The following is a 144,179-nucleotide window of genomic DNA, read 5'->3' on the forward strand; positions in this document are numbered from 1 at the left end:
TTTCCCATGATATTCCAGATCTTTTGTTTTTTCCAAATGAACTTTGTTATTTTGATGCATAGTAATTTTTTTTTATCCCCTCAGTTTTATTTCGTTTTTGTCTGTTTTTTGAATGTTTCTTTTATTTATTTATTTTTTTTTTGGAATGTGTTTCTTGTAAGCAACAAATTGTAGGGCTTTGTTTTCTTATTCAGTATGTCACTCATTTTTGTGTGCTTTTTTAAAATCTTTTCACATTTAAAATTATGAGTTAAGTTTATGTTTTCCCCATCAGTCCCTACTATTGTTTTTTTTTTTCCAAGTTAGGATTTTTTTTCCCCCTCTTCTGAACACAATACTGTGTTTCGTCAGTTACTTTACCTTAAGATTTTTTAAAGTGTCTTTTTTCCCCACTGGCTCTCTTTCCCTCAACCTTGATCTTCTCCTTTTGTTTCTTATTCTTTTTCCTTTGGGGTACCAAGTTTTATTGTTATTAAAAGTATAAAACAGACTATAGCTCAGGAGAAATTGAATTTTCAGTTTTAATTTTATTTATAAAAGTCTTACAAAGCAATAGAAATCTTTTAGCAGGTGAGCTTAGGTACAGTATTTTAATCTGACAGAGACTGTGCCAAATATAAAACTCTGAAAGTCAATAGAGATGGCTCTAATTCTAAGCATCTGCAGTCTTTTATATCCTTTGAATAAGAGACTAGATTACAGAGCACAATAATCTTGAAAGCTAACTTAAAGAAATAACATAAGAATTAAAAGCCTCTTGTAAGCATGATCCTTTTGCTTTAGTCTTGAAAGCATTTAAGGCATAAATGAAATACGGCATCTACTAACAAATTAGCAATGAATATGCATTTATAGAGAACAGTTATCTAAGGAAAAGTCTAAGAAAACATTGAAGCTTGACTTTTTTTATACTGATGCTCCTCAGTCAGGGTTCAGTATTTTAGTTAGTAGGTTCTCTAGAAGTTTATAGGAGTCTTCTATTCTAACTTCTCCTTCTGTCCCATCATTTAAAATGTGAAAAAAGGTTATGCCTGCAAGTTATTTAAAACCCTAGGACTAGAAGAAGATATGTGACGTTAAAAATGTAGTTCAAGGATTAAGAGGCTGTACTTTATTAAACAAAAAAAAAAAGAGTTAGGGAAAGACCATTTTAGATAATTTGCCAGAGTTTATAAATGAAACATTTGTAAGCTGATAGTATCACTATTTCAGTGGTGGTGGTTAGTAGCAGGTTAATGTGATGAGCAGGGGTAAGAACAGAGTTAGGACAGGCTGGATGAAATTTACAATGACAAAACAAAAATAGAAATATTTACAGAAGCATAAAAGATGCGTAATGAAGACTATCTACAGAGTGCTTGGCGGATTGTTAGTCTCCAAGCATGACTAGTCCTCTTCGAGTTCCAAGGACCCCATCTTTCTTCTCTTTCCTTTTCTGCTCATGTTTCCTCCGTTGCTCTTCTCTGAAGACAAAGACAAGCACATATTTGAGATTAGGGAGCAGCAAGATAATCTTGCAGCAATTAGAATACCACTTTAACATCAGAGTAGTGTTAATGCCCAAACTACAAATATGCCAAATAAGAATGAAACTATAGCATTTCATTTGATTAAAGTATAAAACTATGGAGATTTTCTTAATCTGAGCTCCGTGGATAGATTTTAGGGGGTCTTAAATGGGAAAAAAAATTTACATCTTCATTTTCACTAACCTCTAACTGAAATTTAGCATTTCCATCATTTATTTATTTATTTTGCTAGGCAGTTGGGTTAAGTGACTTGCCCAGGGTCACACAGCTAGTGAGTGTTAGGTGTCTGAGGCTGCATTTGAACTCAGGTCCTCCTGACTCCAGGGCTGGTGCTCTATCCACTGTGCCACCTAACTGCCTCTCCTCTCCATTGATTATTTAAAAACACTATTCTGAGAAGGGGTCTATAGGCTTCAGGAGAGGGCCAAAGGGGTCCAGGACACACAAATGGTTAAGAGCCCCTTTATCATCCCTATGCTAAACAGTTAAAAAGTAGTGCTTCAGTAAACACTCATCACTTGAAGAGCATTTTAGGTGTTTTTATAGAAAAGTTCAAAACGAAACAATCATAATAGTTATATACTGACCTGGTCTGTAGATGTGGCTGTTTGTAAGTTTTTTTGTGGAAGTCAATTCTATTTGTTGTCTCATTCAGAGCAATATTTTCTTTAGATTCCCCCCATGGTTTTAGCCTCCCTACATAAGAGAAAAAAGAAAAGTTTTAGTAGATGCTTACATTTATATCGCTTTGTTCTTATCAGCTATAGCTCCCTGCTGAACGTCAAAGTTTGTCCTTTGAAAAATACACATGCACATACACACCCATCTACCCACACACCATACAGTCTTCTCATTTTGATACCATACTCCTGGAATGAACTTCAAGTATTAAGGCACACCGTTTTCCTCCCTCCCCTCAATAACACCGTGGTCTATTTCTATGTCAGCCTCCTGCACGGGGCCATCTTCATGCTGTTATCTGTGCCGCTGAATTTTCAGTATATTCTGTAGGAGGTTTTTGGAAGTCAGATATGGAAAAAAAAACTTGGATAAAATTATTTTCATGTAGAAAAAATTACAAATTTTATAATTTTCAAATGATCATTATTTCTACAAAGTACAAAGAAGTCATTTAATACCTCGATTATGGCAACATGAAGATGGTAACAACAACTACCTCTCTGTTGGCAGGTAGATTCCCATTGATATTCTCTATGGTTATTTTAAATGGAATTTTTCTTTCTATTTCCTGCTTTTGTTGGTAATATACAGAAATGCTGATAATTTATGTGGGTTTATTTTATGTCCCACAACTTTGCTAAAGTTGTTAATTATTTCAACTAGTTTTATAATTAATTTTCTAGGGTTCTCTAAGTATACAATAACTACCTCTCTTAAGGGGACACTTTTAGATTCTAGGGTCAGTCTACACCCCCAAGACCAAAATCCAACTTATCCTATTTTAACAGATATTTTCTAAAAATATAGTTCTGACAGTAGTACCTTTAACTATTTAAATGTTGTGAACAATGATACTTTTGTAAATTTTACTTTGTAAAATTAGCTGTCAGTTTGACAGGAAAGGAATTTGGATCCATATGGCACAACACTGTGAATTCTAAATAGGTGAGGTACAAACATACACAGCTCTGGAAGATATGGGAGAAAATAGAATGAAAATTATCTTAAAACTGTGGTAGGAGACCAATTGTTTGATTTAACAAATAGAAGGAATTACAATGAACAAGACTGATGTGTTGGAGTATGTTGAAATTTAAAAAAAAATACAAAACAAAACCTGAAAACTATATAATTTAAAAAATAGATTAGGAAAAATATTTATAGTCATATAAATAACATGCCCATGAATATTGACATAAATCAGACACCTAAAATGTGTCAGTGGTAACACTTAAAGACCTTTTGACCTAAATAGTCAAAAAATAAGAATAGAATTTTCAAAAGATAAAATACAATTATTAATAACCACTTGGAAAAAATCCTTGCCTCTAAATCCAAAACAACTTTGAGGTACCACCCTTACACCCATCAAACTGGCAAAAATAATGAAAAGCAATGAAACTCAGTGTTAGCATGGTTATGGCAAAACAAGTATGTTTATTCACTGCTGGTAGAATTTCAAACATTAAATTACTGGGAAGCAGTCTAGCATTAACCACAAAAAACAGTCATACCCTTTTGACCCAATTCCTTTGGTTATGAATGTAACTGGACAGTTTGGTTTTTTTTTTAGAGCTGCATGTTCAAAGATTTTCCTAGCAGCTTAGTATGTAATTGGAAAAAACCTCATAAACCTCATAAGCAAACTAAACATCCAGCAATAGGAGAATGGTTAAATAAAGCATGAAGCAGCAAGAACAGCAAAGACCTTGGGCTGTAGAATTAAGAGGTTCACAGCCCCTCCCAGAGCCTTAATACCTATGTGACCTTGGGTCAGCCCCTCTGTCTCTGGGCTCACTCTCCTAACAGTAAACGTGAAGGAGCTGGCCTAGATGACCTCTGGGGTCTAGTCCATCACTAGTTCTATAAGGCCATGATCCTAAGTTTGGTACATGAAACGTAAGGTTATAGCATAAATCAATTGATATGGGCGTGTATGAGGAATAGAAAGAAATCTGGAAAGATCTTTATGACATAATACAGAATCAGAAGAATAGAGTGTACACAACAGTTATATGAGGAAAAAGGAAAAAGAACAAATGGATGGTGAATTCTGATGAGGACTTAAAGGTGATGTTGAAAATGTTTCATGATGCTTTATATGTTGAAATTAATCAATTTCTGTGTAAATAGTATTAAGCAGATATGTTTGGATTAATATTTAATATTGCTTCTAATAAAACATAAAAAGAATTAAAATAATTTCTGCAGCACACTGTTAGCTATTGAAATGTGTTGAGGGTATAGTGGATATCAGCACAATATTTTCACTCATCTCTCAACTTATAACTCATTTTCAAATTTTGAATGTAGTCCCCAATTGTGCTTTTACTTAGATATGTTGGTCTCAGATTCCTGTCTCTCTTTACCTAAAATGCCCAAATGTTATTCCAAACAAAAATAGGGTAAGTAACATTTTTCTATGCTGGTTACAGAAATTAAGAATTGAAAGGGTCCTCGGTGGCCATCTAATCCAATCCATAGACAATAAAGAATCCCTATCACAACACACCTGATACATATGGTCTGCTAGCTTTTGCTAGATTTCTGGGAAGATCCCACTAACTGCACAGGTAGCCCATTCTAATTTTGTTTGAGGTTTAAAAAAAGAATTTGAATTTAAACATCAAGTAAAAATAACATTTCCATATACATAGTAGAACAGAAAGAGGAGCTTGTACATGTGCCTGAAAATGACTATTATATGGAGCTTGCTTTTCTTTTAAAGTTTAATAAATTCAGCATGTAACTTTCAAAGCTGCCTTGCTTGTCTGTGATTCCTAATGTTCTCAATTTGTGGGAACTCTATCCTTAGTCTCTTTCTCCCTCTTATGTTTCTCTCCCTTGGGGAACAAAAAAAAGAAAGAGAGAAAGAAAGAAAGAAAACAAGAAAAAAAAAAAGAAAAACCCTTGTAATGAGTATGCATAGTCAAGGTAAACAAATTCCCACATTGGCGATGTCCAAAAATTCTTCCTCATCTGTCCTCTGGAATCATTGATGGTTATTGTACTGATCAAAGTTCTTAAAAATCTTCCAAAGTTATCTGTTTTCACAGTGTTGTTATTGTATAAATTGTTCTCCAGTTTCTGCACACTTTACCTTGCATCAACTCCTAAGTCTTCCCAGGTTTCTCATGGTACAGTAATATTTCATTACATTCATATACCATAATTTGCTTTGCCATTCTTTCCAGTTCTTTGCTACCAAAAAAGAGCTTCTATAATTAATTTTGTATACATTGGTTCTTTTTCTATTTCTTTGATCTCTTTGGTGTGTAGGCCTTGTAAGAAGTATCACTGGCTCAAAGGGTATGAACAATTTAATGACTTCATGGGCATAGTTCCAAAATGCTTTCCAGAAGGGCCAAACCAATTCACAAGTTCCACCAATAGTGCGTTAAGGTACATACCTGTTTTCCCATAGCCTCTTCAACTTTTGTCATTTTCCTTTTTCATTATCTTTGCCAATCAGATGGGAATGAGGTGGAACCTTAGAGTTGCTTTAAATTTGCATTTCTCCAATTTGGAAACTTTTTTTCCTATAGCTGTTGATAGCTTAGATTTCTTCTGTTGAAAACTGCCTGTTCATATCCTTTGATCATTTAGCAATGGGGGAAATGTCTCTTGTTTTTTAAAATGTCAATTAGTTCCTTGGAAACGAGACCTTTATCAGATAAATGTTCTTCAAAGATTCTTTTTTCCTTGTTACCTGTTTCCCTTCTATTTTAACAGCCTTGGTTTTGTTTGGACAGACACTTTTAAGTTTTATGTAATCAAACCTGTCCATTTTGTCTTCATCCCATACCAATTTGATAGCTCCAATTATTAGTAAGTCCTAGTTATTAGTATTATGTTCTTTACATCAAGCTAAATTCGCAACTTCTACCCACTGTTCTTAGTTCTGCCCTTCAGGGCCAATAGAAAAAACATTTAATTCCCCTTTCACATGATAGCCCTTTGTATAATTGAAAATAGCTGTCCTGTCTCTTTTTCAGCCTAAGAGTGCCTCATTTCTTCAGCTGACCCTCATCTAGCTTTACCTGGAAGCCCATCACAATTCTGGCTGCCTGCCTCTGGATATTCTCCAGCGTCTTAGTGTCCTTCCCAGAGTGTGCAGTGCAGAACTGAAAAGTGTGGCTCAGACCCGGTTTGACCAGGGTACGGGCCAGCCAGACCATCACTCCCTCCAGGCCACCCTTCGCTCACTCGTAGATCCCACAAGATTTTTTAGTTGCCTTATTACAGTATGAATGATTGATTTATATTGAGTTTGTAGGCCGCTACAACTCTCAGATCTTTTTCGCAGAAACTCCTATCCAGCCACGCTTTCCCACCTTCCTCTGTACTTGTGAAGCTGACTTTTTGAACCAAGTGCAAGACTTTACATTCAGCCCCATATGATAGTCTGTCAAAATCTTTTTAGAACCTGTCAACCACTGTGATACCTATGCCTCCCAGCTTTGCGGTATTTAAAATTCGGTAAGAATGTGGCTTATGCCTTTATCTATATTATCAGTGAAAATATTAAAACAGTCGAAGGCCAAGCACAGAACTCCAGTGCTCCTCACTGGACACCTTCCACATTGACACTGGGTCACCAACTCCCTGACAGCTCCCTGAGCCCAGACATCCATCTAGTTCCAAGCCCATCTGGCTGTTGTATTGGACAGTCCATAGCTCTCCATTCATGAGATCATCCAAACACGAGATGCTTTACTAAACATCAGGTGAATCTGGACGTACCATACCTACTTGTGTTGATCTACCAATTTAGCAACCATTAGCCTGAAGAGAAACAATATGTAAATCAGTCTTATTCCTTTCAGGAGAATTTTTTAATTTTCTTTCCAGGCAATTCTTTGACAAAAGGCAAAAATAGGTACTAGTTTTAATTTTGATAGATGGATGTGTAGTGACATTTCTAAGGATAATTGTAGTTAGTCAGCCAGTAACCAAACTACCACCATGCTTTAGCATGGAGTTGATAGGTTTCTCTCTCTCTCTTTCCGCTTTTTGGTGAGGCAATTGGGGGTTAAGTGACTTGCCCAGGGTCACAAAGCTAGTAAGTGTCAAGTGTCTGGGGCCGGATTTGAACTCAGGTCCTCCTGACTCCAAGGCCAGAGCTCTATCCTTGGCGCCACCTAGGTGCCCCCAATAGCTTTCTCATTTCTAGACAAAGTCTTTGAGTCTTCAGGATGGTAGAACTGCTTAGAGGTGTATTCTTTGCATGCCCTATACAAAATATACTATCATGACATACCTTTGTGTGGCTCATAGCGAAGTGGACGGGAAAGACTTGCTTTGAGGTCAAACACTGGTTTCTTATTACTGATTGGAGTCTGTGCTGCCTCAGCTGTAAACTTGAATGGGGTAACAACTAAAAACCAAAAGGACAAACAGAAGATTGGTAAATAGCACATAAATCACTTCCAAAGTCTCAGACTTTTCAAAGTAATGGTATCTTGTCTTGAGAAGGCAATATATTTAAGCAGTCTAAACTTAATAGAGTCAATGAAAGGTTATGTGGTAGAAAGAGTATCTAAATTAATTAGCCACTGGGCCTTATTTTTCTGTTGTATCTGCCAAAACATATTTTGTCATCTTCTCTGTCCCTTATTTGGTCAAGAATTTTTCCCTAACCATAGTTTTCATATGTATCTCCTTTTCTGTTTGTTTATGATGTGACTTTTTGTGTCTAAGTATCCTTTCAGAGTTGATTCTGGCATTTAGTGTGAGACGTTGGTCTACACCCAATTTCTACACGGTTATTTTCCAGTTTTCTCAACAGTTTTTGTTGTGAAGTGAGACCTTATTATGATAGTTGCGGTCTTTGGGTTTATCGAATACTATGTAGCTCTATTTGTTTGCTACATTTGTCATACACTTAACTAGCTTTTCAATTTTTTAATATCCTGCCAAATAGTTTTCATAATTATTTTATAGGATAGTTAGAACTCTGGTACTGTTGAGCCCCCTTCCTCCCACTTGTTTCCTTTATTTCCCCTTAGGGTTCTTCAACTTTTGTTCCTCCAGATGAATTTTCTCCTAGTTCTATAAAGTAATCCCTTGGTAGTTTGGTGTGGCACCAAATAAGTAAACTGATTTAGGGGGTGATTTCTGTCGTTTTGTCTCATCTGGTCTTGGGTCACTTGGCCCTGTCCATGCTTCCAAGGCAGGCCTTCCCTTTAGGCCTCCTAGGTTCGCTCTCACGGCATACGCTGACTCAGCACACAGTGGCTGTTCAGGGCTAGAAGGGGAGAGGAGCAGGGATCATTCCTTTAGCCACCTTGAGGGTCTTGAAGCTTGAGTTCATCTGGCTTGTTCCTTTTTCTTTTTTGAACCAGACGTGTGATTTCACTGGTATGAAGAACCACTTTCTACCAGACAGGCACCTGCCATGGTCTTAGAGACTCATGTCGGGTAACGAGAGGCTGAAGTGCCTTGCCTGAGTCTGTATGTGTTAGAGACAGGACCCGAACTGGAGTCTTCCTGACTCTTCACGCTATCTCAACCAAGGCATGTTGGTCCATTAAACAAAGTGTTGTTTGCATGCTGGGCTAAGTTAAGGAAAAGGAAGGATGTTTAGGAGGCAGAAGGCTGAATTTACGGCTTGTAACACTTGGCACTCTTTTGAAGTTGCCACTGAACCACACAACGTGACTGTCCAGGCTCTGGGGGCCTGAGTTGTGATAAAAGCCTCCATTGAATTAGCCTTCTTTCTTGTTGTCTTTCTCTGTGTGGAGACCTCTGCAGCCTTCAGACCACGCTGCAATGTACTTTGCAGCCAGAAGTTATAACTGAAGAGGACCATAGTCACTGTCTGCAGAAGGGGGTTTGGTTACAGTTAGTTCAAGCTGAACTCTAGTTTGTACAATCTACTTCTGAATACAGTTCAAGGCACAGAATTTCTTCCATGAGCAGCTGCCAGTGTGGGACCTTCTGGGCTTAGATCTTGCCATGCTCAAGGACAGCCTGTTAGGATCAGTGGCGGTATTTTTTCTAAGATGTGAATGTTTATTCAGATTGCTTAGCTTCTCGAAGACGAGAGGGAGGGAGAGAAAGAACTTGGAACTCAAAAAAAAAAAAACCAAAACCAAACAAATGTTAAACATTTTTACATGTAATTGGGAAAAAATAAAATATTTTTTAAAATTTAAAAATATTTTAAAAAATGTGAATGTTTAATATAGCCCCAGGTAGGCGCTGCTCAGTCTCTGGGCCACACTGCTAGAATCTAGAAAGCAAGGTTGATTCAATGCTTGTGAGCATCTGGCATTTCCCCCAGCAGGTAGAGGTTAATTTTTGTGTGAAACATTTGCTGTTGTGAATGTAACTACTGATTATGCCTCCTGTGAGAAACTTTGGGTAAACAAGGATACATAAAAAATCCAGTAAACTAATTGGCTTAAAGATGAAGATTTGCAACATTTTTTTGTTAAAGAGGAAAGACAAGATAACAGGAAGCAAACGTTACCTGAAGCGTGTTCGGCCTTGGCTTGACTGGCTTCCTTTTGCTTGCTCTTCATCAGGATAGCCTGGCATTTAAGCTGGGTGTCAAGCATGCTGATGTATGGAGACTTTCTGGCCGGAGTCTTGGTCAGTGAGCGTTTGTGCTCATTATCTTTAGTAGCCTCTGAGAACCTTAACAGAATAATACAATGGAATACATGCTTATTGAGAGGCTCATGCCCCATCTGCTGCTCATGCTCACTTGATGACCATCAGTTTCACCAAGCAGTGAGGGAGGGAAGCCTAAAGTAGATTTCCTCAAACTCTACTTCCACTTTTCTGATTTTTCTTCTTTGGGGAGAAAGTGGAAAATTTGTTACGGTTCTGAAAATAGACATTTTAATATAATCTCTTGAATATTGGTAAAAAATGGTGGAAGGTATTGGAGAGGAAAATTCAACACAAATATGCTTAAAAATAGAATTTTAGAGTTGAAGGTTATCTAGTCCTTTTATGTTGTACATAACTTTTCTTCTTAATATCCTGGCATTTTTTTTTTTTTGATCCAAGTGACACCATGGATAGTATGCTAGACCTGGAATCAGAAAGATGCGAGTTCAAATATGGACTTAGACACCAGATGTGTGCGGGCAAGTCACTCAGTCTCTGCCTGCTCAATTTCCTTATCTGTAAAATGGGAATAATGGTAACCCCCCATGCCTTCCAAAGCTGTTTTAAGTATAAAATGAGATGTTTGTAAAGTGCCTTGCAAACTTTAAAGTGCAATATAAATGCTAATTATAATTATTATTGGCTTCAGGCTGTGTTTTAGGGAAAAATAATTTTTATCCATACATGAGCCAGATGTTTCTGGGACAGTCCAGATCCCTCTGAGGCCAGGTTAGGACAAGCACCCTTCTGACTCAGTTCTACACAGTGCTTTGAGGCTTACAAAAGGCTTTCTTCCCAAGGGCCCTGTAAGGTAGGGAGAGCAAAGATTATTATTCCCATTTTACAAATGAGGAAACCTCATGAGGTTCAGGGAAGCTGAGTGACTTGCCCAAGTTTACAGGTCTGGTAAGTGGCAGAGTGAGAATTTGAACTCAGTTTCTGACTTTCTAATGCTAATAGAATGTACTAGAGTGGGGAGGAACCATTTAGGCAGTCTAGCTAGCTGCCAGTTCAATCTATTCAAGGAGGTTTTATAAAAATACAGAACAAGAGATGATCTAGGATGATTCCCTCATTTTACAGAAGAGGAAAATGAGGCCGAGAGAAATGAAATAATTCACCCAAGGTCCCATGGATACGTAAGTAGGAATCCTCAAGGTAAGGGGAGTAATCACTAATTAAATATAGTACTTCCTGGTCAAATACCATTGTTCAAGTCTCAGAATTCCCCAAGGAGGTGGAGGGATCAAAGGATGCAGGGGTTGTAGTGAAGTATAGTTTTTAAAAAGGGATAGACGTGATGTTACAGCTGCTTATTTAGCTCATAGTTCACCGTATCGTAGATTGAAGAAAATTACCCAAGCCTAGTGATTAGGAGCTTTTGATTTAAATGAGAAAAAAGTATCTTGGAAGTTTTGATCAGAGCATCCAGAAGACATTACTGGAGCTAGAATTAAGAGCTACTGGGAGTCTGCTTGGCATTCACAGCTCTTTTAATCCCTCCAAGCTTTTTTGGCCAAGTTTGGAACGTCATAGTTCTGAGCCCAATATAATTCAGCCACATTGTTGAGTGTGTGTTCAAGCAAAAACTGGATCATGGTGATGGTGGGGGCAGAGATTTCAGACTCCCAAACTAGTTTTCTTTCCATTCTACTACAGTAGTCCATTTTCTTATTTTCTCTAGTAATTAATTGCATGTATATGTTTAGGGAAACTGGAAAAGATCAAAAACAAAAAATCCAAAATATTGTATTCCCTCAAACCTGAGGCTAGTCAATTGGGGTAACTTGAAAAAAAAATCATGGAAGAGGCAGCTAGGTGGCTTATTGGCTAGAGCACTAGCCCTGGAGTCAGGAGGACCTGAGTTCAAATGCAGTCTCAGACCAGACACTTGACACTTACTAGCTGTGTGACCCTGGGCAAGTCACTTAACTCCAATTGCCTCACCAAAAACAAATAAATAAATGAAAATCATGCAACTGGTACTTTTTTTTTTTTATCTCCACCTGATATTTCACCACCTTAACAAATGGGTAATATAATTATGTCGTAGGATTATTAGAACCTTTAGATAGGATTAAAAGAGCTTCTGAAGATTGCCTATTGGTTCAGTTTAGGGGCTCTTGTTTACCTGACATTCATTTTGTTAGTTGAGAGGGTAGACGGCTTGAACGGTTTCTGACACAAGATACTTCGATTTGCCATCCCAAGGGATGTACGGAGTGAACGGCGTGGACTGGCAGGAGTAAAAGTCGAAGAGGGCCTGCCTCTCTGAATAATGGGGCTGACTACCCTCATGCCAGATGAACTTTTCTGAAAGAAGAAACAAAAAGAATTGTCATTTTTCTTTTTTGGGGGGCTAGGCAATGGGGTTAAGTGACTTGCCCGGGATCACACAGCTAGTAAGTGTCAGGTGTCTGGTCTGAGACTGCATTTGAATTCAGGTCCTCCTGACTCCAGGACCAATGCTCTATCCACTGTGCCACCTAGCTGCCCCCAGAATTGTCATGTTTTTAAGATAATGGTTTCCAGTGACTGTCAGTCCACTAAAAATCATGTTTTACTGGCAAATTTTGTTCCCTTTAATATGAATGGAGAGTTTCCAAAATAATCTCATTATCATCCCATCCCCACAAAAGGTCAAAGAACTATAGCGTTTCAGGAACTGCACCAGTAGCCATATTGTTATGGTGACTTGGAACACAAGCACAAGTACAAATGGCAGGGGGCAGCTAGGTGGCGCAGTGGATAGAGTACCGGCCCTGAAGTCAGGAGGACGTGAGTTCAAATCTGGCCTCAGACCAAACACCTGACACTTACTAGCTGTGTGACCCTGGGCAAGTCACTTAACCCCAACTGCCTTAAAAACAAAACAAAACAAAAACAAACCAAAAAAACCCCAAAAAAACCAAACCAAAACAAAAAACAAGTACAAATAGAAGCCACGAACTCTCTAGTTACTGGACAATATATAGGATAAAGAAGGAGCAGTGCACGGAATACCCTAAAGGTGAACATGTACGAGACCTCTTAGAAATGTCTGTTGACCTATTTGAGAACCCCTACTAAAGAAGATAGAAACCAAACATAGTTTAAGTCAGAAATTTTCTGAGCACCTGCTATATCTCAGACTTTGTGCTAGGTGCTTACTGGCTTAAGATAAGAGGACTAGAACACAGTGATACATGGAATCAAGCAATTACATATAAATTCCTAAATTCTTCAGAAAAATGTCAGAAGGCTCACCTTGGAATTACTGTGGGGAGTTCCAGTTAGGTTAGCTTTTTTAGCTAATATCTGTCAAAAGACAAAGAAAAATTTGAGTACTGAATTCCATTAGTCTCAACCACATCACAAAGAAATTTAATCTTCGTTGATGGCACAGAGAAGACTGCTGAAATTGGCAATATGTTGTGAAAGTCAGCAAAATTCAGATTAAGATCTAAAAGAGAAACTAGAGAATTGCATTTAAACAGTCTAATGTTATAAGACAATGCCAAGATCTCAAGTTATCCTTTACCATACTCAGCAGTATTAGATGATGACATATAATCTCTATATTACAGAATGTATTTTAAGAAAGAAAATAAGTCTCATTTCTATTTTTAAAAATCCAAAGGTTTTTTTTTTTTTGGTTTTTTTTGGTGAAGCAATTGGGGTTAAATGACTTGCCCAGAGTCACACAGCTAGTGAGTGTTATGTGTCAGAGGACGCATTTGAACTCAGGTCCTCCTGACTCCAGGGTCAGTACTCTATCCACTGCGCCACCTAGCTGCTCCTAGACCACTTTTCTGTCAGCACCAGTTACATTTAAGTTTGATTTGAACAGCTTTATAACGGCCCTGCTTTCTAAAAGAGTGTCAAGTAGCTGGATGTATTAACAATAGTTTAACTCTTTTGATAAAACCATCTGAGGTTTTGCCAGGAAGAAAACTGTCCGTAGCTACAGCTCCCGTGGTAATACATATAATTTACCTTGTCTATAATTTATTCTCCCCTAGGCACATATATATTGTGGCGGCAAAAGCCTACTATAAAAGGTAGTGGTGGAAGACTGTAAGTAAATTGAATTCATTTCAGTCTAAGGAGCCATTATATAAGCTTCCATATGGACAAAAGTGCAAATTCAATAACTCTGACAATACAGATGAAAAGATAATCAAAAGAAGTCAAACTTTTAGAAACTGGAAAAACCAATTAGGGTCCCATGGAACTGACTCACGGCAGAAGGGCTGAGGACTATTAGAACAGAATATCATATTCCTTGTAAAATATGGTTATTGTTTTGGATGGTTTTTTGCATAACTTTTTTTGAGGGAGCATGAAGTCATGCTCAGTTGGAGGCAGGGGTTGAAGTGACTGTGATGTAAAGACAAAAGACAACAATAATGCATTTTGAAAATAAAAAGTCTACAATAAAAAGGGGGGAAGCCTGTAATGGTAATTCACATTGATTCCAGAACACATTTTATAGTTTATAGATGAAGTTTCCTACAAATGGTTGGACTGAAAAGCTCCAAACTATTCCATCTTCCCATGACACCATCGCCCTCAGTCACTGCCATTCAGCTTCTCAGGGATCATGGGAGAAAAAGAAAATTCATCTCTGATGATAACAGTAATTACAAAGTTTATTGGATGGTAATTGTCCCAAATCACATCCTAGGAAGAAAAAAAGAATTGGATCATTGACTTCAAAAGCCACAATGTGTTAACATGTTGGTTGGTGGCAGACAAAGAACACTGCTGGAGGTGTCCGTGACTCAGCCCTAAGGAGAGGGGGCGCTACATACTATCTCTATCCTGCTTTTCCGCAGCCAAGCCCCAGCTGCGTCTTGGAATAGCTAAGACAATGAGAGACAAACATTTACATTACACACATACACAGAGACTTCAAAAGGGGTCAACAACGTTCTGGACTTTTTATTTAGAAGAGTTGATAAATAACAGTTTATGCCACAGGTATAATTATTTTCAATCTTTTGTGTTTTTTTCTCCTTTGTTTTTTTTCTGTTGGTACTTGTATATTTCATTATTCCTACTTGTCAGTAGATACTAAAATGAAATCAAAGAGTGTGTTTAGTAGGACAGAAAGAAAGAGAGCCAAAGACTTTTGGTGGCTTGAAAGTAGGGAAGAAATGGGCCTCTTGGGTCGTGACAAGGAAAGGGATTTAGAAGAAACACAGAAGACAGGAAACAAAAAGTAACAGGCTCTTTCCAATTAATCAATAAGTACTTACTAAGTACCTACTTTGTTCAGGGCGCTGTGCCCTGGTGATACAAATACAGAAGGGAGAGAGTCCCTGCTTTTAAAGAATTTACATTCTAGTGAAGAGTAGGGATGGGAGAATGCAACATATTCACAGAAAGGTAAGTATAGAATATAAATAATAAATACAAAAGTGATTTGGGGTGGAGATCTTCACAACAAGGGAGTAATCAGAAAAAGCCTCATGGCAGAGGTAACATTTAAGCTGAGCTTCAAAGGGAAGCGGTGGGGGGTGGGGGGGTGGGAGGGCGTTTCATAAGGTAGAGGTGAGCAAAAAGAACATTTCAGTCCTGGGGGACATATGCAGAAATGGAACATTGACAAAAATATAGAAAGCAAGTTTAGCTAGAGCCCCAGGGAGAAAGTAATATGTATGTAGCCTGCAAAGATGGTTCTCGGAATTAGATGGGAAGGGCTTTAAATGCCCAACCAGGCAGTTTGTATTTTATTCTATTTGCAATGAGGAGCTACAAGTGAGCGTCATGGTCAGACCTTGATTTCTCTAATGAAAAAATTAATAGGAGATTTCCCTTGGAATTAGTACAAGGATTGATCTCATTAAACATTTCTGTCAATCTGTCAGAGTCAACGCCCTGCAAAAATCTCAGTTTGTAGATGACAAGACTCTTCTGGGAAGCAAAACACCAAGCTGACAGGGTCAAGCTGAATCTTAGGAAAGCAGCTCAGTCCAGACTATTCCTGGGTGATTGAGAGATATCAGGGGCCAATGCAACTTGGTAGTAAGGTAGATAAAGGGAGTGGGAGGCTCCCCACAAACCTCAGGATACTTCAATCATGAGTGGGTCAGATGAACAGAAGTATAGAATTACTTTGGAGTCAAGGAATTTGTTTCTAAGTAATATGGGCTAGAAATAAGGTAACTTTACAAGGGACTAGATTTGTCTGTCAGTCACTCATAAATGGGAGAAAAATCTTGGATGTTTGGGGGTTTTATACCTCAAGTCACTGAGGTTCACATTGCTGAAGACATCTATACCCTATGTTCCTTGGTGCCACTGATAGAATTCGCGGTAACTCATGATTTTTCACAGACTAGAAATTCTTATGTGTAAATTATTATGTAAAAGTAATTCTAATGATGACATACATGGTACACGGTGCCTTGAACTTAATGGTAAATGAGTGTATAAATTAAAGCTATCATTAGTAAATCACTAACGATAGCTTTTCTGTAACTTTAAATCATTGCTTAAAAATAAAAGCCCAAATCAGTCAAGGATGCAATTGAGGTGTCATACCTTTAATTCCTTCACTGAGTTGTTAAGGACTTCCATACGTTTCTTTTTTCGGTCAATATATTTGTCAATAGATTCCATTTCCTTAAAATGAGCTTCATGAATCTTCTTAAAATCTACAGTATTAACCCCCCCCCCCAAAAAATGAAAATTAAGTCATCAAGACCAAACCCATTTATTCACATTTTCTGTTTGCCCCTTCTTTTGTTAGTTCTTGGGATCTTTGACTTCTTTGAAGATTCTGCTCAAGTGACATCTTCCACATCTTCCTCACTGCTGCTAGGGCTCTCCCTCTCTTCCTTCCCAAAACGACCCCACGTTCATTTCATGTATTCTTATATAAGTACATGTCTTCCCCCTTAGAACATAAGCTCCTTGATGGCAAGGGCTGCTTCAATTGCCTGTAATTTCCATACCCAGCACTTGGCCCAGTGCCTGGTACATAGGAGGCACTTAATAATGCTTTGTTGATGGATGATCATTTACATGCAAATTTCAACATGCTCTTTGTGCAAGTTTTCCCAAGTGTGGTAATTTTTTCGTTAAGTGTAGGTGGGCTGAGATCAAGAAGGAAAAGCCCCACCTTCTAGATTTTCTATATTTTACTGTCTATCCTTTACCCTTTTCACTTCTCACCAAAATATCTTGGTTTGGACAGAAATAAGAAAGAAATGATAGCATCTTTATGCATGACAATTTGACTTTTCAAAATAGGTTTAGAAAGCCTTGTGCTATCTAATTCATTAGTTCTGTAAGCATTTTAGTGCCTACGTACATAGGAGCATACTAGGTAGTATAAATATCAAAGAGGGAAGCATTCAAACTTTCCCTCATGCACTTTCCTGGCATCTGACTCAGGGCTGTGTGTTAACAATTATTTAAACTTACTTGGAGTTGTAAATATTGTTCTCCTTCTCTTAGATTTGGACAAACCATCTCTACGATGAGGGCTCTTTCCTCCTGAAGGGATATTTAAAAGAGTATTACCTGATTCAGAGAGAAAGATTTGTTAAAAGGGCTCAAAGGAGCTTCTTCCCAAATCACACAGCCAGCCTGCATTCAGGCAGGTTCTCCCCCTGATGCGCTCAGCCACAGGGACTCTGGGTAGCAGGGAGATGCTCATTTTCTTTGTTCCTCTGCTTTAAGCCCACCTCTGGAAGTAAAGAAAGTCAGAGAACAGCTGCCTGATCTTATTTAAACTCTGTGGATCTCCTATTGGTGCTTAATACTGCTGAATTTCTTTATTGGTTCTGAATTTGGAGGACCCCCTTGCTAATCAGGGTTCTTTAGCTACTTTACATACCGTCCATCTCATTCTCTTCAGAGCAAAGTGTCCGCTTGTTCTTTTGCTTATCTTTGGATGGCTTTGTGGCCTCTGCAGCAGCTAAGGCATTCTCCCTCTGATATTTTTTCTGTTGGGGAGACCCAAGATGATCACTTTCTATCATCTCTGAATGATCCTGTTACAAAATTCAGGGGTTCCATTAAGCCATAAAAGGGGGACCAAAGTGAGGGAAACACAAAATTAAGTAGAGAAGGAAGGAGGGACAGAATTTTCAGTCAAGTCTATTTGTAAAGCGAACAGGGAGAAAGACAGGTAGGTAGGACAGGCCTGAGACAAACTTCATCCATTTTGCTGAGGGTGGGGAGGAAATCGGACTTGCAGTCACCTCCTTCTATGTCTGAAAATTCTCTCCAGGCAAAGGTGTAATACCTGACCCACATAATTGAGGGAACACTTAGAAAGGGTTCATTTTTATCTGATGGCAATGAAGTTAACCTAACTGGGCTTTTTCTCGCGGTATTTCTTTTGATCCTTTAGCTGCAAGGTCTATAGTATCCTTATAATGTAATGTGCAATTGGGAGATACTTTTTTTGTCTGCCACTGAGGATAACTTGAGCACCCTTAAGGTTGGGGACCTGATCTAGGCAAGTAGAGACTGGGTATATCTAGATAAAAAATATACTAAGTTAAGGACAGTAGGTCTTGAGGAAGTGACATCTGAATGAAAGGATAAGATGAAGGACTTATTTATCAAGCCACTTGAATATATGAGGGAAGACTCCAGAAAACAACAGCTTAACACTCACAAAGATTAACAAGGTCAGGTGGAGAGTAAACCCTGCAGAGTCAAATTGTAAAAAGTTTTAGGTTTATGTTTCTATTTCTCCACATTGTCACATGTTATATATCCATGTTATCATGAGAAAAAGGGTCTCCTTTATGAAACATGGATCAGCCATAAAAGTCTGACATAGTTTTTTTTTTTTGCTTAGGCAGTTGGGGTTAAGTGACTTGCCCAGGGTCACACAGCTAGTAAATGTCAAATGTCTGAGGCTGGATTTGAACTCAGGTCCTCCTGACTCCAGGGTGCTGTATCCACTGCCCCAGTCTGAGATAGTTTTGATGTTTAGGGTATGAGAATGGGGAGAAAAATAAGCTATATGCCACAAAGCATACATGGGGGTCTCTGAATAAACCCCATGTAGGACAGTCCGCTTTAGGCACATGCATTATATGGGACACTTTTAAAATGATGCCTCTCTACCTCCTAGGCTGCTCTTTTGCTTAGATCAGGGTGACCTGATGAAGCCTAGAACAGATAGAAAACTTACCACCACAGATCTACCAACACTGAACTCAGCAGTTATTTCCACCTTGTCTTATATTCTTCTTAGACAGCTGTACTAATATTAGGCCCTAAATTAATACCCTCAGAATCCAGCAACACATGGAGTTACTCACACTCCCCTTTTTCATAGTGCGCATCTAGCCTGGGTTTCCACACTCTCACCTTGGAGCTGCTGTTGCCTGGAGCTACTTTGCCTCTTCCCAGGGGTGAAGTGACAGAGACATTCACAGCTTCCTGGTCAGGTTTTTCTTCACTGCCATTAAGTATTTCTATCTCCTCATGAGAGGAAGCAGAGATATTACTTTTGCCATTCTGTAAAAAAGAGGAACAAATCTATTACATCCTAAGTATAGGAAAATATTCAGCGAGAAACTACTCTCTATATGAAAAACCATATTTTAAATGGAAAACAAAACATACTTTACGTGTGTAAAAACAATATTTGAAAACCCCATTAAATTAAGAGTAGGTCTAGGGGAAGAAAACTAGGGAATTTTTACAGAAAAGCAGCTGGCCCTGGAGTTAGGAACACTTGGGTTCTGGCCCGTACTCTGTCCCATCTTGGCTGTGTGAAACTGGCTGCTCAGTGCCCCAGATGTCCTTCTGACACTATGAGGTAGATATTACAGGTCCTGCCTGACTCTCTCCCTCAAATATTGCATTTAATTATTCATTCAAACTGTTACTATTTAATAATAGGGGGATGGGTAAGCAGGCATAATTGATACAAAAGATTAAAATATAATTAATATATTACTTTTATTAAATAATTGCTTATACATAACTTAGCAAGAAACTGAATTGTTATTTTCACCAGATTATGGCTGCCAGGTGGATGTTTGTTGCTGTTGCTAAGCTCAATTGTTGCAACAATTTCCCAACTGGACTCCAGTCTCCTAGTCTCTCTTCTTTCCCATTCACCTTCCACACACCTGTTGCAATAATCTTAGAGCCCAAGTCTAATCGGGTCACTCCCCTACTCAAGAATCTTCAGTGTCTCATTTTTGCATCTAGGATAAATATAAACTTGGTTTGTCCTTTAAAGCCCTTCATAATCTTGCTCCAGCTTACGTTTCTATACTATCTCCACATTATTCTCCTTCATACTTTTTATATGCCAGCCAAACTTGCCTACCTGGTGCTCCCTGGACTTAGCCTTCTCTCTCCTACCTGTATGAATTTCCAGTGGCCTTTTCCCATTCTTGGAATAGATGACCTCATCACTTCTGCCTCTCAGAGTCCCTAGCTTCCTTTCATTTACCACTTTTTATGGGAGGCCTATTCACTGAATGGGTGTTGCCTCACTCAAAGTGAAAACCTGAAAAGACCTTAGCTTAAAAGGGGCAAGGTCTCCTACTGCATCCTGGGCCATCTCCAGTCATTCTGATCCATATCTGACCACTGGACCTAGATGGCACTAGAGGAGAGAGTGAGGCTGGTGACCTTGTACTGCCCTCCCTCACTCAAATCAAAGTCAATTGCAAGTCATGTCATAGTCTCCCGGATGTCACGGTACTCTTGGAGAATGGAAGAACAAACCACAACAATTCTCCACCCAAAAAATTATGTATGTTCTTAAGTGTTTATACATTGTCCCCAACCCCAACCCACCCCAAAAGAAGGTAACCTCCCTGAGGGTGAGGGCTAGTTTGGCTTTTTTTCTCCAGCACCTTCCACAGTGTCTCATACACAGCTGGTTCTTAATAAATGCTTATTGGTTTGGAATAACTATGGAGGACTCATCAACAGGAAACCAGACTTTAAAAAGGTTAGAGTCAGAGACACATATCTATTTAGACTGTGAAGGGAACAGAGGAAAGCCTGTGGGGAAGAATAATACTGAATTATCAGGTCCTATTTATGTATAACCATGTCTTTATAATGTCTTAAGTACTTTAAAATTCCCTTCCTTTTTACTATGTTTCCTCATACTTCATTGAGACATTCAGTGATCCATCTGGTACCATGTAAATTCCTGACTGTTGAGAACTTTGGTCTTTGTACAATGAAGCAGAGTCTGGCAGTCAGTAGTTTCATTAAATTTTCTAATTTGTCCTTTAGGTACTACATTCAACACTTAGACAGCTGCTGGAAAGCAGCATTATGAATCAAAACAAAAGTCATTTGTTTGGTTAATTATCCATGGAAACTAATTCTATTTCCAACAGTGGTCCCCAAAATATCCATTAGCAGCAGATTTTAAGTCAACTTCAATTATGATGAATACTTAATTACTTTTTTTGCTTATTTATAGGCTTATATAACAAGATATGATTACTTACCTGACTCTCATTTTCTTTCTTGAGCTCATGTTGAAAGTATTCTTTCAATGATTTTAAAAGTTTGTCTCCCTATAAAAGGTTAAATAATTCATAATTACAATGGAAATCAAATGAAGAAGGAGAATCCTTGTATTCCTCCCCATGGTTATCCATTTCTTTGGTCCCAACTCTCACTACCCTGTGCAGACTTACCAAATGAGAGATATACTAGATGATGATCAGAGAACTAAACTTTACATTGACTTAAATGCCAATTCAGAGACTCACTTATCAAGATGCAATGCAGTATAGTAAAAAGAACACTGGTTTTGCAGTCAGGCAGCAAGAACTGGGTTACTAAACTATCTGCTTGACCTTGTGCAAGATACTTTAAATATGCTAAGCCTAGTTTTCTCATTTGTAAAATAAAAGGGTTGAACTAAGTGATCTTCAAGGTCCTTACCAAGTCTACAGCCTATGGATCTTTTCTTTTCTTTCTTTTTTTTTTTTTTTGGTGAGGCAATCAGGGTTAAGTGACTTGCCCAGGATCACACAGCTAGCAAGTGTCAAGTGTCTGAGGCTGGATTTGAACTCAAGTCCTCCTGACTCCAAGGCTGGAGCTCTATCCATTGAGCTACCTAGCTCCCCTCATCCTATGGATTTTTATATATGACAGAGATACTAGTCTACTAGTAAGCATGTTCAATTTCCTTAACTAGATTGGAAGTTATAAACAGTAACTTCATATTCTCTTTTGCAGTTGAGATTCTGAAAGAATTGATGATTCATCAGACTGGCAAAGTTGACAAAACAGAAAATGACAAATTCTGGAGGAGCTATGGGAAAACAGATATTGTTAATATACTACTCATGGAGCTGTGAATTGGTATAACCATTCTGGAAAGCAATTTAGGACTATGCCTAAAAAGTTACATAACTATTCATACCATTTGACCTATCGACACCACTAGGCTTATACCCCAAAGACATCACTGAGAGAGGAAAAGGACCCAGTATGTACAAAAATATTTGGAGTAGCTCTTCTTGTGGTGGCAAAGAACTGAAAACTAAGGGAATGTTCATCAACTGTAGAATGGCTGAACAAATTGTAGCATCTGTATATAGTATACAGTATGTATAGTATATTGGGATATTGTTGTGCTATTAAAAAATGATAGAGACCATTTCAGAGAAATCTGGGAAAACTTGTATTAAGAAAGAAGTGAGGAGAGCAATTTATATAATAACAATAGCATTGTAAAAAAAAATTTGGGAGATTTAAGAACTCTGTTCAATCTAATGGCCAATTATAATTTAATAGGATTCATGACAAAGCATGCTACTCACCACCTCACAGAGGTGATGGATTTAGGGTGCAAAATGAGACATACTTTTTGGACATGGCCAATGTGAAAATCTGTTTTGCTTTACTGTGCATATTTCTTATAAGAGTTTTTCCCTTCCAATGCAGGAGGGGCAAGGAGAGAAAATTTATTTAATTTAGTTTAGCAGCTTATACTAATATAGGAATCTGAGGAAATTAAGTGGCTACTAACACACCATCTAGAAAAAAAATTAGGCAATTAATTTTCTACTCAAAATCTAATGCTCCAAGGAACAAATGGAAAGTTGTCTGAAATGGCGCTACAAACACCTCATTTGTAGCAACTATTCACTTTGAAATGAACCAAGACAGGGCACTAACCTCTTTATTTCTCTTTTATTTTTTTCTCAATTGCATGTAAATTTTTTTTTAACATTAAAAAAAAAATTTAGTTCCAAATTCTCTCCAATCCTCCCTCCCCCTACCCTCCTTAAGAAGGCAAGCAATTTGATATAGATGATACATGTGAAGTCCTGCAAAACATATTTCCATATTAGCCATGGTGCAAAAACATAGACCATGAATCTCCCCACCCCCCCAATAAAAATAAAGTGAAAAAAGTATGTTTTGACCTGCATTCAGACTCCATCCGTTCTTTCTCTGCAAGTTGATAGAATTTTTCATCCTAAGTCCTTCAGAATTGTCTTGGGATCACTGTATTGCTCAGAATAGCTACGTCATTCAGTTGTTCATTGTATAATATTGTTACTGGGTACAATATTCTCCAAGTTCTGTTCACTTCGCTTTATATTAGTTCATATAAATCTTCCCATGTTTTTCTTAAACCATCCTGCTTGTCATTTCTTATAGCACAACAGTATTCCATCACAATCAAATACCTCAATTTGTTCAGCCATTCTCCAATGGATGGGCATCCCCTCAATGTCCAATTCTTTGCTACCACAAAAAGAGCTGCTATAAATATTTTTTGTACATATACATTCTTTTCCTTTTTCTTTGATCCTGGTAATGATATTCCTGGGTCAAAGGGTATGCACAGTTTTATAGCCTTTTGGGCAGAGTTCCAAATTGCTCTCCAGAATGGTTGGATTAGTAGTTCACGGCTTCACCATGAGGCACTGTACCTCTTCACTGTTGCCAGAACTGTAAGCCTAATTATCACCAAACTTCTCCACTGAGGCTCCTATTCCAGTCAAATTATTACAGAAGAGTGGCCTCAATTATTTCTAGATGAAGTTCTGTAGCATCAGTTGAGAGGTATGGTAATAAAAGGGGACTCTAAACCATCACTAACACCTAGGCTTTCTTACCCTTCAGAACAACAGGTGGTAGACCTAAGGCCTCCTTTTAAAGGTCTTTTGTGACTAGATAGGCAGCTAGATGGCTCAGTGGATAGCAAGCTAGGCCTGGAGTCAGGAAGACCTGAGTTCAAATCCAACCTCAGTTACCTACTAGCTATGTAACCCTGGGCAAGTCACTTAACCTCTATTTGCCTCAATCCAGTGGAGAAGGAAATGGCAAACCATTCCACTATCTTTGCCAAGAAAACCCCGGTGGACAGTACTGGTGTGCTATGGTCTACTGAGTCATGAAAGGTTGGGTACAACCAAACAAGTAACTGCATAATCAGTTTGAGATTTCTATCGCTAATTACGGCACCCAATGAATGAAGGGAGGAGCCCCATGAATTCTTTTTGAATAAAAGGTCACATGTCACAGAACAAGCACTACTAGGAAAACCTTATTAAAACAGATATACTATACTGCTCTCTACCCTCCTCCAACAATCTCCCCTAGTTACAGCCCTCAGAGTGACTTGTGCAACCTACAACAATGAGCAATGACACCCTGAAGATTATAAAAAACCACTGCCCTATTTTGAAATTTTACCTAAGGGTTAGACTGCCTTCCCTGATCCTCAGAGTTTTTATTGAACTCTCTTGTGAAGTTATTTGTATAGACATGTTGGGTCCTTACCCCAAGACAAACATAGATCTCAAATAGAGCACCTAGCACAGGGGCAGGCATACCCTTAGCACACACTTAATAAATGTTTGTTGAATAGAACTTACTGAAGAATTCTCTCTACTGAGACCACAGACCTACAGTTTGTAAAATATAAGGGGCTCCTTTTAGAGTTTTCTAGTCAAACACGGCCAGTGTTATTTCCCCAGCCCACCCCCATTCTGGGAAAAAGTGTATTTATCACTTGGCAGGTAGGTGATGCAAGGGGCCATCTCCAGTTCTCCTGATATATGTCTTGTCTCTGGACCCAGATGGCTCTGGAGGGGAAAGTGAGGCCGGTGACCTTGAACAGCCCTCTCTCACTTAAATCCAATGCATTTGCATGTCATGGCATTATCCTCCGGATGCCATAGTCCTCTTTGAGAAGGAAGGACAAACAACAGCAGGTGATGCAGTAGTGCTGGTCCTGAAGAGCTGAGCCCAAATCCTGCCTCAGACACCTAATAGCAAGCCATTTAACCACAGCCTCAGTTTCCTCATCTGTAAAATGAGGATAATAATAGCATCTATCTCCTAGGGCTGTTGTAAGGATAGAATTAGATAATATTTGTACAGTGTTGATAATAATAGCACCTAATAATAGCCAGCACCTACCTCAGTCTCCACATTAGTAAAATGGAAATCATAATAATAGTACCACCCTCACAGCCTTGTTGTGAGGATCAAAGGAGATGATATAAGTAAAGCACTTTGCAAACTTTCAAGCCCAAAGCGTGTCCCTGCTGTTACCAATATTATCCATCATAGCTTCAAGTACACTTGGAGGGTAATCACCACTAAGTCATCCTCTACCCAAAAAGCCTTCCGGCCCAGCCAATCCCTTTCTCAGCCTTCTTTTTCTGGGCTAAGTCAGAGGACCCCAAGTGCTCCCAAGATTGGAAGGCTGGGAGGCAGCACTGTATAATGGAAGGTTATGGGTTCAAATTCTATCTTACTACCTGTGTGGCCTCGCATAGTGGATTCATCTCAGGACTTCTGTTCTCCCCCCACCCCCTAATAAAATAAGGTATCGGGCTAGGACTAGGTAACCCTCCTCCAAGGCCCCTCCCAGCTTTAAATCTATGATGCCAGAATAGGATCTCCCTGGCCAAACGGGGAAGGGATGCTTGAGAACCCTACGGAGTGGGAGTAACAACCGTTAAGTCCCACAGCCCCGGCATGCACTTCTAAAAACATTTATAAAGTACCCACTGTATGCCAGGCTCTGGGGTTACCAAGACCCAAAGAGCTCACATACACAAGTAGACAAAAACACTCAGACTGTAGGGGAGGGGCCAGCCCCCTCAGAGGATAGATCACTGGAATGTAGAGTGGCAAGCAGGAGAGAGTAAATGTTTAACAATCAGCTCTCCAAAAAAGAGATGTATGCATGCCACACTTTTAAGTTTAATCGACATTTTTATCCACCACTTCCCAAAGTCTGGCCAATCAACAAATCAATACATCTTCAAGCCCTGATTTGCAGCGTTTGCCCGATTTCCGGCGGCACACAGTAGGCGCTTAATAAATGTTTATTGAATGAATGAATATGAAAGTTGTATTGTAAGTACAACAAACGTTTCACAATCGGTTATCCCCAGCCGGTGGAAGCTGGCTCCAGTACAACCCTGGCTGGAAGGGATCAGTTATACGGATCACTCGAGTATCACCTGCCTTTGTCCGTCCTCGTACCCACCGACCCTCCTCCCGAGCCCCGCAGCGGCCCTGCCCCTCGTACCCGGAGGTTGGCCCGGAGGCCCAGGCTCTTGGCCAAGCTCTGCAGCTCGCAGTACTTGAAGGAGTCCAGCTCCGTAGCCAAAGGGAAGGCCATGCCGCTCTCTCCCATCGGGACGCGTCTCTCCCGCTACGAAGTTCCCCGAAGTCTAACAGCCGAGACAGCAACAGTTCAAAACTCCCGCGCCACCCCCGGAAACGTTACTTGCTAATTTCTGCCAGACGGTTTAAATTGAGAGATGCCGTCTTCTCATTGGTTGAGAGTGGTGAGGGAGGCGGGGCTCCTGAGTTCCACCAATAGTAAGCCGACATAGATTCCGTCCCCTCCCCCCTCCATCACGATTGGCTCGGCTTGGTTCGGGTTTGTTTCTTCAGGCCCGTGATCCTTCCTGCACGCATTTGGGCTACGGTCCTCCCTCCCAGCTGTGTACTTGATCCTCAGGCCCGAGAGTCGGGGCCGCCGGGGTTGCTTGAGCCGAGTCTGGCCATGAAGAGGACTTCGCGTCGGAAGCGGGGTCCGCGCGCCGGGGCCGAGGCGGAGGAGGAGGAGGAGGAAGAGGAAGCGGCGGCTGCGGCGGCGGCGCCCCGGAGGTCCGGGAAGAAGACTAGCTCGAAGCCGCTCAGTGAAATCTTCCAGGAGTTGGAGGCACAGGCCTCCAAAGACAGCCGCCGTTCCGAGGAGCCGCCGGCGGGCAAGGAGGCCTCTTCCGCCTTCGCGGAGTGGGACGCGAAGGCGGCCAAGAGGTCCTGCCCGCTGGGTGCCAGCGGGCTCCGCGGAGGCGAGGCCGCGCCGGAGCCCGAGGCCTCGGGGCCTTTGGAGAACTTCGTCGTGTTCCACTGCCTGGACTGCTTCGCCGTGCTCGGCGACTCTGTGCATCTGTGCGGGGAGGAGACGCGCCTGCTGAGCATCCTTGTCCTCAGCCGTGAGTGGGGCGCGGGCCCCTCCCCCTTCCCCCCCGCGGAGGGAGGAAAGGAGGAAGGAATGAATGAATACACGCCTGCATGCATGTGTGAATGAGTGAGTGAGTGAATGAATGAATGAGCGCCACCTTCTATGAGCCCGGCACTGCGCTGGGAGGCGCAGCTACCGAAGGGAGACAGGACTGGGTCTAGCACAGTGCCTCACACACAGTAGGCGCTTAATAAATGTTTAACGAATTGAAAACAACTACATATAAGGGGAAGCCTTGGCTCTGGGGAAGGGGGTTTTGGTCTGGGGAGTCACAGGCATAGCGATTTCCCGGGAGATGACTGATTGGGATGTGAACTCTGGGTCTGGGGCCAGCAGATATAGTGAGTTAATTTTTAAAAAAATGGCATTTATATAGAGCTTTAAGGTTCGCAAAGCACTTTACATAAGTTATCTCATTTTGCTCCTTTTAACAGCCCTGTGAAATCAGTGCTGATTAAGTTTGTCAACTTAAGCCTCAGAAGTGTTAACAGTCTCTGGGAATCCCAGGTGGAAAATTAATTCACTTTGAGGTAGACCTATACTTCGCACCGTAGAAAGAATGCCGGATTAGTCCGAGGTTCCTATTTCAGATTCTCTACCTCTGTCACTTTCTACTTACCTGACCTTGGACAAGTCACTTTTGGGGCTTCAGTTTCTTCATTTGTAAAATGAAGGGTTTAAATTTCTTTCTAGCTCAGTCCACAGCTGTTTACATGCTGTCTGCCCTTCAAGCAGACTACGAAGAACTCTGGGTTGTGGACCTCTAGCTGTTCAATCCTCACCCATACTAATTAGTGGGGAAAGGAAGAAACAGTAACAATAGTCTAGGGAGTTAGGTACTTTGTCTTCCCCAAACTAGACAGTCAATCATCCAGTATTTATTAAACACCTGTCATGTGCCAGGCACTCTGCTAAGCAATGGGTAATACAAAGAAAAAGTAAAATAAATCTAGGATGCTTTCAAAATCTGACATTCATATCCAATGGTGTGAAGCTTATAAGCTTATACACACATGCATATATGTATATGTATACACACACACACACATACATACATACAGAGAGAGAATTATCTCTGCTGAGAATACTTCTCTCTCCTGCTTTTCTTTAACCTTTCTGACTGTTCCTCACTCTCCTTTCTAGACCCATCTCTGGCCTACCACATGTGAGTATCCTCCAAGGTTCAGTGTTATGCTCTGTTCTCTTAACCTCTTTATACTCTATTCTTTGATGATCACTTTCCATTTGTTTAATTATTATCTGTACATATGTGACTCCCAGATGTACATATCTACCCCTGCTTCCCTGGAGTTAATAGTCACGCAAAGCCTAGCCAGCTGCCTGCTGGACATCACCTAGATGTCACCTGGTATCTCAAACCTAATGTGTTCAAAATGGAACTGATTACTTCCCACTCTTCATCAATCCTTTCTTTGAAATTTCCCCATTTACTTTGAGATTTGTACTAGAATTGTAAAGTATGATTAACCTAGGATTTGTTCTTGACTCTTTGTTCCTGTTTCTCTCTCCCTGCCCCCACATCTGATGAACCAAGTCATCTTACAACCTCTTTGCCATCTCTCCAGTTCTCTCCTTTCCCACAGCTGACATCCTAGTTCCAGGCCTTTTTCCATGCATTCCTCCTATTTCAAAAGTGTCCTAGTAGTTTCCTTCTAGACTCTCCTGCTTCAACATGTCCTCCACAGAGCTGCCAAAAGTTTTCCTCAGACACAGGCCTGACTTTCCCCTGCTCAGAAACTTTTATTGACTTTATATTGTCTCTAGGATAAAATACAAAATCTTCAGCCTTTTCATTTCCCTTTCCATGATCTGGTTCCAAGCTACCTTTCCAGACATATTTCTTTACATTCCAACCAAAGTGAAGATTCCCCAAATATTTCACTTTCCATTTCTGCACCTTCACATAGGACTTTCCTCATGCCTGAAATATAGGCAGCCCTTAGCTTGGTCTGCACAGAGCCTTTAACTTCCAAGTTCAGTTTGGGACTCATCTTCTCTTAGTCTTTACTTGATAACCACAATTAGTGTTCTTTCCCTTCTCAAGTTATCTTGTGTTTAACTTATCTGTGTGCACATCTTGTATTTTTCCATTAGAATGCATGCCCCTTGAGGACAGAGGTTTTTTTTTTTTTGGCCTTTGTATCTCCAGGCATAGTATACCTTACTTTACATGTAGTGGGAGCTTTTTAATTGTCTCTTGTTTTGTTGAGAAAGGTGAAGGAGGAATGAATCAGGCCAGAAGATACTAGATGGAGAAATCTAATTAATACTAGCAGAGAGTCAGAAACTTATTAGTGTTTTTCTCCCTAGGGATCACACATAATGTCATTTTGGATAAGTCCTTACTGGTTGGCATTGAAGGTGCTCTCCTGGGCAGGTAGGTACTAATTGTTTGAAATGTGTCTGTGGTTTCTGATTTGATAAAATTATAATGAGAGATATTTAAATGTGCTAGAATAAAAGAGTTTATTTTCTTCCATTTATTTTTCCATTTTATATGACCTTTCTACTATTTTATACTCCTTTCTTTTCCACCTCTTCCCCCCTCCTTTTTTTTTTTTTTTTTTTTTAAACTTTGCCTGTGAGGAGCTGTCTGGAAAGGGATACTCTATGCAAATCAGCAACTTATCTGTAACTAGTAGTCAAATTTGTCAATGCTGTGAAGCTTGGAGCAGTTACTAATGTATTGAATGACAGATTCAGGATTCATCACATTAGACTGATAGGCCAAAATGAATAAGGTGAAATGTAATGGAGGTAAATGTAAAGTTTTACAGTTGAGAAACAAAAATTAACCTCAAAGGAGGTATGACTAGACAACATCTTTTTGGTGCCTTAAGAGAAGCCTTGTATCTAGAACACAGGTGGTCAGGCTGCCTTCCAGTCCTTACATTTTTAGGAAGGATATTAAATAAGCTGGAGTATATCCAGAGGAGGGTGAAAAGGACAGAGACTATGCCATGTGGTGTTAGCCTAATGAACAAAAGACTTAGGGTTTCATGAAGGCCGTTGTTAGGGACTTATAAGCTGTTATGTGAAAGGATTAGACTTGCTGAGGAAGAAGTAGAAACAGTAGATAGAAATTGCAGAGAGGCCGATTTAAGTAAGATATAAGAAACAATTTCCCAACAATTAAAGCTGTCCACACTTGCCTCAGAACCTGGTGATTTTCCCTTTCTTAGAAATCTTCAAGCCAAAAGGCTGGACAGCTGACCACTTGTCAGCTATTGGGTGGAGTAGGATTCTAAACTTGAGCAGAGAAACTGTTTGATTTTTGTTTTTGTACCTCCAGCACACAGTAAACCTTCAGTAAATGCTTGTTGAATTGGTTTCTGAGATCCTGTCCATTTGTGTTAAGCCCACTTGGGCTGGATGTATGAAGGGAAGCAGGGTGAAATATTACTTGAAAGTTGAATTAGAGCCAGATTATATTGCATCTTGAATGCAACTGGCTTATATTATTATCAGTGCATTCAAATAAAGTTGATTTTCACTGTAATTGTCAATATTCTAATCAAGTTCTGCCACAGAGAGACCATTGGCTGTACCAGGAGATATTTGGTTTTATTTTTTTCTCCTTCAATTAGTTAGTAATTGACATGATGATGGCAAGTTTATAGTATAATATTTGTGATCTTAAGTATTTTATGTATTTGATACTACAATATAATTTCTTATCTTTTCAATGATAATTTTAAAAATTTGAAACGCAGCTATGATTGATGTTTGCAGTCAGTATCCACAATTTTTTTTTTGAGAGGTGAGACAGTTGGGGTTAAGTGACTTGCCCAGAGTCACACAGCTAGCAAGTGTCAAGTGCACAATTTTTTTTTTTTTACCATTAGGTTAGATTACCTATGGATTTAGTTATTTTTATGCTGCTTATTCTTAAACCTACTTATTTAGTCATAACCTTTCTCTGGACCTCCAGTTTAACATCTCTAATGGGCAGCTGTTGGGTATCTTGGAGTGGATGTCCAGTAGCTATCTTAAAACTCAACATGTTTAAAACTGATTTCATCTTTTCCCCTAAATCCTCCCCACTTTTGAACTTCCCTATTAATGTTGATGGTACCACTAACGCCTTAGTCACTCAGGCTCCCAACCTAGGTGTCATCCTTAGCTTCTCACTTACTCTCACCCTCGCATATCATTGATTTTGCCTTTCTAATGTCTTCTAATAGTTCCCCTTCTCTCATCTGACACTTCCTGGTACAGGCCCTCATCACCTCTTCCAGTTGGGCCCTTTGCCTCAAGTCTTTCCCCACTCCAGTCTATCCTCCATTCAGCTATCAAATTGATCTTCCTAAAGTACAGGTCTAACCGTGTTAACCATCCTATTCACTCAACTCCGGCGGCTTCCTATCACCATCAGGATCAAATATAAATCCTTTGGCATTCAAAGCCTTGAATAACCTGGTCCCCTCCTAAATTGTCAGACTTCTACCACCTCACATCTCATTCACAACCCTCCCAATTTGTGACATACAGTGTTGCTGGCTGTTCCTCACAAAAGATACTCCATCTCTGGATTAGTCCCACATGCCTGGGGTTATTTCTGTTCTACTCTCTGCCGATTGACTTCCCTGGCTTTCTTCAAGCCCCAGCTAAAATTCTACCTTTTACTGGAAGCCTTTCCTGATCCCTCTTAATGTTAGTGACTCTCCTCTGTTGATTACCTCCAATTCGTCCTGTATTTTGTTTTACGGGATGAAGTGTTTGCTGCATATACCTCCCTCATTAGAATGTGAGCTCCTAGAGGGTAGGGATTGTCTTTGCCTCTCTTTGTATCCTTAACACTCAACATAGTGTCTGGCATATAGTAAGTGCTTATTAAATGCTTAGTGACTGGCTGGATTTTTATGGCAATGAATGAATGAAAAAAGCACCCAAAAACAAAGACAGTCCTTGCTCTCAGGAGTTTATATCTGAGTGAGTGAGAGAACAAATCTTGGGCAGTGGTGGCCAGGGGAGAGAGATTTTTGATTTGGAAAATTATGAGGATGATGAGTAGACCCTTAGGGGAGTTGATTGACACACTCTTTTCGGGAGCAATGACAAAGGTGATTTGATTATGGTTCTAGAAGTGGATGATAGAGGGGGACAGTGGAAACTGGGTAGCTTCCTGAGACTGACTAACTTTTGTGTTACGGTTTTCCTGATTATCTTTCTGGTTGTTTTTCAGTACCTACAACCCTTTATTCTGCCATTCTTGTGGGCTTTCTGTAGGCTTCAGACTTTATTCTACATATGCAACACTTTCTGACTTGAAGGGTCTCTTCTGCCTTTTTAAGAACAGCATTGTGTGGTAAGTAGACTTTAATTTTTATTAAATAAATGAGAATGTTCAGAGAATCAGGGTGCTTTGTTGTAGGGAGTATATTAAACAGGGCCTCTTACTTACTCTTACAGGCTGTGTGACCCTGGGCAAGTCACTTAACCTCACCAAAAAACAAAACAAAACAAAAAAAACCTAAACAAAACAGGGCATGTGATGGTTAGTATGCCAAATAGTACTGAATACAGCTATTCTTTTAGTAAGGAAATCTTGGGATGTTTAAACAGAATAATTTCTAAATATTTTCCTTGACGGATATCCTCAGAAGAGATCTCTTGTTTTTAATAGTGCAAGAAAATGAGATAACATGTGCAATGCCTTATAAACCTTAAAGTACTACATAAGTGCTTGCTTTTATTATTATTAAAGACACCATTTCATTTTTTCTATATAATTAACTCCTATTTGAGCAAATTAGCTAGGTTCTAAAGTACCAAGTTTCACCGCATAATCGTCAAAGATTTTATGACAAATCTGTTCCAAAAAAGTGGGGTGTGACCATTATGTGAAGCTTTAAAAAGTTGTGCCAGTATTACTTAAAAATCATTTATTACTAAACTGTCTTCGGTGCAAGATGAGGATGCACAGAATACTCGTGAATATATGTTAAAATTGAATACTGACAATGCGGGTGGGCTGAGAATTCTAGGCTTTTGATGTGCGAGAGAGAAGTGTGTATCCATATGCCACTGGTGAATACATTGCTGCTCTGTTTACCTTTTAAGTGGTGTGACAAACAGAATTATACCATCCACCATGTGACAATTATGCAATGAAAGGGTATAAACCAATTTTTGGATTGAGGAAAAAACCCCACAGTGTGTGACAATTATGGAATAAAATTGGTATGGAATGGGGAGAAAATTCTAGCTTTATTTTGCTCAGTCCATTCTTTAGTGACATCTTGTTTTGTATCCAGTAAAAAAGAAAACACAAGATTTCTATAGTTTTTTTCCATCGGGGGCTCAAGATAATAAAATCTGGTGGTGTTACAGTCTGGAAACTTGATTAGCAGTTTCTAGTTTCTGCCATTATGAAATTTCTATTTAGAATTAAATGAAGCATTTAAAGAGTACTGGGATTGAGAGTCAGGAAAACTAGATTCTAATCTTGGCCCTTCTCCTAACTATAGGGGTATGACCTTTGGCAGGTCATTCTGTGGACCTCTGTAGTTTCTGTATCTATAAACTGACGGGGTTGGGTCAGATGGGCTTTTTAAAAAGCCTCTTGCACCTCTTAAATCCTCTGTGTCTCCTCTCTAGAAAACAGAAAATCAAGTGTGGTCTAATAGTATTAGAATTGACTTTTTTCTTTAAAGTTTGGAAAGCACTTTTCTCACAACCTTTTGAGGTAGGTAGTACAAGTGTTATTGTTGTCATTTTACAGATGAGGAAACAGACTGAATGGTTAGATGATTTGCCCCAGTCCCAAAATCAGAGTCTGAAGCAGGATCTAAATCCACATCTCTTGATTCCAAGTCCAGAATCAACTGCACCATGTTGCCTCTCGTAGAATATGTTCAATGCCAATAATGTGACTGATTTTCATAAAACTGAGTAGCTCCTCAGATCACTGTAGAAGCTGTCAAAATGCAGTAGGCAAGGTGTGGTGGAACATGACTGTAATATCTGCTCCTGAGGGTGCCTGATCTGGAGTTCTGAGTGTAGTCCTTTACAGGAGGGCTAATAATGGTTGAGTATCTAAACTCACCATCGATATAATGAACCTCCAGGAGCAGGAGACCAACAGGCTGCCCAAGGAGGGGTGAACCAATGCTGGTCAGAAACAGCAGGTCAGAATTTCATCCCAATCTGAGTGAGATGGAGAGACCCTGTCAAAAAAAAAAATATGGGCAGTAGCAACATGAGGGGAAAAAAATTAAAAACCAACCCTTCTCCACTCACCTCCCCCAACAACCATCATAAAAAAAAACCAAATGAGAGTACATTTTCACATTTCTACCAGCCTTTATGTAGAGGATTCATGGTACGCTGTAATCCAGTCAATTTATGATTGTGCCTTAGGGCTTACTTTCTTACATCTAGTGCCCTTACTGGATAGGGTTGGGGTTGGCTACAGAGTAGTTATTAAGCAATAATAATAATATTCTATTACTACTGTTTCATATTTCCCTATATAATATTTTAAATTACATCTCTTCATTAGAATAGTTTAAAGGTAATTGTAATTTCTTCTAAAACCACTAATTTAGTAGGTATGTTGTCATTAACATTGCTTCAGTTACAATTTCTAAATAGCTATTTATAATTTTTAGAGACAAGCAAAAGCTAAACTGAAGGACAAGAATTAGACAAGTTACTTTGTAAAATGAAAGAGTTATTCAAAATGTTCTGACTCTTTAGTTTTAAATCTGATAGACCCCTGAACCTGCATTTTTATGGTGCTTTTAAGGTTTACAAAACAAAAACTCTGCAGTAGGTATTACATATATAATCCTTTACATTTGAAGAAACTGAGTCTCAGGGTAAATGACTTGTCTAGGTCATATAGTAAATTGGTGTCCAGATCATGATTGAACCCAGGCCTCCTCTCAGAGACCAGTGCTCTTTTTCTACGACATGCTGCTTCTCAGTGAAGGAAAGATACTTTGTAATTTTTGTCTAAGAACATAACCCTTAGGTAAATTTACGCGTAAGTTCCTATTTTAGTGAATTGTTTGAAACTGCAAAAGCATTTTTCCATATAGTGTTATAGTGACAAGGTTTCCACTTTGGCCTACTTAAGCCATAATATACTTGAATTATGGTATTGTAGTTATTGTACCGTACAACCTAATCACCATGTTTAGCAGTGTTTCTATTGGAAATAGCTTTCAGAGATGCCAGAAATATATCTTCCTCCTAACCACTGTAGGGATTTGGGAACAAGGACACCTTCTCCCCAACTCAGTCTTAACTTATTTGGTATCAGTAGACACTACATACTTTAGGACCAGGAATACCTACATTGAGGGGAAGCTGTTAAGAGCAAGGGGAGAGAGGGGCAGCATCGTGGGAGCTGGTAGTAAGGAACAAGACTGACCATTTGCCTGGTGCCACTAATTGGGCCTGGGTTTCTTTTATTTAATTTTTTAGTGGTCGGTGCAGTCTCATTAATTTTTTTTTCTGGAATATTCAATGTTATTTTTTTTCTCTCTTTTTTTTAAAATTTATTTTTAGTTTTCAACATTCACTTCCACAAGATTTTGAGTTCCAAATTTTCTCATCTCTCCCCTCCCCCCATCCCAAGACAGTGTGGATTCTGAATATTCCTTCCCCCAATCTGCCCTCCCTTCTATCACCCCCCTCCCCCTTTCTCTTATCCTTTTCCCCTTCTATTTGCCTGTAGGGCAAGATAGATTTCTATACCCCATTGCCTGTATATCTTATTCCCAGTTGCATGTAAAAACAATTTTTAACATTTGTTTTTAAAACTTTGAGTTCCAAATTCTCTCCCTTCCTCCCTCCCCACCTATCCTCATTGAGAAGGCAAGTCAATATAGGTTATATATGTGTAGTCATGCAAAACACTTCCATAGTAGTCATGTTGTAAAATACTAACTATAATTCCCTCCATCCTGTTCTGCTCTCCCGTTTATTCTATTGTCTCCTTTGACCTTGTCCTTCCTCTAAAGTGTTTGCTTCTGATTACCCCTTCCCCCAATCTGCCCTCCCTTCTATCATCCCCACCTTCCCTCTCTTATCCCCTTTCCTCCTATTTTCCTGTAAGGTAAGATAGATTTCTGTACCCAATTGAGTGTTTATGTTATTCACTCCTTAAGCCAAATCTGATGAGGTTAAGATTCACTCATTCCATCTCGCCTCCCGATTCTTCCCCTCCACTGTAAAAGCTTTTTCTTGCTTCTTTTATGTGAGCTAATTTACTCCATTCTATCTCTCCCTTTCTTTTCATCCCAGTACAATTCTCTCTCTCACCCCTTAATTTAATTTTTTATATATCATCCCTTCATATTTAACTCACCCTGTGCCCTCTGTCTATATATAATCCCTCCAGCTACCCTAATACTAAGAAAGGTCTCATGAGTTACAAATATCATGTTTCCATGTAGGAATGTAAACAGTTCAACTTTAATAAGTCTCTCATGATTACTCTTTCCTGTTTACCTTTTCTTGCTTCTCTTCAGTCTTGTATTTGAAAGTCAGATTTTCTATTCAGCCCTGGTCTTTTCATCAAGAATGCTTGAAAGTCCTCTGTTTCATTGACTGTCCATTTTTCCCCCTGAAAGATTATACTCAGTTTCTGGGTTTCTTTTCTTTAGAAGATCCTGGGGATTACCCATACCTGATTCTCTTTTCACTACTGCCACATTTTTATTTCCCACTGTGTTTCACTATTCCATTATCTGTTGCATAACTGGAATTTTTGTTTATACTCACTGTGACCTCAAGTCTCTCCACCACCCTCTGTTCTCTTACTTATGCTGGTCAGTAACAATGTAGGATTTGCTCCATAGAAATTGGTTTTGTAGGCAGTGTTGTTGGAATATACTCTGTTAAGTGAAGGAAACTAATACTAATGACCTGTCTGTGTTCTTACAGCTACCTTTTAAAAACAAAATCTATAGTAAATGCATCTGAGATGGAATTTCCTACTAAGCATCTAAATGCTCAAATTTCAAAGGTAAACTTTCATTTTATTGTGTTTTCTTTTTTAAATATCCTCTTGATGATTTTCACTAATAGAAATGGATCTCAGGTGGATAGATTGGAATTTTTAAAACATTAAGTGCCAACTATTTCTCTAGGACTTCTGAGAGCTGGAGATACAAAATCAAAAATAAAACAATCATCGAACCGTTGTTCTCTCCAGGGGATACAGCATCTGCACGTACACATAAATATAAGATTCAGGGAAGGTTTCAAGTACATGGTGCTGGCCCTTGGCTTGAAGAAAACTAGGGACTCTTGGCGGCTTAGATAAGAAGTGCACTTCATGCGTAGTGGACAGTCTATCTAAAGAAATAAAAAGGTAGGAGATGGAATATTGAGTTCAAGAAGGTACTAACAAACTAGCTTGGCCAGAACATAGATTGTATGAGGGGTGGGAGGTGCGGCAGGGAGTACAATGAAATATTTGAAAAGTTAGGGCAAGTCTATTTTTGGAGAGGGCTGGGTATCAAGTTCCTGGTTGAGGAGGTTGTATTTTGTCCTAGAAGAAACTAAAGGTTTTTTTTGACAAGGGAATAATATGAACAAGACCTTTGTGTTAGAAATATTAATTTGGCAGCCTTGTGGAGGATGGATTGGAGAGGGGAAAGAATATTAGCAGGGACACGCTATTTATGCCATTTTTATGAGAGGTGATGAAAGCCTGAACTTGTGCATTGGCTATGTGGATACGGAGAAAGTGATGGATGCAAGAGATATTGTGGCAGTAGAAGAAACACTTGTCAGATGATTGACTATTGAGGGTGAGGAGTGGGGAAGAATAAAGGATGACCAGGAAGATGGTGACGTCTTCAATTTTAACAGGGAAATTTGGAGGAGGGATATATTGAGGGAAGAAAATAAGTTCCATTTTGGACATGTTGAGTTTTAGTTGCTGATGGAAAATCCAGGTGGAGCTGTTTGGTAAGCAGTTGATGATATGGGACTGGAGAGAGATTAATGCTTTATTTTATTTATATTATTTATTTTACTTTTAATTAATTTATAATGATTTATAACTTCGGGAATTATTTGCATAGAGATGATCCTTGAACTCAGGGGAGCAGATCACTAGGAAGAGATCAGGGCTCCATACAGAGTTATGGAAGGCATTCCGACTCAACAGACAAGAGATGGATGTGTAATTCATCAAAAGAGACTAAGATGGAGCAGCCAAATGCATAGAAGAACTAGGAGAGACAGTTATCACAGAAGCGAGGTAGGAAGAGTATCCAGTAAAAAGAGGTATGGTAAATAAGCATCAAAAACTGGAGAGAGGTCGAGAAGATTGAGGCTGGGAAAGGGGCATTAGTTTTAGTAATCACATGGTCGTAGGTATATAATTGAAGTGGTCAACCAAGAATGTGTTTGGGGAAAAAAAGTAAGACTGTAGCAGGAGCCTGTAGAACAGGGGAGGGGTGCAGGGACTTGAAGTGACAGTGAGGATAAAGAAGAGGAGTGGGCAGACAAAGAGATTGAAGGGATAGGAAGCTGTGGTCAGAGAGAAGAAAGGCAGAATTCAAGATCCTGGAGATAACCCCAGTAAAGGGTGATGATAAGATCGAAGATAAGACTTTTCCTGTGGGGGGCAGAGATGCAGAGGGAGTAATGATGTAGGTTATGGGAGGAGGGGTAAAATGGGGAGCCCGGGGCACTTTTTAGGAGACACCAGCATGTTTGCTGAAGACCTCATTGGGATGAAGAGGAAGTTGGTGAGCCAGGTCTAGACTTCTTGAGAAAGAAGGAGAATTGATATGGAAACCAGAACATGACTGCCTCAAGAATTTGGATCCCAATGGAAGCCAAAGGAACAGTTGTTTCATGATGGTGTCGGAGGGAAAGTCTGAAAGTGGCTATGAGAATAGATTTTGGCTAACTGAAAGAAATGAAATGAAATAAAAAAATAAATGGAGCCATGAGAAACCCAGAAGTATAGCCAGGGTGTTGAGGAACATGAAAGAATAAGCCTGGAGAGGCCAGCTGTTGGAGGGGAAGCCAGCCTTCTCTGAATACGGTAGAAGGAAGGAGAGGGAAAGGAGGAGATCCAAGGTGGAGGGGAGGTGAATGATGGGGAGAGGACACAATGGAAGGAAAGCTCAGAAAAGGAGGGCTGAATGGATAGGGAGGGGACTTGGGCAGACTGTGACTCTGCCTGGCAAACTCCGACCCTTGCTTCCCTTACCCATTCCGAGTTTGGGAGATGAGCCGGTTGAGGGGGAAGAAGAGACCCCTGCCCTCTGGAGTTCTGTGATGAGCAGAGTATCGTGAAGGGCAGAGGGCTAAACGCCTCCATGCCTGTGCTGAGGCAGCTGTGGAGGCAGCGGGGAATAGTAAGGACGCGGCGTTTGGGTTCTCTGGGCTGAGCTTGGATCTTTTAAGCAGGGAATTGGGCACACCTGGATGTTACCCTTCAAACTGAGCTAACACTTAGGTCGTGGTCTCCGAATTCTGAGAAGTGTAGGGCTACCTACTTAGTACCTCTGGTACCCTGGAACTCAGCATTTCTGGTAGATGGGAGTCCCACAGGGCACAAGCCCTTCCTCTGTACCCTAGCAAGATTTCGTACAGTTCTGAGAGCTCTGCAGCGGCAGATGATGACTGATGTTTGTGTCACTAGAAACTAGACCAAATACGTACTTGTTTCCTTCTCTATAGCCTCTTCTCAAGATGAGGAGCTGAATGTGGATCAGGTACTTAGCTCCCAGTCTTTGAGTCCCCAAGAGCCTCTGGCTTCCCGAGGTCCAGTGTCTCCGATGGCTGTGTCTCCACTGATAACCCATAATCCTTTATATTTGGCTTTGGAATACATTTTTGAACTTTTGTTGGAATATGGGTTCATCTGACAAGGCTAGAAATTTGTACTTCAGCAAACAGTCCAATAAAACCCCATTGTATATCCTTTTTCTTTCTATGCTTAGGAAAAAGTCTCCTTATATTTGAAATTGAAGGACCATGAGTTTATAAATTTTAAGCCCTCTATTCTGAATTCACCTCTCTGCTTATCTGGATTATACAGGCTTAAAATACATGTATCTATCTGGAAATAGGTCTTGCCTAAGTTTGGAGATTCTTTAGAACTTTTAAAAAAATTCTGTTGGCTGTTTTGGAGTTAATTTGAATTCTTTATTACCTCTGATAAATATACTAAACAATGAAACATATTAGTATTTGTGAGACATTAAGGCTTTGATGATTTTGAAAAATAGTAGTAACTAGTACTTATTAAAATAAGGGGAAAAAAATTCTAATGTCCAGTGATTGGGAAATGGTTGAATAAACTGTCGTATGTCAGTGGAATGGAATGTTGTTGCACTATTAATGACAGAATTGCATCTTACAATAAATAGGTTAAGACTTAGGAAATGATATAGAGAAAATATCCATTTGGAAGGACATAATAAAAATAAGATTGTGCAACATATATTGCTGTCTCTATTCTTTATTGCTCCTAAATTATTCCATATTAACCTGGAGATTCTGTTTAATTTTCCTTTTGCTCTTGAGTGTTTTCTGGAGGGTTTTCAATTTTATAATAAAAACAAAAACAGTGTAAACCTTGATATGGTTTCCATGATCCCAGAAATGGATCTAATATACAACTTAAGTCTTGGAAGAATATTGCCAGTGACCTAGCTTAAATGTAAAGACGCTCTTTTATCACCAGAGAGTTTAATATATGCTGAATTTTTTGGATTACTGTTTGCTTCCTAGCTGAAAGAGAAGATTATGATGATGGACTCTAACTTAACAACAATAATTGAGGACCTGAAGACGGTTATCCATGGACCATTGGATGTAGAGCTAGATTAACATTTGAATCAGAAACAAACCTTTAAGAGTAGGTTTATCTTGTACTGTGATCTCAGGAAGTATCTAATGATGTCTGTGTACCCTCTCTAGACTTTGGTTGATTTCTGACTGGCAAATTCCTACCCCTAAGTTTTCCTTCTCTTCTGGTTAACCAGATGTATTGATAAATTGCAACTGGAAAGTAAAAGGAGGTAAGGAGAAAGCTTTGAAAAACCAGGAATGTACATCAAGATTCAAGTTTCATAAAGTAATTCGTTTTTAAGAACATTTTTTACCAAGTAAGCTTATTGAGACTTTCCTTCAATGTTGACCATTTTGTGGTGCTTCAGAATTCAGTTATGTTAAAAAAAAGTTTTTTTTCAGCTTGTCAGTGTCAATATAGTACCTTTTAAAAAAAAAAGAAAATAATATTTATGACTATAAATTTAAAGGTTATTAGTAATTATGGTGGGCTGTATGTGCCTCAAACTCAAGATTGTCTTCCAAATGTGTCTCTTGTTTGAAGTATCAATTCAAAGTGAACAGGATATTAATTTCATTTTAAACCTGTACAAAGCAATTGTTTATATAAATATTGCTGAAATTTCAATACACTGTATTTTTGCAGCTTCTTGTTTGTCTTTCTTATTTTTCTTACCTATGAATCTCTACTTATTTTTTTAAATAATAAGCTATTAAAAGAACTTGGAGAAAATTGTGATGTGCTGTGTATTTATTATTACAAAGGAATTTCTAGTTTAATATTTTTGCTAGTCAATAAACATTTATTAAATACCTCATATGTGCCAGGCACTGTGCTAACTTCTGGGGTGCAAAGAATGGCAGAAATAGTTTCTGCTCTCAAGAAGCTCACAGTCTAATGTGGGAGACAACATGCAAATATACAAACAAGATGTATACAGGATAAATTGGAAATAATCAGTAGAGGAAAGGCACTAGAATTAGGAGGGATGGGGAAAGGCTTCCTATAGAGGGTGAGATCTTACCTGGAACTTGAAGGCAGAGAAGCCAAGAGGGAGAACATTCCAGGTGTGGGGGATAGCCGATGAAAATGCCTTGGATAAAGGCAGAGATAACATGACGGTTTTATCTTCTCTAAATTTTATTAATAAGTAAGACAAGGCAGAATCAGGATGCAAAAAGATCTTGATAAATTATAACATTTGGCTGAATGTAGTAAGATGAAGTTTAATAGGAGTAGATGTAAAGTCTTAGACTTGTGTTCAAATAAATGCCTTCACAAACAAGATGGGGATGGTTAATCTGAAAACAATTGTATGGGTTTTAATTTCATTCAACTAACATTAAGTGCATATGTTGTGCAAGACATTATAAATACTGAGTGCTGAGCATACAAATATAAATATATCATCCCTGCCCTCAAGGAACTTATGTATTGCTGGGAGATATAACATCTTCAAAGAAGTTAGAAGAGAAAAAGAAAATGGTATCAGGGAAAGCTTCACACAGGAGGCAGCACTTGAGCTAAAACATTATAGAAAGGCAGAGATAAGAAGGGAAAGCATTCCAAGTGTGGAGGGAGTAGCATGTCATAAGGCTAGAAAAATAGATGGGAGCCCCATTGTGGAGGGTTTTCAATGCCAGACAAAGGTTAGCATCTGTATTTTTCCAGCAGGACAATAATGTTGCTTTATAATACAAGCTCAGCATGAGTAAACAATGCAATATGAATAGTCTCAAAAGCTAAGTGATCTTTGCCTTCATTGAGAGACACGGTATCCAGGACTAGGGAAATAGTCCCACTTCACCCTGTCCAGACCACACCTGCAGGATCATATTTAGTTTTTAAATTTTATTTTGATCTTTATTGTTAATTTATTGTTTTTAAGTTCCAAATTCTCTCTCTCCCAGAAGGCAAGAAATAACCACTATACATAGGACAAAACATTTCCACATCAGCCACGTGGCAAAAAAAATTAAATGCTTCAGTCTTTCATTCTCTGAAGGTAGATAGCATTTTTCATCATGAGTCTTGGAATTGTTTTGGATTATTGTATTAATCAGAATTGCTAAGTCTTCCACAGTTGATCATTGTTACAATATTGCTGTTAACTGTGTACAATATTCTAATACTTTGCATTAGCTCATATAAATCTTCCCAGGTTTATCTGAAAGTATACCCTTCACTTTTTTTTTTTTTGGCTAGCTAAGGGTTAAGTGACTTGTCTAGGGTCACACAGCTAGTAAGTGTCAAGTGTCTGAGGCCAGATTTGAACTCAACCTCCCGACTCCACGGCCCGTGTTGTATCCACTGCACCACCTAGTTGCCCCCGCTTCATTTCTTTTAGCACAATAATATTCCATCACATTCATGTACCATAACTTGTTCAGCCATTTCCCAATTGATGGGCATCTCCTCAAGTGTCCAATTCTTTGCCACCACAGAAGGAGCTGTTATAAATATTTTTGTAAATGTAGGTCCTTTATCTTTTTCTTTGATCTCCTTGGCTTATAGTCCTTACAGAGGTATTGCTGAGTCAAAGGGTATGCAGAGTTTTATCATCTTTTGAGTGTAGTTCCCAATTGTTCTCCAGAATGACTGGACCGATTTACAGCTCCATCAACAGTGCAATAGTGTACCTATTTCTGAGGAAAAATCCCTTCCAACATTTGTCATCTTTTTCTGTCATGTTAACTAATATGATGGGTATGACAACCTCAGAGTTATTTTAACATGCATTTCTCTAATTAGTTGTTATTTAGAACATTTTTTCATGACTTGATAGCTTTGGTTTCTTCTGAAAATTGCCTGTTCCTATCCTTTGATAAATTGGGGAATGCCTCTTATCTTTATAAATTTGGTTCAGTTCCATTTATATTTGAGAATTGAAACCTTTATCAGAGAAACTTTTTGTAAACTTCCCCCCATTTCCTGATTTCCTTCTAATTTTGGCTGCATGTTTTGTGCAAAACTTTTTTTAATATAATCAAAATTATCCATTTTATGATTGTTTAGGTTTTTTTTTTTTTGGCTTGGCAATCAGGGTTAAGTGACTTGCCTAGGGTCACACAGCTATTAAGTGTTGCGTGTCTGGGACCAGATTTGAACTCGGGTCTTCCTGACTCCCATGGCCAAAGTTCTATCCACTGCCCCACCTGACTGTGTTTAGTTTTGAGAAACACACTGGTGAATTTTGATGTCTAGAGGAGGGTTACCATGATGGGGAAGGATCTTGATATGGCTGTACCAGGATCAGCTGAAGAAACTAGGGTTCCATAACCTTGAGAAAAGAAGACTTTGTGGAGACACGAGTTATCTTGTGGAGATTAGATCTGTTCTTGGGCATAGGGCAGAATTGAGAAGAATGGGTTTGTAGAGAAGCAGTTGATAAAAAGAAAAAATTCAGTCCTAGAGTGAAACGGTCTGCCTTGGGATATAGTCTCCCCTTCCTGCCCCCAAAATCTTCAATCAAAGTTGGATGACCACTACATCCAACCCATACTACAGGGAATCCCTTCTATCACATCCTTAAGACAGCATTCCCGGCCCTCCTTTCACTGAAAAACTGATGAAAGATGAGACTCCTGCCCCCACTAACCTTAACTCATTCTCCCTCTGCCCCCTACCCAAGTATATTTAAATGGATTTTGTTCATAACGCCCTTCTGTTTACTACAATATATTATGTTCCCATTTTATTTTTTCTGATGATTCTGATGACATTATCAACTACTAATTGTTTCATTAAAATATAGCCTTTTATGTTCCAAGTGGTGTGTCATTGTGAAAAGAGCATTGGCTTTGAAATCAGAAGACCTGGCACTAGGCTCTGCTCCTTTAGCCATAAAGTGGAGAGAGTGACTTTACCATCTACCTTACAGGACTATTGTGAACAAAGTGCTTTATAGGGGGCAGCAAGGTGGCGCAGTGGATAGAGCACCGGTGCTGAAGTCACGAGGACCTGAGTTCAAATTAGGCCTCAGACCAAACACTTGACACTTACTAGCTGTGTGACCCTGGGCAAGTCACTTAACCCCAATTGCCTAAAAAAAAAAAAGTGCTTTACTAATTTTACAATACTATGTGAATGTGAGCTGTTCATATAGGTGGTATTGTCAAGTCAGTCAACAAGTATTTCTTAAGTGCCTACTATGTGCCAGGCACATTCTGGAGTTACAGAGAATGGTAAAAACATGGTCCCTGCCTTCAGGCTTACATTCTAATGGGAGACACAACATACAATGTATATACAAGATATATACAATGTAAATGGTAGGAAATCTCAGAGGGAAGGTACTAGCCATGGGAGTGAGGTGGGGTGGGGGGTGGGGAACCAAGAAAAGCTTCGAAGGTAGGATGTAAGCTTAGTCTTTTTTTTTTTTAAGATCTATTAAACTATAAAAATCTATTAAACCCCAATTTTTTAAGATCTATTAAACATCTATTAAACCCCAATTATATTCAAGGCACTGTGATGGGTATTGAAGATACAAGGATGAAAAATGAAGATATACTCTCAAGGAGCTTACAATCTAATAGTTAATGAGAAAACAAGTTCAATAATCAGAATTTCACTGTCTAGTAATTTTTTTCAGGCACATAACTATTCTGTAAATTGAGAGATAGCTATATTTTCTCTTTCTTTTATTATGCTTAATGATCTTAACAAATAACTTTACAAATTGGTTTTTTTTTTTTTTTGGCTTAGGCAATTGGGGTTAAGGCCCAGGGTCACACAGCTAGTTAAGTGTCAAGTGTTTGGTCTGAGGCCGGATTTGAACTCAGGTCCTCCTTACTTCAGGGCCGGTGCTCTATCCACTGCACCACCTAGCTGCCCCTGTTAGTTTTTTTTTAAATAAATATTTATTTTTAGTTTTTGAGTTCCAAATTTTCTCCCCATCTCTCCCCTCCCTCCTCTCCAAGATGGTGTGTAAATTGATATAGGCTCAACATATACATTCCTATTAACATATTTTCACATTAGTCATGTTGTGAAGAAGAATTAGAACCAATGGGAGAAACCATGAGAAAGAACAAAAAAAGAGAGCAAATAGTATTCTTCCACCTGCATTCAGACACCATAGTTCTTTTTCTAGATGTGCACAGCATTTTCCATTATGAATCTTTTGGAGTTGTCTTAGATCCTTGCATTGCTAAGAAGAGATCAGTCTATCAAACTTAGTCATCGCATAATGTGACTATTACTATGTACAACATCTCCTGGTTCTGCTCACTTCACTCAGCACCAGTTCACCTAAGTCTTTCCAGGTTTTTCTGAAGTCTGCCTGCTCATCATTTGTTACAGCATAATAGTATTCCATTATATTCATATATCACAGCTTGTTCAGCCATTCCCCAACTGATGGGCATCCCCTCAATTTCCAATTCTTTGCCACCACAAAAAGAGCTGCTATAAATATATTTTTGTACACATGGGTCCTTTTCCCATTTGTATGATCTCTTTGGGATACAGACCTAGAAGTGGTATTGCTGGGTTAAAGGGTTGAACTTACGTTTCGATAGAAGCCAGGGAACACCACAGGCAGAGGTAAGAAGGAAGAGCGTTCTCAGCTTCCGGGACAGGCATAGTCAAGTGGGATGGAGTGTCATGTTCAAGGAGTAACAAGGTCTGAACAAGTGGATTGGAGAGTAAAGTATAAGATAAAAAAGGTAGAGGGGTTGTGAAGTGCTTTAAAAGCCAAACATCATGAGGTATTTGATCCTAGTGGTGACAGGGAGCCGCTGGAGTTCATTAGGTAGGGGGGTGAGTCAGACCTGCGCTTTAGGAAAATTATTTTGGCCCCTGAGCAGGTGATAGACTGGAGCAGGAAGAGACATACAAGGGGACCAAGAAGGCTACTGCTTTAGTCCAGGGATGAGGAAGGCCTATACCAATCTCCTGGCTGAGTGGAAATGGACATATAGGAGAGAGATTGTGAAGTTGAAAATGACATGTTCAACAAGGGAAGGGCTTAAGCATTTATAGGATATTTACTATATACCAGGCACCATAAGCGCTTTACAAATATTCTCACTTAATCCTCACCAACAACCCCGTGAGGTAAGCGCTTTTATCCCCTTCTTTAAAGATGAGGAAACTGAAGCAGAGACTTGCCCAGGTCAGGCAGCTGGTCACACAGTACCTGAGGCCGTATTTGAACTTGAGTTTTCGAGTCTAGGTCCCAGAGCTCTATCCACTGTGCTACCACCTAGCTTCATCAACAGATTGGATATGTAGCTGGAAGCAAGTCAGCCAGAGATGGGGAAGCTTGGATATCAAGGATGGTAGAATCCTTGACTGCAACGGGGAAGTCTAAAGAGTGGAATTATGCGGGAGGGAAGAAGAGATAAGGTCTGTTTGTAAATATATTCCATTCTTTGAGTCATCTTATCCCTTTCTTCTGACTCTTCCATTTTCCAAAGCTCCCACCTCACCTTTTCACAATCATATGTAGAACTACTGCAGGTACCCATTCTGAGTAACAAATGACACAGAGTCAAGTTTCAGTGCGTTCTCAGCCCATGCTGCTTTATTGCTAAAAACCAAAAACAAACCCCAAAAGTTTTATACATAGTTGCAGAGTTTCCAACTTAGGTTTTTAAAAAGTTGCTCTTTACACCATCAAAAGAATAAAATCTCTCATTCAAACCCTAAAGATGCATAGATATAACAGCAAGCTGCCTTTTCCAAAATTTCAGGTATGAAATTCTAACAATATTAACTTATAAAATAGAATAACTGCAATGGAGTAGAGAGATTACATTACAGTGCTGCATGTGCATACATTAAGTAAACAATCTTTCCTGCACTAAAGACAACATAAGAGTATGTGAAGTGAGCTCTTCAGCATTGGGCCTTTCTAATCTAATGCCAAATTATTTATTTTACATAGAAGAGTCAAACAATTTAAAAGCAGCTTCAGGAATAGTACAGTTACTTAGGATGGAAGATTACCATGCACGGCTCCAGTTTCTTTTCATTTATTTTGGATATTTCTCCCCACCGCTGGAAAAAAACAAAACAACCCAACATCTCAACAATGGCGCAGCACATATAAGCCTTTGTTTTCCAGGGAGATCTCATTTAGAAGAAAGGCCTTCTGTTTATGAGCTTTTGCTTTTAAAGAGTATTTCTAAAAGTTTAAGAGTTTCTTGATAAATTTTAAGATAAAAGAAGTAGGTTAATGAAGGTTGATGGTTACTGTATTCTTAAGCCAAAATCAATAAACATTTAATTTTCCAACTTGATTTCACAGATATTCTATCAATAAGTGGCTAAGAGAAAAACTGTAAAGAGGCTTGGTAAAGCTTTATTTTCCCAATAGGTACTGGGAATAAACTTGCTAAATATGAACTGAGCAGTTCAATTCTGAACCATTTGAAGGTTACTTTTATCCTTTAACTTGGAAGATGGAGTTTTCCCAACAATGTCAAGGTAAGCCCTAAAGTGAGGTTATGCTAATTTAAGAGGTAAAACCTTTGTGGGAAGAATTATAAGTTTATTGTCACCTCTTTGGCTTTCAGTAGATGATTCTTGTCTTGTTTGCTATTATCACATATACTTCTAGGGGTTACACCAAAAGCCCCAGAAGAATCTTTATTTCCCAACATTCTGAAGTGTTAAAATTGAAGAGCATCTAATTTTTTTCTCCCTACATAAAGAAGTTAGTGGAAAATCTATTTAATGAAATGAAGATGTATAAACTCACCTTGAAGGGCAAGAGTACTTTACGGAGCTTAATTGGACTGACTGATCAGACCATTAAGGGTAAATAATTTTGTGTCTCTGGCTCTAAAAATCTATTTCAAGTCACATATATTAAAAAATGCATCAACATAACTAAAGAGAAATAACATCACAGATACAACAATATTTTCAGGTCAATTCCTGCAAAGTGGAAGTCTCCTTTGCTGCAGGGAGCCATTATTGCTGGTTGACACCAGTACAATTCAGTACAGCTGCCTAAGTGGCTAAAATTACCTAAAAATACTGTATTAAAAAGCTACTGAACACCTGAAATGTGTGCACTGTGCTTATTGATTTTATTCACCTCCAAAGGACTAGTTTTACTGGGCTTACACTCAGGCCACTTTTGCCGTGTTTAACAGACCCAGTTATTACTTTCTATAGTACAGTTGGGCCTCACTTACCCTTACTCTTTCTGAAACTCTGCACCTTTCTGATTGCTACAGTTGAGGCAACTAAGAAATCATTCATTGACACAACATGCTTCTTAGTGCGTGCCCTGTTATTTTAAAAAAACATGCTTAGGGGACTAATATAAATCAGGTAAGAGGTTAAAAAGAAAGGTGAGTTCTGCTACTCCCTCTTCCAAACAGCCCAAGTGTCATGCTGCTGTCCCTGTTTTCTTATCTAACCTCCCTTTATTGATGGAGGCAAACCATCTTTTTAAGAGAAACAAGAACTGAGGTTTCAAGCAGTAAATTCAAGCTATTCATTTAACAGTTACTATTGCTTTGTTATATATAAACGCATATATCAGTTTTCTAGTAATTATATGACACTAGACATTTTCAATCATGCATAATTAGGACTCTAGCTCTACAGGACTAGGATTGTGGGCTTTGTGCTATTATTGTTTATATGATCAGCATGCATTTTTACCTAAGGCCTCTTAATCAGACCCAAGTTCATGCAAAACAAAACCTCTTGATTCAGAGGGATTATGGGGCTTAGCTAGGGTACATGCAATTTATTTTCACTGAAATATTGCAACTGAAAGACAGAAAACCTGGAAACTTTTAGAAAAAAGATATGACTATTTTAATTAAGTTCTCCATATGTCTATTCCTATGATGTTTTTGAATGGAAGTACAAAACCAGCAAATAAAAAGGTAAAATTTAGGATCATTTCACACTGGTACAGGGGAGACTGGTATGCAAATCTATTCTGTTAAGGGTGGGAATGATATAGTAGCAGAAATAAGAGCCATTATTAAGAAAAGGAAATATTCAGCCTTATTTATTATGGATTTTTCTGGCCAACTTTGTGACGGGTACACCATGAAAAGACAAAGGTGGTATGTTGTGGAGGCCCTATTGAGTCGAGTGGTTTCTTTTACTAACACTAAAGAAAATTACCTATACATCACTCCTTACCCTCTCACCCCACACATACCCTGGAAAAATTTATTAATAGCATAGCTAGTACAATGTAAATTAGTTAAATCTACAATGCCTTAAAATTTGGTGTTGCCCTCCTTCTAAAAACTGTTGTGACAAGTGATCCTTTGGGCCAAGATTATTCTGACAGCCAAGCATGTTCTAAACAAACTAGAGGCCATTTGCCTTTACCAGCAGCACCAAGAGAACGTAAACTCCTCAAGGGCAAAGATCCCACCCTATTTTGCATAGTGCCTAGCATATTGTAAGTGCACACTTCATATTTAATAAGAGCTCATCCATCAGTGTGAAACCTACACAAAAAGATGATGCCTACAACCTTGCATATAATAAGCTTATCTGGATACCATCCATGCACTGGGTACGTCAATTTTAGCATTTAGATCTATATTTAATGTGGCTGTTCTACAAAGTCCTTTATATAGCATAAATGTACACCTGTGACCAAGCCAGATATCTCAAAATTACTTGGCTATTCCAATGTGTCTAATGGTGACACTGTGGTACACACTGAAGAAAGACCAAAAGGAACCTAATACAGTGCATTCCCTTTTGTGAGTTGAGGGACGGTTGGTTATTCTATAAACACAGTTTTCTTATCTTCTAGGATCACCAAATAAGTGTATTATGTTCAAAGGCATGACTTTCTTGGCTCTGCCCCATCTACCTTGTATTTTTTCTCCTGGGTTCACATATAGGCATATAATTGAACATCATGAACCAAGGGAATTTACGACTAGTTTATGCAGAGATGTACTTATTTTCCAGGCACTAGACGACCAAAATGAATTATCCACATGTACAAGTGGTATGAGATAACGGAAAAATTGTCTCGGTCCCCACTGCTCTGTCTTGGCTCCTAAACTGGGACAGTGTGCCAACTACAATTAGGAGGTGGAATGGTTTTCTATATTGGAGGATAAAGCTGTCAAAGGCCATGGCTCCGGCCACTCCTCCATTGAAAATATGGTCAAAAACAAAAAAAGAGAAATTCACATACATAAAGTCTTTCTCAGAAGTGTTACCAAGAGCTTTCTTAACCACGAATAGAGAAAATGCAAACACTACGTTTAAGCTTTTTTCTTAATCCTAAAAAAAGAATGAATTTAGGAAACAAGAGGAGAAAGAAAAAAAAAATCTGTTATGGAGGAGCTGCCCTCAAAGTAAAGTCTCAAATAGAAAATCTACTTGGAATGCATTGGTGAGACTCCAATCTGCCTCCCAGAAAGAGTTCACTTCAACAGCTCCCTCCTGCTACCTGGGAAAACAAATGGGGCTTTCAGCCTCACATATCGAAATGTCTCTCTCCCTCTATCCAAAACACACACACACACACACACACACACACACACACACACACACACCCCTCTTCTCAAAGGAAGGAAAAGAGCATCTTTTATGTGTATCATCTACCTAAAACAGTTTCCTTTCATACAGCTCTGTCAAGGACTGAGCACCACGCACCACAAACTTGAGTGGTAACTTAACTTTACTATACAGGTTTGCTAATTCAAGTTAGTTACTACTACATGCAAAACAGTTATTGCTACTAAAGTTTTGTCCTTTAAAAATTATTAAATCATTTTATGGCTTTGTTGCATCAGGGGCATTCCCCCTGCATACTGTGCTATTTTGCATTCCTGTTTCAGAGGTATTTTTTTTTTTTAGAAGCGGATTCTCCTAAGCACTGTACTACTTGAATCAAAGGTATAACTACTTGAGTCTAGACTAATAGAACCTGAACCTGGTCCCTAGAGAACTGCTACAGAAGGGCCTCCTACTTACTCCAAGCTGTTTGCTCATGCAGCGTCGTGTGCTCTCACATTACTTACTATTTGCAGAGTCCGTGTTTTATAAAACCTGGATTATCTGAGTCTTGGACCCTCAAATCACTTCAGAAAAACCACCTTGTCCAATTCCTCAAGGACGCCATTTACAGACAGGAATTGCTTTACCAGAGAAAGATGAACTATCCTGTGAGTGACAAAACTGTTTACTTCTTCTGGGAAGGCAGGGAAAAGGGGACATGTACAAGTCTGAAAGATACAGCTTTAAAATGCATACCGCCAACAAAAGCAAATGCTTTCTTTTATTTCTCACTAATGTAGCAACCTATCAAGGTTCTATCTACCTAGACACCCAATTCTCAAAATATAAATCAAGCAAAAGAGATAGCAAGAAAACCACATTAAAAAACCAAACCAAACCCCACAGATGATTAAGAAGTGGGGATAGCCTTAAACAAATACTCTGACTCTCTCTAACATTTACAAGGGTTTCTTGACACAACGCAGAGACAGTGACCTGCAGACAGGAAATGTAAAACAGTCTACAGACTACCCTTGAGTTAACAGAGCACTTCATGTGAGGCTGACGAGAATATCCAATTAAGATATTTAAATTGTACTGTGGTTCCTTGATGCAGAGAATGTCTACATACAGAAATGAAACAGGATTAAGCTATTAGACATAACCATACAAGGACGCAGGAAGAATAACTTCACTCCACACAAGAAACACAATGCAGGAGCACTACCTTGGAGGGAGTGTGGGTGGGGGGTGGTTGTCCATAGTTTAGTTTGTGGTTCAGATAGGACACTGTCACATTAGGTGTAGAATACTTCAACATTATATGAAATCAAAACATCCCCACACATATTCTTCAAGGCCCAAAATAATTCTATTTCTAAACTAGCCCTTTTAGTCTGTCACTTTTCCCCAGGGAGAAGATACAGGTTCAGAATTTTAAGAAAAAAGGAAATTTTTATATTTTCCATTTTTTGTTATACTATTGGTTATTATTATAAAGAATTCATTTTTAATTCTAAAATTACTACTAGGCTCATGCACTGGCCCCTAACATGGCACTACATTTTGCTACAAAGCATTAATGCTTATGAAACTATACATAATATCAAAATGGAAGACATTGGTGATTTTGTTGTTCTCAAACAACTTGTAACATTATTTTGTCCACAAGTATTAAAATATATATGTATATATATGTAATTATTGCACATATCCCATGTTTATTTGTTTTAACTTTTCAAAAAGGAAAATTTCTGACCAACAAGGAGGACTGGAAGAAGAGAAGGTTTAGCAATAGGCCATAGAGGGTGCTGCCTAAAACCACAGCCAGGAAGGAAACTGCATAAAGACAGGCAGAAAAGAAATAAAGAGGGTGTCTTAAGAGAGTATAAGGCTGAAACAACTGATCATGACCAAATTTTGGTTGTAATGAGATTTTTGTGACAGTTGTAAATAAGGCAGGAGTCTATTTCAGGGAAACATTAAACAGTTAACTTATTGGCTATGAATTCAGAGAACTCTAAGGGATCTAAAAAAGTAGATCTGATGCCTGAAGCACCAATGGGCCAGAATGGATCTGTTGCAAGTTTGACAGAGGAGGTAAGGAGAATAGGATGGCCCTGCTGCCTGCCAGAAAGGCTACCAATAATAAGACATTAAAGGGAATGGCAGAGAAACAAGATTTAAACTCTTTCTCAACATCTTGGTGGCACCTGTAGTGACCCCTTTAGTAAGGAGTTTCCCCAACAACACTGGTCTTTATCTTTACAGAGCAGTAGTAACAAATAAAAAATAAACAAGTGACTGGGAGGTCTGCCTAACTGAAGTGAAAGATTTCTAACTACTATAAACATACAACTTTCAAAAGACATGACTAACTTATACAGGGTATCCCAGAAGTCTTAGTGGAGCTTTAAGCTATTAAAACTTAAAATTGCACCAAGACGTTGAGAATGGTGTACTTTACTACTAGCCAATCTTACTCATTACCCTTTTAAAATCATACTTTATCTAAAACTTCTTTCCCCCTAAAAGACAATTTGATTTAGATTTCAATTCCCATCGGCTAAGACCTACTATTCATCAAAGGATAACATTCCATTCTGGCAATTCTTGTCTTTAACAAAATTCTATCTGGGCAGAGCAGTCTGAATCCAGGCTCTTTACTCCAGCATCATACCAGGGCTCTGGATGTGCATATTCCCCAAAACACAAAGATACAACATATGGCCTTAATATTTGACAAGTTTTACGTTGATTTCTCTAGTACTGTAAGATAACAAATAAAAGAGGGCAGATGTTCTCCTGTACTAGTAACACGTCATCCCAAACTCTGCTGTGCATCTCAGGTATAGGAGCGAGGAAGGATTTCAGCTCCCAAGGGTAGTGTTGGGTTTTTTCCCCTTAGTAAGAGGAAAACAAGCTATTCCATATCTGTTGCCTAATCTAGATATGAAACTATTCTGTGGAATTTTTTGGGGGGGTGGGAGGGCGGGAAGGACGGGGGACAGAATATAGTTGCTAAATTTCTTCCAGACCTAAGTTCATCCTGCCTCAAGCCAAGGTTGATGGACATTATATTGAGGCTCACTCTCTGGTGAGATGCTTCAGTTTCACCAATGGATATCACTCTCGTAGCCATCCTGAATTGAAGGATAATGTTCCCATGACACTGCAAGGGATGAAGATACAGAATGTCATGCAAATATGTCAGTCCAAGCGAGCTGCACAAAGTATTTCTGCTTTTTGTCTCTCAGGTTGAAGTTGTATGGGGAAAAAAATATTTTTCTTTCCTACTCCCACTCTTTTTCCATTCTGCTATATTCATAGCCAACTATGGGTTTGATCTGGTATTCTGAGTATCCAATGGCAGATGCCTTGTTTTGGTTCACTCTTAGCCACAGCAATATGAAAAGCCAACTCCAGAATGTCCCATAACACTCCACAAGGAAAAAAGGTGACATCAAGCCATATATATGCACAAGAGAGCCCCCATTCTTGGTAAGATCAAAACTTTTTGTCCTTTGTTTAGTCAAAAGTCAACGAAAACTGTTTTCCAACGGACCCAGGAATGCATTTATGAGGTCTGCTTCTGTACAACCTGCTCCTTTCTTGTGAAAATGGAAAAACATCTTAAAATGGTATGAAGCAACCAAGTGCTACCAGGGGAAGAGACAAGGCAGCCAGGCTTTGTTCTTGGAAGAAATCTTTCTTCTCACTGATAAATGTGGATATACCCATGCAGAAATATCTTTGTTCAAAGAACATGTTTTCTTCATACACATAAAAAATGCAGGGACATCGTACTGTACACAGCTGCTTTACTTACCATGTCACTGGAGTATCTACAAAGTTGGCCCTTTGTTCTGGATTGAGAAATATATGTAATGGAATTAATTACAATTCAGAACTGAAGTGTACTTTCTTGTATTGAAATATAAGTTTTCTTGCTGTAATTATGCATATGTGTAATTTTATGCTAGTTCCAACAGGATACAAGTAGCCCCTGCAGACATTTTGACTTCTTACTGTGTATTCTTGTAAAGCATAAAGGGCAAAGAACTCACAAATGCCACCATCTAAACACCTGACAATAATTTAAATATTATGCTTCAATTTGGGGGAAAAAAAAAAAGATCCCTTCTCTCATCTAAGCAAATAGCTGAGTACCAACATCAATTGCTTCTTTTTCCCTGGAAGAATTGGCATGATGCCAGCCAGACGGCACCAAGGAGGAAGCCACCTAACAAGCTAAAGGTGCTGTATTTGAGAAGTGGAACACGAAGTGAAGAAATTTTTTCCATTCTGGTCCATGGAGTTAAAGTAGAGAGGAGATAGATCCACATGTCAAGACCAAGGACTGCAGTTACATAAAAGAAGCAGGATCACCTGAGAAAACAGTGAAGGATCTAAAAACAGAAAAGAAAAGTAGGATGATTATTTCAGTTTGAGCTTATTTCACTGGTAAAGATTTATTTCTATAACAAAACACTCCCCCCACCCCAATACTGCCAAAATAGTAAACAAAATGTTACTTGTAGAAAAGCAACTAAGTAGTTATAGAAAATATTCATACATTTACAGACATATCCACAAATTATAAGCATGAATACATCAATAATTTCCCAAATTAAACCTAAAACACTCTTTTCCTCTTAATTCTGGGCCCAACTTAGGGTCTCTCTGTATATGCCGGGTACCAACAGCCCAGTTCTACTATCCAACTAACTGCATACTACAATCTGGGTAATAGGCACTCTTCCCACTTTCTGGTTTTCCTATATGGATTACTAGATTGAACTCATGGGTTTATAATTTAAGACCCTGTTCAACATTTTTGAGTTTGTTATAATCATAATAACATCATTCAGAAAAAGGAGATTATGAAGAACTTTCCTATCTACGGGGAATTCACCTTCTATTACAAAATGGACATCCTCCATGACAGTGGAAAATACTTTGGAAGAGCACATATCTTCTTGTTTTTTATGCCTGGTTTAATATTCATAGTAAAAGGACCACCAAACAACACTATCTTATTTTATCTTTCAAGGAATTTATGTGATTGATGGAAACAGTATGGTGTAATACTCTTAAAAAGTACTGGCTTTGGAGCAGAGGACTTCCATTTAATTTCCAGCTCAGCCAATTACTACCTGTGTAACCCTGGACAAATCACAACCTCTCTAAGCTCAAATCTTCTGTGAAATGAAGGGAGGATGGGGGTGGGGTTGAACTACAAGGCGTCTTTAAGCTGTCAATCTATAATCATATGATTTTTACCTATCCATGAGAGAAAACTTGTCGGAAGCTAGTTGTTAAAACTGCACTTTGTTCTACCAAGTTAAATGCTTTTAAAAAGTTGATAAAAAATAAACAATGGAATTTTGTATTCTGTGCATCTTTCTATCAGTTAGATGGGTTTAAAGATAACAGTGTGCTATAGGATTTAATTGTGAAAGTCTGCCCACTCCCATTTCATACTTTCATCAAGGATGTCCTTGACGCATGAATTATAGAACCAGCAAAACAATATGGATGATCACTGCAACAATCTAAATGTTTCTAAGAACAAAGCAAATGAAACTGAATAATGCAAAATTATAATGATCAAGCTTGGCTACAAAGAAAGGATATTAGAAAGCATTTGCATTGGGTGGAGGTTCAGACTAAATTACTTCTAAGGTCTATTACCTCCAAAAGTCTAGATCTACTCCAGTTCAGCTGCAAACCAGAAAACAGTGAGAAAACAGTGTTCTTTAACAAAGTCCAAGAGAAGAAAATGTGGTACCTACTTCCTAAAGGTATACACAATTCCATATTTAATCCCTGAATCTATGAAACACATGCTATTTTATGCCTTCCTCTAGCAATTGCAACATTCTCTATCTCATGCATAGGACTTGAAATCAGTTCCATCTGAAACCAACCTTAAAGGTGATTTACATGTGACACAATTAGTGACAAAGTAGCAAGCCAGTTTTACAAGGTTAACTAAACAGAGCTCTGTTTATACCTCTGCTGAAGAATGAGTCCATGTTTCTGCATGCAAGGCCAAAAAATTAAAACACACTTAAAGGAAAAATATGATCATATATTTAGAGAAGCATGGAAAGACTTACATACATGTACACAAAGTAAAGCAAGAACCAGGAAAGCATATACATAAGGACGACAATGTAAATGGAAAATCCAAAAACCTAAGACTGCATCTGTGTAATTATAACAACTGGGCTCAGCCCAGAAGAAAAGATAAGAAAATGCACCTCCCTCTCTTCTTTGCAGAGATGGGGGTGTGGGGTTATGGGAGTGTAGCATCCCCTACATCGCCACATTTGGCGACGTGTTGACTAGTTTTGCTGAATTGCTTTTCTCCCCCTTCTTTCTTTTTTGTTTTGTTACAAGGGATGGTTCACTGGCTTGGGGAATATATTTTGAAATAAAGGCAATGTAAAAATAAAAGAGATCAAATTAAAAAACAAAACAAAACATCATCTTCTAGAGCCTGTGAATGTACCACCTTAAGGAAATGGTTTTACTCAATCCAATCCTTACCTATTTTACCCCAACCCAGCTACTGTAGTTATACACTTCTGGAAGCAATACCAAGTCTTCCTGGAAACTATATATAAACATAATAAAGTCCAGAATCACTTCTTCCTTCTTCCCCTCTTTTGACTTATTTATTTTACCCTACCTTATTGTCCTTGCAAAAATACTGTTTTGAAAAAGCATTTTGTGTCTAATAGTTTTAATGTGTCTGAAACTATTAAACTGATTTTAAGAATATAAATTTGCACCAGATTAAGACCCCTAGAGTAATTGTGTAAAGTATTTTGCACATAAATACTACCTAATGATTACATCTTTATATAGTTTTATTTACTTTCCTACATCCATAATAAAATGTAAATTCCTTATTTACATGTCAATATCAATAAAATGTAACCTCCTTGAGAGCAAGAGTGATTTCTTTTTAGTCTTTTACTTTATTCCTGGCTCCCAATACCCTGTGTGTCTTGTGTTGAAAGGGCTCTCTCACTTTTGATTTTGTGTTCCAGCACCAGCACAGTGCCTGGTACACAGTAAGTGCTTAATAAATATCATCAGACTGGCACATTAATTACTGTACAAAGGCAGAAAAAGGAATGAAAGAAATTTACTAAGCACATTCTTCTTTAAAAAAAAAAAATGTTACTGAAAACTTTTTTTTAATAACATCCCTCACATTTTCCCAATGGATCCCCTCCCCTCCCAGAACGTTATCCCTCACAACAAAGAATAAAAAGGTAAAAAAAGTTCAGAAAAACCAGCATATTGAGAAAGTCTGATGGTGGATACATTCACCCCCCCACACTCCCCACCCTGACATGGAAGACAGGTCGGTGGGCCTTCTGTTGAAGCCAGGCTAGGCTGTTCTTCTTCCCCCTGTCAATGTTGTTACTGTAAGTGCATATTGCTTCCTTGGTTTTATTTACTTCACTTTATGCCATTCCATTTAAGTCTCTCCATGCTTCTGTGCATTTATCATATCTATTCTTTACACAGTCATATTCGTGATCCACAACCTATTCAGCCATTCCCCAGTCAATGGCCATTTGATTTGTTTCCAGGTCTTTGCTACTATAAAATTAAAAAATAAAAATCAATAAATATTTAAGTGCCTACTATGTGCGAGGCATTGTGCTAAATGCTACAGGACAAAAGTCCTGCTTTAAATATTTTGGTATGAATAAATTCTTTCTTTTTGTGGTCTACACACTCCTCTTAGGCAGCACAACACATACATGGCAAGCAGGGCCCAGAGAAGGGAGTTTGGGTCCAGGAGGTATGGAAGGGAAATCTGGACACATAACTTTCTAAACTATAACAAGGATCCTAATTAATTAGCTAATTTTAAAGCCCCTATTTGGTCTTTATTCAGTGGTGTCTGACTGTGACCCCATTTGGGGTTTTCTTGGCAAAGATACTTAAGCGGTTTGCAATTTCCTTCTCCAGCGAATTAAGGCAAATAGCGTTAAGTAACTTGTCTAGGGTCACACAGATAGCAAGTGTCTGAGGCCACATCTGAACTCAGGTCTTCCTGACTCCAGCCCCAGTGCTCTACCCACTGAGCCACCTAGCTGCCTCTGTTTGGTCTTTAGACTATTACAAATATATACACTGAAGCCTACTATAATAGCCTAGGGGAAAAAACCTGAGAATTATGGAAGACTCCTGAGGAAAATGTGCAAATCCAGTAAGAAGCGCAGTGGGTGGGTGAGATGAAAGGCAAGAGCAGGCTGGGTGCAGGTTTGTGGAATTCTTTGGGATGCTGACAATCCAGTAGTTGAAATGACTAATCATCTCTGGGCTGCAAGACTCCTTCATTAATTAGCCAGAGCTTACCTGGGCTAATTCAAAGCCTACAAAAGCTAGTTTCCCATATTCTCTTCCTCCTACGCTGTGGAACATTCCTACAGGCAAGAGACTAAAAAATCCCTTCTGCAAGATGTATTTTGCTTTTGTTTTCTGTGGTTCCTGACACAGTTTTGTCATGACAATCTATATAGTCTTGTGTTGTCTGATTCTGACTTTCAAATTGAAGCGTCCAGCTTCGACACTCAGTCACATATGAAATATACATAAATAACACAAGCAAGTGCAAATAGATAAAAGCTATTTCCTAAAAGGAAAAACAACTATCTAAACCATAATTACTAGGAATGAGAGAAAAGGGAAATGACTGTCATTAACTTTCAATGGTATAATGCAATACTAATTTTATATAAGAAACACATGTAAGTCACAAGAACCTCTAGGACTTGATACTGAAAAATATCACATTTCATATTTCAATTTGTGCTGCCAGTTCCTGATTTAGGGGTTCTGCAAAGAGTAGTCACACCCTACGCAAGACTAGCAATTTACAAGAAATAGTTCAAACAGCCTATTTATTTAATAGATTAACCTAAAATGGGAATGACATTGGTATCTGCTTAAAGTACAAAACAGTGAGTTATAAAATGATTATAAACTGTTAATTGTTATGCGCCTGCCTGGTACTATACCCCCGAGAAACTCCATTTCAAAGACACGACCTCATTAATTCCCACAACAGCCTAATGAGGTAATAAGCAAGTAAAAATTATTATTATCCTCATTGTACACATGGGGAAACAAAGACATCAAAAAGAACTTGTTCTGGGTCATGCAATGAACTGGAAGGAGGGTAAAACTGAACCTGGATCAATGATTTATTATTAAGTTAGATTTCCCCAAAATGAAATGCAGAGATACCTACAGAATGATTCAAATGAATGTCTTTTTTCTTCTAAAGAACCTGTAAGACACAAAGAAAAAGTATATCTCATGAGGATTCATTAAAAGTGGGAAACAACAGAAGCTGGTAGCTATTAGTGTTAGGGAATTAACTACTGAAGAAGGGGGGAAAAGAGACTTGGGGATATTTTTGAGGTAAGAAAATTCTGACTGTGATAGAAGATGGGAGGGAGGTGATTTGGGCACATAACTTGTAAAGGGTTCTCTGAAATGAGGTCAAATTGTATAAAGACTGCCAGCAGAAGAAATCTTTACCTCTGGCACAATGGCAGTCTGCAACGATACATGCCACACCAAATGAGCTCTACTTTGAAGTCAAAATAAGCTTTCATACTGGCAGTTCCCAATCAAGAATCCCAGTTTCCAAAAATCACATTAAATCCTTTAATCTTTGCAGATCACCATAAGAAGTTAATGATTTGTTTGCTTGAATTTCTACAAGGTAACTTAACAAGATTCAACATTGATCTCTGAAAGGGCCCATTCCCCCTTCTGCATTATACTTTGTATAAGCAGTTACGGCTATGGTTTGAGTCATATGCCCAATTTACTGTGACACTGTCTTTAATCCCTAGACTTAGCCTCAACATACAAATATCCTGAAAACACAAGAGGTTAAAATCAGCCTCTGAGCAGTTTCCCGTTCCTACTATCATTATTCTGTGTTTTTGCTCTCAACCCCACTTTAGAGAAAGATTACCTTTCTCTATTTAAGAATTGGCAAATTCTTTTTCTCAGGTTATGTAAATGCAGAAAGGAAAGAGAAAGGTAGCAATGCTACAGTTAGGTTTCCTATAGGTGGTTGAATACATGAAAATTGGATGAGTGAAAGAAGGTAAAGAAAATATGATTGGAGAAAGAAACATTTTCCTCTAACCTTCTTCTTATACACTTGACGGGAATAGGTTGCAAATGATTCCTGAAGCAAACAAGGCATCTATTACCCTTACAATATAAAAGACTTCTAAAGAAAATCTGGTATAAAAGGAAAAATAGGTTTTCTTTTTCCATAGGTAATGCTTTCAAGCATCAACCTAATTAATAGCATAGGATCTTCCCAGAAATGGTATTACTGTCTTCACTCTTGTATAACCTCTAAAATTTTCCTCATTTCTGTATGAATAATTACATAATTCAACAGGGAAGACATTCTTTCATAATCCAACTTTATATTCTGCAAAGAATCCAGTGCATTATTGTTATCTAATAAATAATTCATAATTATAATTTGCTGTATTTCATATGTAGCTAAAAACCTGATCTGGTAACAAGAATTCGTTGTACCTTCCACCAAAACAACTGATTCAAGTCAGAACCTGAGTCTTTCTAGTCAAATTCTGATAAAATAATCCACTGTGATTTAGGATTAAAAAAACAAATCAAAACTGATCATGAAATAAAATCATTCTGAGAACATACCTGGTTTTATAATTTCAGTAAAGCAACGGGGAAAACACCTAAATTACATTCTTCTTAATTTGGTGAAATAAGCCTTTGTAAGAATATATCTTGATTTTAATAAAATTATTTGCCCAAACCAACAAATCAAAATATTATATGTGAATATAGATATAATAGATATGAAAAAAATCATAGATTCCAGGGCATTTCTATCTTTTTTTTTTTAAATGCAATTGGGGTTACATGACTTGCTCAGGGTCATACAGCTAGTAAGGGTCAAGTGTTTGGTCTGAGGTCACATTTGAACTCAGGTCCTCCAGACTCCAGGGCCGGTAATCTATCCACTGCGCCACCTGGCTGCCCCAGGGCATCTGTATCTTTAACACTTCAGTTGTGTCAAACTCTTTGTGTTCCCCTTTGGGGTTTTCTTGGCAAAGATACTAGAGTGGTTTGCATTTCCTTCTCCAGTTCATTTTATAGATAAGGAAACTGAGGCAAACAGGGTTAAGTGACTTGTCCAGGGTCACACAGCTAATAAGTGTCTGTGACCAGATTTGAATTCAAAAAGATGAGTCTTCCTGATTTCAAGTCCATCACTCTATTCACTGTGCCACCTAGCTGCCCTAACACTAAATAGTGGAGACAAAATCATAAAACCTGAAGTTTATACTCTTTAAAACACTGTAAGAGTATTCATTAATAACTCAAATATGGAAATTCATTTACAGAATATATTCTTGAAACTCATATGTCAAAACTGTTCAAAATAGCCGACTGGATCTACTCAACTTGGATAATAGTATTCCAACTGCACTAAACCAAACAATTCACCAAAGACTATCAAATAAAGTAAAAATCTTCACAGTGGCATTCAATGCCTTCCATCACCACGCAACAATTTAGCTTTCCAGTTTTTTAGCTCTTATTACTTCCTAAATAGCCTACTCTTCAGTCAAGTACTACCTTCCTATGCTTTCCGTTGACCTATGTTTGGAATCTTATTCCCCCCTCAATATCCACCAGCTAAAATCCTATCCATTCTGAAGGCCCAACTAAAAAATATCACTTACTTCATGTAGCTTTCCTCCAATCTTCTCACATAGAAATGTCCCTGATTCAGAAATCTCATAATTTTCCCTCTACTTCTCTTATATACCTAGGTTCCATTTTATATTTAAATTATTTACCAACATTTCTTATCTGCCATAACAGAGTGTATTATATTCATGAACCTTTGTATTTCCTTCAGCATCTAAAACAACGCTTTGTATACCACAAACTTTTATTAAATTCCTGAACTCAACAGAAAGGTTAGAAAAGCAAATTTCTATAGCATTAAAGGGAAAGAACTATCATTCAGATATGTAGAATCTAGATATAAAATGCCCTATAAAGTTGGAGTCCAATAAGTTTCACTTCCACACCTCTGAAGCCACCTGTCTATAGAGTTAAAGTGAGTATGTCATTAACAAATGTGACTTAATGGAAGAAAAAGAAAACAGGACTTTTCAGTGAAAACTGATATAAGCAATTTGACTACCCTGCTTAGGAGATTAAGAACCATGTTCTGTGTTTTTTTTTTAATAACAGGAAGAATGATTCATTGTGCAGAATAATGCAAGCATCTTGCCCTACTATGCAGACTACAGATTTGGAATACTATTTCATAATGTTGCCAAAAGCACTGCTGATAAGAATTGTTTAATTGCATGTGGTATGCTAAACACCATAGGGAGAGTTGTACAGAAAATAGTTCCTGCACACTATGACTTCATAATCTAGGAAAGATATAAATCTAATACATGGGCAAAATGACTGTAATCTTATTTTTAAGGGGCAACTGGTTTAGATTTAGTCCAACAGTTTATTTTTCCATTTTTTTGGGTCCCTTCTATGAATGAATGAAACTCATGTAGTAGGTTTTTCATTTTCAAATTAAGTTTATAATATTAAACAATGTCCACATCATAGAATTAGCTACAGTAGTTATGATGCCTGTTTCTTAGATTAGGAGATGGGGCAGAAACCTTAAGAAATTCATATTTCAAGTAAGTTTCTAAGCATAAAAACTACTTTCCTTTTGTGATAAATTCAGAGGATATACATCATGTGATATAGCCCATAAAGAACTATAAATCCTTCAGATGTATTTCCTGAGAAGTTTTTATGTAATAGCTTATGTGGTCATCAAAGAAAGCATTACATACCAATTATTTTGCAGGAACATATTCACACGAACAGTAGGTTTTACATCAGTCTTCCTGAGCCAGAAATTTACTTATTTATATAACATTTTTACCAATCCACTTGCTTTATGGTAGCAAACTGAATAAAATTTGCATCTTTTTTACTTGCCCATCAGAAACTGTTATACTTGCTTAGGGCAAACTGTCAAGGGAATTTTTTTTTTCAAGGGAACTATTAAGAGGCTGTTCAAAAGCATTTGGAATGGTACTTCAACTTTTACTTACCTACTAAATCCTGAGCTTATGGATTCTGTTTTGCATTCAAGATGAGGACAACATAAACACCGTAGGAAAATTATTGTGTCTAGAATAAGGAACCTATGGATAAAGAAAAGTGAAAATCTCAGAATTTTAAAGGCTTTTAATATACCCCTTACTGGCATTTTATGGGTCAACACAGCTATTAAAATGCAACAATCTACCTTAAGAAAAATCATTATCACATACCACAGAAAAATCACAGCTTGATAATTATTTATTCTTTACTCTGAACTGAATTTATCTAAAAAATGATGCTAGAAGATTTCTCTTTATGATGACCAAAGAAGTGTGACAGAAAATTTCCCTGCTTTCTCTTCCTTCCTCCAAATCCTCCTTTTTTCTTCTAAAAGGGTCTAAGCTGATATTCATTCTCATGGTCAAGGACTGAACAGAGTAATAATCTATTATTTATAAAAATGCACAGAAATGACTTAAGGGTATAACTAAATGCTGCTTTTCTAGGTATTTCAAGGCCATGCTGAAACAAGAACCTTCCTATTGCAGCACATAATTTCAGAAATAATTTCATTCCTTACAAAGACACTACTACATGCAAGGGACTGTTCTAAACAATTTATGTTCTTACATTATGAAATGTCTGTTCAAACAGGTCTTGACTGACAGACAAAAGCTCTAAATAAGGGCTATTTTACATAAGCTTTCCTCTGATACAAACCCATTAACAAATAAGAATCTAGCCTTTTCAACACCTTTTTGTAAGGTTTTGTGTTGTATAGGTACAACAGCACTGGCCTTGGGAGTCAAAAGACCTGGATTTAAATCTTGGGTCACCATGGGCAAGTATCTTAACAACTCCATACAAAGATAACAGAACTTAATAGTTTACAAAGCACTTCCTGACAGAATCCAGTGACAGAGAGTGCAAGTTCTATCATTCTCGACTTCCTATTAAGGAATTTAGGGAATTAAGGTGACTTAGTCCAGTGATCTCACAACTTACCCCACCTACCCTAATTTATTTAAGTCTCAGCTTCCTTATTTGCAGAGAGGAGAACAGCCGTAATTCCCTCCAAGGGGCATGAGGATCAAATTAAATTTATTTTGTAAAAGGCAATTGCAACAATGTAAATGACTGATTTTAAAGTTCATCAGTTCAGAGTCAAAAACATAATAAAAAAAGTTTATAAACTTCAATTGGAAAAACTACATTTATACTCCAGTCTGGAGTCTGCAAAAGCCTTTTAAGTCATATGATTGGGGCAGGGGCCCAAGAGGAAGGAAAGGTATTGTAGCTACAAAGAGTGACAGAACAATATTACTACATAATAAATTCAATTCTTCCTCAACTGCATTTTATTATCGAATCCAAGTTACACAGTGCATTCTGACAACTCTCAGAATGGCAAAATTACTTAGCACAATATATATAACCAAGTCCCTTAAAAACGCCTTTGGCCCACCCCTCAATTTGTTTCTGTTGTTCAGACCTGTCAGATCTTCATGACCCCATACGTAATTTTCTTGGCAAAGTTGCTGGTGAGGTCTGTCAATTCCTTCTGCAGCCCATTTTACAGATGAGGAAACTGAGGCAAACAGGCTTATGTTAAGTGACTTGCCCAGGGTCACACGGCTAGTATGTGTCTGAAACAGGATCTGAATGCAGGTCTTGCTGACTCCAGGACGAATGCTTTATCCACTGCATCTACTACCTGACGCCTTCTCTCACTAAAGTCTGACTCTACAGATTCCCTTGACGCTGAGACAAAAACCTAGTTGTGAATTTCAGAGTGCTAAAGTTAAGTGAGTACGGCGTAAAATAGTAAAAAAGAAAAAGAAAAAAAAAGTTTGCATATTCAGCGCATAAGGGAAACCTGGGTGGTGTCCACACTGCACAGGACCAGAATCAAACCCATCTGGGTGACCTCTCGGTGACAAATCTCAAGGTCATTGGGACGAGGGCGGGGGCCAGGATCAAATCATCCCCCATCAACTGGGGAAGGGCAGAGAGGAAGAGGGGGAGGGAAAGGAAGAAAGGGTTGAAATTCTAATTAGAGGTGCAAAAATAATTCCAATCAATAGGTCAGATGAAGGAAACAGCCTCTTAGGCCGCAATAAATAACAGGCAAAGCGGATGCGTGACACGCCCAAGCTTGGCCCAATCAGGGAGGCACAGAACGGGATAATAAAAAAGCAGCCAAGGGCAAGCCAATGAGAATGACGGGAGGCTGAAAAAGGAGGCTAGGTGTCAGCCAATGGGAGAGTCCAGGGGGGGGGTGGGCTGTTGGAAAGACGTCCGGATGAGGGCCAATGGAAGGAGTAGAGAAGGAGGGACTATGGGACTCTCGGGAACAAGCCAATGGCGGCGGTGGGAAGGGGGAGGAGGCATTCACTAAGTAGTGGATAAGGCGAGCTGGGGGAATCAGCCCTTTCTCCCCCCGGCCAGTAGGGGCGGCCCCAACAGGGAGCAGAGCGGGCACTTCCCACGGCCTAGTCTATGGAAGAAGCCCCCCTGTATCCGTCCTCCTCCCAAGCTTACCTGAGCTGTCAAGACCAGCCGGCCGCTGACCGGGGCTAGCCAACCCCAGCCGCCGCGGGTTCCCGGCAGCCGCAGCCGCGGCCGCAGCGGGGATGGCAGCTCCTCACTCCGCCATCTTCCTCTCCTTTTCAGCCCCGCCTATCCTGCGTAAAACAGAACCCCCTAAGCCCCGCCTTCGTATCCTTCTCCGAAATCCGATTGATAGTTGAGTTCACCCGTCATGCCCCACTTTCCTGTAGTAATTGGTCGAAATCAATGTCGATCAACTCACCCCTTTGTCTCTTTTTTTTTAAATCCAATCGGACAACAGGGCAGACGTCACTGGCAAAGGGGATTGGCGGACTAGTTAATTATCCCACCTTTCTCCGAATTTCAAGGGACCCAGCTGGACAGCTGTTGCCCCGGCAGTCAGACGAGGGCGAGCATGGAATTACTCTCTTTCCTGGCATTTAGAACCGAGTTGTTTTCCCTTCTGCCCCACTGGGCTTTGGGATTCTATTTTACTGGTTCTAGGGTAATTTTAGTGCGTGTCTGGGGGGACAGTGCTTTTACAACTCTACCGTGTTGTTGCAAGCACATCACTTTGCCCACTGTAAAACACTATATAGCTGTGAGTTATTGATATTATTAGCCTCCAAGCAAGGAGGTGCAGGTAAGCGTGTGATCTTTTAGGTAGGTAGGAGGTTAAAGATATTGTAATCCCATTATCTCTAAAATGGTATGAATTTTCAAACTCATGCCTTCTGGAAGACTCCAGATATGTGAAAGCTAAAAGGGAAGCAGTGAAGTCCAATACTTTTTTTTTTTTCTTCTTTAGTGCTAGGCAAAAAAAAAAAAAAAAAGATACAGAGAAACTCTCAGCCTTTATCCCCTTGTCCTCCATTACTATAGCTGAATGTGACTGGCACCATATTTCTAAGTATATTCTTTTATTCTGTTAAATACTGTATCCGAGTCATCTAATCTTATTTTCTCATAAACACCTGTAGTTGACTCTGTCCTTTGCATTTATGTTACTTTGTAGCATGAGAATACAGGACAGCTCTGGAAGCCACAGTTGGAGAGACTATTCCAGTTTATTTTTTCATCAGCAATAAGCCTTCTTTCCCTTCTACCTTAATGTCTCTCCTACTGAGAAAGCCAGAAAGGTTAATACCCCCCCCCCCCATACGTATAATCATGAAAAACAAATTCTTGCGTTGGCTATTGCAAGGAAAAAAAAGTCAATCTACACTCTTGAGTCCGTTGGAATCCTCTGTCAGTAGGTAGGTAGGTTTAATCTTGAGCCCTCTCCGTTCATGCTAGCGAAGCCCTGTTGATTCTGGCACAATTCTCACATCCATCTCTCCTGAGCATCTTCAGATGCCTAGTGGACATTTCAGATCATATGCCCACATCTCAAACTCAGTATGTACAAAACAGAATTCATAATCTTTATCGCCCAGTCATCCCCTTTTCCTAGCTACCCTATTTCTTTTGATGGCTCCACAATCCTTCCATTCATCCAGGTTCACAACCCTGGTGTCATCATTGATTGTGAGTGAGGTTCAAATGAAATAATATATCTAAGGGGCTTTGCAAACTTGAAAGTGTTATGTAATTATCAACTATTATGATTATTATACTATCTCTACTTAGATATGTATAATATTGTTCTACTAGAAGCTCCATGAGTGCAGGTACATTATTTAATGTAAACTTTATATTTGCCCTGGGCCTACCTAATGTAGTACTCTCCCAAATATCTGGCATAGTAGGTGCTCAATTTTTGTCAAATTGTATTCCCAGATTTAGTCATCCTTATGTTCACTGCCTTCTATCTTTTACACCTCCTTGTATAGCAGCAGTGGTTTCTTTAGATGCCTTCTCATCTGTCTTCCTTACAGCTATTACTTATGATTATATAGTTAGAATTTCACTTTTAGGACCACCTGTCCTTTGAAAAATCATATACCTCTTTATAGTTTCTAGTTAAACCACCCTTTTCTCTGGATGTTTTGAAATTGCTTTGTGAGTTAGTTATTTTTTAAACACAACCTCCCTTGGAGCTAAAGTCTCCTAAAATTAGACTGAATATTTGATAGATCTATGAAGACACCAGTAGTGTGATCTGTGATCATGGGCACAGGAAATAATTTTTTTTTTAGTAACCACAGTTTGTTTTCTTTTGCTTTTCAGTGTCCTTTTCTGCATTTGCTTAGGAAATGAGAGGTGATGGGGAGAAAGAGGAACAAAAAGTATCTTTGAATTCGGAGTCAAAACATTTGAACTTTTGTACTTTGCCATTAAACTAAAAACTCTGGGTAGCCTCCCCTGAAAAAAACTTATGGGAGGAAATAGAAATTGTATAGGATGGGCAGCCACGAATCAGTTGCATTCTGTATCATTGAAGGGAACATCTACATAGATGAGAATATAGATCCCTTAGAATGTTAAAGTATTTTGCTGAAAAGGATAGTTTTGGTTCAGGAAGTAATGTAGCCACTCACTGCTGTTTTGAGAAACTATTTCATAAGATGGTGAAAGTCTCTTTGGTAACTCTTTGTCCTCTTCCTCCCTAAAAATGAATATTACAATATCAGTCTAAAACTTAAACTGGTCTTTCATTGAAGCTGAGCAAACCCAGCTTCTGCCTTCAAGAACTCCATGCATATGTTCTCTTCGTTTCACACAAGGTACAGAATTCAGACACCATTTCACCTGGGTCTGAGTCACATCTAAATAAGTACATTTTCAGGGAACAGTCACAATCTGAGTTTGAACTAAGGTAGCTGAAAAGGGGGCAGAAAAAAGGGGGCAGTCTGCAAAGGCAGACATGCTTTTCTCCTACTATTCTGAGAACCATTTCATGAAAATAAAGCTTCTGTTGATAAGCTCAGTAGGACCATCCTTGTTTTGTGCTGATCTCACATTGGATTTTCCCAGTTAACTTGGGAAAATTAAAAAAAAAAATCACCTCACAGCTACTACATAGGGTTTGGAATATCAATTTCTTGAAGTCCAAATATAACAAGCTTCCACATACAGAAACACTTTATTTAGCTGGAGTTATTAGGATGCCAACTCTGTTCCACATAAATGGATTTTCTAAATAAGTGATATCTGCTTTTTTTAGCACTTTTTTTCCTAAGCAGTGTCACTCAATTCTTTGACTTCTTAGAGTATCTGGAAAATAATTATTTACTCATATTTTGAACAGAATAGTTATATCGCGGTAGCTCCAGAGGATGTCATTATTGCTTTTTATGGATTTTTGGGGGGGGTCCTCTCCTGATCAGCTGTCCTTTTTTTAAACCTGAGATTTCATAAACTCCCTCTACATTCTCTGCAGCTTATTCTTAGAGCATTGCCAAGACACTGAAGTTAAATGACTTGCCCAGGGCCACACAGCCAGTATCTGAGGCAGGACTTGAACCCAGTTAAGTGAGATTGGTGAAGACCTCTCATAAAATCTAAACTTAAATGAGCAAAATGAGTAAAATAAGGTGAAGACCCCTAATAATAATATATGTGTATCCAGGTCAGGAAGCTTGTAAATAGCCCGGATAAATATGTTTAAATTGTTGCAAATTGTTCCAGGAACTGAAATGAACAAACAGGATGTACCGAGGATACTTGAAGGAGGGAAAGGCAGGTGCAAACAATGTAACGATTCTGTAATTTCCACTGCTGTTGCCAGGGTAGTTTTGCCCCGTTTAGATTGTGCCCAGTTGCAGTTAGAACCTATAAAAATGCTTGCTTGGCCGACACCACCCGTGGTCTTGCATCTAACCACCTTTCAGTGTGAGTCACCCTTTCTCATGAGATCAGAATAAAATCCTTTCTACTTTCTAGAGAAGCCTCTGAATTAATTTGGGTAAGGGTCATCGCTATCCCACACACAGTTTTCCTGGCTTCCAGGTCAGCTCTCTATGCCATGTTCTCTCAGCAGTTATTCACACAGCATTCCCACTCTGTTTCACTGTTTTTGCTATAATGTGGGCTGCGAAAAGCTAACTGTAAACTCCTTGAGGTTATGGAATCTTTTTTTTCTCCAATATCTGGAATATAGTAGGTGCCTCAATAAAAGCTTGTTGGATTGAATTGTTAGAATAAGAGGCATAGGGAGTGACACATGACATGAGACAAACTTAGAGAACCCTGGGAAGACTTCTATGAACTGAGGCAGTGATGTGAACAGCATCAGAACAATTAATGCATTGTAACATTGTAAAACAAAGTAACTGAAAGATGAAATGACCAGTGATGACTCCAGATGTTTGATAAGGAATCATGCTTCTAACCTCTTGGCAGAGAGGTGATGCACTAGAGGTGTAGAATGAGACATACATCTTCTGACACAGCTTAAGTATGGATTCGCTTGCATTTTACTTATTTTAAGGAGGGTTGGGTTTTTTGTTTGTTTTTTGAGGGGGAGAAGAGTGGTAGTGATAATCTCCGTAAGGATGAAAAGAGCATCAAGGAAACATTTTTAGCTTTACGTAACAGAATCATGGTGTCATATGAACCCTCATTTTCTAATCTCTCTATATGTAAATGTTTGTGCTTACTGATGATTGTCAAATTCATCATAATTTTAAAAAAGAAAAAAAAGTTACCGCCTTCTGGTGAACTCTCAAATACACATGTATCCATGCAAACTGGAAGCAGAGTTGTCCTTTGTCTAGTTGTGTCTGCAGCCTTGGGTGTAAATAAGTCATAAATTACTGTACTTGCAACCCACTTTTGGTGGAGGAGATGAGGGAAGAAAGTGTGTGTGTTCATGGGAAGAGAAAAGAATTATGCTTCAACAAAAGTCTAAAACAAGAGGGGTTTATTTGTTTTAACCACAAGTATTTATTGATGGATCAAAGAATACAATTTTAATGGAACAGTAAGGCACAACCGTGGATTAAAACAGTTTGCTATACAGCCAAAGGGGGAAAATGCATTTTTTTTCCTTGAGAACCTTAAATATGCAAGTCGTGAAGCCACTAACATACCTCTCTTAACAGATCACATTGGACAATTCTTCCCTTTTATACAATTCCTATATTACGTCATCTGAGCAGTAATCTAGGTTCATTCCCTCATGAGAATGTCACTGGCAATTTGCATCTGCACTGCCCCACCTGACTACCTCCTTACCCTACCCCATTTTTTCAGCTGACATTCTAAAATTCAGGATAGGTCAGCAAGGTACCTTCCCAAAGAATCCCATGTACACCTTGATCAGTCTTCTGATGCAAATAAGCAAGCAAGGAGCCAGGAAAAAGCCAGTCCAGGGCAGATACAGAAACGAATCAACTCATACAACAGCTAGCATGGCACAGCCTGATTCATGGAAGCCTCAATTAAGCTGACTTTGGTAGGGAAGTTGCTCTGGCTTTTTTCAAGGGCCTACAAACCCAACGCAGGATGTGCAATCAGTGCCAGACCCCTCGTTTCTGAAGAATCAGCTGCAGTATATATGAGGATCTAGGAAGCTAGTTAACCAGGAGGCTAACTATGCAATACATTCATCTCTTTGGAACTGTAATATGAACTGGCTATGAATTCCAGCATAATCATTTGCAAATGTCAGTTTTAAAGAGAATTAATTTTGTGTGCAAAACTTCAAGATACTGAGGACAATCTTAAAATCTCTTGGTCTGGGATAAGTTAGGCACTTCCTTTACACTAATTTGTCTACTTGGGCACTCAAAATATAAGATATTTCAGTGTAGTAATATTGAAGTATAAACCATGCTGCAAGTGTCAATACCGAGGATCTCGGGACGCTAAGGCTGCCTCCCTTTCCAAGGAGCCATGAGAAATTTCACATACATATTGCCACAGATGCCGTCCCAATAATACCTGCCTAGAAATCAAGCGTGCTTCCAGGTGGATGGCCAGTTTCTGAAGGGTAAATACTGTACTAACAAGAGTAATCATGCAGGTCAGAGATCAGAGGTGAGGTGACCTAAGAGAGCACACCCAGAGGGCTTGACCTCCACCTCTGACCTTGGCCACGTGCTTTCAGGAAGGGTGCCTCCATCCCGCAGTCTTTCAACTACAACAGAGTGTAAGGAGCTCAGGGAAGAATAGCAAAACTCCTCTCCAAAAGCTCCTGGGGAGGCAAGGTCCTAGTCTCAGTTAAGAGTGGAAAGGGTTAAAAACCATCAAGCCACTTCACCGACCTTATAAGCCCTGACAAATCAGAGACGTGCAAGTGTGATAGGCATAGCTTGGGGGAAGGAAGAACAAGGGAGGATGAGGCTCAAAAAGGAATGGTGAGACTGAATGATTGGCTGTGTAGTTACATACATGCGGGTAGAGATATTAAAGAAAGTCGAGGAGGTGTGCTAAAACCTGACTAGAACAAATGTATGGCTCCAGTCTCCATCCAGGGAAGGGGCTTTGTTGGCTCTTTGGGGATGGGTAGGAGTGCTTCCCTCCCTCCCTTTCTCAGACTGATGGGATTTATAGCTGACAGCAGCACAAAAAGGAAAGGCAATATTGATAAATGGAGAACTGTGGAGGGAGAAACCAGAGAGCAGGAGAGCCCAGGTGTACCATTCATAACTTAGTGCCCTGCTTCTAACACCAAGGCTGGCAGGTGTGTGCTGGCACAAACAGGGCAGGGTGTGTCATGCAGCAGCGCTTGGGAAGACAAGGGACTCTGAAGGGAGAGGGAGAAAAACTCAAGTTCTGCTTCTTAAATACAAGACAGTCAGGAACAATTTGGTCCCAATCTATTAGTGAAGAAACCGGATGCTCATCTTCTGCTCTACATCCACCTTCTCCAAAACCTGAAAGAATCCAAATAGGCAATGACACAATTTCTTTGTTTTAAGTTCAAAAGCCACAACCTCTTTAGTATCCCAAGCCACAAATCAGTCATGTGTTGGGCTCATGAAAAGAAAAGGGAAGGAGAAGCCCACATCCAACATTCCAAAGGTCAGGTTTGCCAAGCTCTGTCCCCAGAAAATACACGACGTGCTTTCACCTTTCAGGGATTAGATTTTAATTTCTAGGTTAAAAGAAACGATTTCCTGACCTTGACAAACTCTGTAAAGGATATGGCACTGTCCCCATCCTGGTCAGCTTCTTGGATTGTCCTATCTGCAATGCTGCCCAGCTGCTCATCTGAAATATTCACTCCAACCATCATGCGTAGTACCTATCAACATGAAAAGTCCAGAAATTATAGGTTGTTTTTGAGGAAAATGTTTTACTAGCATGAAAATGGCAAGTCAGGGTAGTTTGAAATTTTGCCTTAGTCAATTATATTCAATTAGGCTAACTAACCCCAAATGGCAGGTTGATTAGAAACGAACTCGGTTTACAAATGAGAAAAGGTCAAGAAATGTTGAAAAGGATTTGCCCAAGGTCATAAGTGGCAAAAATGGAATTAGAATTTAGGTCCCCAACTACCACCAGACCACCATGGTACCTTACTTTTGTTTTTTTTTCTCCTATTTTTTAGCCTCATATTCATTCTTAAATTTATTGTTTTTTGAAATAAAATTTATTTTCTCTCCCTCTCACGCTCTCCCAACTGATTTACAATACCAAAGAAAATCAAAACCCGCATAGCAAATTCCCTCATCAGTCATGTCCAAAAATGCATGTCTCATTCTGCATTTTAAGTCCATTACAACTCTGTCAGAGTAGGTAATGTGTTGCATTTTTAATCTTATGGAATAGTGCTTTGTCATTACACTGATCAGTTCTAAAGTCCTTCAAAGTTACTTTTCTTTATAATGTTGCTATTAAATAAACTGTTCCTCCAGGTCCTTCTTACTTCACTCTATACCAGCTGATAGAGGTTGTCTTCCCTGTTTCCTCAGAAATTGTCCATGTCATCACTTCTTTTGACACAATAATATTTGATTATATTCACATAACATAATTTGTTTAGTTATTCCCCAATAGGTGAGAATTTCCTTAGATTCCAGTTTTTTGCTACTCAGAAAAGGTTGGAAGATGGCGGAGGGAAAGCAGTGACTTGTTGGAGCTCTCCCCCCAAACCCCACCCCTCCAAATACCTATAAAAAATTGGCTCTAAACAAATTCTAAAGCAGCAGAACCCACAAAAAGACAGAGTGAAACAAATTTCCAGCCAAAGATAGCCTGGATGGTTGATCAGAAAGGTATACTGCATGCGGCTGGGAGAGGAACGCAGTGTGGCATGAGCACACAGGCCGCAGCGACTCTGGAGCAGGCCTCAGAGGGCTGAATCACAGGCAGCTGTGGCGGTTTCCAGTCTTCTCAACCCACGAACGCTAAAGACAACTTGGAAGGTCAGTGGGAAAAGTCTGTGATTGCGGTGAGAGAGGAGCTAGGTCTCAGCCACCCCTGGGGGTTGTGGCTGTTCCCTGAGCTTCTGGCCCACAGACTGAGGGGGAATCAAGTGGCTGATCAGAGGGGGATTGCAGGGATCTCTTTGCCAGTGCCGAGGCAGGAATCTTTTGCTTTATTGGTGCTTGGATCTGGGTCACAATTCTGAGGGGCAGTCCTGGGGTGAGGAGGAGTGCTGGCGTGGGGAAGCTTCTTGTAGTGGTGGAAAGGAAACACCTCGCCCCTTACAAACCACCTTGGAAGAACTGAAAATTTACAGGTCCCTAGAAGTACCTCTAAAAACAGCTGTACAAACCCCCGAAGCTTGGGACAGTACACTCTTCACATTGGAAGCAGACTTTTACCTTAACAAAGAGTTTAAAACTCAAGTAATTGGCCAGGATCACGAGTAAGCAGCGCAAAAAGGGTCAGACTATATTATCTTACTTTGGTGACAAAGAAGATCAAAACATACAACCAGAAGAAGACAACAAAGCCAAAGCTCCTACATCCAAAGCTTCCAAGAAAAATATGAATCAGTCCCAGGACTTGGAAGAACTAAAAAGGGATTCTGAGAAGCAAATAAGTAGAGGAAAAACTGAGCGTTTTGCAAGAAAATCATGAAAAACAAGTCAACAGTTTGCTAGAGACCCAAAAAAATACTAAAGAAAATAACACCTTAAAAAATAGCCTAACCCAAATGGCAAAAGAGGTCCAAAAGGCCAATGAGAAGAATTCCCTAAAAAACAAAATTGGCCAAATGGAAAAGTAAGTGCAAAAGATTACTGAAGAAAATACTTCCTTAAAAATTAGAATAGAGCAATTGGAAGATTTTATGAGAAGTCAAGACACTGTAAAACAAATTCAAAAGAATGAAAAATTAGAAAACAATGTGAAATATCTCACTGGAAAAACAACTGACCTGGAAAATAGATCCAGGAGAGAGAATTTAAAAATTATTGGACTATCTGATAGCCATGATCAAAAAAAGAGCCTAGACAAGACATCATCTTTCAAGAAATTATCCATGAAAACTGCTCTGATATTTTAGAACCAGAGGGCAAAATAGAAATTGAAAGAATCCACCGATCTCCTCCTGAAAGAGATCCCCATAGGAAAACTCCCAGGAATATTGTAGCCAAATTGCACAGTTCCCAGGTCAAGGAGAAAATATTACAAGCAGCCAGAAAGAAACAATTCAAGTATTGTGGAAACACAATCAGGATAACACAAGATTTAGCAGCTTCTACATTAAGGGACCACAGGGCATGGAATATAATATTCTGGAGGGCAAAAGAGATAGGATTACAACCAAGTATCACCTACCCAGCAAAATTGAGTATAATCCTGCAAGGGAAAAAATGGTCATTCAGTGAAATAGAAGACTTTCAGGCATTCCTGATGAAAAGACCAGAGCTGAATAGAAAATTTGATTTTCAAATACAAGACTCAAATGGGAACATGAAGAGATAAACAGGAAAGAGAAAATCATAAGAGACTTATTAAGGCTGAACTGTTTACATTCCTGCATGGAAAGATGATATTTGTAACTCATGAGACCTTTGTCAGTATTAGGGTAGTTGGAAGGGAAAAAATTATATGTACATACATATAGATATAGATATAAATAGACAGAGGGCACAAGGTGAGTTGAAGATGAAGGGGTCATATCTGGAGAATAAAATTAAGGGGTGAGAGAGGATTATACTAGAAGGAGAAAGGGAGAGGTAGAACAGGGTAAATTATCTCACAAAAAAAAGAGAAGAAAAGGCTTTCACAGTGGAGGGGAAACCGGGGAAAGTGAGAGGGAATGAGTGAATCTTATTCTCATAGACTTTGACTTAAGGAGGGAATAATATACACACTCAATTGGGTATGGAAATCTGTCTTACCCTACAGGAAAATGGGGGGGGAGGGGACAAGAGAGTAGGGGGATGATAAAGAGGAGGGCCGATTGGGAAAGGGGGTAATCAGAAGCAAGTACTTCTGAGGAGGATCAGAGTCAAAAGAAAGAATAGAATAAATGGGGGGGTGGGATAGGATTAAGGGAAATAGAGTTAGTTTTTACAGCATGTCTACTATGGAAGTGTTTTGTATAACTGCACATATATAACCTATATTTAGTTGCTTGCCTTATCAATGAGGGCAGGCGGGGAGGGAGGAAGGGAGAAAATTTGGAACCCAAAGTTTTAAAAACACATGTTTAAAAAAAATGTTTTCACATGCAACTGGGAAATAAGAAATATAGGAAATGGGGTACAGAAATTCATCCTGACCCACAGGAAAATTGAAGGGGAAGGGGATAAGAGAAGGGGGGGAGAGACAGAAGGGAAGGGGTATTCAGAATGCATACCATCTTGGGGTGGGGGGAGGGGTGAGATGGGGTGAAAATTTGGAACTCAAAATCTTTATGTTGAAAACAAAAAATAAATAAAAATTACCAGAAAATGCTGCTACATATTTTTGGACATAGAGTTCTTTTTCCTCTTTTCCCTGATCTCTTTGGCGTATAGGCCAGCAAATTATGTTCGTGTGTCAAAAGACATACATATAGTGACTTTCTGGGCAGTTTCCATTTCAAAGCGTCTATTCAATTTAGGTTCTTCCATCAAAAATACCAGGAAATCCCCTAATTATATTTAAATATGTTTTTCTTTTAATCAGCCAAGACCTGCCTTCTCACCTCCCCAACCGAGAACACAAGAAAAATAAAACCCATTACAAACATGCATAACCAATCAAACAACTTTCCACATTGGCTATGTCTGGAAAAAAAATTTTTTTTCTCTCATTCTCATTTAGAATGCTTGACCATCCTATTATGAGGTGAGAAGAGTGGGCTTCATCATTAGTATTCCAGAAGGTGGTTTGTCATTCATTACACTGATAAAAGTATCTAATTCTGTCAAAGTTGTTTGTTATCTTTGTATAAACTGTTTCTGTGGTTTTGTTTGCTTCACTCTGCATCAGATCATAAATCTTCCCAGGTTTCTCCAAAACCATTCATTTTATCATTTGTTACCATACAACAGTATTCCAGCACATTTATATACCGTAACATGTTTATCCTTTCCCCAATTTATGGGCATCCCCTCAGACTGACAATTTTTGCCAACTCAAAAAGAGCTATAAACATTTTTGTACATCCTTAGTTTGTTTCATTTAGGACTAATTCCACCATTCATTTACCTTCCCTCTAATTCCCTCTTCACTCAGACTTCTCTGGTGAACGAAATGTGTTTCTATACCCAACTGTGTTTGCATATATTCTTCCTTCTTTTGAACACTTCAGATGAGAGTGAAATTGAAGTTGAAACCCTACCCCCTCCTCCCGGTCATTACAGATGCCTACTTGTGCACTCTAATTATGTGAGAAAATTATTCCTAACTTTCATTTCCCTTCCCTTTCTCCATTCTTTTTTAAAGATCACCAAGACATAACAGAAACAATCCCAGGCTCCTCCCAACCCCATCTGATTAGACACCTTCTAGGACCCTTGATGATGACAGAGTTCAAACGGGAGACATGTATTATCTCCCCACATTTGAATATAAGAAGTTTATTCTTGTTTAGTACTTATTGTTCATTCTTGTTTATCTTTTTACGTTTCTCTTCACTCTTGTGTTTGAATTTTAAAGTTTCTTCACAGCTCTGGTTTTTTGATCAAGAGTGTCTGGAAGTCCTCTTTTTCATTAAAAGTTCATTTACCCCTTACAATGCTCAGTTGTTTTTGTTTTGGTTGGTTGTTTTGGTGAGGCAAATGGGTTAAGTGACTTGCCCAGGATCACAGGGCTAGTAAGTGTCAAGTGTCTGGGGCCAGATTTGAACTCAGGTCCTCCTGACTTATAATGCTCAGTTTTAATGGGTAAGTTGTTTTTGGCTTTAAGCACATATCCTTTGTATTTTGCAATACTGTAATCCAAGTTCTCACTACTTTATAGTGATGGATGCTAAATTACATATGTTCCTGTCTATTATTCCTCGGTGCTTGATTACTTTCTTTTTGGCTGCTCGTAGTTTTTCTTTGACTTGGAAACTCTTGATTTTAACTATCATGTTCCTAAGAGTTTTCATTTTGGGATTTCTTTCAGGAAGTGACCAGAAGATCCTATTTCCACTTTGGCCTCTGGTTATCTGGGCAGTTTTAAGATTTCTTGAAATATGATATCTAAGTTCTTTTTTTTTTGTTTTGGTCATGACATTCAGATAATCTGATTCTTAAATTTTTTTCTCCCAAATAATATGTTGTGCTATGAGATATTTCATATTTCATCCTAGCTTTTCTGTCTTTTTACTTTGCCTTAATATTTCTTGTTGCTTCATGAAGTCACTGGCTCCCAGTTGGTTCCATTCTAATTTTTAGGGAGTTTCTTCTTTTGGCAAGGTTTTGTGCCTAGATTTTAAGTTCTTTTCCAATTCTTTACTCCAATTTTCTTTTCTAATTTTTTTCACAAGTGCTCTCATTTCACTTATAAAAAGTTTCTTAATTTTTTTTTTTAAACTCTTGCTTCACCTCTTCCAGGATTCTAGTAGAATTTGTGCCCAAGCTATGTTTTTCTCTGAGGCTCTGCTTGTTGATGTTTTGAAGTTATTCTCCTCTGGGTGTCTTGAATGTCCCTGCCACCATAATAATTCTATGATGGGATTCTTTTTTTGTTTGCCCACTCTTCCAGTCCACTTCCTGACTTCCCACTTAATGGTAGGGCCAGGCTCTATGCACTTCTGGAGGGAAGGTCTGAGCTGGTCCTATTGCTGCTTTCATGGGGTATTAAGTGTTGCATTATTCCAGGATCTCAGGGACAGGCCAAGGACCTGCAAGCTTTCAGTGCTCCCAAAGTGGTCTGATCCTGGGCAAAGTCTGATTACGATTTCCCCGTCTGAAGAACTCTACAAAGTTTCTACTCTGAGTTTCGATATTTGCAAGAGGAGTCTGCTGCTGTACTTAGCCCCTGTCAGCCATTTAGGAAGTTTGGCTGGTTCAATAACAGAACTGTATGTTCTACTTTGGTCTGGTATTCCTGCCCCGGTCATTTCTCTGTAGACTGGACTAGATGCTGAAAATGTGACTCTGTCCTGCTCCTGGAGTCTGATCCACATTGCTGCTGGCTTCAGAACTCGTTCTGTTCCATTATTATCCCAGCGCACTTCTACTTGGAAACTTGTACAAGTCTCCTCAGCCTGTCCTGGATCTGTGACCTGGACCTGGGTAGTCAGTGATTAAACTGCCAGTTCACACCTGTCCTAGTCAAGGTACCTCAGTATACGTCTGGGACCCTCTTCCGCTCTGGTGCACAGCTCAGCTCAACTCCATCACCATAGGCTTCCCTGTCTCCTGTCCTATGCCAGCCTGGGCTGGACAAATGACACACTGTGACTTTTTCTGGATTTTGTCAGGATTTGGTGCATTTTCTAGATGTTTGGAGCAATTGTGTGGAGGGAAGCTTGGCTGTACTAATTCCTACTACTCTGCCATCTTAACTCTGACTCAAGAAAGTCTCTATTTAATCAAAGATTCATTTTTCCCCCTGTAGGATTAAACTTAGTGAGGCCAGATGGGTTATTCTTGGTTGCAACCCTTTGATTTTTTCCTTTTAGAATATCATATTCCAAGCTCTCCTCTTCTTCATATTGGCAGCTGCCAATTCTTACATCATCCTGCCATGATACTGGGATATTTTTTTGGTTGCTTAGAGTGTTTTCTCTTTGACCCAGAAGTTCTGAATTTTGGCTATGACCATTATGTGAGTTTTTATTTTGAGGTTTTTTTCAGGAGGTAGCCAGAAGATCTCTTTTATTTTCATTATGCCCTGTGGTTTTAAGTGATATGGAAGTTTCAATGTGTAATTTCTTAAAATATGGTATCCATGCTTTTTTTGTTTCGTTTTGGGGGGGGGGTGTTTCTCTAGTAGTTTGATAATTCTTGGATTAAATCTCCTTGACTTGTTTTTCAGGTCAGCTATTTTTGATATTTTATTCCTTATTTTCTTCTGCTTTTTCCAATCTTTTGATTTGCTTTTAATATTTCTTATTGTCTCACTGAGTTGCTTTCTGTTTGGTTCATTAATTTTCCAAGCATTCAGTTCTCAGATAAAGTTCCTCACTACCTATTCTAAGGTATCAATTTCTCTTGCCCTTTCCCTCTTTAGGCTATTCCATTTTGTAGCTCTTGTTTCATATTTTCCAGATACTCCTTGTGGCTAGGCCATCTTTTACTCTGAGGCTCTACTTGGACATCTTGTGAAGTTACTAAATTTTTTTTTTTTGGTGGTGCTGGGGGGATTACTTCTTTGGCATCTCACAGTCCCACTTCATAGTTTTAGCATTTTCGTAGGTGTGTTCATATCATCAGCCCTGTCAGTGTCTAGGTTAGGGGATTATGCTTGAGTCAAACTCTGTTCCTATATTTCTGGATAATCAGGGTAGGCCCTTCTTGGTCCTGAATATGTTGGCTAAGACTAGGATTCACCTTTTATAGGAACTCTTTGGCCTTGTAAGGGGCAGAGAGCTGGTAGGAATAGGGTTGCTTTAAAATAGATTACCTAAAATAACTGAAGAGACATGTGTTTACAGAGAAAGAGGGGGGAAAAACCCATTATTAGAGACAAATGGAGGAAAAATATAAACCTAATTCTCATAACTTTAAATATGAATGGATTAAATAATCCAACAAAATGAAAAAAAAGATAGTGTGGCTAAGAACACAAAACCTCATAATCTGTTACTTACAACAAAGACGTATACAGAATAAAAATGAGGACTAGAAAATTTTTTACTATACATCAGGTGAATTTAAAAAACAAAACAAAACAGGAGTTGTGATCATACTATCAGAGCATGCAAAAACATTCAGAATATAAAAAGGAATAAACCATACAGTCAATCTCAGCTCTGGAAACACTCCAGTGCCACTGACTAGAAAAATAGGTGATTGACACTCTAGTCCAGGGGTCTTTAACCTGGGTTCCCATGGACCTCTGTGGACAGATTTCAGGGGATCTGTGATTTTAGATGGGAAATAAAATTCCATTTTTATTTCAATATAACTAGTTTCTTTTGTAATCCTATGTATTTTATTTTATGTGTTTAAAAACTTTATCTTGAGAAGGGGTCCAAAGACTACACCAGACTGCCAAAGACATCCATGATACAAACAAGGTCCAGAAATGTGCTCTAATCACATGCTGTCTCTCAGCTTTCCTTATTTTAATAAGAATCTGGGGAAAATACAAACAAACCAACCCAAATCAACTGAACTCTTTCCTGCAGCCAGGTGTAAGCCAAAGGATAAAAATACAGGAGGATTCTACTAGTGAACTGCCTCATAGAAATGACTTCATAGAATTGCCTTTATGCAATCCTGCTGTCTACGGGCTTCAGAGTTTGTTACAGAGAAAGTAAATGAACATCTCATCCAAGACAGGATACTTTCACCCAAAGGACAAGTTATAATATGTGTCCTATCCTACAACTATAAGATGACACTCAACTGAGATAATCTTTAATGTGGCTTGAATCATCTTCTATTTTTCCTTCTTTCCAGACACTAATTTAGTTTTGATTCACTTTAGAATAACCTCTATCGCCCCAGGTTATCAGGCTGTGAGCCCACTCTAGAATAAACTAATTTATAAGATGGGTCATGAGTCAACTAAGGTCCTAAATCATTCAAATTCAGTCTAGTCTAAGGCTATATATCCAACAGGGACGTATTTTGTCCTCTCCTAAACTAAAGGAAGAAAGCGCAGGATAGAGGGTGCAAATGAGGCAAATGTCCAGCAGCCTCTAGCAGGAGAACCAGGGGTTATAGCAGGAGTGTCAGGCAGCAAGGCCAGCTGAAGACAGGAGGCATTACAGCACTACCTTTGCCCTCACATCCTAGTCTGTGTCTCCTGCTCTTTTTTTTTGGAGGTGAGTTCTGGGTGTGGATAGTCACTCTAACCATCCTTTCAGAAAGTGGTCTTACGGCCCAAAAGGTAATTTGCCAACAGTTAACTTGTCTGAGCTTAGTTATTTACTGCATGCTTGTTTGCTTGTGAATATACAGAAGTTAAGCCAGGTACTTTATACAGCAAGGACAATCTTTTACCATCCTCCTACTGAAATACCTGGTAGCTCAAGTCTTTTTATGAAGTACTCTGTATACAGGCTGGCTGAATGAAGAGACAATTTCCATTCTAGTGGGCAGGATCAAAACACAAGTTAATCCATACCACTAGCCCCACATACCTGTAACAATTCATCTCGGGAAATCTTGTCATCTTTATCCAAGTCATATAATCGAAAAGCAACTAGAAAGGAAAAGATAAAGTCATTTCAAATGAATGGCATTTTGCTCTTCCCCTTCCCAAGGAACTGAATTTATAAAGAAAGTATGTAAAACTGAAAATCAATTAACAGTAGATTGCTCTAAGAGTAATATTATTACTAAAGGGTTTTTAAAGACTAAAAAAAATTAATGCTAAAGTGATGACCCTTGGTCTAAAGAATGGAGATCGGCCTTTAATTTAAAAGATGTTGATAACTAACATAGCTGGTTGCAACCATTAAAAATGGTGGGGCAAAAGATTGGGCCATGATATTAACTGCTCTGAGGACTGCTTAAAGTCTCAGCAGACTGTTCCTCTGTAAAATACCTGCAGGAGATATGGTGGGCCAGCTGCCTATCCCTTTAAGTTATCTGGTTTCAACCTAATAGGTATCTAGTTGCTTTGGATATGAGGATGTATAAGACTTCAATAAATTTATCCTTTCTCCTACAGATAGAGAAAAAAAACAAATAACTCTTCCCTATTTTATTTTATTTCATATGCTCCCAGGGATTCAATTATCATCCCTATGCAAGTAATTCTCAGTTCTATCTCCCCTGAGCTCCTCTCCTGATCTCTAGTCTCTCATCTCTGCCTATTGGACATCTCAAATTGTATAAAACCCAACATGTTCAAAAATGAATTCATCACTTTTCTTTCTCCCTCAAAGTCTTCCCACTTCCAAATTTTACTATCATTGTTGCGGACACCATCATCCTTCCAGGCACCTAGGTGTCAACCTTGACTTCTTACTTTCCCTTGCCCTACATATCCAATCTGATGTTAAATCTCATTTTCCCCTTCACAGTATCTCTTCTACATAGCCCCTTCTGACACAGCTGACCACCACCTGGTGTAGGCCCTCATCACCTTATGTTTAGACTCCTGATATAGTCCTGTGGTTGGTTTCTCGCCTCTCTAATCCCTCTTCCATTTGGCTATCAAAGAGAGCTTCCTAAAGCACTGACTACTCCCTCCCCCAAACCTCCATTCAATAGGAGCACCAGGAGCTTCCTATTACTTCTAGGATCAAACATGAAATCCTCTCTTTGGATATTGGAGCTCTTCATAACCTAACCTCTTCCTATTTTTTCCAGTCTTGCTCTACTTTACTCTCTTTTCTATATACTCTATGATCCAGTGACACTGGCCTTCTGGTACAAGACATTCTGACTCCTGATTCTGGGCATTTTCATTGGCTTTTTCTCATGGTTGGAATCCTCTCCCTCCTTGTCTCTGCTTCCTGGTTCCCTTCAAGTCTCAGCTCAAATCCTCCACGGGCCTCCTTAATGCTAGTGCCTTCCCTATAAAATTACCTCCAATATTCCTTGTGTGTGGCACACTGTTTCCCCATTAAGATACAATCTGCCTGAGGGCAGTGACCATGTTTTTGCCTTTCTTTGTATCCCCAGAGCTTAGCACAGTACCTGGCACATAGGAAGTGTTTATAAATGCTTGTTGACTTGAGTTCTAGTCTGGTTTCATTTATTAGCCATGTGATTCTGTGATTTTTAAGTCTACAGAGAAATAAAAGGCAGCTGGTAAGCTTAGATTGTCTTTTTCTAACACCTGTTATCACCTTAATTTTCAATAAGTAACTACATTCAGCAAAGTAAAAATTTAGGTTTTTCCACTGTAGGATAAGCTTCAACTCATCTGAAAATCGTAGATGATTTCCCCCCCACAGGACCTGTGATTTCAGTTGTATAGTGTCCCCTCTACCACTGCAGATCTATAGCCGTTTGGAAACTTAAGAGTCTTAAAGACTGGCCTGGGCACACTGAGAGTCTCAATGACTTGTCTTGAACGCTGGTCTTCATAACAATGGCTACTACCGGCAACACACTGTCTCACATGATACAAGGTAACATGAGCATATGAATAATTATAAGTTATTTGAACAAAATAAGCAATAAGTTATTTGAATAAAACAGTAAATTTTCTCAGAATACTAATTTTATATCAAGTAATTAGAGATCTCTAAGTTTCCATAAAATACTTAGGTTGGTTAAACCTAAGTATCCCTTACAGACAAAGGGAGATAAAGATTCACTTACTTGGAAAATAAAAAGGATTAAATTCTTAAATTTTTGCTTGGGAACCTAGAACAAACCAACCATTATAAAATAAAAAGGCAGAATGAATTTTATTGGCTGCATTAAGTTCAATTACCTCAAAAGTAATAATAAAAAAGTTTACAGAAGGATTTCTAATTCTTCTAGGTGGCAGAGGTACAGTGGTTCCTCCAAGGTTCAGGTGGTCCAACCCACAGGAGGACAGGAGAAGCTGGAAGCTACTACTAAGTCACTGTGATTTGCAAAAGGGAAAGCTGCTACATACCAGTAATCAAGCTATCATCATTCCAGGGCCTCCCTAGGATTCCACAGGAGTTTCTCAATTTCTACTGTGGGTTTGGGGGTGAGAGGGAATCCAAGGGAAGGAACACCCAAGTTCAGGTAGAAGACCTCCATTTGGGTTTCAGTTGTGAAGGCTAATCATAAAGACAGTATAGTAGGTGTAGATATTATGAAGTCTTGGGGAGTCAGTACCTGTACGGCAGTTTATAGTAGTATTTATATTGGTGGGTAAGGCTGAACGGAAATCCTTGGATTTGCACAAACCACCCTTTATAGTTAATATCAAACAATATCAGGTCCTTCAGGTTGTGAGGAAGGAAGCAGTAACAGATATTTTCCTTCTCAATGATGGAGGTGGCAGGAGTACCTCACCACACAAACTCCCCTATACCCCTGTATGGCCAGTGAAGGAAGCAGATGGTACCTGGTAACTTATAGGAGATTATCAGGAGATGAAAAAGTTGTGCTCATTGCTGTGGCTGTTCTTGATCTTGACAAGGCAGACCAAACCCTGAGTGAGTGGTATCTCTACAATGACTTTTTCTCCATTCACCTGGCTGAAGATGAAGTAGAAGTAGTTGCTTTTACCTTCCCATGCTATACCTTCAACATCTTTCCTCAGGATTTCTTGAATATTCTTACTGCCAGTTTGGTGGGCAAAGACCTGAAAAAGGCCATACTTCCTGAAGGCACTGATGTCTAAGACCATAATAATCAATGTTGAATAGGACAGCAGAGGCCCTAGAACAGATAGATGGTGTTTTATATGAGATAAGGGGTAGGAGAGATCCATCTATGAAATCCTTCAGATGGGTCAAGATGGAAGTTGCATGGCTAGCATGTAATAGTTGAGTGATGAGGCAGCCAAGAGTTTGATTTATACTGCCTCCTGGATAGTGGCCATGGATCTGCTCAAGCAGTCTAGGGAACAGCACAGGAAAGTTAAAGGTACACCTATTTAAGGTGAGGAACAATGCAGGAATTTTGTTAATGCATCTCATTCCATTTAATTGCTTATGCGGTATATTAATGCCCCTCGGAGACATCACATGCCCTCTGCTGAATCAAATAATCTGGTCCAACAGTGGTAGATTAAGGAGTCTTGGACATATAGTGTTGCACTGAATGTGGGAATTATATGATTATCTTAAGTAAGGACAATGTTGATGTAATATTCTTCATGCCAATCACAGCATTTACATTTATTCTCTTATTCCACCTCAAGGCCAAGAAGTTTGATCTCACTGCAGTTTCTACCTATTTAGGAGGAGACTGAAGTACCAATTAAATCTGTTACTATGGAAACCACTATCAAAACTTATATGAAACATATTCTTATTCTTTATGGCCCTGTCATATCATTTCCCCTGATCAGGGCACTCATTTTATTATGAAGGTCAGATTTGGCTTGGTACCATCACATTCACTGGCTTTTTCATAGGCAACTGTCATCACTGAACGTTTGAAGAGATTTTTAAAAGTACATCTTCATCATCACACCTCTGGTAACTGCAATTGTGTGTTTCACATTTAAGAAGCTGGTTTTTTGGGGTTTTTTTATAATATCTTATAAGATATAACATGATATCTTATAATGATAAGATATCATTATCTTACGTAATGATACGTAAGAAGGGTGAAAGCTATCTGATCCAGTGGTTTTTCAGAATTGGCCTTCAAGACTGACCTGATAAGTACATACTGCTTTTGGACTTTGTCTCAGTTAATGTTTCTGCCTCATCAGAGAATTCTATACAACTCAGGAAAAATGATTCAGGTTCCACTTAATTGGCATCCTTTCCCGCAGGATCTGAACAACTTTTTTTCTACAAAGTTGGGAGGTGTGTTGCTCTTTTAAAAATACAGAGGAGGTAAAATTGTATTTCTATAATCACAGCTGATAAGAATTCTCCTGGAAGAAAGCCATTAATTGACCTGGTGGTAATATAAGTCCCTGGAGGAAGGTAAATAGAGTGTGCACCCAACTCTTATAGTAGAGGCCTCTAAAAGGGGCAAAATTTGGTACCATTTCCTGATGGGGCTTCTTTGGACAGGGGAATATTTGATTGTTAAAATACTACATAGGGTGAGTTCTGCCATTAACTCAGGTCCAAGCAGAGATTTCATGCAAAAAAGCCTGTGACCTCTTACCTATTTTGCTATAGATGATAGCACTGGAGCTATTGTCATCTGTGCTACTGATCTAATGTTCCTGCAATGCTCCTGGACTGTCTTTTTTTTAGATCAGAAAATCTACTCTAACTCATCCTTGATATTATCTTCACTATGAGGAGTGTTTACATTTTTATTGTTTGATTAAGCTCCTCTTCCAATGTTACTTATGAGCTTAGAATTGTTTTAAAGACTAGTTGCATGGTATATGGTACCCTAGAAAATTTTGGGGACCATGCCACCAATGGGTGGGATGTTATAGGGTGGTGCTTGTTTTATACCGATTGAGCTAATTTCCTAATAAGGATGTATGTAGGATGTTCTTTAAATCTGACTGGCCTGAGGAATTTAGGGCTAGAAACACTGGTCTGGTCTCATTGCCCACTGAGGCATAAAATACCCAGCTGTAGGAATTGGTGCTCTGATCTTTTAGCAGAATTACCACTGATTTCCAGTTCCTGAGTAAATTACATGAATGACTCAAGTAATTTTCCTTAAGTGCAGGTCTGATTATGTCATTCTTATGCTTAATAAATTCCAGTGGTTCCCTCCTACTTAATAAAATCCAGTGACTCCCTATCATCCTGCCAAATGACCTTGTGTACATTTTGTATATATCTTGCATATACTAATGTATGTAAACATTTTGTTTCCTAATGGAGTTCAAGTTCTTTGATGGAAGGGACTCATTGCTTTTTGTGTCCTCAGTGCCTGGTTCTTAGCTGACTACCTGACAATCAAAAAGGAAACAATGAAAGCAGCTTACAGGTCTCCAGCCTGCCCCCAAGATCCTGGGATAACACAACATTCAAAACCTCAAGAAGGCAGTAATAGGATCAGCCCAGACCTTCCCTCCCAAAGCGTGCAGAACCTGGCTCTAACATAAGTTTGAAGTCAGGAAATAGGAATTGGCAAACAAAAAAAAAAAAATCCCACAATAAACAGCTATTATGGTGGCAGAGGTACTCAAGACACAAACCCAGAAGTAGAGAATGACTCCAAAACATATATGAGTAAAACTTCTGAGAAAAACACAAGGAGCACAAAATCAATGAGAATTCCTTGAAGAGGTGAAGCAAGAACTTCAAAAGTTTTTTTTTTAAAGTTTATATAAATGAAATGAGAGCACTTAAGGAAAAAAACTGGAAAAGAAAGGAGAGCTACAGGGGATAGAATTGGAAAAACTTTGTCAAAAAACAAACTCCCTGAAAATTAGAATGGACCAAACAGAAGTTAATTATTCCATACAGCAACAAGAAATAGTAAAACAAAATCAAAAGACTGAAAAACTAGGAAAAAACATTAAGATATTGCATAGCAAAAACAGGTCCAAGGAGAAAAAATCTAAGAATCACTGGATTATCTGAATGTCATGATAAGAAAAAATTCCTAGGCACCCTATTTCAAGAAATCTTAAAGGTATGCAGCTCTCTTACAAGCAAAGGGTAAAGTGAAAAGAAAAAGAATCTTCTGGTCATTTTCTGGCAGAAATCCCAAAATCAAGACTTGCAGGAATAATGTAGCTAAAAGTCAGAGTTTCCAAGTCAAAGGAAAAAAAGTATTGCAAGCAGCCAGAAAGACTGAATTCAAGTACTGAGGAGACACAGTCAGGATCACACACAATTTAGCTGCCACCATGACAAAGGAACAGAGAACTTGGAATTAGATACTGCAAAAGGCAAATGACTTACAGCCATGAATAATTTACCTAGCAAAACTGAGAATAATGCTACAAGGGAAAGAAATGGATCTTCAACAAAATAGAAAACTTCTAAGCAATTCCTGATGAAAAGATCAGAGCTGCAGAGAAACTTTGAAGTTTACATGCAAAAAGTAAAGAACATAAGAAGGTAAACATAAATGAAAAATAAGAGACTAAATAATGACAGACTACTTACATTCAAACATGGGGTCCTCACTCCATTCATGTGTCCCCTCCCTCTGATCCCTATCATCATCAAGGTTCAAAAAAGGATGTCTAAATTAGATAAGGCTTGAGAGACATTCTGTTATGTTTTGTTGATCTTAATAAAAGAATGGAAAAAGAGGGGAAGATGAATACACAATGGGGGGGTGGAGGGGAGAAAGGAAAGGTTAGGGAAAATTAATACATAATTAGTGTGCACAAGTAGGTATCCAAACAAAGAGGAAAGGGCAGGGGTCAACAGTTGACACTTGAACCTCACTCTTATCTGAACTAGGTAAAGGAAGGAAGAATACACATACAAAGAAATACATTTTATTCAACACAGAAAATAGGGGAGAAGGAAGAGGAAGATTAAAGAGAGGTTAGATTAAAGAGAGGGATTAGTTCTACAAAAAATAAACTCTAAAGATGTACAAAAATATTTACAGGTCCTTTGATGTGGCAAACAATCGGAACCCAAGTGGTTGCACATAAGTTGGGAAATTGATGAACAAGTTATGGCATGTAAACATGACAGAACATCATGGTGGTGTAAGAAAGAAGAAGGGAATAAGCATTTATATAGTACCTACTATGTGTCAAGTATTGTGCTAAGTGTTTTTCACAAGTATTATCTCATTTGATCCTCATAACAACCCTGAGGTAGATGCTGTTATTAATCCCATTTTACAGATGAAGATACTAAGACAAACAGATTTAGTGACTTTTTCAGGGTCGCTCAACTAGTATGAGTCTGAGGCCTCCCTGAATCCAGGCCCCTAGCTTTAACCACTGTGTTATCAGGTACTTCATAAGAAATGATGGACTTGGCTTCAGAGAAGCCTGCGAAGAATTCTATGATCAGATGCCAAGTAAAGTGAACAGAATCAGGAGAACAATCAATACAGGGACCACAAAATGGTAAAGGCAATCAACTTTGAAAGAATTAGGATCTCTTATCAGTGTGATAACCAACCATAACTCCAGAGGACTAATGAAGAAACATTCTCCCCATCTCCTGGCAGAGAAGTGAAGGACTCAGAATGCAGAATGAGATAACTTTTTTTTCGGTGGAACATGGCCAATGTGAAAGTTTGTTTTGACTATATACTTTCACGATGGGATTTATTTTCCTTTAATTTTCAAGATGTATGTTAGAGTGGGAGGGTAAAAAGACTGATTTTTACTGATTAAAAAAATAAAACTAACTTTTTAAAAAGGTAAAAACAACTTTTCCCATCAAAAAAGGTAACTGCTTTTGTGATATCATGTTCTATTTGCTCTCTCTTCTCATGCAGGAAAGATCTTTGGAATCTGTAACTTACACCATGACCCAGCTCTCAGGAACATTTTAGAGGTGATCTACTTAGCATCATTATGAGAGAACCGGATATTTTCAGCAGAACTAAGCAAAAGAAAGCTTTATATATTTCTTAAGCCTTACAGAATTTCATTATTTTGTTTACAGAGGATTCTTGGATCATAAATCTGTAATAGAAGTAGCCTCACAGTCCATCTAATACAACCCTTCATTTTGTTGTTGTCATTTTTCAGCTATTTTTCGGCCATGTCTGACTCCTCATGACTCCATTTGGGGTTTTCTTGGCAGAGATACTGGAGTGGTTTTCCATTTCCTTCTCAAGCTCACTTTACAGATGAGGAAACTGAGACAAACAGGGTCAAGTGACTTGCCCAGGATCAGACAGCTTGTAAGTGTCTGAGGCTAGTTTTGAACTCAGGAAGAGACTATGTGCTGCCCCTAATACCTCTTCACTTCACAGATGAGGAAACCGAGGCCCAGGAGGTTAAGTGATTTGCCAAAAATCAGCCAGGTTTAAGGTGTCACCAGTGGAAAAACCACTTAGACCCATTTAAAATCTACCTTCTTAAAAAAAAATATATATGACTTCTGACTTATCTAAAACTTTGGATCATCTATGCTGTTTTTCCCTTCTATTATTCTAGATAATCAAATGTAAATATGTGGTACTCACCCTTTTCACAATGAACTAAAATAAAAACTAGCACTGGGAAAAATGCTAAGTTACTATTTTTTTTCTATACCTAACAAAGTTATATTACTTAGTGGCTCAACACCGTCTGTTATGAAATGCAAAACTTTTGAAACTCAAACTTCTGAAATCCAAACTCACATTCATTTGCTAATTACAACCAAGTTCTGCCAAACTTTATGTGCTAATCTAATAGCTTTAATCAATAATTTACTTTAAGAATGGAAATGTGCTGAGGGCTAACTAAAGGGTCTGTTAACCACACTGCCAGCTCTAATCATATTTGGACTTAAGTCTCTCGCTTTTTGGGTGATTAATTCTCCCTAGTGAATAATATACTTGGATTTTAACTTCAAAATTTCGGAGTATGAAGGTCAAGTCTTACATTTATAGTCAATTGAGGCAGATCTCTTGAGCTACAAAGTAATTCTCTCTCACAGAACTATAAAAAGAATTTTATTTAACAAAATTTCCTAGTGATCTTTTCCTGCTTCAGACAGTAGCAGCCTTGGTTTTAAGTTTCCATCTATGCGCTAATTCAATTTTCCTCAATTTTAATATACTTTAACTAAAAATATAAACCATGAAGACTTCCTGCAGTGTAGAGGGAGAAGGGATGAGATGGGAGTTGGAAAGTAGAGAGTTATCACTAAATGAGACAAGAGTATCAGCTCCTAAAAGTCTCTAAGTCCAAAATATGATTAAAGGAATTAGGGAATAGGCAGGAAGAGAAGGCCTGAAGCTTGTGTTCCTCACATCTGTAAGATAACTAGAGTCTGACTGAACCCCGAAGAGATATGAATGGAATTACAACAGAAATAAAAAGTAGATAAGTAAAAGGTTCCAACAAAAGACAGATAGCTCCTTACAGTGCAGTTTATTGCTCCGGCTATTGAGTGGTTCTGGTCCGTTCACATCTTTGCTTTTCTCATTATCTTCGATTGGTCGGAAGTGAGCTAGAGTTCTCATGAATCCACGAAAGTTTACCTGGTCCTCTCTGAATAAGGGTTATAATAAACACAACAGCATATATTGATTAGCAGGACTGTTTTCTACATCCTTAATACTAAGGGAGACCTAGGTTCAAAGTCCATTGCTGACACCATGTGACCATAAGCAAAGTCATTTAATTTTTTGAAATTCTTTTTAATTATATATAAAATGGGAATAATAACACTTGCCCCACAAAATTATTGTCAGGCTCATCCAGGATAATATACAAAATGCTTACTAAATAAATCCATTGTGAATGAATTCACATTAAGGACTTAAAGATTTAATAGCCTACTACTAAATTAGTGATAACTAAGGACAATCACTTCAACTCACTGACATCTCTACAGTCTTTGTTGCTACTGCACTAATATGCATCTAATCATTCTTTTAGTAATTAAAAAAGTGTTTTTATGATGCAGGCCTCTAGACCAAACAGTAACTCTAAAGGAAATGATTCTCCAAAAGTCCCTTTTTTTTTCTTTTTTAAAAAGACATTTTACAAAGCGACTTACAAAAGCAGTCAAGCGAATGATAGGTTGCCTAGCTTCCACAGGCACCTAAAAGTAAATTCCAGGCCACAGTGGGTGTGTTATGTGGAACATATTAGGCGATAGGAAGTTCAGCATGAGCAAGATGGAATGGGGGTTTTGAGAAGACAAAAGCTGATACATTTGTTTTACAATGCAGCCAAAAGAATGACCTTCAGCTATTCAAAAAGGAGTTATACTATTAATAAAGTTGCAACATATCAATTAAGGTAAAAAAGAACTGGTGGACATGAGGCTGGGAAACAACACTGCATTCTTTTATTCAATAAGCATTTAATAAGAACTATTTGCCAGGTACTTTATTAAATGCTGCAAATATAAGGACAAAAATGAAATATAATCTCTGCATTGAAGAAGCTTACACCTGAATTATTTTGCTAGGATGATACTGGTAGATGGTGGTGGCATGTTATACCAGAGTAAAATATAGGAAGAGATTATGGTAAGAAACCATCTTTAAAAACTCATTTCCAAATCTGATTTTTCACATTTAGTCAAAAAGACCAGAAAAGAAAAACTTGGCAGCCTAACATCTAATTCTGATTAAGGCAATGTGGGATAGTGAGTGAGCTGTAGCTTGGCTAAGAGCTCAGTAACAGTCTATTTCCACCTTGCTGAAGAAAATGCAAAGTCAGTGGACACAAATACAGATGATATCAAAGTAGATATTGATTTGGCCTGGCAAAATATTGAGAAGAAATAGCCTGTTGACAGACAAACTTAAAGTTTAGAGGAAGCATTATCAGCATGAACCAGCCTTTTTGTGTTTAACTTTTTTTAGATTCAATATTTCTTTACAAGATACCAACTAGTATATCTGAAGAGCCTTACAAGGGATGAAAATCTAAGTTCAGATAAGAGTAATTTAACTAGATTTTTCTTTACACAATGAAAACCTGCCTGAATACTGGGCAAATCTAGTACTTAATATTATTTCTGTAGGAGTTTTAATATACTGTAGAAACTAAAGAAAAAAATCAGGAGATGGAAAGATTGTGTGTAGGGGTTGAACCTAGAAATGAACTAGATTAGTATGTAAAGAAGAGGTAGTAAAGTCTGAGGCTTAGGGAAAGTATTATCAGCATGAACCACCCTCCTGTGTTTAACTTTTTCTTTATATTCAATATCTGTTTAAACAAGATAGCTACCAATTTTCCCATTCTTCTTTCTCCTCAGTAACTACAAAGTTCCTTTGTTGACGGTCTGAAATATCAAAACTTCCAGACTAGGCGTTTGTGCTTACTGTCCCGGGTAGAATTGGTTTCACAACTGAGAACTGGCACTCACCTGAATTTTTGTTCTTAGTCCCAGTTTCACTTGGGACATTGAGACAGAAAGGGATTGTGTAAGGGGACTGTTCAGTATAAAGTCACATTACAGTCTTTGTTCATATGAATACAGCCAAATTACCAGCTACCAGGCACACACTAAAGATTTAAAAGTTTCACAATCAACACGTATTTATTGAGCATTTCACTTATTCACCTAATATCAACCTATTAAGTGAAAAGCACAGAAGAAATCTGAAAGCCTTGCTGGAACCAAAAAAAACCCACCATAATTTTGAGTTAGGGGTCATTTTCCTAGATGAATCCTAGCAGGCACCATCAAGGATATTTTAAGTGACAAGTGAAGGGGTATTGAAAATAATTGAATGGAATGAGGATTAGCACAGGAACATGGAGTCTTGTGGTAATGCTTCCTAATATTTCCCATCCAGTGACATAGATAGAAACTTCTAATTTGCCACAGGATACCTGGTGTGGGGGAAAAGGAAGAGATGGATTACACGAAAAAGGGTGGGTAGAGCTACAAAATTTAGAAACAGCAGCTTGACTATTACAAAGGGCACTAAATACTGCCTCTACCTGAAATAAATGCTAAACAGGACTCTGGTCAGTAAAGACAATAGACCAATGAAGAAACGGTGTTTTAGAGGCTGTGTTGTGATATGTTGTGCAGCATATATTTATTTTTTACAGCTTACCTCTGAACGCTTTCTCCTGTAAAAATTAGAGACAAAGTTATACTTAGTTTGATTCTAGAAAATCTGGGCTTCGTTATACTTAAGACAAAGCAATGTTAGGAGGAGAGATCTGGAACTGGGGGGCAATTCTAGCCCACAAAGCCATTTCAGATTTTATTTTAGACTTTCACACTAACTAAGGCAGCACCTAGTAAGAAAAACCAGACTCTTGGGGAAAAACTCACCCCTCAGGGAAGAAGGCATTGATGATTCGATCCCCCAGGGGGTTGATGGCAAGCTCTGGAATCCGCTGGAAGTCTTCCCGGCTACCCAATCAGAAAGAAAACCACCTTGAGTAAGAACCCATTGACCCTGACCACACTTTTCACCTTCTGAAATGTACTTCTATGCCAAATGTAGTTGAATAACTGCAGGATATAGCACTGTAAAAGCTGCCAAATGTTCTTCCATCAACAACTCTGAAAAGCAGGAAGAAGTCAGATTTGATTATGCTACACTTCAGTGAACTCAGCACTCTGCTTTATTAAGGAAAATATTAATAAATATTATTACTAATGAGTAATAAGATACTTTATTAAGGAAAAAACTAATACTAAATTTCCCATGAAAATACTAATCCCTACAACTAAATGATTCCCCAAGCATTCCCATTTTGTTTCCAGTCATAACTGGACAATTTACAGCAAAAATGATGGTATCATCAAGCAAAGGCACAGCCTGAAATTTTGGTTTTCTAAGCAAAAATTCATGAAGAGTCTCTCTTACCCCTAATTAATAGCAAATTAAGCAGAACTCTAGCCCTATAGCAACGCAGAGCTACTTAGGCAATATTTATATCAATAGAAAAAAATAACATGAGATAACAGGCTGCTTCCTTGCTCTGTTTTTATTTTAACCCACCCTGCCCTTCGCAAATTAGAGGAAAAATTAATCCTCAAAAAACTGAGTAATAGTAATTACCTCCAACAAGCTTTGCTGTAGTGAATATTTTACACAAAATGCAGTTTCATGAAACCCTAGAACCAGTTCCTAATGGCACTTTAATCTTTACAGAGCTATCTGTTTGTATCATGACTCTGCTCAACAGTTGCCCATAGCCTACTAAAAAAAAGATCAAATTCCTTAGCTTAGTATTCAGCCCCCCCCCCCCCAATTTTATACTACTCTACCTTTTCAACCTTATTTTATAGGGCTCCTCATCACAATTTTATGTTCCAGCCAAACTGTGTGTTTGCTAATGCTGCACTTGGAAAGTCACTTTTCCTACTCCTTACTCCCCATCTTTGCCTGTTAAAATCCTTCTCAAAAACCCAATTCAAATGCCTCCTTTATCAAGAATGATGCCTTTCCAGATATTAGTAAATCACCCTTCCCCAGCCTGGACTGCACATAACACTTGCTTTATATATCTAAGCAAAACACTTAACTTGTTCTCTTTTATATTATAGTTGAATTTGTGTTGTATCCTCCCATCTAAATTATAAACTCTAAGAGGGCAGATAGGTACCTTATTTAATCTGTGTAGCTCCTCCAGAGCCTTGAGTAATGCCATGTCCTGACCATAATAGGTATTTAATACATATTGGTTAAATGTAAGCAAATTGTTGAGACCTGAGGGCAAGGTCAAAAGAAAATTATATATACTTTCCATTCAGTGTCAAATTTTGAGATTATAAAGTTCATTTTATGTGTAAATTAAGAATTTAAGAAAATAATTATGTCAGAGTCAAACACAATTCACACTGAGTGAAAAAGTGAAATAAGAACCTTTTCCCTAAAAAAAAAAACTCTTGTCCTTCTGGATCTCCATGTTTTTGTCTGCAAAACTATGAAATAACTGCTTTCTTAGGGATGCTCCGAGGACAAAATATGTCAAAGAATTTAACTCTTTAGAAGATAAAAATCCTTAAATACAAAATATTCAATTAAAAGACCAGATGCTGCTAATAAGAACAGAGTGTCCTCACATCACATCCACAGGAAATGCTTCTATTTCACACAAAAGTGAATCCTTAACCAATTTCTTTTGAAGCTTAAATTTTAATTAATCCTTGATTAAATCAAACTTATCTCCACAGCATTTTGTGTGGCAGACATGGAGAACCATAGAACCTCAAAGTTAAAAAGATAAAGATGATAAAAACTAACATTTATATAGTCATATAGTCCAACACCTACCTGTGCAAAATTCTTGTAGAGGGAATTCCCCTCTACAACATGATGACCTCTGGTGCTGGGGAACTCACTCCCTACCTTTGGAGGTAGCCCATTCTACTTTTGAACAGTACTAATTATGAGGAAGTTTTTCTTAGTTTGTATGGGAGTCTGTCTCTGCAAATTTCAACCACAGTTCTTAGTTCTGCCCTCTGGAAGCAAGCAAAATAAATATAACCTCTCTTCTATCAGGAGCACCTGGTAGGAGTGTCATGGAACCTCTACTAAGATGTATCAGTAGTAAGAGAGAGAAGGGAAGGAATATGAAAGATATTCCTCAGTAGTTCTGAAACTACTGATGTAAGAGTAAAAAGGTACTATAAAAATTAAATTATGGATGAATCAATGGTAATGCTAATGATGGAAATGGTGTGATAAGGATGAGCAGTTGGGGCGTGGGGGGATAGCTAGGAAGTTCGGTTTGAGGCCATGTACAGAATTCTCATGGTCCTCTGTGATCCAATTACTTGTGTAACTTTAGGCAACTGACTTCATCTTTCTGGGCCTCAATTACGCTTCTGTAAAATGAGGAGGTTGAACCGTTAAGGTCCCTTCTAGTTCAAGATCTTTGATGTTATTATGATATTTCTAAGTTTTGATCCTAGGCCCTTTGGTAAGAAATGCTTTAAGAACATTAATGAATGAATCAGAGGAAATCAGTCATGAACTGGTTTTTGTAATAGAGTTAAAAAAAAAAAAGACAAAACTCCTGATGCAGTTAATTTAGTAAGTACTTCTTAGGAACCTTGTATGTAATTGATAAAACCTGTAATATGGAGGCCTCACTATCTCCAAAAACCGTGGTTACTGGTTGTCTGACAGCAGAAAGCTTAGAAAAGAGATGGGCATTGTTTCTTGGAAAACTAAGGCTAATTTGAATTGCAAGGGTCATAAACTTCAGTTTAATCTCTAACCAGCTTTAAGTAACTTCAACTGAGAAAAGGCACAGTTTAAACAGCAAGTCTAGTATTAAGTGGCTGGTGAACAATTTCCTTTGAACTCAGTCTGAAAAAGAGCCCTAACTTTGGATTTTCACTTCAGTTCATCCTGTTCATGTGTGAATGAGAACTTGAACCTTGTACTTTGACACTTTTCAATGGTGCCATTAGCATTCAGGTCAAATAGTCAATGCAGCAGGAGTTATTAGACTGAGGAACATAAGTATAGTACGGTACTTGGCTTAATGATTCCTGAGCCTCAGCATAAGGTCAGTTTCCCTAAAGGGATCCAATAGCTCTGTAGTCCCATCAGTTTTATGTTTCTCATGGTTTTATTTGAAAGCCACAAGCCATCATGACTTAAGCAGTGAAATTTAAGATTTAACTATACCTAATGGTATTCTCCTCAGTAAAGAAATTTTCAGTGAGAAGGAAGAGTACCAGATATACAGCAACTATGGATGTGGACTCTACTCTGTGCAAGTCGTCTCTACCTTGAGAATTTTTTTTCTTGCCTTTTACAAGAATGTAAACTGATAAGACAAGGGACAACCTTCCTCATAAAATCTATAGAGTCTTATGATTTAAAATAATTTCTGAGGCTAGTCCGGTTTGTTCCTGAAGTACAAATTCCTTCCAGGATGACATCTTCAACAACTGATCATCCATACTGATGGACACTCACCTCTCCAAGAAGCTTGCTCCCTTCTTGGACAGTTCTCTAGTTTCATACCACCTCTCCCTTTGCCTTCCTTATGATGACCTACTCCACTCACCACAGGGACTTTTCAAAACCTTTTCATTCCATCTCAAATTTCCCATAGATCTCTTTCCTCTCATCCTCTCAGCTGAAAATCTTGCTTCATATTTCTTTAAAAGAACTGAAGCCATATAAAGCTCCCAATTCTCCACTCCTCAACTCAAATTTACCAGATGGTGCCCCCTGCCACTATCTCCACCTTTATCTATCTTCGTTGACAGCAGGGACATCTTTTGTCTTTCTTTGTATCCTGCCACAGGCAGACTTAATTAATATTTATTGAACTGTCTTTAGTTGATAAAAGGTTTTCCTTAACTAGAGCCAAAAATCTGTCTTGTTAAAACTTCCACTCATTATTCTTACTTCTGCTTTTTTTTTTAGGACCAAAGAGAACAAATCTAATCATATTCATACAAGATAACTCTTAACACATTAGAAAACCACGATAATGTAAAAGTGGTAGCATATTGAAGGGTTATGGGAAGTCAAGAATGACAATTTTCTACTGGTAAACGTGCAAAATGGTTCAACCATTTTAGGAAACAATTTGGAATCATGAAGGAAAAGTTGCTAAATTGTTCCTACCCCTTAACCCAGAGATTTCACCACTAGTATTATACCCCAAGGAGGTCACTGACATTAACAAAAGACCTATATGTACCAAAAATATTGAGTGGCATTATTTGTGATGACAAAAATCTAGGAAAAAAAATGTACCCAGCAACATGGTACAGTTTCAAGAGTGCTAGATTTGGAGTCAGAAGACCTGGGTTTATATCTAATCTCTGCTATTTACAACCCATATGAGAAAATCCTTTTATGGGTCTTGTTTCTTCATCTGTTTAAAAAAAGGGGGGGGGGAGTAAAGTAAAAAAATTTAACTCTAAATCTGTGACCTTATGATTGGGGAAATAGACCAAGAAATTATGACATATTAATGTAATAGATAGCAGTTTCTTTTCTTTTCTTTTTTTTTTTTTGGCTAGGCAATGGGGTTAAGTGACTTGCCTAGGGTCACACAGCTAGTAAGTGTTATGTATCTGAGGTCGGATTTGAACTCAGGTCCTCCTGACTACAGGGCAGGTACTTTATCCACTGTGCCTATTAATGTAATGGAAAGTCAACATGAAGAAGTAACAAAATTCCAGTCAAATACAACTCAACGTTAATATCAAAAAGAGGAGACATCGATCTTTTCTGTTAATAATCAACTGATAATATAATTGCTTGAGGGGGTGGGTGGGTGAATATATTTTGCAGAGGGATTTTGTTGAGAAATATTTGATTCGTCAAAACAGGAAAAGCAGCACTCCATGGTGGATACTGCTGGGCCTGGCATGAGGAAATCTTAGATCTCAGTTCTGCCTTTGACACTTCTCATTTTGAGACTTTAAGCAAGTCATGTAACTTCTTTTGAGCTTCAGTTTCTCCATCTGAAAAACGGGGAAACAATAGCTACCTACCTCAAAGTCACTGTGACACTGAAAAGGGATGATGCAAGCATAGAACTTTGTAACCTTAAAGACTTAGATAAATGTTGGTTGTTTTTATTGTTTTCTAAAGGAGAGAAAATAATGTGGCATTCAGAACTGGACATGATACTCCAGATGTGGTTTGACCAGGACAGAGTAAAGCATGATTATCACTTCCCTTGTTCTAGGCATTGGATTTTTTTGGCTGCTTCTGTCTGGAGCCACCTCACCCCAAGGGAGGAGAGCAAGGGAAGGTGTGGGGATATCAATATAGAAGAACACTGTCTCATGTAGAGACAGTGAGTAAGAGAAACTTTCATCTTGTCACCACCAACTTCTTCCTTACACAGAAACTCCTATTTGGTATTTAAGGTTCTTTACAAACTGATTTCAGCCTACATTTCCAGATTTATTTTAAGTAACTCCCACTTACCAACTCTAAGCTCTAATCAAATTGGGCCTCCTTGCTCTGGCAATATCAGGCAATATCTCCACATCAGGAACACACTGCCTCCTGTCCTCAGCATCTTAGAATTTTTAGCTTCCTTCAATACTGATTTTACCTCCTACGAGAAGTTTTTCCTGAACTTCAGCTGCTAGTGCTTCCTCCCCAATTACACTATCTGGATTATGGACATATCTATCCATATCCTACTTAGATGTATTCCTATCGTTTTGCTCTATAGAGTGTAAGCTAGCTCCCTGAGGACACATAGTGTTTCAATCTTGTGTAGGCTCTGAGGACACTGTTTAGTATAGTTTCTATAAGTTCTTTCACTATGTTTTCATTTTCCACTAGCAGATATTTGGCTTCCTTCCTTCTCCAGCAGAAGCTTATCAGCATGGAGACTGACCTGGTGTCGATGCTCAGCACCTTCTCCGTGAGCTCTGCTCGCAAAGCCTTCCCGTGAGAGAGGGCTCAGAACTTTCCATTCTGCTTCATTTTCTATCAGTTGCTCTGCTTGATTTCGACACCACAAAACATCAACATCATGCCTCTTCTCTGGATACCCTCTGGCACCTCCCCCCTTCAGTTTCCTTTTATGTGTTGTTCCCCCTCCTTAGATTACAAGCTCCTTGAAGGCAGGGACTGTCTTTTTCGTGTGTCCTGTTACCTGACACATAGTACAAAATTAACAAAAACTGACTACTGATGATTTCATGCCGAGCCTCTTGTGTCTATTTACTCTATGGATTCTGGCTTCACCAAGCAAACTCCTCTTCGTATTTAAAACTTGTTTATCTACTCCAGCCAACAGCTTTTTTTCTCTTAAAAAAAAAAAACCCAAAAAAACAAATAAACAGGGGCAGCTAGGTAGCACAGTGGATAAAGCATCAGTCCTGGAGTCAAGAGGACCTGAGTTCAAATCTAGTCTCAGACACTTGACACTTAATAGCTATGCGACCTTGGGCAAGTCACTTGGCCCTGACTGGCTCAAAAACAAAAAACAAAAACAGAAAGAAAAAAAAACCCCAACAACAAATAAAACAAACAAAAGAAAGTTCTTTCACTCTGGACTTAGTAACTGCCCTAGACCACCAGTGCACATAAGTCCCATATCCTACAATGGGGTGGGGATTCAACTATGGCACCAAAATGGAGATTTTTATTAAATTTGGAATTCACTAAAACCCTCAAGAGGTCTACTTTACCCAAACTGTCTTTTAGTCTGTCTTAATCCTGTATTTGTAGAGTTGATTTTTTAAATCTACATTTAAGGGTTTCACACTTATCCGCATTAGATTTCATTTTATTAGATGCAGCTGGCAAGCCATTTGATAGCATACAGGGTCAGGAGTCAGAAAGATCTGTGTTCAATTCCATAGCTGTGACTCTGGACAAATTACTTAACTTTTTTCTGTCTCGGTTTCCTCATATGTAAAATGAAGTTAATAATAGCATCTATCTCTCAGAGTTGTTGTGAAGATCAAATGAGATAATATTTGTAACTTGCTTTGCAAACCTTACAATGCTATATAAATGCTAGCCATTATTATTACACATTACCCATCATTCCTGCATTCTGAAGTCTCAGGATCAGAAATTTAAAGCTAGAAGGAACTTCAAAGACCATTTAGTCCAACCCACCTGGAGATGAGACTTAGGAATGCAAAGCAGTGACTTGGCCAAGGTGTTCATAAGTTATTCTTTTAACAATCTGTTCCACAATTTTTCCAGGGAAGCAACATTTCATTGGTCTGTAGCTTAATATATCTATCTTTTTCCCCCTCTGGAAAAATGGTGCTATGCTTGTTCATCTCAAGTCCCATGGCAGCTCCCTAATTTCCTCTGATTCCTCAAATAACACTGTATTTTTAGTGTTATTAGCAAGTTCCTTCAAAACCTTATGACTCATCAGTATTACAGGTGTAACAATGCAACTAGGTGCTCTCTTATTTATTTCACTTACCTCGAATTTCAGTTACTTGTTAACCATGTTTATTCTACCCTTCCCATTCTGAAGATCATTTTCCTTGGTTAAGAAAGGGCAGATGTCATCCCACCCTCCTTTCCAGTCTGGCCTGCTTCACATTCCTCCTCTTGATCCCAACAGAACTTTTAAAAAGGCACTTCTTGTGCCTCAATCTGATCGAGGCTCTAGTCTGGCTGATACCCTTTTCAAAAGAATATGCTATACTTTTTCATTCACCTTCAGTTACCCGTTTCACCTACCATCTTTTCTGTGTCTGCTTTAAAAATATGAGTTTCTTCATGAGCAACATGTATAGCTATATCAGTCTTTTTAACGTCTTCCCTTTCTGCAAAGTATGGCTAGAGGGCCAAGCCCCTTCCTCCTCAGGTAACAATGGATTTACATTTTTAAATGCAATAAAATTTTATTTAAAGATATGAAAACCATTCTCAGCCTGTTGGCTGCACAAAAAAATGTGTCAGGCAGGCTATAGTTTGCCTACCCTACTTTAAACCTTGATTTAAGTTCGGCTTCTGACATATATTCTGAGTAGTCTTAGTGCTAGAGGCAGCCAACATGCATTGGTAGTTAGTTATCCCAATAACATCACACAGCCATCCTTAGAGTACCTGCATCTCTACCCCCAGCCTCTTTCCCATTCAAGGGACTTATGTACAATTCTGTCTCCTGTCCCTTCAAAGCAAGCTTTTCTTTTTTACAGTCTCAGATTAAATCTATATACCTTTCTCTGAATTCCTCAAAATCTACTCTCCTAAAGTCTGATGTATACCACATACCATATATACTATGTTGGGCAATCTCCTTAGCTACTATAAACTCTAAAATAGCATGCTAATTCAGTCCCACAATTTTTACTTCCCCTACCAGTTTTTCCTTATTGGTCACAATTAGATGTATGATACTAATTCTTTTTGCTTCTATGTTGTGACAGATAAAATAATAGGCAAGGCAAGACAAGAATTTAGGAGCTACATTGCTTTTGTCATATAAATGCCTATGATGCCAACTAGACTGGCTTTTTGTCAGCTTTGTAATTTGTATGAGGAATTCAGAATCCAATTCCTTTTTTCCACCAGGTCCCTATAGTTGATTCCAATGCTGAAATCACTTTTGGCTTTTCTTTCTTTAATTCTCACCTCTATACTCTCTACCATACTTCCTCCCTCAGGTATCTGAATTTTCACAGAGAAGTACATCTTTTTGCTATGGAATATCACCTTGCTGCCTTTTGTTGTATACCCTTCTTTTGCCCATATCCAGTTGAATCCCAATGCATCTTAGTTATGTCTAGGAAGTTACACTCATCTCGTTGCTTTAAGATCTCTAGTCATTACCCACAATTTGCATTATTAATACATTGGTCTTTGGATATGAAAATAATTTGTCTTTCTTTCCCATTAGTATCTTCTGTAAATTATGACAACCTTTCATTATTGTTCTTCCTCCCACAAGCACATTATTATTATTTTTTTTGTTTTGGTCTAGTAGTTGTTTCCCTCCCCCTCCATTTTAGTTTAAGGCTCTGGATCAGATAAGCTGTCTCTCAGCAGACAGATTCTCCCTATTCACCAAATGGCTAAAATTTTAACCTTAAGCCCAAGTCCAAATACCCAAATTATTTTCTCTGACACTATTTTTTTTAGTGAATTATTCACCTGTTTGCCTCTATAAGAAGCTAATGCATTAGATAATTTTATACTCAATGAAAAGGTAAAACTCCCTTCACTCTATTTCTTCTAATAGTCACACTTGGCTAAGAAAACTAAGCCTCTAAATAACAGTAATACTCACCTTACATTTGTACAGTATGGCAACATTTCAATAAAAATGTACTAAATATCTGCTGTTCACAGAACATTTTCTAGTTTATTAAATGACTATCATCTTATTTGATCCCCATAACCCTATCAAAATAAGGAGACCAAGTATTATCTTCATTTTACATACAAGGCCTCTAAATCACAGAAAGGTTAAATGACAGCTCACGGCGATAGACACTTCTAGTAAGGGAACAAAATGCTAGGCTTTCTGGCTCAATTAAGCCAGTGCTCTTTTCACTTATATTTCATTCCCATGTTTAAGTGACTGAGAATTTATTAACCATTATAACTTTTCTTGGAGTTTTACACAATATTCATCAGTACTTGAGTTTGAATGAATGAAAAAGCACCCAAACAACTATGTGGGAGGCGCTGTACTAGGGATATAAATACTAAAGTGAGAGGGTCCTAGTCCTCAAGGACCTGACAGTTTTAATAGGGGAGATAACTCCCATGGGCAGGGCTGGTAATCAGAGTAGTCACAGGGATGTTGGTAAGTGGAGCTAAAGGATTATCACTCCCTTTCCAGAAGCAGCAGTAGTACTGATCTGATTACTATTACCACAGCAAGGGGTGGAAAGTAGCAGAGGGAGTCAAAATGGGATGGCAAGATGTCCCAAAAGGTTCAGGGCAGACAGATGTGAAGCACTGCTGGGTCCTGCAAATAAACACAGTCAGATGAGTTTACACTCACTTGCCAAATAAGCTCAGCCCCAGGAAGGAATTTAATTTATCTTTATTAACATTTATAAATGGAAGGTATTATTACCATTCCATATTTGTTTTGGGAATTGGGTAGAATTCAACTCTATCAAGGCTGAAGCTACTGGAGGATTCTGAAATAAGTCTGACAGAATAGAGTAGAATCAAAAAAGCAGGACTAGAAGGAAGTTAAGGAGATTATCCAACCTAGCAGGTAAATATTTGCCACCAGGACAGATGGTTGTCTATTTTCCTAGCTGATAAAAAACATAGCAACTAGAAATTTCCAATGATAATTTTTCAACAGGGGTCAGCTGATTAGTAGCAGCAATCAAATTAGGTTGCATAGTGATTTAACATCTAAGAGGCTTTTTAAATAATAAGCAAGCATAAGGAGTTGTTTATCTAGCTATTCAGAACTGGAAAGATTTAAACTCAAGATTGTTAAATCAGGAAGACACTTACTTGTTCTGTTCCCACAATATTCATCCCTGACCACCTCTTCTAGGTATTCCTGTATACCTCACAATTTGTCTGCCCACCTGAACTCTCCTCATGCTAGTAATCCATGCTCCATTTAATTGCCAAAGAAACTCCTCTGTTTTGGATTTAAAGCCCTTTACAACTTGATTTGAATCTATATTTCTAGATTATAGGTTACTCTCCTTAACTAAATCTTGGTCTAATCAGACTGATATTTCTGCAGTTCCTCACATGTGACATGGCATTGCCTACTGCTGTGACTTTGCTCTGGCTGTTTCTATGCCAGGAATGCATTCCTTCCTCGTTTCTGCATCTTAAAAGTTTTTAGTTTCTTTTACTTTTCACCTCCTAAATGAAGCTTTTCCTGACCCCTACTTGTTTGTTTTTTTTGGTTAGGCAATGGGGTTAAGTGACTTGCCTAGGGTCACCCAGCTAGTTAGTGTTATGTGTCTGAAGCCGGATTTGAACTCAAGTCCTCCTGAATCCAGGGCCGGTGCTCTATCCACTGCGTCACCCAGCTGCCCCGTGACCCCTACTATTGATGCTTCCTCAATTACCTTATATACTTTTTGCATATTTAGATGTGTACCTGTTGTTTTGCCCAATCAAATGTAAGCTCCTTAATGGCAGGGACTCCTAATTTTGTATTTATATCTCTAGCACCTAGCAGTGCTTGACACTTAATAAATGCTCATTCACTCATTCTTTCCTTTCATAGCCAAACTCCTACAAACAGTCATCTGTACTCACTGTTTCTACTTCTTTATCCCTCATTCACTTCTCACCCCCTTGCAATCTAATTTCTGACTACACTACTAAAATCAAACTGGTTTCTCCAAGTTTGTCAAGGAAATCTTAATTGATGAATCTGATGTGTGTTTTTCGGAGTGCTCATTCTACTGGATTTCTCTGCAGCTGCAGCCACACTGCTGACCATGTTCTCCTTGCTATCTTGGCTTCCATGATATTACTTTCTCCTGGTTTTCTCCCAATCTACCTGACCATTTCTTCTCCAGTTTTGCTTCCTGGATCATTCCTCATTTCCGACTCCTTCACGGTGGTGCTTCTCAAAGTTCTGCCTTAGGATTTTTTTTCTTCTTAATCCTATCACTTTACATTGATGTCTCCCAGATCTATAGAGTATCCCAAAAGTTCTAGTGCAGTGTTCCCTTCAAATAACCAGCCCCTTCTCCAGACTTACCTATTTCTGAGGAAGGTATCTCTTCAATCCCCTAGGTTTTTTCACCCTCAACTTGTTCCCATCACATTCAAGCAGTGGCCAGAACTTAATGATCCTACTTCCACATCCCTCAAATTCAACCTCTATTCCTATTCACTCAGCCAACATGTAAATTCAGGGCCCTATTACACGTCACCGGGACTACTGTAACAGCCAGTTAATTGGCTGCCCCTTCCTGATGCCAAAATAAACTTCTTAAGTACAAGTTGACCACGTCAGTCCCCTTCTCAAATAGCTCAGTGTATCCCTATTGCTTCTAGGATAAAATACAAGCTTCTTCTTTAAAGGCTGGCATTTAAAGCTCTTCACTACCTGGCTCTAGTCTACTTTTTTTTAAAAATTAATTTCATATTACTCTTCCCTTCATGTAATCTATGTTCCAACCAAAGAACTTGCTGTTCTTCCAAACCTGGCGTCCTCTGCTCTCTCCAAGCATTTATATAAGCCTCAACTGACCTTCCCTCTCCTACTCACGTCTAAGAAGCCTTAGCTTCCTTTAAGGCTCAGCTTTGGTGCACCTCCTCCAGGAAGCTTTTCTGGATCGCTCTAGTTAGTGCTTTCTCCTTTATCAAATTACCTTCTATTTACTTACACATTTTACACATTTCATTTCCCACCAGAATGTAAGCTCTTTGAGGGAGAGAAACATTTTTGTTTTTGTATCCCAGAGGCTAGCACAGTGTCTCACACAAGGCAAGAACTTACTATCCACTAAACTTAACTACATTTCAAAAAGGTTGAATTTAGAAATAGAGCTGGGTCTGGAACCAGAGCACAATCCTAAGGTATTGCCCCAGCTCTCTTACTTATTCCCTATCCAACATTAGGCAAGTCAATTGATTTCTTTGAGACTCAGTTTGATGAAGATGGGATCTGAACCCCGAAAAAGAAAAGACCATGTCTTTGGGATCTGGACCCCAAAAAAGAAAAGCCCTGGACTTTCCCACATGGTCAGGCCTCTGGCCTGAGGCTATAATCCACTCATCTGGCCTTTCATTGTGGCTATGCCCAATCTCTCAATTCTGTTACCTCAGACCCACCCAGCCCTTCATTGTCTGTTACCTACCCACTCTTGATACCATCTAGACCTCATTCTCCCTTGGCCACTCGATCTGGGTCCCTGGTGTTCGCCAAATCGTTCTGTTACCTCACAGTCACCCCAGCCTACTGGCCACTCCAATCAAGATCCACCCTAGACCCTTCCTCCTGTCACCCCAAACTATGTGGCCACTCCTAGATCCCTCCCACAGTCTTTCTGTATATAATGTCCACCTTGTCTCTATTAAGATACTCAGATTCTTAAAATCTAACCAATAGCGCAGACCCAGTAAAACTCTTGCTCACCCCAATCAGTGTTCTAATAAATCTTGTCATTGACAGAATGAAGAATTGGGTCGAATTTATTCTGACAGGACCCATGTGTTGCTATTTCGGGGTCCCAGCACCCCTAAACCTCAACAAGTTTTCTAATCTGTAAAAGAGAGAAAATAATACTTATACTCCCTGTCAATTAGGATTTCTGTGAGGATGTAGAGATATATAGCATTTTACAGTGATAAAGTATGACATAAACTATTGTGATTGGAACCTGTTTGTCATGCCTATAACTTTCATTAGAAAAGACAAAAGGCATGAAAGAGAAAAAGGATTAATATAAATTTTATGAATTCAAGACACAACTGTATTTAGCGACCACAGAAGGAGGAGTCAAGGTCACATGAAGGTCACAGATAGAATACCAGCATACAGGGTGGGTACGGTCAGCCATTCTCATTTGCGTAAATTCTATTTCCTTTTTCCCAATCAAAAGCCTAACACAGAAGATCTTGGGATACTAAAATGAAAAGGACAAAGGCTAAACTTTTCAATGGAGGAGGTGCACCCACCCCCTTTTTGGTTTTTTAAACAAAGATTCTAGCCTTCCTATTGTTACTTATGAGCAATGCAAACTAGTGAGGGAGGAACTAGGTATTTTCTCACAAACACTGAAAAAAAACAAACAAACTTGTCTCCCACAAAGGAAAAAGGAATGAATTAGTTTGAAACTGGCTTGAAGCAGGCTAGCCCTTTTTAAAGTGGTTTACATTTTATTTGAGGACTGCTATCCAATCTCTAAATTTAAAGAGGTTATTAAATTGTGTTTGGGGATAGAAAAATCAGGCCAGCATTTCTAATCTGCTGTTTGTATACAATAAGTATTAGGTTCTGAAACTTAGTTTTAACGAACTTAGAGCTTTTTCTGACATTCTGAGTAGTCTTATGGATCAGGCTTTTCCCTTCTATGATTTATTTCCAGAGACTACAATATTAAATAGTCTTTCTGTACCTTCAATCTCATATTATATTCCACTGATTGTGTCAGAAGCGTGCTGCACAGAACTTCTTTGGGCCAGCCTCCAAAAAAGACCAGTTTAAATGTGTATTATCTACGCAGAGCTTGGGAATGAGATGGGATACTACAGGGAGTGCCCATTCACTTGAGTTCAATAATAACATCAGTAAGAATATAAGAATCATATAAGAATGTTTATAACAACATTACATTACCATAAGAAAACAAGCTCAGCTCTGGGATACAGAAAGCCTACACTGGGGAAATTTAACAATCAGGCTTATCTGATACTCAGATATGCAACACCTCACATATATCTTACCAGGAGGTTGATTAAAAATCAGCCAAATAAATATTTGAGTCGAACAGAAGGAAAAGTACAAAGACAATAAACATACGGTTGTTACTGGTTAATCCACTGGCCAAGGAGATTACAGTTCTACTATTCAAGGAGGGCTAGTTTTTTTGTATGATAAATGACTGTCTAGTCTGCCCGTGCAGTAATGGCAGCTGTTAAGAGACCACTTGGGAATGATGTCCAGTGAATTAAGAAAGGCAAGCTTACCTGAGAGTACCATTCTCTCCTTTGTCCAGACTGGTAAACCGGCTGTAAAGACGGGTGATTTGACTGTGGGAAACTAAAGAATATAAAAGTAGATCCAGATTAATATGGCAGGGGTATTCCCCTCCACAAAGTTAAACACAAAACTAAAATACCATATTGCATAACATTTTAGGAACAAGTTAACTCTTTCTTCCCAATTCCATCATTATATAATTACAAACTATGTGCCTCATTTTCCCTTTGGGGAGCCGAGCCTTACACTTAATTTGCCACTATATGGTCAAATAAGTTAATAACTAAGTTTTCAGGTCCATAAAGATAATTGAATAAAAGGAATTAGAAAATCTAAGCTAAATCAAATGCAATCAAATATGGCCACAAATAAGGAAATTTTTTCTGTTAAAACTTCAACTGGTTAAGAGCCTAACTCATCAATAGATTAACTCAAGAGTTTTTGTGTTCCAAGTCTATAGATTTGAACGTGTAGGTTTAAAAACCCACACGTCATAAATATACTCTAAAAAGTTCTCTTTCCCACATAAATTCTTAGCCAAGGGGATCCAGATGTTCTTGGAAAAAAAAATGAAACTTCAAGGTCTCTATGTTCTTACTAATTGAGAGATTTTAATAATATATATGTTGATTTTATAAACACAAACCCATTTATCAGTTTGATATTTCAGTTTGGCACTAGGTGAATGACTAAGTGATGAAATATTACAGATTAAGGAACAATAAGTAGATTCTATATCTCTTAAGTCAGGTTTACTCATTTATCAGCCATTTGAGACTTATCATTCCCCTTGGGAAAAGTAAAGAATAGTCATAGCCTTACAATCACAGCCTAAAATAAGACTCCTTTTTCTTAATTGAGCATGAGCACTGTATAGTTCCCAATAAAGCTGGGAGCAAGGTAATTAGGGAATTAAAGGGTATGCCAACATCCATTCAATAAGCATTTATTAAGTGCCTATGCACTATGCATTGGGGATAAAATAAAAGATAACAATGAAACAGTCTCTGCCCTTGAAGAGCTTAACATCCTGTCAGAGGAAGGGGGAGACATACACAGAAAAGTAAATCCAGAATGTGAACGAAACTATCAAATGACAAAAGGACAAAGAACTTTACAAAAGTAATCCTGAAAAATGGCCTTTTTGAGCCACTCAGTTTTTGAGCAGGAGAAATAAAGTAGCAGGAAAAGTAGAGGAATTAACAAAGGAGAAAAGGAGGGTGTGGCAAGCCTGGACTTTGTTACAGTGGTAGTCCCCAGGAAGGCTAGATGTTGCCAGAGACAACTGGTGGCTGAATTAGGGAGGAGTCGATAAGGGATATCACGGTACAATTAGTTCTCTAAGACAGCTCAGCCACAGGCTTAATATTTAGTCACTGCCCAGAAGAAAAACAAAACAAACAAAAACCCACCTGAAAGTGAAGATGAGAAATAAGGAAACACAGAAAAGTGAGTAGGGCAAAATTTGGCAGGAGATCACAGAACAGCTGTTAATATCAGGATCCCAACAGTTTCCTTACGTTTTATTCTCATGGGCTGGTTTCTTTGTACACAGCAATTTGAAGAGATCAGGGGATAGACTGTATGTCAAGAATACCCTTCTACCCAAATCTGAACATATATAGTGGCTCCCTCTGGCAAAACCAGAAGAGTCTATGTTTTATGAACTGATCCTCATGACAACCCTGTGAGGTAGATACCATTGGTATCCTCATTTTAAATATGAGGAAAAAGTCCAGAAAAGGGCTCATCTACCACTTAACAATGATGTTTTTCCTTCTCTATCCCTTCAATCACCACCATCACTAGAATTCCAGGGTATAGAAAAGCTTGGAATACATAAGCAAGTTTTCCTAGAATTGCCAGTAGACTCACTAACATCCCGATCCAATATTAAGCATCTCAGGCTGCTTTCCTTTTAGAAGGTGAATTGAACAAACAAAAGATAGTCTTTTGTGTCAACCTTTCATAATTGAAACAGAACTCTCCGTGATGTTTTTAAGATTACCTTCTCGATCCTCCCCAAAGGCATTTTGTAAGGTGACCAACATACACTACAACTTGTAAAAATGGATCAGTCTTTACAACTGACCACTTCATAATTTTAAAAGATTTTGTTAATTTTTATTTTAAAGATATCAATGCCTTGAACTGGTATCTTCATACTGGATCAGAGCCATTCATTCAACAAATATTTATTGAACACCTACTATGTGCAAGGTACTGGAAGTACTAGGGAAATACACAATCAAATGTCAATATTTAACCTTCTCCAATGTAGTGTCATCCAAGACCTAGTTCCTGGATTCCAAAGGCAGTTCTCTATTGAAACTGTTACAAAGGGCTTTGGGACTTACATGATAATACTATTCTTTGAGCTGGTTGCCAAGTCTACTCTTAACAGTGAACACTAAGCAAACCCTGGGAGGGTAAAAAGGGGAGTGGGGTAGATTTGGGCACAACTCCAAACTACCCCTAAAAGGAGCTGAAGTTCAGGAAGTTACTGGCATCAACTCAGTCCCTACTGTGTTTCCTGTTAACTCTTTTCTCTCAGAAGGCATTAGCTAAGGACAACTGCCTGACAGCAACAACATTCTTGGTAACCAAAGGAAGACCCTCAGTAGTTAAAGTTGCTTCCTTATGAAGCACAAATAGGAATATTTAATATATAAAATATAAATGGGAATTTCATGGTCATTGAAGGAAAGATTTCTTCATCTACTCTAATAAAACAATTTCATACTATAAAATAATAATAATTCACATTTCTGTAACACTTTAAATCTTACAAAGTGCTTCATATACATTATTAGGAAGTAGGAAGGACATATTATTAGTACTATATTACAGATGAGGAAATTCAGCTCAGAGACTTGGTCATGGTCATACAGCTAAAAGTGGCCAAGCTGGGGCTCACACACTGGTCCTTTGATTTCAGATCTTATGCTCTTTCCAAGAAGGAAATTGGGTCTTGAAAACCTTCCATCTAACATGGAATGGACTGTCTTTTAAAAAATAAACTTTTATTATCTTGTTTTTATATCATACACATTTCCCACTGTTCTTCCCCCCCACTCTCTCCCAGAGAACCATCACTTAAATAAAGAAAAAATTCAGCAAAACTAACCATTATACCATAAGTCTTATATCATATGCACGTTGAATGAACCTTAAAAAGTTTTTTATTGATGTCTTAAAAAAACCCAACCTATATTTCTCATTATATTCCATATCTTATAATAATATTTGAAGAAAAGGAGAAAAAAGGATTCTACAAAACTGATATATTTTTAAAAATCTGATATTATTTACGGCACCTCACACCTATGGTCCCCTATTTCTGCAAAGGAACAGAAGGAGTTATCTTCACATATCTTTTTTTTGGGGACCAGTCTTGTTCATTTCCATTTCCCAGCATTCAGGTTTTGTTGTTTTTTCCATTTATAATGCTGGAGTAATTGTGAACACTGTTCTCCCAGTTCTGCTTCCTTCACTCTGCATCAGCTCATATACGCCTTTTCATGCTTCTCTGTATTAATCACATTTACCATTTCTTACAGTACATTTCATTGTATACATTGTGGGCATCTACTTTGTTTCCAACTCTTTGGCAGCACAAAAATGGTTGCTACATAAATATTTTGGGAGGTATATATAGTCTTTCTTTTTGTCACTAATGTCTTTGGGATACATGCCTAACCACCAGCAGGAATCGCTGGGTCAAAGGGTATAGACTTTTTAGTCATTATTTTTTTACTGCATGTCCCCTCTCCCCCCTTTTAACCTGCATGCCCTTTTAAGCCCTTTGAAAAGTGAATGCACTGTGTTACTTTTAAGGGGAGAGGTAATAGCATTAAGTAGCAGGAAGAACCCTGCATAAAAGTACAGAGATTAAACAAAAGTGGAGGAGGGAGGTAGAAAACAAAAATAAAAACTTTTATCTCTACAATTATCCTGAATTAACACATAAATAAAAAATGATAAGTAATACTCAAGTCTGTTGAAAGAAGGCTTCTCAACCCTAATTCCTCTAGTACTGAAATTTTACCACTCACATGACAATCATGCTATATGGCCTAACAATCCCCTATCAACAGATAAGAAAACTGAAGGTGAGATTAAGTGACTTGTCCATCAGAGCAAAAACGTGAACCCAGCTCTTCCTGACTCCAAGGCCAGCATTCCACTCATTACACCTGCTGCCACTCCACTACTGTGCCTTATCCCCAGGGCCACTAGTAATGTGAAAATGGGCCAATGTGTTAACATGAACAAAAAAGAGGTCCTGGGTGAGAAGGGGGACAATACTTACGGCGAGGGTGTTTCTTCAACTATCCAAACACTTTTGTCAATGGAAAGCTTGTTTTTGGTGGAAAGGATAAGAATCTCAACACCAGCATTCCCCATTGCTTCAGCTGTTCCAATGTAGGCATGGCATAGAACTGCTGGTAAAATTATACCTTGTACATATAAAAACTTCACTAGCCTAAAAATAGATTTTTTGGGGGTTTCTAATTGCCTTCAAACTATTCTCCACTTTCACTAGAAAGTAGCAAAATGAACTTGCATTCTTTATTATTCAATTTGCATTAGTGATTTTTTTAGATTGTTGTACATTTGTCACATCCTTGCTTTAAGAGTGTAATTCCTAGCCAGAACATCGCTACAAAGTTATGACTGAATGGTAGGTGGAAATTACACAATTTGTGAGAGTAATTTAACATTTATTAACTTTGCTCTTAATTATGTGTTTCACAAGCTTGTTTAACCTAGAGAAATACATTTATTTCAATTAGTTATCAAATTCCTGGTATGTACAAAGTACTGTGAGGAGAAAGGAGAGAGCAAACAAATGAAATACAAGAAGGAAATATTTCATAATAAATTCAAAATGGATACATGACCTCAATATTAAAGATCATATCATAAAAAAATTTAGAAAAGCAGATCAAGTACCTTTTACAACTATGGGGAGGGGATGAATTCTTAACCAAACAAGGGATAGAGGCAATTACAAAAGATAAAATAGGTCATACTGATTACATAAAATTGAAAAGCTTTTGCACAAACAAAATGAACACATTCAGGATAAGAAGGGAAGCAGCAGACTGCAGGAAAAATCTTTGTATCAAATCTCTGACAAGGATTCAGTACCCAAGATAGATAGAAAACTCACAGAAACATATAAGAACAAATGCCAATACCAAAGTAGTCAAAGGAATAGTTCTCAAAAGAATTGCAAACTATTAACAACCAAAAGAAAGAATGCCTGAAATCATTAATAGCAAGAGAAAGCAAATCAAAACAACTCTTAAATTTTCGTCTGATAGCCAGAAAACTGGCAAAGATGACAAATGGCAATAGTCAATGTGGGAGTGGTTCTGGAAAGACAGGCAAACTATTGCCTTGTGGGTGGAGCTGTGGTCCAACCATTCTGGAAAGCAATCTGGAATGAGCAAAGAAAGCGACTAAAACGTCCATACCCCTTGACCCACACATGCCATTGCTAAGCACTTATGCCAAGGGTGGCAATGACAAAAAGAAAGGCTCCCTATACACCAACATATTTATAGCTGTACTTTTAGTGGTGGTAATCAATAACTGGATGTAAACAAGAGGACCATCATTCAAAGAGTAGTGCCTAAACAAACAGCTACATGAATGTATTGGAACATATGAGGGCAAGTAAATGAGTAGAGCTAGGGAAACAATACACCCAGTGACTGTAACAATCAATGAGCCTCTGCAAAGGCACAAAGACCAAGCTCCGTCCCAAAGAAGAGGCACCTTCTCTTCAACTTAAAAGAATTGCCTAGACTAGCACTAAGAAATTAAGCGACTTCCCCATGGTCACACAGCCAGTGTAGGTCAGGCAGGATTTAAGTGTCTTGTCTTTGAGGCCAACTTTAGCCACTATGCAACACTCTCTTGGCTTTAGATACCAATTTATTAGTGTTTACACAGGATATCTGCTGAGTGAAATGATCTCTAATTCCATTAGAATGGTTAATACCGAACTACTTCTAGAATTATTTTACCTAACGCCAATGGTTCAAATTGTGAGCAACAGCTAAACTGGTCCTGTGAACAAATTCCAAACAAATTAGAACTACGAAAAGGAAATCTTAGAATACGGTTTCCAACTCCAATGTAAAGCTTTCAAGAGATCATCTCATATTTGTGCTCTTCAGCTACCTTAAAACATCTGATAGGTAAGGAGAATCTCAAGAGTGTACAATTGTTCTTGACTTGCACAGAAGTGATTAAAAAAAAAAAAGATATCATACCCATGTATAACTAGAAAAGGGAGTGGGCCAGTAAATATTGGGAGAAAAGGGTAGGATGAGAGACAGCTGATGGGTCACAACTGGTAACCCCTCTAAACAAAACAAAAACCAAATATAAGCAGATAATTTCCTATTTACACTGTTGTCATCATTGTGTATATCATTTCCCTGGTTCTCTTTTCTTCAAATAAGTTCATATAAGTGTTCCTAGGCTTCTCTGTACTCAATAATTTATTCTTCCATACAGAATAGTGATACTAACCATTCCTCACAGAGTCCTGCTATAAATATATATATTGTGACTTTCTTTTTAACACTAACCTCCTTGATATCTATGCCTAGTAGTGGAATCTCCAGCTCATAATATTTGGGCATTTTAGTTATTTTTTTTTAAATTAATTCCAAATTGCTTTTCAAAATGGCTGGACCAGTTCATGGCTCTACCAACAATTCATATGTGTCCCTGTCTTTTCAGAACCCCTCCAATACTATCTATTCCCATCTTGAATAATCTTTGGTAATTTGCTGGCTGTGAAGTGAAACCTCAGCATTGTTGTGCTTTGCACTTCTCTTATTAATGATTTCAAGTATTCTTTCCAATGGTTGTTAGGGGTATGAGACTTTCAAGCATTGCTTGTTTTTTAGTTTCGTTTACTTCAATAAGGATATTTTTGTTAGTTGCCTATATACAGTAGATCCTCATGAGAGTACTGTACGATTTTTAGCAGAAATGTAAACAATTTTGTACTTCTCTCTCAAAATTTCCTACCTGCCAGTCTAATCTCCACAATTAGGTAAGTAAGTTGTTTGAAAGGAAACATTGGGCTTTGTCCTGAACTTGAGTCACCATACAGGTCCTCTAACACTGAGGTGTCAAACTTAAGGCAAAGCTCTTTAGATTAACATGTATTCAGGAAATATTTAATAAAATAAGGATACCACCCACATGATGTCAATTTGTAGTTTTCTAAGTCAATATGTTGCCTGAAAGATCTGTTTCTATTTGACACTCCTGTACTAACAAAAAGCAAGCTAGACTTCCTCCTATGAGAGCTAGGAGCCATTTCTAGCCCACCTCCTCATCTTTTGAAGCCCAGACTCCCTTTATGCTGAAGGCATTCTTTGATAAACAGGAAAGAAAGCCTTTTTTTGGGGGGGGGTTGGCAATGAGGTTAAGTGACTTGCCCAGGGTCACACAGCTAGTAAGTGTTATGTGTCTGACTTGAACTCAGGTACTCCTGAATCCAGGGCCAGTGCTCTATCCATTGAGCCACCGACCTGCCTGAAAGAAAGTTTTTCTAAGAGTATTTAGACATCTTATGCACACAACAGGTGGCAGGGGGTAAAAATCTAAGAGAGAAACTGGGAATCATAAGATCCAGAAACACATACTAGGTATCATTAAAGTAGTTACTAGGACAGATTGTTTAACCTATTCCCATATTCTTTATTTAATCAGACAAGGAGGGCAGTTCTACACTTTATTTCTTCTCCACTTTAAAGGAAGGATCTTCTCTCCAACTCCTTGATTCCTTTCACATTTCCTCATTCTGTACATGTTTTTCAGGGGGTGGGGTAGGGTGAGGAGTAGGTTTGAAGATCCCTATTTCCTGGTGTCTGCTGACAATAGGGCATGATGACAGGAACTGTTTGCAAATGTGGCCAGAGGCCAGAGTCGCTAAATGTAATAAAGTACTTGATGCACTCAAGAACTCCATATGTCTCCATCCCTAGAGTTAGAACCAGTCATAAAAAGAATGTAGGGTTAAGAATCTAAATGAGTACTATAAATCAAAAACATTTAACTTCACAATCTTTCCTGCTCAAGATCCAAGGACAATGCGGTTCTGAGTCGGTAAGTTTCACCTCACAGAAGTTATTTAAACAGAGGCTGGATGACTAATAGGAATGTGGTACAAGGGGAGATTCCTGTAATGGGTGGGAAACAGGATTATTTAACCTCTAAGGCCTTTTCCAAGTCTAAGAGTCTATAAAACTGTGCAAAGTCCTGGTCAGGACGTGTAAGACAGTATTTTTTCACCCAAGAGAACTATCAAGACATTTACAATCCTAGCAATTCCATATCCTCTATGCTTTACATACAGGTCATTAAAGTTCAGGAACTGTTTCTGATGTCAGTATAAATACTGGGGGTAGATGTCACTGAAGGGTCAATGCTTGTGCCCACACATTGGTTTTATTTAGAAAACTCAAGCCAGCGTTCAGGGGAATAAACACTGGATCTAGAATCAGAAGCTTTGAATTCCATTTTACTAGCTAGCCAGGCTGTGTCGTCATGGGTGAATAGCAAACTTTCTAAGGCCAAGTTTCCTTCTGTGTAAAGTGTGGTTAAACCTGTAGTAATAATCCAGAGTTATGACAAGGCTCCTAGTACAAAGTCTCACTGAGTTTTCTAGAACACATTCAATTTCGAAAGGCCATAGCATAAGGCACACCATCGCTGTAGAAGTCAATATATCTGGAATTAAAGCAGCAAGCAACAAGGTGCTAACAAGTTTGCATAACTCATTGTTACACTCAAATGGACGATTTAACTAAGCATTCCTTTTACAAAGGTGATCTTTGGGGTGGGGTGGTGGGTTGTTACCTGGGGGGGATCCTTAGACTCATCACACTAGCCAGGTTTCTGGTCGTGGGTCGCTCCTCAGAGCTCGGATTCCCTAGCTTTAATCGCTGGTTTGTGGTCATTCATTCCACGCTTGTCAATGATCTCTGATTTCCACCAGCTGGCGGTGGTTAAGCTCCCTACTCAGAAACGTCACAGGAGCCGGCTGTCTCCTCTAAGAAGACCCAGGCTGCCTGACCGAGTCGGGGGCACTGCTCGATTTAAAGTGGGGCTGGAGAACGGGAGGGCTAGGACTAAACAGATGGGCGTCCTTATTTCGGGAATTACACCTCGTCCTCTTCCGGGCACCGAGCAGGACAAGAGATTCGCTTACAAAGCGGAGGGGCGCCCGCGCTCCCAGGTCCGGACCCCGGTTCCCTGCGCCCGAGCTCGAGCCCACCCTGCTCCAGCCCGAACACGGCCGTGGAGTGGACAGCGGCGACGTGTCGCGCGATGGCAGGCTGACCAAGAGGTGGACGAGGTTCCCCTACCACCGGGGGCGGGGGGAGAGGTGCCGCGGCTTGGGGCGGAAGGGGTGGCGGGATCCCTACATGGCCTACGGAAGCCTGGCCTCGGGGAGGCCGCAAGCGTCCCCGGGGGTCTGGAGGAGCGCGGCTTCCCTGCCCACACTCGCGGCCCTACCCGGCCCGTCCCCACCCGCAGCCCCGACTCACAGCCGGTCTCTTTTTTTATCTCCTCGAGCTCTTCGTCCCGCAATAACGTGGAGGCCCGAGAACCCATCGCCGAGACGGACGAGCTCCTCCCGAAGCAGAAGCAGAGGCGGCGGCAGCAGCAGCAGGGAAGGTGGAAGGGAATGGGAAGGAAGGGACAGGGGTCAGGAAGGGAAAGGCAGAGACTCTCGGCCGACCCGAGGGAGGACTGTGGGCAGGCACGAGGAGGAGGGCGGCCCGAGCGAGTCAGCCAATCGAAAGCGGCCCGTGAGCCCCGCGCACGGAACCGACGTCCGTGCTGCCGGACGCTGACCCCGTGTGCGATCGCCCAGCGCCTTCCTCGGGTCTAGTCCTCGGCGGGAGAAGCTCCGCCCCCCGGAACCAGGTCGCTTGCCTTAAAAGGGACAGTGTCTGAGGCGCAGAGCCACCTGGAATCCAAACTGCGGTGGCCTGACAGGGTGACCTCAAAAATGAGGTGGTAGTGCAACCCCTTTCTTTTGCGTCCTCGACGCCTGGTCCTTTCTACAGTCTGAAAAAAGCTCACTACGGGTGCCGGCATACAGGTTGCTGAGACGATAGGGGGGAAAAAAAAAAAAAACAACAAAAAAGAAAACACTTTTTAGTCCCGTTTGCTGGAGAACTGCAAGCCGGGAGTTGGGTTCTGGTTTCGGGTGACGTATTGCCTCGCTCTCTCCCCCGCCCCCGGGGGAGCGCGCTCTTTGGCTCCTGCTGATTGGCTCTTGGGGAAACGAGCACGCTCCGGCCCCTGAGAGCGGGGGCGGGGCAGTCGGGAGCCGACCGCGTCCGCCCGGAGCGCCGAAGGCTGAGTGCGGCGCACTGGCGTCGAACCCTGACCTTTGGGCCGCAGCGAGGCTGAGCTCGGCCCAGCGTGCTGCTCTTCGCTTCAAGCCCCCCCTTTGCATGCTAGTCCGGCCCGGCTTTTCCGACCACCCGGGTAACGGCGTCTTAGTCCGAGCTTGGCCCTGCTTGGGCCCCCAGGACTTCGTGGCTTCGAGGAATCACGGACTTGGGGCCCACACTGCGCCCCGTCTTCCTGCTCCTCTTAACTGCCTTATTGCCCCGTAGCTGGGCCTCGAGTAGTCACCGACTTGGGTTTCAAATACCCCTCCCCCCTCCTGCGCTCTTTGGTGGAAATAATCTTTTTTCCCTTAGTCAGGAAAGGGTTTGAGTTTCTGAGGCATCAGCAGGGCACAGCCAGTTTTCTTTATTTCACTGATGAAATAATGAAATGCTTTCCCAAGTAGGCCTTGAAAGCCACTTGTTTTGTTGCTAGTAGTTTTCACTTCCCAGAGTGGTCTACTCTTTCTTAACCATTTTTTTTTAAGTGATGGAACACTCTCAGCTAACTTTTTGCCACCTGAAGAAACCAAGGAACTAATTTTTGCATTGCAAATTTTTATGGTGGGCTAGGAAAATCATGATAGCCTTGGAAAAGAAAGGCATTTTGTTTTAAACTTGCTTCATTGCTAATAAGTTACCCATTCTTCATCTATAAAATGATGTGGTAGGATCCAGGGCCTTCCAGGTGGATTGTAGCTTTATATTTAGCTTAGCTTTTCATTGTTGATATTTCCTGAGGTTTCTGTTTACTTTTTACCAGCAAATCCATCAAATCATAGGATTATTTGTTTCCTAATAATCCATATTTTGAGTTTTCCCTTTGTTTTTAGAAGTATACATTTACATATAAAACTTTTAAGCGGCTCATTCTTTAAGCCATTTCAAAAAGGTAACTGATAGAAGTTTTTGTAAATATTTAGAAATAGCTACCTTTTACCCTGATAGTTGTAAAAAAAAAAAAAAATGGGCTGCTGCTTTTAATTTTTTGCGTGGGACCTGTACCATTGTATCCCACTGTTGACATAGGGGTGAACCTGGAGATTTTCCAGGCTCTCTGCCACTGGAGCAAAAGCTCTGGAAGGCCCTGCCAAGCTAGGAAAATTGGAGTATCCTTGCCTCCAAACTATATGATTATCATCTTAAAGAGAAAGTTGGCAACAGGGTGATGCATTTTTCAGTTACAGCAACCTGAGGCAACTAAGGTGGAGGAGTTTGTAGTCTTCATTGGTGGAGGGAGTACTCAGCTAAATCATAAATCCTTGAAATATTAAGTATATGTTTGATTCTTAATCCTATGTTTTTGTACATCTAGGATAAGTTGAGTTTAAATTATATTCACCAGCTTAATAACAGCCTTATTCGATATGAATGTTATACGTGATAAAATATATAACTGCAAAAACCTATTGTGATTTTATTATTACTTATCCTAATTTTTACCTTAGCCATATTAAAGGAAAGTTGTTGAACAGACCAAATAAAGTGAGGGAATAATAGGAGGAAACTGCATTTTGTCTTCTCTTTTATTAGAATCGGCTTTCCCCAGTTTCTTTTTTCTTTCTGTTACTTGTAAATCTTACCTATTTAACTTAGAAAAAAAGAATAGAAAAATAATTTGCTTGAAGATTATGATCTTTTGCTTTGCTTTGTGCTTGTGATACATTTTTACATATAGGACTTGGAGACTGTGCTGTATGCTGGGTAGAATGTAATTTTCTGTATTCAGTGTTAGCATTCATTCAACATTCTTCAAGCAGTCCTGACTCTATATTAGGTTCAGAGATACCCATTTATTTCCCTAGATTGATGCATTGTAGTTATAATATTTAAATGTCAGATGGAGTAAGCAAACTAATAATACATTGGACAACAATTTACCAATGTTGGTTTTTTCCTATTTGCTTTTATTTTGTTTAAGGAGTACTCTTTACCCATATAAATTGTCTTTAGGTACTGTCTGCTTCACGTTTTAGTTAAGGAAACAGAAGAATTTTCCTATAGTTCTTTGGTTTCCAATGTATGACTTTGGGTTGGTGTTTGTGATAGTATATTTCTTACAAAGAACTATTATATACTTCCTGAGAGAGCCCCATAGCATAGTGCTTGGCCATATAATAGGAACTTAAAAAGTGTAGCAAATTTATAATTCTTATTCTTTTCTTTGTCTCTTTCAGGTATAAGAAAAGGAAAAACCAATAGCAAAAAACATCACATTTTCTTTTTGATTTTCAACTGCTTAGAAATTTAAGGAAGCTGAAGGCTTGAAGACTTCTCTTTAGTATCAAACAAGATGGATCCCAGCAGTGATTACCATTTCTTAAACCAGATTCTGGGAAGAAGGGTGAAAATCACTTTAGTCTGTGGCATCTTCCAGGGAGTGCTTCAACATGTGGACCCTAGCAAGATTATTGTTCTGAAAAAAGGTCTTATTCTCTTTGGTTTTTAGTCTTCTGCTTACTATTGTCTCTACTATTCTCTTAAGTGAACCATTACCCATTAAACCAAGGTTTAAATGTTACCATTATGATCATTTGGGAATTGAGGCATTTTCTGCTTTGTGAGAAGTTAGGAGGTTAGATGTCTTTTCCCAACACAGGAGCATTGTAGCATATAATGGTTTGCACAATAACCCATAACTCTGTAAGACTTTTGCCTGTATTTCTATATTCCTTTTTTCCACTAAAGTGAAAATTTTATTACAATTCATATTTGCTTAGAATGTTAAATTCACAGAATCAAAATTGAGTTTGGGAAACTTAGAAATAATTTAGTTCAATTATTTTGTTTTACAGATAAGAAATGTAAGATGACTGAGCCAGGTTTACTTAGCTGGTTAAATGACAAATCCAGGCAACTACTTAGTAAAGTGTTAAATCCCCTAAGTCTAGTTCTGTCTGGTTTGCAATATGACTGTTCTTAGCCTTTTGGGAAACATTTACTCTTATCATTGTGTAGGAAAGGTATTTCCCAGGGTAGTCAGTTACAGAGATTCTAGAAATTAGCTTTCAGATACCTATTGCATGTGAATATATTTTGCATGCAAACACCTATTATTAAGGTTAGCAGCTATTTTAGGGCACTTCCCTTCCCAAGATGCTTCCACAGCAAAACTTTTCTCCATCTCCAATGAAACTGAATTTGGAGAAGGGGTTGATGGGAGGAGAGTCCCTTTGTGCTACTCATAAGCATTATGAGATACAATTTGCAACTGGAAACATATGTTCCTGTAGGGACCATGTAGTTAATGATATTTAGTTATTGGTTCATCTGTGTTTCATGATTGTTGTTGTTTAATCATTTTAGTTGTGTCCCACTCTTCCTCACCCCATTTGGGGTTTTCTTGGCAAAGACTGGAGTGGTTTGCCATTTCCCTCTCCATGTTATATGTGTTACATAAGCTTTTGTGGCTTTAATTTCCATATTAGCTATAACATGATTACTGTGGAAAAGTGAGTTCCAAATTTGAAAGTGTATTTACAAATGAACTTTTGTAACACAGTCCATTTTTAAGAGGCATAGTGGAGCACAGTTCATGCTAGGAAAACACAGGATTATATCTTGGCCTTGGCCCCAACAGTAATCAGTGGTGTGACCTTAGATGTATCACTTAACTGCTCTGAAGCTCAGTACTTCATTTATGAAAGGGGTTATAGTACCTGTATTATCAGCACTTTGTGAATCTTAAGGTTTATATAAGCTATAAATATGACATATTATTAAGCTGGAGAAGTACCTCTGTTCTAAAGGGTAATATGGTAGAGAGAGATTTGTGGTTAGTATTGGTTAGTATTGTAAGATCTGGGTTTTAATTCCTCTGCCACGATTTTATGACCTTGGGATGTTCTTTTTTTTTTTTTTTTTGGTGAGGCAGTGGGATTAAGTGACTTGCCCAAGGTCACACAGCTAGTAAGTGTTATGTGTTTGAGGTTGGATTTGAGCTCAGGTCCTCCTGAATCCAGGGCTAGTGCTTTATCCACTGCACCACCTAGCTGCCCCAACCTTGGGATGTTCTTGAAATCTATTTCCTAATTAACAACATGAAGTTTATGAAAAAACTTACATGGCTATTATGGGCATCAAGTGAGATCATAGATATAAAATTGTTTTGAAAACTATACAAATAATTCTATACAAATCAAAAGTATTATAAAATTAATCTCTACTGTCAAAGCGATTTCCTGCATTATCTACTACATCAAAACAGTTCTACTTTAAAGTCTCCTTCTGTCTGAAATAGGTACAGACTTCTTACCTGAATTTTAAAGTTTATACCTAGACATGCATGTATGTGTATTGGGGGTGGATGTTGTCAATGTCAGCCAGTATTGTATGTTGTGATGTATTCCTCCATCCAAAAAAATACTAAATATTTTAAAACTGATATTGAAGCTTCTTTTCTTTACCCATCCACATTTCATGTCTGTGATTTGATCTGATTGTTGTTCATGAAAATTAAGATTTGTGTGCCTAAAGAGCATTTAGCGCTATGTAAGCTTAGCAAAGTGTAAAATCCCAATTGCCTAAAAAAACAAAGTGTAGAATGGAAAAATGTTGCAAAATTGAGCATAGATTGCCTTTAAGGGGTTTTTGACCTAGAAAAGAGTCTAAAATAGGGAGTATTATAATATTTCTTTCTTTCTTTTTTTTTTTTGGCTAGGCAATGGGGTTAAGTGACTTGCCCAGGGTCACACAGCTAGTAAGTGTTATGTGTCTGAGGTCACCTTTGAATCAGGTCCTCCTGACTCCAGGGCCGGTGCTCTATCCACTGCGCCACCTAGCTGCCCCTGAGTATTATAATTTTTACAGTACTACCAGTCTGTCTAGTTCCTGTTGGTGTATTATGGGATTACTATGTTTTCTGTATTATAGGTTTCAAAGCTGTAACTTAATTTTCACTTTTAACTTTTCTTCTAAGAGATAATATGATAGTAGCTTTATGTTAGATAACTTAGATGTAAGCTTTTAAGAAGCATGGCATTTTATAGATTTGGAGCAATTTCATTATTCTTGTTAATATATAATATTTTGTTAACTTAATTTTTTAAAAAATGTAGTCAAGAATTTGGAGACTGGCCGAAGTGTGCCAGGAGTGAAGATGTTTTTTGGCCATGAGATTGTGAATGGTGAGTGTTTCATCTTGAACAGTAAGACTGATATTTACCCTATTAGTAAACTGAAGTTTGATTCTCCAATATTTGGAATAAAGGGGTAGCATTGCTTTATTTTATTATAATGGGACTTATTTTCTTATACCCTTGATAATATATTTTTAAAAGAAAGATTGTGAAATGCTTTCATACTCCCCAAGGAAATTTCATTAAACATAAAACCACTGGAATTTCCCGTAAAGCCACCGGAATTCCTAGTTTTACCTTTTTATACTTTTTTGAAGCATTGTTTCATAGAATCTCACTGTACATTTGTTAAATTCAATTCAACAAAAGTTTGTTAAGTGCCTCAGTATCTAGGTAATAAAAACAGAAATGAGAACTTCCCTCCCCTCAAGGATTTTACATTCTGCTGGAGGAGATTAAATATGTGTACACAGATTAAATATGATACCAGATTGGGAGTGATAGCAAATTGGTTAAAGGGAAATTTGAAAGGAAGAGAACACTTTCGTTGTGTAGATTAGAGAATGCTTCGTGAGAGGAGGTGACACCGGACATGAGCTTTAAAGGAAGATAATTCCCAAAAAACTGATATGGAGGGCATTCTACTATGCGTTATGACCTGTGTAGTTACACAAAGCTGGGAGTTTGGTGTTGGGTTTGGAGAAATGGCAAGTAATCCAGTTTGTCTGAAATAGTATATGAATGGAGGTAAAGTGAATGAAGTCCAGAAAAGTAGTTTGGTATTGGATGGTAGTAAGGATGGTCTTAATTTTTAGGCCAAGGAATTTGCATTTTATCCTAAAGACAGTGAGGGGTCAACTGAGCATTTATGACCAGAACAATAACATGGTCAGGCCTATGGATTAAAAACTTTTTTTTGGCAATTATATCAGGGAAGAGAGCAACTGAAAGTAGGAGGACTAGTTAGTAGCTTTTTGTAATGGTCTTAGCAAGAAGTAATGAAGGCCTGAAGTAAAGTGATAGTTGTATTAATAGAGAAAATGAAGAGAGAGAAGAGAGATGTCGTAGAGCTAGAATCCATTAGATTTGGCAGCCGATTATTTGTGAGGTATTGATAAGGGAGGAAGGGGAGTCAAGGATGACTCCAAGATTTTGAACCTGAGTACAGAGATGGGGAAGTTTAGAAGAGGAGGGAAAGGAGAGATAAATAATTCATTTTGAGAGATGCTGAATTTGAAATGCTAGTGGTGGCTAATAGGCTGTTGAAGATGCAGGACTAAAGTTTAGGAGTGATAGTAAGGCTGTGTGTAATTTACTAGAGAATACATCATATAAAAGGAGAGAATATATAAGCAGAGAAAGTCTTCCAAGACAGAAAGCCCTGGGAGACATCTGTGGTTAAAAGGTGGGAGCAGGATGATAAATTAGTTGGGAGTGAGAAGAAATGGTCAGACAGATTAAAGGAGAACAGGGAGAAAGTAAGGTTTTGAAAATCTAGGGAAGAGAGAGAATCCAGAAGGAGGAATTGATCATGACTACTGAAGAGGAAGATTGGGAAAAGTCTGTTGGATTTAGTAATTAGTAGAGCATTTGGTAAACTCTGGTTTTTTTTTTTTTAAGTGAGGCAATCAGGGTTAAGTGACTTGCCCAAGGTCACACAGCTAGTACGTGTCGAGTGTTTGGTCTGAGGCCAAACTCAGGTCCTCCTGACTTCAAGGCAGGTGCTCTATCCACTGTGCCACCTAGCTGCCCCTCATTTGGTAAACTCTGAAAAGAATAGTTTCAATAGTGAATAATATTCACTGGTCTACATTAATGGAGAGAAATCTTTTTTAAATTTTTATTAATTTTTTTGGAGAGAAATCTTGCTATGAATAACTTGAAATAAGGTAATATAAAAGTTTGTAATATAAGAGAGGATGACTTAGCAAATGTGGTGTGCAAGTAAAGGGAAAGGACCTTAGAACTCATTTGAGTGACCACAAAAGCTTTGGAGGGGCCAGGAGGAGGAAAGAACGACAAGAGTGATCCCAGTTGTTGTTGAGACAACTGAAAAGCTGTCAAAGAACATAGCATCGAAGGGAGCAAATGATCCTTGGACCACGCGGATAATTTGGAGCTGATGTATTGTTGCTTGTTCTTTCTGTTAACTACTTGATAGTAAGTGTACATAAGTGTGTAATTCTTAAATGAAACTGAACACTATAATAATAATGACCAAGTTTGGCCTAGAGAATAGATAAGAATATTTGCCTCTTTCCCTTCATTGTATAGATGGGATTATGGGGGTGGCCTCTTATATATGATATCAGACAGTGTCACTTGGTTTTGATTTTTAAAAAAAATCTTTGTTAGAAGGGAAGGATCATTGGGAAGAGAAGAGGAATATATACAGAAGGGGAAATGGTATAAGAGCAAAAGGCATCAATAAAACTTTATATTTCTCAAAGCTTATTTCTTGTGTAGGGTGACATGATCAGGGTCTGTTTTTGAGGGGATTATGATGACTTCTATGCGGGGAACTATTGGAAACTGATTTTTTTTTAGTGGAACTGCTGGATGATGTGGAACAAGGAGTAGGAGAAAAAACAGCTTCTGTCAGGTATGGAGAAGGAATAATTTTTTTAATCATGATGTTTCAGGAATATATTCACTAATGTAACCTTGGTCGGGATAAAAAGTCTTTCCTGTACTTTATCAGCCAAATTTTTCTTGAACTGGTCTGAAAAGTTGTTTTGATGTAAGAAAAATTACAGGGGATGTGGGGGGTGGCTTTTTCCATTTTGTAGATAATTTTTCTTTCTTAAGAGAGTTAGCCAAAAGAACTAGGTCCTTTTTATTAGATTCGGTTAGTCAATAAGCATTTGCTATATGCCAGGTGTGCTAAGGCAAGATTACCCTTGTAGGATCTGCAGTGCTATACTACTGATATAAGGCAAAATCTATATATGTCAATGGTAGTAGAGAATAAATACCTCTGAGTGTTGTCTTAACGTAGGGATAGCCTAAATACAGAAGAAACAAGGATGGACAAAGTGAAAGAAGCAGACCAGAATATGAATGATTCAGCTTCATCTTCCCTTGAGTCACATACTATCACCTTGCTGAATGACCTAAAATACAGTCCCTCAGGTAATTAATTGATAGTGGGCCTGGAAGGCAGGATCTGGTACTATGAATTTTCCACAATGAGGTTTATTATGGCTTCAAACTTTTCAGGATTTGACCTAGTGTTGATTATCCTAATGAAAGCATAAAATCCTCCTCTCTCCCTAATGATTCTTCTCTTCTAACAAAGATTTTTTTCTTTTTTCTTTTTAAAATAATTAATTTATTTTTAGTTTTCAACATTTACTTCCATAAGATTCTGAGTTTTAAATTTTCTCCCTTTCCTCTCCCCTCCCCACAACGGCATGCAATCTGATATAGACTACATATACATTCATATTAAGCATATTTTCACATTAGTCATGATGTAAAGAATAATTAGAACTAATGAAAGGAACCATGAGAAAGAAGAAACAAAACAAAACAATGAAAGAAAAGGAGAGCAAATAGTACGCTTCCTTCTGCATTCAGACTCCAAAATTTTTTCTCTGGATGTGGATAGTATTTTCTATTCTGAGTCTCTTGGACTTGTCTTAGATCCTTGCATTGCTGAGAAGAGCTAAGTCTATCAGTCAGTCATCGCACAATGTGGTTGTTACTGTGTACAACAAAGATTTTTTTTTAAATCAAAACCAAGTAACAAAGTTCATTTAGAAGAACAAAAGGTCAGGAACTTCAAAGAAACCAGGGTAAAACAGATGTAAAGGAAGCAGATCAGTAGTAATAGACCTTAAACCATATTATAAGGTGAGAGCATTGTTGTAGTGTAAAATGGATAATTTTGATTATTTTAAGTTAAAATTTTTTGTATAAATAAAACCTATGCAGCCAAGGATAGAAAGAATGCAGAAAATTGGGAAAAAAACTTTCATAGACAGTGTCTCAGATAGAATGGGATTGGGTTGGAATATTTCTGTAGTGGAGGAAATGATGAACCGCTTGATTTAGAAAAACATGGAAAGACTTGGACATATGAAAGAAGATGATATCCATCTTCAGAGAAACAAATGACAAATAGAAATAAGCACAGTATGGTCTTACATACATGTGTATGAGTGTATATGTGTATGTTTATAGGTATCTTTATATGTATTATATATATGTGTGTGTATGTATATATATGTATGTATATACATACACACACATACACAGATACATATTCTTGCTTAATTGTAGCCTTCTGAGGGGGGAGGGAAAAAAAGTAAAAGTGCACAGCAGAGAACAAAAGAAAACTGACAAGGAAGCAAAGAAAAACTGGACAGTTTTGAAAATAATGTGTAGTATTTATTATATAGGTTCTTGAAATGGAAATTAATTGTTTTATATTGAATCCTCTTATGTTCTGTTGTGTACACGGCAATTTTTTCCTTTTCTTATTTTGTATTTAAGTTTAAAATAAACTTAAAAAAAATCAAAACCAAGTGACACTGATATCATACATAACAGGCCTCCTCCATCATCCCCCTATCTATACAATGAAGGGAAGGAGGTAGATTTTTCTTATCTATTCTCTAGGCCAAAAATTGTAACCTGCATCATTTCCTCTGGGTATCTACGTAATAAAATAACATGGTATTGAAGATAGGATAAATGTACAATACAAACTGGCATCTAGGTGGTGCCATAGTGTACAGAGTGCAGGACCCGGAGTTAGGACCTCATCTTGCTGAGTTGAAATGTAATCTCAGACACCCAGTAGCTGTGTGACCCTGGGCAGGGCACTCAACCCTGTCTGCCTCAGTTCTTCATCTGTAAAATAAGCAGGACAAGGCAGCGGCAAATCACTCCAGTGTCTCTGCCAAGAAAACTTCAAATGGGCTTACGGACACAACTAAAAAGCAACCCAGCAACATGCCAACTGATGGATGAGATAGCCATTTGTCTAAGATAATGGACTTTTTATTCATAACCCATCTTCCAGATTTATTTAAGACTAGATTATTTTCTGTTATTGCAAGAATTATTGTGAAATTAACACAGGGCCTAGACCAGAGGATTTCTTAGGTTTCTTTACAAGGATGAAAGCATTGAAACGTCAGAGGAAATTGTCACTGGTGTTCTCTTTCCTATGCCTATGTTCAAAGTAAAGATGTGGGGATAGTAGATAGGTCTGACAGACAATAATGAAGATTCTTTAGGTATTTGATTTGCATAAGGGGAAGGTTTATGAATATGGCCAAAACTGGGGGGCCAGTTCCATTGGTGAAGAGAGATTTGTCTGTAATTGCTGTCTTTCTCATTCAGAGGAAGAAGATGTGACGTACACAGTAGTTAATCAGTTCCAACAGAAGTTTGGTTCTGCTGTAAGTATTACTTAAAACTCTTTGTCATCTCTTCTATGCCATATAGATTTTAACGTTACTGGTCAAAATTTTGTAATATTTTAGATAGTTTTGTCCATTGATTAGTTCCAATTTTTTCAAGAGTTTCAAGTTTCAAGAGTTGTTAATTTGAAAAATTTTAGGGGTCAAAGACTTCATTTTGGTTTAATAATTAATAAAAGGAACCTGAAATTTATAGAACCTTATAATTGGAAAATATCTTAGAGGTCCAGCCCCTGAGACCTGAAGGATGAGTCCATTCTATAGCATACTAGATTTGAAGAGACTCGGTTCTGTTCTCAATTCTGCTCTCTTCAGTCACTCAACAAAAAGACATGTTTTAAATTTTGTCCTTGTCATTATTATTATAATAGACTTAGGGTTGGTAGGGACTTTTGGAAATCATCTTGCCTTCTTTTCTTCCTCTTCCCTCTATTGGTTTTATAGACAAGGAAATCATTTCTGAGACAGTATGTGACTTGTCCAAAGTCTCACAGAGAACAAATGGACAAGCTAGGATTAGATTGCACGTTCTCTGGCTCCGAATCCAGTGCTCTCTCCACTGAATCATGTTATGTTAACTTCATGTAGAACTTTTTAGTTCGTCTGAACAAAGAAAGACAATATACAACTATAATTAACAGCATTGTAGAATTTGGGATTAATAAACCTTGAAATTTCTCTGCAAAAACAGCTATAGCATTTGTGCTAGCAGGAGCTGTACCAGTTTCTATTCCTTTTATTCTGACTTGTAAATGTGGTTAATTTCCAAGGTTAGGATTTCTTTGCTGAGCTTACCAGTGAAGGAAATAAGTCACAGATGGGAAACTTGCTGCCTTAAGGCCACATGTGGCCTCCAGGCTGCAGGTTCCCCATCCCTGAAATAAGTAATGCTTAATGCAGGTTTGGTAAGGCAAGTTTTTATAAGATAACAGGTTCATCAAAGTGCAGATGTTTATTTTATGTGAAAATTCTTTCATTGCTAAAACTTGAGTCCTACTAATATCCCTCTCCTTTGTTGATTAGCCTGAGAGTTTTCAGGAACTGTTTTCTTTTGGTTGTTACTAGATGCTGCACATCAAGAAACAGAGTGTCCTGAGTGTGGCAGCTGAAGGAGTTAATTTATGTCGTCATGGGAAACTCTGTTGGCTTCAGGTAAAGAAAAGATTTCTTTGAAACTTTGAAATTTCTTTGAAATCAACTTATCCCTTTTTGATTTATCTACCTCAGAGTATATAGTAAGCTATATTGACACTTGTCCAATTTTTGTTGCCCATTTAAAATGTAAGCATCTGGATAAATAAGAGTTTTTGGATTGTGAAGCTTCAGGTGATGGGTATCTAGCATAATACTATGTTCACATTGGTATATGGTTATTACCTAGAGATCATACAAATGGGAAAAGGACCCACATGTACAAAAATATTTATAGCAGCTCTTTCTGTGGTGGCAAAGAATTGGAAGTTGAGGAGATGTCCATCAATTGGGGAATGGCTGAACAAGTTGTGGTATATGAATGTAATGGAATACTACTGTGCTATAAGAAATGATGAACAGGCCGACTTCAGAAAAACCTGGAAAGACTTGTATGGACTGATGCTGAGTGAAATGAGCAGAACCAGGAGAACACAGTAACAGCTACATTGTGCAATGACTGACTTTGATAGACTTAGCTCTTCTCAGCAATGCAAGGATCTAAGACATCTCCAAAAGACTCATGATGGAAAATGCTGTCCACATCCAGAGAAAAAACTTTGGAGTCTGAATGCAGATGGAAGCATACTATTTGTTCTCCTTTTCTTTTGTTGTTTTGTTTTGTTTCTTCTTTCTTGTGATTCCTCCCATTAGTTCTAATTGTTCTTTACATCCTGACTAATGGGAAAATATGCTTAATATGAATGTATATGTAGAGCCTGTATCAGATTACATGCTGTCTTGGGGAGGGGGCAGGAGAGGAAGGAGGAGAAAATTTAAAACTCAAAATCTTATGGAAGTGAATATTGAAAACTAAAAATAAATAAATTATTTAAAAAAAAAAAAGCAAAAGAAAATAGCCCAGATTATTTGTGGGTCCTTTCTCAAGTAATTTTAAACCTGTTTAGAAAAATCTTTATAAACACATTCCATAGCATAAAAGCATGGATGTCAAACTTTTTGTTACATCTTTCTTGTTCTTCAGTCCTTGAACCCTTTCCTTCACAATTCAGTCCTGGGGTTCATGTGCCTTAATGGTTTTTTTTGTAGGTGGCAACAAGTAGTCGGGTTTACTTATTTGACATTTTCCTTCTGGGAAGTCGAGCTTTCAATAACGGACTTCAGATGGTGTTGGAGGATAGGAAGATTTTGAAAGTGAGTCTGAGTAACTCTCCTGATACGTGAATGAAGGCGGGCGGTCTGAGAGTGGGGTTTGTGCTGTCAGTCCGGTCCTAATCACCTGGTTTTCTCGTTCTTCAGGTCATTCATGATTGTCGCTGGCTTTCTGACTGCCTTTCTCATCAGTATGGAATTGTTCTTTCTAATGTATTTGACACACAGGTGTGTGCAGTTATGATAGCTGATGTTTATATTATGCTATACAGAACATTTTCCCATAACCTGGGGAGGCAGGGAGTGCAGTAGTGCTATCTCTATTGTACAGACAAGACTGAGGTTCAGAGAGGGAACTTGCCTAAGGTGACCCTTGTAGTGAGTGTCAGAACCAAGACTCTAGCATGAGTCTTTGTATTCTTCAGCTCATTACTCTTGTCACTGTTTCCCTGTATACCTCCTCTGGCATACAGAGGTATACTGGAATATGTATATTTTGTTGTTTGTATCCGTAGAAAACAGTAGATTCTGATTCAGAAGAATAAATGAGTTACTTTTTAATATAGGATGTACTAAAGTTTTTAAAGTTCTCTTGAAAGAAACATGACAAAAAATAAAATCAACACCTCATTATGCTACATGGCTAGTCCCATTGTATAAAGAGGAGAAATTCAGAAATCTGGTAGTGAATCACAAGGTCTCAGAATTGAAAGGGAATTCAAAGGCTGCTAAATCCTTCTGCAGCATCCTTCGTAGGTGTTCATCTGCCCTTTTCTTGAGACCTCCATTGTACCTATTGAGGCATCCCATCATGCTTTTGGACAGGTAGGCACTTTTTTTTTTTATATCAAACCTAATGGCGTGACCTTGAGACCCTTCTATTCTGGTTATCTTCTTATGTATACTCTTCAGCTTAAGAACAGTGCAGTCTACCTTAAAACATGGAATCTCAAACAGAAAACAGTCTTCCACCTGTGGTCTAAGCAGGGCACAGTGTGGTAGGGCTATCACCTCCCTTGTTCTGGACACTGTTCCATCCTTAGTGTACCTAAGATCACACTGATAATTTGGCATCTTGTTTCCCTGGTGACATCTTTTTAAGAAAACTGTTTTTGGAAAGTTGGAATATTTGAACTCATATGTAGGAATTTGCATTTTCTTTAGTAATTGCATTTTATTAGATTTGGTTCATTGTTCTGGTCTATCAAGAACTTTTTGATCCTGATGTCCATTGTGTTAGTTATCCTTTCCAGCTTTGTATTATACACAGATTTGATAAGCCTGACATTGACTACTTCATTGAAGTCACTGATAAATGTGAAGTAGCTGAGAAATTAGAAGAGAACCCTTGGGCATTCCACTAATTTGACATCATCTCAGGAATCCAAATCTACCTAATTATTCTATCATTTAGCCTTCATCTGTCTTCTCCATAAGAATATTAGGAAAGACTGTCAAGTACTTTGACTTCTAGGTAAAAGTTGTTTATGACATTCTCTTCTTCTACCAGTCTAGTAGCCCCATGTCAAATAATGAAGTGAAGTTAATCCATTATAACCTGACTTGACTAGGCCATGTTTTCCTTTTTAGATATTCACTACCTTTAATGACATTCTAGGATTTTTCTGGGAAATGAAATCAAGCTTACCACTCTTTGCCTTATAGATTCCACCTTCTTAACTGCTTTGAAAATTGGAACATTTGTCCTCTTGTCCTATAGCACTTCTCCTTTTCTCAGCAGTCCTTCAGAGATTATTGATAGAGTGGGTTAGCAATCACATCTGCAGGTTCTTGCAGTCACCCGAGGCTGGAATTTTCATGAATCTGCTGACTTGAGGAGAAAGAGCTCTGACAAAAGCAAAATGTTTTCTCCTTGAACATCTTGAGTTTGAATACCCCATTAGTCATTTTTGTTTTGTCCTTTCCAGTTCAGAGGATGCCACTTGTGTTTCTCTAATCTTCACCCAAATATCATGCTTTACCCTTCCAGTTCTGAGACTTCCTCCCATGGGCATTTCTTGATAGATGTTGCTATTCTACACCTGTCTCCTCTTTCTCCTTGCATGCTTTTTCTTCCTTTAGAGCCATATCCTAGTCATGGGCTTCATCTCACCAAGTCTCAGGAATAACTGTGAAGTAAGCTTGGCCTCTTCATATCAGGATCTCAGGTCATTTTGTACAGGTCACCTGTACTTTGTGCATTTGTATGTAGACATCTGAAATCATGGCTTTTAGTGTTCATTCCTTAAAGACAATACCAGGAGATGAAAAATGATTCACTTGTGAGAATCAGGATGCTTGTGGATGAGGTTTGCATGTCAAAACTGGGCAGAGGCAGGGAATGAAATATGCTCCATAATAGCATGGAAAGAGTGTCTAGCTCAAATGATCTGTTTTTCTTAGAATCCTTTGGCATTTAGGATAGTCTTAGAGTAGGGCAGCTAGGTGGCACAGTGGATAGAGCACTGGCCCTGAAGTCAGGAGGACCTGAGTTCAAATCTGGCCTCAGACTTGACACTAGCTATGTGACCCTGGGCAAGTCACTTAACCCCAATTGCCTTAAAAAAGAAATTAGGATAGTCTTAGAGAAACCCTGTCGTCCAGAACTAAAAGGAAACTTAAATTCCTGGTTATGGCCTTGGGAGCAAATAAATTCAAGCAGCTAATTTCACAGTGATTTGCAGTAGGCTTTTTAAAGCTTCTCTTAGGCCGCCAGGTTTGGGCCAATAGTGGGGTTCTAGTTTGAAGCCTTTTTAGGACAGGAGATAAAATTAATCTCAACTCATCAACAAATATAATAAACTAAAAAGCTGTATAAGTTTTGTTGGGCAGTAACTGCAGAAAAATCAAGTCTCTGTTCATTGAAACCATAGATTGGTTTATGTTTGTTGTGGTTTTTCACACAGGAACCTTCGTGTTATTTTTCTCTGTTAGGATTTTTTTTTCAGGACCTTTCTGACTTTCAGGCTATTTCACTAAATAAGAGATTTCCTCTGTGCTTACCCCTCAGCTCAACAAAAGTACCACTCTGTAGTTAAGGAGTTGTTCTCCTGGGGTTATCCCTAGGTCTTCTTTTTTCCTTACTTTTTGCCTGTGTATATCTTATAAAGAAGGCCTTGCTGTGACCTTTTCAGACTTCTCTCAGATATCCATAGACTAGGAAGCAGGAGTTCAAGACAGATTTATATGATCCATTTATTATATGTCTATTTTGTTGTTATTATCTGTGCTAATGGAGTTTGTAGATAAATTTATTTTTAACATTAATTACAACTACCTTCTCTATCAAATCTTCACCTGAATGAACAAACAGCGTATTTGGTTCTTGAATTTTACTTCTTTATTGTGTCTCTAATGAAAGTACTCGTGGCCCTTGACAAAAACAAAAGTATTAGGCAGGGATAGTTCATGAACTAGATAATTAGTTTTTGGAGAGATCAGCAGTTGATTGTATAGCATGAGCACAGGGTACAGACCATTTGTGCCATGATGGAATAGTACTAGCATCATAGATTTAGAGTCAGAAGAGACCTTATAGAATCCACCTAGTCAGACCCTCTTATTTTATAGATAATAAAACTGAGGCTTAAAGAAGGTAAGTGATTTGTACCAGGTCACACAGATATTAACTACATTACTGTGTTTTTGTAATTCTACTTTATAGTGTTTTCACACTGCACAAATATTTTTGGGTGATTTTTTATTTTTATTTTTTAATATAACAGGTGGCTGATGTCCTTCAGTTTTCTATGGAAACAGGTGGCTTTCTTCCACACTGCATCAGTACCTTGCAGGAGAGCTTAATTCGACACCTTAAAATGTCCTCCAAATGTGTCTCCTTCCTGGATGACAAGCAAAAGATGGTTCAGGTGATTGGTAGAGACTTTCAAAGAATATTCTGCATGGTATTGCTTTTTCTAGTGTTTGTTGAATCAGGTGATCAGCTTATGTAAGGGAAGAGCTAAATGCAATCTAAAAGAATGGGTAGTACCAAATTCTGAATTTTCCTGTTTTGGAAAATCTTTGTAACCTTGCCAAGACTAGTCTTATTGAATTTCCAAAGAGTTGTTCTCTGAAAGCATTCAGTTTTCAAGTTTGGGGGTAGAGGGTCAAGATTCTTAATTGAAGGAATAGGAGTCAAAATTTTTCCCAGCTGCTTCTCACAAAGAAAGGATAATTTCTTCAGCTACTGAGGAGATCTGATGATGATCCCAAAATTTTAGGTCATGGCCACAAGAATCATAAGACTTGTTCATTTATCTTTACTAGGCCTAGCTCTGAGTGAAGAAGTCTCCATCTGATTAGAAGTTAGCCTTCTCTGATCTTTTGAAATTTGAGGAGGCAGAGCATGAGATATACTTCCTTATAAGGAAACATTAAGAAATAGTTGACAAAATTATCAACTAAGCACAGGGTAATAATTCAGGAAGCTGCTACTCCTTGAGTGAGTAAAGGAAACATGGATAAAAGTAGATATTAGCTTTAAATATTTGCTTATAATTCAGAAGACATTATTTTGATGGCTATAGGAGAATCCTGAAATATGGTTTATGCGACCTCTCCCACCTTCCTTGCTGAGAGTGCTAGCCCTGGAGACGACATATTTGCTGCCCCTGCGCTTGTTGCTTCTGGATGAGATGATGTCTGACTTGACTACGATGGTGGATGCGTACTTAAATACCTATCGGGAAGGGTCTGGAGATCTGTTGGGAGGCACAGAGGTAGGCACAATTTTGCTTGTAGGTAGATGACAAAAAGACCTCGGTATTCTTAATTTTTATTTTATTTTATTTTTTATTTTTGGTGAGGCAATCAGGGTTAAGTGACTTGCCCAGGGTCACAAAGCTAGTGAGTGTCAAGTGTCTGAGGTCAGATTTGAACTCGAGTCCTCCTGAGTCCAAGGCCAGAGCTCTATCCACTGTGCCATCTAGCTGCCCCAATATTCTTAATTTTTTAGGGAAAACAGTGGGACTATTCTACTTAAAATGTTTACTAAATCAACATTTATAGGGAACTTTGATTTATAGAGTGCTTTCCTTACAATAATCTTGTGAGGCAGGTCATGCAAGTATTATTCTTATATGCAGTTGAGGAAACTAAGAGAGAGAGAATAAGAGACTTGTCCATCATCACACAGTAAGTGTTGGCACCTGGACTTGAACTTAGGTTTTCTGACTCCATGTATTTTTATCATTACATTGAGCTGTTTCCCAGTTGCTATAGCAAACTTTATATTGATGGCATTGCATGGGGAAAAATGTTCTCATTGGGGCCACATTCTGGAATTATTTGCCACCATATACACATTCATACCAGGTCTTGTCTTAAAAAATTGTGAATGAACTTATTAATTTCCATCCTCAATACTAGTTGATGTCACTAGAGGGCACTGTATTAACATAATTTAAGGTATAGGCAATTGCTTGCAAGTAAGTATAAGATGATTTCAAATACAGTATTAAAAAGTTTTGAAAAAGCAGGAATGTTTCTTTCTCTTTCCTTAGGCATCATGTATGGAGCTGCCAGAGGAGTTGCGTCAGCTGATGGATTTCCAGAGACTTCGAAGAGAACGAGCCATGAAAGATTATGAGACAAATGCAGAGGGTCTCCTAGTTAGACCACAGCTAATATATCCCAAAGAAAAGTCAGTGGAAGAAGGGAAACAAAAAAGCACTAGAGATTCTTTGCCTTTTGAAAGAGCCATGCTTCCTAAAGCTTTGGATTTAGGTTGTCTCAAACCTCAGCAGGCTCGGGAAGATACATGTTTGCAGAAACAAGAAACAAAATATGACAGCAAACAAATGAGAACAAAATATCAACATTCATCTTCCACAGAAGATGCAGAAACAGGTGACTCTACCACAAAGACATCTAGTTGCTTTGGTCGACAGGGGTCAAAAGATGTCAAAATAACTCGGAAGGAACAAACTGATACGCCAAAACAGACACAATCCAGCATGTCCTTGCAAGAGAAAATAGAGCTGCTATTGATGGGGGGAAAGGAAGATGAGAATGTGGAAAATAAAATGTCTGTCTCTTTCTCTTCTGCAGGAAACTAACACTTCAAGAGATTACTTTCAACCTTTAAAGAGATCTGTAGTTCCCTAATCTTATTCTTGCTCAGCCTTGGAGAAGCCTGACTCCTAGCTAAATTCATATATAAAACCTTAAAGTAACTAGCTGCTCTGTAAACCTGGAAGCTGGCTCACAGCCCCAGTCATGGAACATGTGTGTAGTCATTCTGTGCCTACTAAAATTCACCGCTTCTCTCAAAACTAAACCAAACCTACCGCAAACAAAGAGCTGACTTTCTGAATTTTAGTTTCAATCATATTTACTTACAGAGCACTTTGCTATTGATACATTATAATTTTTATTGTTTTTAACCTGTTTTTTTTGGCTTTGTTTTGAATGACTTACCTGTTTTGTGCTATAAACAAGCATCAGCAGATTACATTTCAAGTTTCTTTCTGCCAAGGAAATTCTTTTAGTTTCTTTGTACTTGATTTATTTATCTCTGTTCTTGAAGCAATACACTGTCAACTGCTTAGCACAAGGATTTGACATTGTGTTCATTTCATAAATTATATCTAAAGGGTTTTCTTCAAATCCGTAGTCAAGATTCTCATGCTTGGGCCGGGGTACTTCCTTAGGTGCTGAGTGTTTGCTTATTGAGCCTATGCAGTTTGGAATTTATAATTTTTTCAAAATTTTGTTTATTAAAGATAAATAAGCTTATTTTGGTACTTGATGGTCTCACCAAGTTTGCTGAGGGGATCAAGATTTGATTTTTATGAAATAATCCAGAACAAACCCAGGTATTTTTAGAACGTGGTATTTTGAAAGGTACTTTGAAAGGTACTCATGTCCTGATTTTAATGATTGGAGTGGATAGCCATAACAGGGCATTTGATGAAGCCTGGGAAAACTCAGGACAATTTAGTCACTTTATTTAATAATTCCAAATTGCTTTCCAGAATTACTGGACCAATTCACGCTCCACCCATATGGCATCCTTGTACCATTCTTTCCACAACCAGTACAAAAGCAATTATTCCCATCTTTTGTTATCTTTGACAATTTGTTTCCTGTGAGTTAAAACCAACCTCAGTTGTTTTGATTAGCATTTCTGTTATTAGTGATTTGGAGCATTTCATATGGTTGTTCATATGGTTTATAATTTTTATTCTGAGAACATTTTATTTGTATCCTTTGATTATTTATTGGGGAATCGCTTTTGATCTGTTATTTTTTAGTTTTTTATGTATCTTGAATAGCAGAGCTCTATCAGAGGTATTTTATGTAGGCTCCCCTTGCCCCAGTCATCAGATTCTCTTCTTATCCTAGGGGCCTTAGTTTAATTATTACAAAAACCTTTTAGTTTTACACAATCTTTTTAAGTGATGACTTTCTGGGAGAAAAATATAAAGGAAAAAAGTAGATGATATGAAGCAAAAGATACATAAAAGCATTTAAAAATAGGTAAATGTAGGACATATGCAAAGAAATTTAGTTTAGATCAGTTAGGAGATATGAGAATCTAGCTGAGGTCATGATAGAGGGAGTGGAGAAGGGGACAGATGGCCAATGTTATGATGTTAACAGTAGCTTTGACAAGACTTTGCAACTGAATGGATATGTAGAATGTTTGTAACATAACAAATAAAAGAGCTATCTTTTATTCAAGTCAGTTAGTTTATTAAGTGCCTATTATGTTGTAGACAACTGTCCTGAGCATATAAATAAAAACAAAACAGTCTCAGCCTTTCGGAAGTTTATATTCTACTGCAAGGTGTTACAATTTTTACAAATATGTACTATGTACAAAGTAATTAGCATTGTGGCAAACGGCTGGAGGATGGGGAGAGGTCAGAAAAGTCAGGCTTTCCAGGGGAGGATGAGGAGGAAAAGCAGCCCAAGGCCGGTGGAGCAGCTTGTGAAAATGTGCAGAGGGGGCAGGTGAGCTTGTATAGGGAACAACAAGAAGGCCAGTTTCATTAGAAGACAGAGTACAAGGGAAAGCAATGTGGAAGACTTGAAACGTTGTTTGGAATCATCTGGAGTGTTTTAAGTGCCAGAGGAGTTTGGTGGTGGTTTTTTTTTTTTTGTTTGTTTTAAATCATTAAGGTAACAAGGGTCTTTCAGGAAAGTGATGTGATCAGACTTGTGCTTTAGGAATATTAATTTGGCAGCAGTGTGGATGATGGATTGAGAGTGGGGGCCAAGGAACAAATCAAGAGATTATTGCAGTAGTCCAGGTGAAGTAAGATAGAGACTTGAACTTGGTTGATAGCCATTGATTAGAGAGAAAAGAAAGGGTGATGGCTCGCTGTATGTCAGAAGATGTTTTCATTCCTTAGCATAGTCAAATGTTTCTCTTTTTCTCCACCTGCGGACTCAGGCCCACTGACTCTCCAAATGGTTTTGTTCCTGATTATAATACATCAAATGAGACCTGACCCTTATCTTGGCCACTGATTCATTGACTCAGGGCTGCATCTCCTGCTCCAGAGTCTTGGGCTCCTGACTGGTTAAATTTTTCTGTGTTGTTTTTTTGCTGTCATGATTTATGCCATGCCTCCCTTGTGTTTGTTTCTCCTCCCTCCCCCTTTGAACCTGTAGATCCAGGTTCAGTAATTAATCAATACTACTATTATTGAAAAAACAATTGTTCTTTGGCTCCACTCACAATTTCTGTGACTTCTCAGACCAAAACTCCCTCCCTCCTCTCTTCTCCCTGTATATGGAGTCTTCTCTCATTCTAGAATACAAGCTCTTTGAGGGCAGGAACGTTCGTGCACTTTGTATTTCTATCTCCAAAGATTAACACAGTACTTGGAACATACTGGGTTATTTAATAAATACTTTTTCGTTCACTGAGTTCAGTAGGATTATCACATCTCTATTCTTGCAAACTATATTTCTCTGAATGTAGCTCAACATAGCATTAGCTATTTTGGCTGCCAGATCTCACTGCTGACTCATATTGAGCATATAGTTCACTAAAACTCCCAGATTTTTTTGTTTCCAAAACTGCTGTCTGATCTTCCTCCCTGATCTAGTACTTGTGAAGTATATTTTTTGTACCCGTGTGACTTTACATTTATCCCTACTGAATTTCATTTTACTAGAGTTAGCCCAGTGTTCTAGATCTTTTTGGATCCTAACTGTTATCCAGTATGTTTAGCTATCCTTCCAGCTTTGTGTCATTTCTAAATTTGATAAGCATGACATCCATGCCTTTAATTAGCTGATAAAATTGTTAAAGCAGCACAGGGCCAAGCACAAAACCTTTAGATATTTTATTTGGACTTCCTGTCACATTGATATTAAATCTTTTTTTTTTTTTTAAGATTTACAGTTTATTTAGCCTTTGGTTAATGACCTTAAGATATTTTACAAATATGATTTGGTAGCAAACAGTAATATTGTTATTTACAATGATAGAGTTAAATGATTGTTAGAAATAGAACCTTTTCTATTCATTTTGGGTCTAACAAGGCCTTGGCTATTATAAAAGGCACACAAAAACAATCTGTCAGCAAAATACAGATTACATGTTAACTTCCACTACTTTTCTTGCTTAGCAAACCATAGAGTAAACCAATGAGTGTGAATGAGTCTGTGCAAGCAATCACCATAAACGACTCATATTTAACTCCTACTGGTGGTGAGAAGTTTGGCGTAGAATAATCCTATCAGCAATGTTCTTTTCAAATGTAAAAGAACAAATATAAAGTATATAGTCTTTTATTTGTCTCAAGGATAGCCTTAGCTGTTTGGGAAGAAGAGAATACAGTGTGCATACTTCTGAAAATTCCTGGCTATATAGTTTAACATTCTTATGACAGAGAATTTACAACATGAAAAAAACATGCTGAATGCCTTGAACGTAGTAAGAACTTAATGTCCCTGAATAGAATTATTTGACTTATTCTCCACTTTAGAAGAGCATTCAAGAATTTCAAACGAGATTTTTTTTTTTTTGGCTTGGTTTAAAGACAGAATGAAAAGAAAAATCTAATTCCCTGATTTCTTTTCCCTTAAGGTGAAAAGTATTTACCACGTATGTATATGTATACAAATATATACATATGTATTT

At 38.5% G+C, this 144,179-nt stretch overlaps 4 protein-coding genes and 1 long non-coding RNA gene across 9 annotated transcripts; 2 read left to right on the top strand and 3 right to left on the bottom strand.

Moving 5' to 3' along the window:
* Positions 1-507: 507 nt before the first annotated feature.
* On the bottom strand, positions 508-26,529 carry NUSAP1 (nucleolar and spindle associated protein 1). 3 transcript variants are annotated; one of them, XM_027870046.1, is made up of 12 exons: positions 26,338-26,529; positions 21,272-21,340; positions 19,152-19,301; positions 17,659-17,767; positions 17,244-17,342; positions 16,359-16,471; positions 13,077-13,127; positions 11,962-12,143; positions 9,685-9,851; positions 7,471-7,587; positions 2,117-2,225; positions 508-1,463 (listed from the first exon to the last, which is right to left on the bottom strand). In XM_027870046.1, exons 1-12 carry the CDS (start codon positions 26,443-26,445, stop codon positions 1,370-1,372), a joined length of 1,368 nt encoding a protein of 455 aa, XP_027725847.1. In that variant the 5' UTR covers positions 26,446-26,529; the 3' UTR covers positions 508-1,369. The 3 variants fall into 3 exon arrangements, with proteins under 3 accessions (XP_027725847.1, XP_027725846.1, XP_027725845.1); XM_027870045.1 differs by having other exon boundaries at positions 17,244-17,315; positions 17,659-17,815; XM_027870044.1 differs by having other exon boundaries at positions 17,659-17,815.
* A 282-nt stretch (positions 26,530-26,811) lies between these two features.
* OIP5 (Opa interacting protein 5) lies at positions 26,812-41,764 on the top strand. The gene is made up of 5 exons (XM_027870047.1): positions 26,812-27,256; positions 29,617-29,683; positions 32,492-32,614; positions 37,204-37,285; positions 41,023-41,764. Exons 1-5 carry the CDS (start codon positions 26,821-26,823, stop codon positions 41,119-41,121), a joined length of 807 nt encoding a protein of 268 aa, XP_027725848.1. The 5' UTR covers positions 26,812-26,820; the 3' UTR covers positions 41,122-41,764.
* A 5,820-nt stretch (positions 41,765-47,584) lies between these two features.
* Positions 47,585-67,356, bottom strand: LOC114048795. Its single transcript, XR_003569805.1, has 4 exons — positions 67,262-67,356; positions 64,729-64,821; positions 60,819-60,857; positions 47,585-55,944 (listed from the first exon to the last, which is right to left on the bottom strand). It is a non-coding gene; the product is annotated as an uncharacterized LOC114048795 (long non-coding RNA).
* A 4,701-nt stretch (positions 67,357-72,057) lies between these two features.
* Positions 72,058-120,664, bottom strand: CHP1 (calcineurin like EF-hand protein 1). Its single transcript, XM_027869948.1, has 7 exons — positions 120,409-120,664; positions 110,809-110,881; positions 96,072-96,152; positions 93,186-93,313; positions 83,790-83,851; positions 74,280-74,402; positions 72,058-74,031 (listed from the first exon to the last, which is right to left on the bottom strand). The coding sequence occupies exons 1-7, from the start codon at positions 120,473-120,475 to the stop codon at positions 73,978-73,980; spliced, it is 588 nt and encodes a 195-aa protein (XP_027725749.1). The 5' UTR covers positions 120,476-120,664; the 3' UTR covers positions 72,058-73,977.
* A 2,850-nt stretch (positions 120,665-123,514) lies between these two features.
* EXD1 (exonuclease 3'-5' domain containing 1) lies at positions 123,515-141,177 on the top strand. 3 transcript variants are annotated; one of them, XM_027869945.1, is made up of 11 exons: positions 123,515-123,689; positions 126,321-126,389; positions 128,889-128,943; positions 129,340-129,473; positions 131,694-131,752; positions 132,839-132,925; positions 134,015-134,119; positions 134,225-134,305; positions 137,803-137,946; positions 138,607-138,798; positions 139,582-141,177. In XM_027869945.1, the coding sequence occupies exons 1-11, from the start codon at positions 123,557-123,559 to the stop codon at positions 140,134-140,136; spliced, it is 1,614 nt and encodes a 537-aa protein (XP_027725746.1). In that variant the 5' UTR covers positions 123,515-123,556; the 3' UTR covers positions 140,137-141,177. The 3 variants fall into 3 exon arrangements, with proteins under 3 accessions (XP_027725746.1, XP_027725747.1, XP_027725748.1); XM_027869946.1 differs by lacking the exons at positions 128,889-128,943; positions 129,340-129,473; XM_027869947.1 differs by lacking the exons at positions 126,321-126,389; positions 128,889-128,943; positions 129,340-129,473.
* The last annotated feature ends 3,002 nt before the right edge of the window (positions 141,178-144,179 follow it).

Source organism: Vombatus ursinus, unplaced genomic scaffold (assembly GCF_900497805.2).
Source record: "Vombatus ursinus unplaced genomic scaffold, bare-nosed wombat genome assembly UNPS02014794.1, whole genome shotgun sequence".
Classification (NCBI taxonomy): domain Eukaryota; kingdom Metazoa; phylum Chordata; class Mammalia; order Diprotodontia; family Vombatidae; genus Vombatus; species Vombatus ursinus.

Bases quoted from the DNA above. Each gene is read 5' to 3' on its own strand.
- EXD1 (XM_027869945.1), top strand. From the start codon at position 123,557: ATGGATCCCAGCAGTGATTACCATTTCTTAAACCAGATTCTGGGAAGA. The intron at 123,690-126,320 runs GTCTTATTCTCT...TAAAAAATGTAG, and splicing joins GATTATTGTTCTGAAAAAAG to TCAAGAATTTGGAGACTGGC. The intron at 132,926-134,014 runs GTAAAGAAAAGA...TTTTTTTTGTAG, and splicing joins GGAAACTCTGTTGGCTTCAG to GTGGCAACAAGTAGTCGGGT.
- NUSAP1 (XM_027870044.1), bottom strand. From the start codon at position 26,445: ATGGGAGAGAGCGGCATGGCCTTCCCTTTGGCTACGGAGCTGGACTCC. The intron at 16,472-17,243 runs GTAAGTTTAAAT...TTAATACTGTAG, and splicing joins AACAATATTTACAACTCCAA to ATTTTAAGAAGATTCATGAA. The intron at 13,128-16,358 runs GTATGACACCTC...GTCTTTTGACAG, and splicing joins ACTCAGTGAAGGAATTAAAG to ATATTAGCTAAAAAAGCTAA.
- OIP5 (XM_027870047.1), top strand. From the start codon at position 26,821: ATGAAGAGGACTTCGCGTCGGAAGCGGGGTCCGCGCGCCGGGGCCGAG. The intron at 27,257-29,616 runs GTGAGTGGGGCG...TTTTCTCCCTAG, and splicing joins GAGCATCCTTGTCCTCAGCC to GGATCACACATAATGTCATT. The intron at 32,615-37,203 runs GTAAGTAGACTT...GTGTTCTTACAG, and splicing joins TTTAAGAACAGCATTGTGTG to CTACCTTTTAAAAACAAAAT.
- CHP1 (XM_027869948.1), bottom strand. From the start codon at position 120,475: ATGGGTTCTCGGGCCTCCACGTTATTGCGGGACGAAGAGCTCGAGGAG. The intron at 93,314-96,071 runs GTGAGTTTTTCC...ACCCTTATTCAG, and splicing joins AATGCCTTCTTCCCTGAGGG to AGAGGACCAGGTAAACTTTC. The intron at 74,032-74,279 runs GTCAGGAAATCG...GGATTCTTTCAG, and splicing joins CCTTTACAGAGTTTGTCAAG to GTTTTGGAGAAGGTGGATGT.